Source organism: Nilaparvata lugens, chromosome 1 (assembly GCF_014356525.2).
Source record: "Nilaparvata lugens isolate BPH chromosome 1, ASM1435652v1, whole genome shotgun sequence".
Classification (NCBI taxonomy): domain Eukaryota; kingdom Metazoa; phylum Arthropoda; class Insecta; order Hemiptera; family Delphacidae; genus Nilaparvata; species Nilaparvata lugens.
Window position 1 is genome coordinate 13221924 of NC_052504.1, and position 121896 is coordinate 13343819.

General features: G+C 34.4%; 4 protein-coding genes across 10 annotated transcripts; 2 read left to right on the top strand and 2 right to left on the bottom strand.

The window, feature by feature from the left end:
• Positions 1-20479: 20479 nt before the first annotated feature.
• On the bottom strand, positions 20480-21729 carry LOC111064067 (protein Fer3-like). The gene has a single exon (XM_022351735.2). It carries the CDS (start codon positions 21656-21658, stop codon positions 20999-21001), a length of 660 nt encoding a protein of 219 aa, XP_022207427.2. The 5' UTR covers positions 21659-21729; the 3' UTR covers positions 20480-20998.
• An 8740-nt stretch (positions 21730-30469) lies between these two features.
• On the top strand, positions 30470-47418 carry LOC111064052 (U3 small nucleolar RNA-associated protein 14 homolog A). The gene is made up of 10 exons (XM_039430689.1): positions 30470-30683; positions 31661-31796; positions 33342-33561; positions 34665-34826; positions 36105-36176; positions 36861-37006; positions 37937-38138; positions 43625-44550; positions 46162-46378; positions 47207-47418. Exons 1-10 carry the CDS (start codon positions 30680-30682, stop codon positions 47393-47395), a joined length of 2274 nt encoding a protein of 757 aa, XP_039286623.1. The 5' UTR covers positions 30470-30679; the 3' UTR covers positions 47396-47418.
• A 1530-nt stretch (positions 47419-48948) lies between these two features.
• Positions 48949-105336, top strand: LOC111064053 (S-adenosylmethionine decarboxylase proenzyme). 2 transcript variants are annotated; one of them, XM_022351716.2, is made up of 9 exons: positions 48949-49367; positions 58060-58146; positions 83150-83276; positions 88139-88241; positions 90182-90402; positions 94293-94385; positions 95322-95342; positions 98028-98183; positions 101134-105336. In XM_022351716.2, exons 1-9 carry the CDS (start codon positions 49243-49245, stop codon positions 101287-101289), a joined length of 1089 nt encoding a protein of 362 aa, XP_022207408.2. In that variant the 5' UTR covers positions 48949-49242; the 3' UTR covers positions 101290-105336. The 2 variants fall into 2 exon arrangements, with proteins under 2 accessions (XP_022207408.2, XP_022207409.2); XM_022351717.2 differs by lacking the exon at positions 95322-95342 and having other exon boundaries at positions 48951-49367.
• Positions 105337-107038: 1702 nt separating this feature from the next.
• LOC111064054 (glyoxylate reductase/hydroxypyruvate reductase) lies at positions 107039-121659 on the bottom strand. Of its 6 annotated transcripts, none has more exons than XM_039430757.1 (8): positions 121465-121659; positions 120298-120480; positions 115977-116104; positions 114096-114285; positions 111926-112092; positions 110701-110865; positions 108565-108690; positions 107039-107239 (listed from the first exon to the last, which is right to left on the bottom strand). In XM_039430757.1, the coding sequence occupies exons 2-8, from the start codon at positions 120459-120461 to the stop codon at positions 107118-107120; spliced, it is 1062 nt and encodes a 353-aa protein (XP_039286691.1). In that variant the 5' UTR covers positions 120462-120480; positions 121465-121659; the 3' UTR covers positions 107039-107117. The 6 variants fall into 6 exon arrangements, with proteins under 6 accessions (XP_039286691.1, XP_039286707.1, XP_039286725.1 ...); XM_039430773.1 differs by having other exon boundaries at positions 121622-121658; XM_039430791.1 differs by having other exon boundaries at positions 120298-120375; positions 121465-121658.
• Positions 121660-121896: the final 237 nt, after the last annotated feature.

The window sequence follows — 121896 nt, forward strand, 5'->3', positions numbered from 1 at the left end:
ACTGGTATGTGAAACTATCTACTCATGCCAACATTAGGTTGGTGAATAACTATGTTTGTTTCAATCTGCTTTGGAGAGCCCTTCATTACAGGCTGTAGACTCTCTTTGAGACCGTGAAAAGTACAAGTTTTGAGTTACAGGGTTCAACATTTTGCAGTGAATATGAGCAGCTTTGGGAGGGCTGTGTCTCATAATAACTATATTTATTTTAAACGGAGAAATGAATGTTAATGAAAGGCTGATGAACATCAACTATTGTACTAAGTCTATGATAAATGTTATATCTTATAGCTAAAGTGGCAATGTAGTTTTTCTTAAGAGAGCTTTCTCTACAAACCGTTTTTTTAACTACTGTAATTGAATACTTCAACTCGCTCTCTTGTTCTCTGAGGTCGTAAAATTGAATACGTCTCATTGTTTAATGAGTGTTATGATCACTAGTGGAGTACTGGAATTAGTGACCATTCAATTTCTCCGTGTGAGCTTTAATATGACGTTAAACTTCAAGAGGAGTCAATACCAAAATGATAGTACATTACATTTCGGTTGAGCTTTCCAAGTCGGTATTTGCTGAACCATATCTGAAAAATGTTTAATTGTTCAGTGTTTTCCACTTCAAAAATTTAATAATGAATACATAAATTAATTAATTCCTCTTCTTCAACTACATTCCATCATACTTCCTCATCAAGAGCTCCCACTTACCCAGAAACCACCGATTTCTGCCAGAAGACACCGACGTCCGGCCCGCCGAGAGTTTTAAATCAATTTTAATGATCGGAACCACAAAGTTTGATCGTAAATGGGCGGACATTTCAAGTGGAAAACAAATGCAATCTTCTCACTAAATATAAGTGTTCTCTTTCAGCTTTGTAACTATTTGTAAATCGTTGTATTGTTAAGTTGTCTTATTACTATTAAAAAAGTTATTATGTTGTCTAACTTGCTAAATTCATGCATTGTCAAGTTAGTTTCTTATTGTCAGTTTCTTATGACCTTTTTACACTCAATAGATTGGACTTTGTATTAAAGTGAAATGAATTGGTTTGTTACTTCCTATGTTTGATTAAACCTACTTAAAACTCCTCATATTATTTTAATGGAAATATATAATTTTACACCCCCAAAGTCCCCCCTCGTGTGTGTCCCCACAAGTCAAATTCCGCGTACATTCTTGTTATTGGCCCTTCAAGTCACCCAAGAATTAACAATGTGGCCCTTGGATAAAAAAGGTTGGAGACCCCTGTTCTAAATTATTGTTTTAATACATATTGTGTTACATACATCCTACTCCCACCTCATAGGGAATGTGTTCTTGTAAGGAGTCCCTTACGTCTAAAGCTGTGTCCACACTGAACGAATAATGAACAAATGTTCGACATACATGTTCGGCAAACATGTTTCTTGAGGAGCTCAGGGACAAACATTTTAAAAAGTTTGGACAATCATTGGTTGTCAAACTAACAAATACTGTTTTCCAAACATTTTCAGTTTTGTACGCTGTAAAACATGAAACCTGTTCTTCCCACTTACAAATATTTTGTTTGGTGACGCGTCCACACTGGCCACGGGCAAACATTGTTTGTCAAACATAATAGAATTTGCCCAAACTTTTTCTACAAACATGTTTGTCGAACATTTGTTCAGTGTGGACACGGCTTGATAGTCTAGACAACGAATGCTCAAAAACTATCCACCAGTCAGACAATAAGCGAACTTTAGAGAGACCAGCTTGGACCCAGAGAGTAGAGTATAGAATGTAACATCAAAAGTGAGAAAAGTGATTGTATGGAAATATTGAATGTAACTTTCTATATTCTATGTTACAATCTATACTCTCTGCTTTGATCAGCAACCACCCATTGTCTCTTCCAACGACTTACAGTTCAAAATCGAAGCCGAATAGGCTAATTACTGTGGGAAACGCGACGGTGCGGTTTATTGTTTTAAACGAGTCTTTAAAAGGCCGGCGCGTAATTCAAGGGGAAGGTGGCCGCACTGGCTGATGCATTATGGGAGATCTGCGTTTACGACAAGCTCAAGCTGAGGCTCATCTTCGTTTATGGATGCATCCGCGTAATTACAACAATAGCCCTGGACACTCGCTCCAGCATGCACTAGCTTACACTATGCGCACTTTATTGGCATAACGGATCACACTCTCCCTCCACCATTAAACCGCGATGAAAGTCTCGCTCCCCCTGATTGCTGCTCTCTGATTGTTCTTCCCATACCTGCCAACCTGCAATGTCACGGCTAGCTCATATCCCACACATCTCTACTATAACTATACCATACAAATAAAACAATATACTTTGCTGTGCGCGCGATCGGAAAGCGGTAAATTTCGACGTGCACAAAATTTACCGTCTCTTATCGAAATGACCGAAACTGCTACCGTTTAACATAAATTATGCAGTTCATGTCTATTATTAAGCTAGGTGGTTCAGGTTTATAATAATTTCGAGTGGTAGGTTGCGGTAGGCTTTTGCAACGGCGCAGTAATCACTGTTGTGAAATTATTCTAGACGCGATAGTTTCACATGCTAATGGTCGAGGTAAGAAAGTTCCAAGTTGCAGCTAGTGGAGAGTATTTTCAAGACCGCGTTCTATTCTATCAGGAGGTGTAGGTATTCTGTTTTCTTTTTCTTCCATCAAGCAAATACAGTACCACTCTTACCTCGACTACACAACCATCAATATACAATCAAACTGTATTGGTAGTTTTATGGAAGGAATAGTAAGGGTGATTTTAATTAGTAAGGTTGATTTTAATTAGTAAGATTGATTTTAATTAGTAAGGTTGATTTTAATTAGTGAGGTTGATTTCAATTAGTAAGGTTGATTTTAAATAGTAAGGTTGATTTTAATTAGTGAGGTTGATTTTAATTAGATTTCAATCAACCTTGAAATACAGAGATTTGAATTCTTCTCCATTACTAACGATTCAATCCACTCTCACTTGTAGCTCACCTCTTGTCAGGTATTGAAATCGGGCAGTGACGGGGAGGGGGTGGTTTGGACGTAGACTGCAACCCTGAATTCAAGGTGAGTCCATGTCTTAGGAGGGGCACCCCTGCATAATTATTGTCAGGTATTGATTATTCTTCCAAGTATACAATGTTTCCTTGCAGATTAGATGGATTTAAGAATTGTGACAACTTCCACCTATTCAATTCACTGCTTTCAGTAGTTGTTCATAACCCTAATAGAACATTATTATTCTATTATCATCATCCTACCATAATACCATCATCCCATATTATTCTATTCTATTTATCACCCTATCACTTAAGCACAAGTCGGGCTCTTAAATTTTTTTTGTGACTTTTTCCACGAAACCTAAATACTTTTCACAGAATATTGCAATTGTATTTCACTCTCTGTCTTATTCTAACTTATTATCACTCTTCCTCTACGACTTTTGCTCTTTCAACCCTTTCCCACACCAACCAAGCCCCCCTACAATGAAATTATAAAACATTTAGCTGCAAAATGATTGCATTTTGACAATCAGAGAAATTATTATTATTATTATCAACCCCCTCACCCCTTGCATTGGAAATCCCAACCTCTGCTCTACCTCCTTGTCAGGAATACGAGATTACGCGAGCTATCAGCACTCATATGAGAGGATTTTATTCTTCAAAATAATGAGAATACAGCTTGTCTGTCAAGCGAGTTATTAACAAGTTTAGACTGTAGCAACTAATAACAATGACAAGTGAAAAGCTAATGAGCTCAACTGTATAAGTAGAGCTCAATGTTGATTCCCAGGTTTCCCTGGCATATCAAATAAATGAAATTATATGTTATTTGAAAATCTATTTTCATTTCTTGAAGTATCGAGTGGAAGAGCAGCATAATCCTGGCAAATCAAACAAATAACCTGTTTTTTTTTTCTTTTCCGATCATTGTATTGTTTATGCTAACCTAATGAATAAATAACATTGTAGGTTTTTGAGAATGTATTCGGATTTGTCAAATAATCGTGTGGAAGAACAGACAAAAGTTGAGTAAGGACAAATGAGTGGCCAGCTACAGTAGAGCACACAGTGCGCATGCGTATTAAGCCTAATTAGGCGAATGCTGGTCACGCGTGTGTCGCTCAAGACGTGGCGTGCCGCGTGATATGACCCAGTCCCACCCTAACTCAGTCCCACCTCCCACCCCGACTCACATGGTCCGACAGCTTAATTGTCCGCAGCCCCGAAAAAACAAGCTGCTCTCACACACACACAAATAGTCCGAATTTCCTAAAAGCCGAAAAACTGTAATCAATGCGAACCTTGTCTGCACGATGCAGTACGCGCGCACACTAATTCTTGTCTTACGCCCACATGAGAACCGACTGACGTCTTCAATTGCTCATCGGCGTCTTTCACTTCCACTTTCAAACCCATCTTTGTTCTTTTTTGGGTTAGTCTTGCCACATACTGTTTGGCGTAACCTCGTCTCAAATCTAGTTCGAGGGGTCTGGGTACTAGGTTACTAAATGTGCATGGAGGATAGTCACCCTTCAAGGGTTCTTCCACATTAGACAATATCTGATTATCTAATTATAATCTATCCATCTTTCTATAATCTAGCCATCATTAAAATAATCTAGAAATTATTATAATCTATCCATCTAAGTTTTGTAAACTCGCAGCCACATTTGATTCTTTCACTCGTATTTTACAATTCCATTGCTCGTTGGATGCTGAGGAATCTTTTTGATTCAGGAGACGCAAAACAATACTATAGATTCGTTCAGGTGGATTCGATAGAATCAAAAGAGTGAATGAAATGAATTGATATGTATTTAGTTGTGGCGTTGACCACAATCGGACATCTTAATGTAGAAATTTAGGCCATTACTGTATATGGTATCACAAAAATGTGTTTTTTAATTGCGATCCATCCCAGTCATCATATAATCTTGTGCAAGAGTCTGCTGTTTCAAGTCTCAATTAACTTTGCATCTACAATTCTACCAATGACTTTGGGGAATTTTTACATGAACTTCTCCGTATACTCCAGAGTTTTTAAAGTTTGATTGTTATATATTAGTAAACCTCCAAGTTTAAGCTGTTAAGAAACACTTACGAACATGATACATGAGCTTTTAGAATTATTGAACTGTACCAAACTACTTGAACTATCTCTTTTGCATTGTTTAAATATAAATAAATTCACAAGTTACTGATCATGAGTTCAGTATCACATCATAATAATATAAGGCCTAGGATAGCATATCCTTTATCTTAAATTGTATAAATGACTCGGTACTCCGATCAACCTTGTAACATTTTGAGGCCAGTCCCACAAATTATTATATTATTATCAACTCAAAATAACTTTTCTATAGTTCGGAACCTACCTTGAATAGGTCCATCTATCTCTTACTATATTCTTAATCAGTTTTCCCCAAACAGGACTTTTAGTCCTTAGTCCTCGGGGTACCCTACTTGAAATTATTTATTCTTCTATTGATGTAAATGAGTTATTGTGATTTCTTTGTACAACGTGTAATTGTATTATTTTATTATCTTTATTTTTATAATTTGCAATATTCTTGTTGTGGTATATATACTCTACTATTAATAATTTCTAATTATGTGTAATGTATAAATTGGAAGAATGAATGAATTCTCGCACAAGTATAGGGCTGGATTGGACACCCTATCAGCCAACCCTCACATCATTGTGAAGTTCAATGTACGAATGATGGTCAATGTTGATAACCGCATCATTCGCGACTCTTGCAACATATAAGCTCAAAAGCCTATTAAAAGCAAACTGTACAAGTGTAAGGTTATTGAGCTGCTCTAATGGCAGATAATAAGTTAATCGTAAACGCCAGATTCGCCGTTTCACGTGTCAGCTGGAATTCATTTGCCAACTGCCTCTAGTTGCAAGTTAATAATGTAATAATGTTTTGGCTGAAGATGGACAAGACTAAAAGTTGAGCCTCACAATAAATTACCACTTTATAACTGTAGTGAGCACTTGCATACATGGAAGAATTAACGCTGCAGCACTATAAACTACCGCCGTTCGCTGTTTTCGAATATCATGCATCACACAATACAAACAGACACTTTGTTTTATTGCGGTATGAATGTTATCTGTCATTGTGAATGCCTTGTTTTGAACCGGACTTTACCTTTAATGACTCATGGCGAAAATGCATGACCCTTTCTCATATCGTTGTAGTACAGTAGTTATAGATCCTATAGTGTTTCTAGCCCAAGTTGGATATGGATAGTGTTTTAATATCTTCAGATGCTAGGTGAAGAACGCTTTTCATGTGAAACAAATTAATCGGAAAAATGAGCACTCTAAGAATAAATAGGAGAATAGAACGAAATGAAAAGAATCGATGGTAGCACGATAGCACAAGGTGGGAAGCTAGTACATGTTCTGTTAGTTAGTGTGACAAATATCCATTGGAAGAAAAAAAGAAGGAGAATCGATCAATAATATTGGTGATGGCAAGCGGTCTAAGCGGGTTGCCTACTTGAAGCCGTGTCACATTGAAGCACAGTACTAGTACTCTGCCAGGGACCTGGTCTGTGCATTGATCTAGTTTCATACGTCAATCTGATCTATTATGTTTGGTTCTGTGTTTAGTTGCTGAAATTTTATTTTCTTCAATCTGTCACTGTTATTACACACTTACACTTTTTACCAATGTACATACCAAGAATATCAATGTATTTTACATATTTTTCGATTGATACTATGCTTACTGTAATTCTACAGAAATGACACCTGGCGTGAGTGACACATACTGCAACTTTATGGCAGTATTATGTTCACTCTTACACAACTGCAGAAGGTGCAGTTTCTCATTTATTCATAATTTACAATCAAATTAAGGACAAAGAAACAGACTACAGTCCAAAACTTATTTTGATCCCAATTTCATAAAATAAATTGTCCAAATAAAGGTTATGTGGGACTTTTCAATTCTTCACTAACTTACACATTGAAACAAAACACAAACACTAGAAACAATTAATTTTGAATTTAGAAAGATTAAGATCCGAATTAATAACAAAATTCCTTCTACTAAAAACTGTAAAATAAATATTTATTTGAAATATTTTGTTCCGAAAATTAAAACAATCTTCTCCACTAGAAGCACAGATGATCACTGACTCATGATGAAGGTTTCATTATAATTCAAATATCTCCTGCCCTATTCGAATCTACTATTGTGAGGTCCACGTTATAATGGCATTATTTGACTAACATTGGTGTTCCTGCTATTTTCTATCATTCTACATAGCATATCGCGCTATTATTGCTCAGCAACGTTGCCAACTTTTTTTTACAATGGAGAAATATAATTGATTAACAGATTATTCAATCTCAGTTATGGAAATTCATTATTATATTATTGAAAAGAAATTTATCTTAACGAATGAAATATAATTGATTATTTCTAACAAGAATATCGGTATCAGCTATCCTCCATAGTGGCAAAGCGGAGAATCGGCAACGCTGCTCTCCTATATTTTTCCACTGTCATTACAACGTGGAACTCACTATACTTCAAATCTGTGTATGATTTCAATCATGAACAGAAAAATCTACGTTCATGATGAGCTGCACTATAGGTACTTCTGTGTAGAGGACTCAGTAATTGCAAACGATAGTGTTCGATTTTTGGCCTGAGGCTAGCTAGGCGATATGATGTCTGTGTTAACCGTTTGACGGGCAATTAAAGCGAGTATTTATGCGCCAGGGGCCTGGTCTGTGCATTGATCTAGTTTCATACGTCAATCTGATCTATTATGTTTGGTTCTGTGTTTAGTTGCTGAAATGTTATTTTCTTCAATCTGTCACTGTTACACACTACACTCTTTTTACTTTCCTTGCCCTATTATCATAGGTAAGGAAAGTATTGATTTCCGAAAAAAATCAAGTTACTTCAATTTCTAAATTTCTATACGTTTCTAGGTCCCCTGAGTCCAAAAAACTGTATGTTTGTGTGGTGTGTGTGTGTGTGTGTGTGTGTGTGTGTGTGTGTGTGTATGAGTGTATGTGCGTCTGAGTACACGATATCTCATCTCCCAATTACGGAATGACTTGAAATTTGGAATTTGAGCTCCTTTCACTATAAGGATCCGACACGAACAATTTCGATCAAATGCAATAAAGATGGCGGCTAAAATGGCGAAAATGTTGTCAAAAACAGGGTTTTTCGTGATTTTCTCGGAAACGGCTCCAACGATTTTTATCAAATTCATACCTAGAATAGTCATCGATAAGCTCTATCAACTGCCACAAGTCCCATATCTGTGAAAATTCAGGAGCTCCGCCCATCAATGCAAAGTTCGATTTTAGATTCCCAATTATCAGGCTTCAGATACAATTTAAACAAAAAAAATCAAGTGGAGTAGATTGAGCATGAAAATCTCTACAATTAATGTCCAGTACATTTTCACCTAAAATTTAAAATAAGCTTAAATTCGAGAAAATGTGATTATTCAATTGCAAATTATTGTTGATTCTATTAAATCATTATTGAGTCTCCAGCGTTATTGCCCTGTCACCAGCTGGCTCACATCTTAGACTTGCACGGGAACACTAGCGTTAGGTGATCAATTTTCATGACGGCAAGGAAAGTTGTGTGAGTGCGCCACACCAGATTTTACCAATGTACCTACTAAGAATATCAATGTATTTTACATATTTTTCGTTGGACTATGCTTACTGTAATTCTACAGAAATGACACCTGGCGTGAGTGACCATACTGCAACTTTATGGCAGTATTATGTTCACTCTTACACAACTGCAGAAGGTGCAGTTTCTCATTTATTCATCATTTACAATCAAATTAAGGACAAAGAAACAGAATACAGTCCAAAACTTCTTTTCATCCCAATTTCATAAAATAATTGTCCAAATAAAGGTTATGTGCGACTTATCAATTCTTCACTAACTTCCACATTGAAACAAAACACAAACTCTAGAAACAATTAATTTTGAATTTAGAAAGATAAAGATCCGAATTGATAACAAAATTTCTTCTACTTAGTACTCAAAACTGTGAAATAAATATTAATTTGAAATATTTTGTTCCGAAAATTAAAAAAATCTTCTCCACTAGAAGCACAGCTGATCATTGACTCATGATGAAGGTTCATTATAATTCAAATATCTTCTGCCCTATTCAAATTACTATTGTGAGGTCCACGTTATAATGGCATTATTTGACTAACATTGTTTCCTGCCTTTTTCTATCTTCTACATAGCATATAGCGCTATTATTGCTCAGCAACGTTGCCAACCTTTTTTACAATAGAGAAATATAATTGATTAACAAATTATTTAATATCATTTATGGAAATTCATTATTATATTATTGAAAAGAAATTTATCTTAACGAATGAAATATAATTGATTATTTCTAACAAGAATATCGGTATCAGCTATCCTCCATAGTGGCAAAGCGGAGAATCGGCAACGCTGCTCTCCTATATTTTTCCACTGTCATTACAACGTGGAACTCACTATACTTCAAATCTGTGTATGATTTCAATCATGAACAGAAAAATCTACGTTCATGATGAGCTGCACTATAGGTACTTCTGTGTAGAGGACTCAGTAATTGCAAACGATAGTGTTCGATTTTTGGCCTGAGGCTAGCTAGGCGATATGATGTCTGTGTTAACCGTTTGACGGGCAATTAAAGCGAGTATTTATGCGCCTGCGCCCTGGACCCTTGTCCATTGTTGAGGCGTGCGTAATTGCCGACCTGACCTGGCGCGCTGTCGGTTTTTTAGTGAGAGATAGTCGGACGTTGATTGCCCTTTCCCAGGGCTAGGGGCTCACCAGACTAGAATCCATGCTGAAAATTACCAAAAGGCATGCTCTGCCGTTACATATCATCCCCTATCATTTAAGGGATGTAATGTCCTCAAATTGGTTGAAATTCATTTGAAATTAGATCAAGTTTATTCAGTATATCAGGGAAACTGTATCATGAAACAATGTTGTTTTGAAGTTTTGATTTACATTGAGTCTGAAAGTTTCACTCAAATTCTTGTTGGTTTAATTGGAAAAAGACAGGAATTAAGCTTCTATACAGGTCTAATGAAAAAATACATTTGAACCAAGATTTGACACATTGGTCTCAGAAGAAATAATAAGGAGGTAATGTACCTTGGTATACCTTAGTAGCCTAATGTTCTTTGTATTGGGAAGCTATTCTCTCAATGGTGAGTTTCCAAATAATTTTGATAGCAACATTGGAAACTATTCAAATCGACAACTTCATAGGAAAGATTCGAGAAAAGGTATTACACATAAATTAATGGAGTAAGATGAAAAGAAAAGGATTATGAACACTATTTTATTGACTTGCTATCTCAAGCTTAGTGACAAGCATTCTACAAAAGTAATTCAACTATAACTTGATGTTTTCCTTCAGAATACACCATTGTGGACTCTCAGCAACGTTGCCAGATCGTTTTTAACTAGTAGCTCTGTGAATAGTAGACCTCACGCAGTATTCTCATCCACAAGTACCTGACTGAAACTGTAGACCTTATGGAAATACAGCAATAGGCTGGCTTCTCCACACATCTATGTAATCACTTGTCAGCTGATTTATGATGAATAATTCTATAGTCTGATTTTTACTCTAATATTGGCGTATGAAGGAGGCTCCTTTTTTCTTTTATATCATCCTTGAAATGCAAAATTTCCAAAAACCTTGTATATGCGTCGACGCGCAATTAAAAAAGGAACTGCCTGTCAAATTTCATGAAAATTTATTACCGCGTTTCGCCGTAAATGCGCAACATATAAACATTTAAACATTCAAACATTCAAACATTCAAACATTCAAACATTCGAACATTTAAACATTTAAACATTTAAATATTAAGAGAAATGCCAAACCGTCGACTTGAATCTTAGACCTCACTTCGCTCGGTCAACAATGTAGAAATATAATATTAATCGACAAAATATCTTATTTCAATTATGAAAATTTATTATTTTATTATCGAAGAATATATTTTCTTGACGAATAGAATATAATTCATTTTTTTTCAAGAATGAACAATGTTAAATCAAGATTATGTTGAGTTCTTCCATGGCTTACTTTAGATAATATAATATAATATTTCTATCTATAGTAGGCTATGGTTCTTCATGTTAATTACTGTGTTGTTCTAATCGGAATCAACCTCCAATTTCCAGCTGTATTAATTCAGTATCGTTCTTGTTCACCGATTCTTTGGTCAGTCTATTTTAATCGAGATTTCCGAATTCCTACTCGTCCACATTAGATCTGATAGCTGAGGCTCGAATGTTCTATCTATTCTAAAAGATCTTGAAAGAAAGTTCTGTTTCTAATCAACGTGTATTTTAGCGAATGTCCTACTGTGAATTCTGTGCCCTACAGCGAGTGTGAATTCTGATTGAGTTGATTGGATTATAATGGCAATAAAACTTTACAAATTTTTGGACCTTTGAAGTACCAAATCACATAAAATCGCCAAATCATAAGATATTTTACAATATACAAGATCTCTGCTTATGAAGTAATCAAATAATTATTTCAGATTCCATTGAAAACAGAGGATAGTTTTCATTTTTCCACAGTCTGATTTGTAGTAATTTTTTAGTCGTTAGTCAGCTGTTAGGGCGAAAAGGGTGAGAAGTTAGGGTTGATTTTTTCTCTAAATTTCTCAGCTCTCGGTAGCTTTTCGGACAATCAAATCATCACTCGTATACCAGGAAGAAACAGAGACATTGTAACGGTATAATATAATATTACAGTACGCGTGATGAAGGTACGGTTATAATTACAGGGTGGAAGGTGTTAACTTGAAATTGCCAGTATGATTGGAAAATTGCTGTTAAATGTGGACAATCGGGAGATGCGACCTGTAATTCGAGCTGTAAATAATAATAAGAATGCGTCTGGTTGCTCGGCGGCTTAAGCAAATAATTGGTACGGTTTTACTCACCTGACCGCGCCGATGTGTTGTGCTGGCTATACTGAGCCTATAATCAATGACCTGAAGTGGAAAAAGGGTTTGATGAATGTGTGAACAGGGGCTGCGTGCCGCAGTGCGTGAAAGGGGCGGGGTGAGTGCGTACAGTGCGAGTGCGAAGCGTAATTTACTCGCTCTCGATCTGCCACCTCTCACTCATGTTGTGTACACCACTCATGTTATGTACACCAACAAACCAACACTCTGCTGTTAGGCTAGGCCTATTCACTCAACAAGTGTATCAAACTGCTTTCTAGTGTTTGGTTTCCGACAATAGAACAGCTGACAAAAAGTGCTAATTTTGTTTAGAATGTGAAATACTCACTTATGGAGTAATGTTCCTCGTTTAAAACATTAGCCCCTTAGATGAATATAGTGTGTCAAATACTCACTTGTGAAATATTGTTTCTCCTCGAAAACATTAGCCCCTTTTATGAATCTATCTAGCATTTCGTTCCAACCCTTCCAAAATTCTATTAATTCAGACGGATTTATAAATTCATTACAGAAGAAAAGTTTAAGATTCAATAAAACAATCTAATTCTCGTGTAAATGGCCATCAGCTTTTAAAAAGAGCTAGGGCTCACCAAATCCCTCGGTATAAGCTTTGCCATGTGGATCTATTATGGTGATTGACACATTTATAAGATCTTCATTTTGTGAGATATATGCATTGACAAAGAATGGAATGAAGTGGATGAATTATATTAAACTATATCAATAAATTATTTTTGAATAATGAAACTAGAGCTGTAGATTCTCGTTCATTATGGCTTAGGATTAGGCGGAAAATTATCCACTTTATTGCAAGAGAAAGATGAATATCAATCAAAGAAAGATTTGTAATTTTATTCCGGATGCAATATTTTTGTTTGTGGACAATCCTACTTGAGGATTAGATTTAGATATTGAAATTAGACGTATATATATGTAAATTAGAAATTAGACGTAATAATATGTGGAGTTCAATTCGATAAACCATGGTCAGGAATAGACTTTCTGGTATTGGAAAGATATTCAAGATACGATTAAAGATACGATATTTTAAAGATATTAATGATACGATTGTATATTAAAGATACGATTGTATCTTTAGGCTAAATAAACTGATTTATTGAAAAACATACATGAGAGCTGAGTCTTGGGTTTGGTACGTTTTTGGATTGTTGAGTGCGGTTTTTCAAACCACTCGGTTTCAAGTTTATTGAGTGTTGAAGAAATATGAAGACTATCAGTATAATTCTTATGTAGAAATAATTATAGTATTATAACAGAAATATATTATATTTTTTGTTTTTCCAGATTTATAAATGAAATCACAAATTTTCCTCTAATGTCCCTTTCTAACAAGTCTTTCTTTGATTAATATGACACGTGCATTGTAAGCTGGTTATTTTGGAATCTAATACGGTCCAATAGACTAACATAGAATCACACATACTTTTACCACTGATTTCTCTGTACTTTCAGTTTATTTTCATATTACTTCTTACTTTATTTTCACATTATCTACTTACTTCCATATTACGTATTACGGATACAAGCATTCATGTATCATATCATTATTCAAGTAACTTAATATCATTTTCGAAATAGTTTGAATTTTTCGTTTGAAAAAAAATATTCTCACCTTAAGCTTTCCCAAATCGATTCGCATGATAGCCTAGTTCCAAATTATGGGAAAATAGAGTTGAAATCATAGATTTATAATGAAATGATAATGATATCTAAAAAATTTCGGTCATCCAGTTATCAATAAACTCGTCCGATTATTTCTGTGGTTCATTTCAGAAATAGTAACAATTCAACTAGACATTAAAAAGATAGAAAATTATTTTGTTGAAAAATTAATATGTGACTGACAGCTATCTATCTATACCCCTCTGCTTAAACCTGTACAGCTTCTATTCTACTCAAAGTTGCGAAATATTTTGCACATTGACTCACATAAAATCCAAATTTTTGTCGAATGATCAAAACGTTTTCACATATTATTTCAATTCCAATTTCAGTATTGATTTTGAAGTTTCATCTGATATCGTTCTCGAATTTCATAGAGTTGAGTATTAGAAGAAACTATATAGAAATCAAAACTGATTGAGGGAAATCACAAATTCAACTCAAGCCTGCTTCTGAAATTGTCATTCATTACCTAGGAGGGCGGAGTTAGGGCGCAGCCGGCCCTCTCTTACACTCAACCCTCCAATACAACACTAAATAATTACTAGATTAAACAAATCAAATTCAGAAAAAAAATATATACAATATTACAAACAAGGTGAATAAATATTATTAAAATACAAAAATAATAATCAATGGAGAAAAAAAAATGACGAAACCTAAATTATAATTGAGATATGAATAGAAATTGAAGAATAAAAACTGAAAAATAATACAATGTAACAAAAGAAGAAGTAGAAGTAGAAAAAAAAGAAGAAGAAGAAGAAGAAAAAGAAGAAGGAGGAGGAGAAGAAGAAGAAGAAGAAGAAGAAGAAGAAGAAGAAGAGAAGAAGAAGAAGAAGAAGAAGATGAAGAAGAAGAAAGAGAAATAATAAATATCGAATTGTTTTTGGAAAAAGAAGAAAGAAAGAAAAACTGACCAATAAACCATTTGCTAGGTCCAGCCACCCACACCACCCCTGATCCACCTGAAAACAGCCGCGCCAAACCGACGAGGATCCTGAATTAGCCTCAGCTCAACAGGCAATGTGTTCCACAATCCACAAGCCGTCACAAGAAAGGAATTGTTGAACATGACTGTCCTATGAATTGGGACAGCCAGTAAATGGGAACCATGCCGGGTACCACCCCGACCAATGTCACAAGAGACAGGAATGAACCTTCCACTCGCATTAAATTAATAAAAGACTAATGCTTTCAGATATGACAATCTGCTCTCAGAAAAATGATAATAATGAAAAGGTAATGCACCTGGTATAGTAGCCTAAGTCTGTATTTGGAAGCTATTCTCTCAGGAGTAAGTTTCCAAATATTGTTGATGGCAACAATTGAAAACTATTAAAATCGACATCTTTAGTGGAAAGATTCGAGAGAATGGTATTATACGATCACATAAATTTATAGAATAAGATGAATAAGAAAAGGCTGATTATAAACACTTTTTTATTGACTTGCTACCTCAGGCTTAGTGACAAGCATTCATTAAAGAAAATTCAAAAATCACTTCGCTTATATGGGCCAGTTGATTTAAATAAAAACAATATAAACAACTTTCAGAACCCATTTAATAAAAAACTTTAAAACATTTAAATTACTAGTTTTGACCATAGGTCATTTTCAAGTTCACTTTAAGTTTTTTTACTAAACGTTTTTTTAATTGTTTTTATAAGAAAATTCAACTATAACTTGATGTTCTCTTTCAAGATTCGCTTGCACGATTGTGGGCCATTTATGTCGTGTTCTTCATGTTGATTACTGTATTGTTCTAACGAATCACAATCAATATTCAGTTATTCCAACTTATCATCAATTTAGTACCGTTCTTACTCACCGGTTCTTTGGTCAGTCTATTTTAATCGAGATTTCCGAATTCCTATTCGTCCACATTAGATCGGATAGCTGATGCTCTACTGTACTATATTTTCTGAAAGTTCTTGGAAGAGAGCTCTCTGTTTCCTATCAACATGTATTTCAGTGAATGTCTCACAGTGAATTCTGTGTCCTACAGCAAGTGTGAATTCAGATTGAGTTGATTAGATTATAATGGCAATAAAACGATACCAATTTGTGGACCTTTGAAGTACCAAATCACATAAAGTCGCCAACATCATAAGATATTTTACAATATACAAGATCTCTGCTTATAAAGTAATCAAATTATTATTTCAGATTCCATTGGAAACAGTAGATATTTTTTATTTTTTCACAGTCTTATTTGTAGTAATTTTTTAGTCGTTAGTCAGCTGGTAAGGCGAAAAGGGTGAGAAGTTAGGGTTGATTTTTTCTCTAAATTTCTCAGTTGTCGGTAGCTTTACAATCAAATCATCACCAGGAAGAAACAAAGACATTGTAACGGTATAATATAATATTACAGTAAGCGTGATGAAGGTACGGTTATAATTACAGGGTGGAAGGTGTTAACTTGAAATTGCCAGTATGATTGGAAAATTGCTGTTAAATGTGGACAATCGGAGAGATGCGACCTGTAATTCGAGCTGTAAATAATAATAAGAATGCGTCTGGTTGCTCGGCGGCTTTAAGCAAATAATTGGTACGGTTTTACTCACCTGACCGCGCCGATGTGTTTGTGCTGGCTATTACTGAGCCTATAATCAATGACCTGAAGTGGAAAAAGGGTTTGATGAATGTGTGAACAGGGGCTGCGTGCCACAGTGCGTGAAAGGGGCGGGGTGAGTGCGTACAGTGCGAGTGCGAAGCGTAATTTACTCGCTCTCGATCTGCCACCTCTCACTCATGTTGTGTACACCACTCATGTTATGTACACCAACAAACAACACTCTGCTGTTAGGCTAGGCCTATTCACTCAACAAGTGGATAAAACTGTTTTCTAGTGTTTGGTTTCCGACAATAGAACAGCTGACAAAAAGTGCTAATTTTGTTTAGAATGTGAAATACTCACTTATGGAGTAATGTTCCTCGTTTGAAACATTAGCCCCTGAGATGAATATAGTGTGTCAAATACTCACTTGTGAAATAATATTGTTTCTCCTCGAAAACATTAGCCTCTATCTAGCATTTCATTCAACCCTTCCAAAATTCGATTAATTCAGACGGATTAAAAATTTGTTGAAAGAGATATTTTGAAGAAAGATTGAATGAAACAAATAAACTTTCATGAAAAATGGCCACCAGTTTCATTTAAAAAGAGCTAGCAGCAGGGTTCACAAAATCCATCAGTATAAGCTTTGCTATGTGGATCGATAACTCAATATTATTCGTTAAAAGTGGTAATTGAGTGGAATATTTCTAATTAATTTATCAATTTAAGCCATCTAAATTCAAAATTTATAGTTTTAATGTTTATTTTGGACCAAAGTGTTCCCTCTTTACAAGTCCGGTGACCCAACTGACAAAAATAACTACCGACCTATATCTTTGCTGAGCGTATTTTCCAAAATACTTGAGAAAATAGTAAAAAAACAGCTTTTAAACTATCTAAATGTAAATAACGTATTTTGTGATTGTCAGTATGGTTTCAGAAGCGACAAAAGTATATCAGATGCTTTGTTTGATATCTGTAAACATATAGATGAGGGAATAACAGATAACCAACGCCTAATGCTCATATTTTTGGACCTCAAAAAAGCATTTGACTCTGTTGATAGGAACAAATTGTTGAATAAACTGGAATGTATTGGTGTACGAGGTACCACATTATCATGGTTCAAAAGTTATCTATCAAATAGACTACAGTTTGTTTCCATATCTGATATTAGAGGTGAGAATATGGCAGTAGATTATGGAGTAACTCAGGGAAGCACATTAGGCCCTATTCTTTTCCTAATATATATTAACAATATGTCAAAATTAGAACTGAGTGGTAGACTATTCTTGTTTGCAGACGATGCATTAATTTTTTTAAAAGGGTCAAACTGGGAGGAGGTGAAGGCGAATGCCCAAAAAGACCTTTTGTATATTAAAATGTGGCTTGATCAAAATACCCTTTCAATGAATACAGCAAAAACAAGATTTATGCCGATATCACTGAGACCAGCAACAGATTACACTTTGTCAAGATTGAAAGTTCACTCTTGTGCAGATTTTCTTGGTACAGTGTGTGACTGTTCTGAGATTGACATGGTTACTTCATATAAATACTTGGGTGTTTTTTTTGATAATAGAATGAGATGGACCGCTCATATTGACTTCATGAAGAAAAAACTCAGAAAATACATATATGCCTTTAGAATGATGAGTGAAATTCTGGATAGGAGAGAAATCAAAATGGCCTACTTTGCATATGTTCAATCCCTTCTAGAGTTTGGCATAGTAGCATGGGGGGGCGCATTGAAAACAGCTCTGCAACCTCTCTTCATTGTCCAGAAGGCCATTCTGAAGGCAGGATTCAAAAAGAGCCCTCTTTACCCAACCAACACTCTTTTCAGTGAAAGCTCAGTATTGACAATAAGACAACTTTTTATCAAAAATACTATAATACATTTATACTCAAATATGCACATCCTCAGGACCGTGACACATATTCACAATACAAGATATGCTAGTAACATTGGTATTGCGGCTATCGCCCTGCAGAAAGCTTTCTCTCAAACCAATTCCTTTTACATTTGTCATGTTCTATATCGAAACTTAACGTCCTATTTTCCACAACAAATATTATTCAATAACATATCCAAAACAGATTTCAAATTAAAATTAAAGATTTTCTTATTACAATTAGGAATAGATAAATCAGAAAATATTATTTCAACTAATTACAATAGTCACCATCAAAACTAATACTGATGATTTTTTGTGCTGAAGGGAACCTATATCTGCAGTTTCATTCTTTTTTAAAGTTAACTTATTTAGTAACGAAAGGGAGGAGAATATTATACATAAAAAATTATAAATTCTATATTTTTCTGATACTATATTCTCTCCCTATAAAAACATGTTTTAGTAACTCTGGTCTGCGCACAGGCATCTAGCCCATGCAGACCATTTTCATATTATTCATTGTGCTCATTTCCTTAAATATATTTGTGTTTCTCATCGTTTTCCTTAAAACCTGAGCCACATTGAGATTTATAAACTTAAATTTGAAATTTAAATCAATACTTTCATTTTATTTTAGACACTTTACATAAAATTTATTTCTACTTATAAATAAATAAACGGTAATTTTGGTTCTAGGATGATGTTGTAACACAATGGTTATTAAGTTTTTTTTGTATGACAATGAATGAGCACAGCATGTTTATTTTGTTAAATGATTTTTTTTGAAATAAAGAAACTTTTGTCTGTCTGTCTGTCTGTCAAGAGTGTGTGGTGCTTCATCTGGTTGCAGGTATAGCCCCGCACACACACACACACATAGATTTTTGTTCGTATGGTATTTGGCAGTCCTTATGAATTCTATTAAATTAGACAGATGATTTCAAACAAATGATGTTTGTCAAGTTCCGTTCAATCTAATAGAATTCATAAGGACGGCAAAATATCGTACGAACAAAAATTGGTGTGTTTGTGCGGGGCTTAGAGATGTTGAATCCATCCATTCCACTTCAAGCTTAAAAATACTCTATTCATACGAGTAAATGAATATTTTTCACGCACATTGAACTTTTCAAATAGTTTACGGAAACTTTGAACAGTTATTGATCCAAATGTATCAAGATGCATGAAAAATATTCAAAATACTGCATATATTGAGCTATTTTATTATTTTCATTGACGAAAATAATAACTCATCATTGTCGCTACAAGATACAGATGTAATATGATAGGCTACAGTGCAAGATGGACATAAATAATATTCACTTGGTTTCATATAGAATTCAATTATTTATTCAACACGTCATTTAGTACCAACAAATAAAACATTATGAACACGTCATTACCAATAAATTTATATAATCTTATTTGAAAACTAATATCACAGTTGGGACTCATACTTAAAATTAACTATATAATAATTACCTATAATAACTGAGATGAGCATAATATGATTAGTAAAGTTATCAATTGATTGTCATTGTGTTTGAATGTATACACTTCGAATACTTGAAGAATTGTGAACATTATTATGAATAAAATAGAATTTGTTGAAGTTCCTATAGTGAGATAGACGTTTTAAAATTAATTTCAAAAAATCTTATCCTCATACTGTCATCTTTTAATCCACTAAATTTTCTTTCATGGTATTTGTAAAAAATGTTACATTTACAATAAATTTTTAAAAGTATAGCTCCGACAGGAAATATAATTAATTTGGTTAAGCCTTGAAAAACAGTTTTCTTACCAATAATGAGCATAATTTTATGAGCAGTAATTTACAATATTTATATTACATTTGATATGTCTTCGATTTTGATTGATAGATTTCTCTACGACTAGTAACTAATATAACATTACAAGATAAAATTAATGATTCTGTTCGGGTTAACAATGCTACAATACATAGAAATAAAGATAAAATAAATGCAGAGATTTTTATCAGTTATCATGTCATGGTTGATTCAAATAATTGAAAATTTGAAAAAGAAAATGAAATTTACACAGGAATGATTTTCTCAAATATATTTGTAATTAAATCTATTACTATTCTTAATCGATAATTTTGAAAACTCTACACTTTTACACATGTATTAGACGAAAATAAGTGATAGATACAGAATCCTGATTAGAAACAAAAAAAAATTATTATTCTCGAAATTTGTTTCTTGGGATGAAATAATAATATATATTTTTAAAAAAGTACTAAGATTAAACAATGTCTACTCACTCGAATATCTAGGTGGTAGATCAAATAATATTTAAAAGAAATTGGGAAACACTTGAGAATTTATTAATTTTTTGTGAAAAAATCTACATTATTGAACTCAACGACTTTCGATTTTCAAGTTCTCTATCATAAGGATAACTGCCTACCAATCGAATGATTGAAGCTAAAGAAGAAGATCATAAGGTAATAATTGAATCATCAATACTTTTTAATTCATATTGCCTTGTTTACAAGAAAATTTCTCTGAATTCAATGATTTGTATTTTCATATTATTTGTATTATTATTGAATGATTTATTATTATTCAATGATTTGTATTTTCATATATGAAAACTTGAAAATTTTTATGGTGTCTGATCATTATAGGTTGTTATGAAATCATTATTATTGGATATGCTTTTTATGTGAATCATTCAATATATTGGATAGAAATGAGACAATACTGTAATACGAAAATTGTCTTTTGATGTTTTTGAATATTTGGTGTTGCAATCGAAACCGAATAACCTACAATCACTGTACATATCACTGGTTCAATTATAAATATTTACAATATAGTTGGAGGATTACTCACTGTAGCAAGTCGTAGAGGGCATTGATGTAGGTTTGCGCCATTTGCAATGTCTCGTACTTGGAGAGCTGTCGGTCATTGCCGAGGGAGGGAAGGACGTGACGGAGGCGGTCGAAGGCCTTGTTCAGGTTCTGCATGCGACGCCGCTCCCGGGCGTTGGCTGCTAGGCGTCGTTTGCGTAGCACACCGGGGCTGGCCGTCTTCCCGGGGGAGGTCCGTCGGCAGCGGGTCTTCGAAGAGGATGACTCCTCGCCACTGGAGAACACACTCGAGTCATCTTCCTCCTCATCATCGTAACAGGGAGTTCGTCCACCTCCTAGTAACGTGTTATCGTCCGGTGCGTTGATCTTCGGAGGCTCGAGACGCTCGCTTTTCACAGGTACAAACACGTCAGGATACGGTGAATGTATAGCCTCTGATGGAAGTAGAGAAGCGTACTGTTTACGAGGAAGATCTGAGAAGGCTCGGTGAACGTGTAGAAGGTCTGTGGGACTGGGAGATCGTAGACTCTCAGGGCTTGGAGTATGACAACCGTCCGACAGTGTATCCAAACGTCGTGGAGGAAGTACAGGGAGACTTGTCGTCATGTAGGTTTTGCAGAACGGTGGAGGCGACTGAGGGCGTCCCAGAAGATACCGGCTAAACATATCCGTTGCCATGGTGATCGATGTAACCTCGAAGAAAACTCAATTGGTGCACAATCACACTAGAGAGAACCACTCGCGGCGAAAGTCAGGACCGCTATGAAGCCTGCCGCTTGCAACCGACACATGTTATACTAGGTTTGGACAAGTTTCGAGGAACCGAGTGGGGCGCGTGTCCTGGTCACGTGACTCCAACTGCCCCAATGAGAAATACCGCAGTGGGCGTGCTCTGCTCTTCCTATTTATTTGCTTATTCCACCTCCGCCTGCCTCGCACCTAGGTGCACTTGCGCTCTCTCTGCTATTCTTGCTGTAGCAGCCTCTGTTCGTCCTTGAGCAGTGATAATGCCGAAGCGCGTTCAAATCTATTCAATGACACCTGCTATGGAGCATAACAGTTGAAAGATAAGCTAAATTTGAGCGGTTCGGAACATAACTCAATCATGATTACAAATCAATTTCAATTTATTGGAAAAAAAGATACATTGTAGTGAATGTAGTTAATCAGTGTGAATGCGACAGACACATGCCCAAAACCGCACTCCACACAAAATAATACAGAAGAAGAAAAAGAAACTTAGACAGAAATTAACAAACTTCAGAATTACATGATAAATCTTGAAATAAAATACTAATTATTTATATCATTATATTCGTATTGTACAATATAAATTAATTCAATTAAAATAAGACAAAAAAATAAGTTCAATATAAATAAGAAAAAAAGAGTTAACTGATTAAACTAAACAAAATTAAATTAAAATAATAAAATAGAGAAGAAGTAAGGTAAAGATATATATTTAGAGATAGATAGCAGAAGAAGAGAGGAGAGAGAGAGTGCTTAAAGTTAAAAATTAAAAAAAAACTAATATTCAAGTAATATAGAGCATGATTCAATAAAGACATTCAAAGACGGATTGAAGAGATCGATATCACGAGATACTGTGTTGGAAAGTCTCATGGATCGATTGATGGGTGAGTTATAATCCTGCAACGTTCGAGATCTTGGTATACGAAAAATACCTTCCACGAGAAACAGTCGGCACATAGAAGCCCAATCTCTCAATTAAATACAGTATACCTAAAGCGATTCTTATTAATGTAATATTCACTCTTTTGCGATTTCTTCTGTAATAAGTAATCTTCTGAAATCGTATCATTAGTAGCTTTTAAATTTAAATTTTCCAGCTGCGCAATAAAGCCTATCCACGTTAAAATAACTAAGATCATGGTCAATATCTTCATTGCGAGAATGCAACTGGAAAAGTGGAATGCATGCAGTTCCAAGCCAGAAAACTAAAATACGTTACATTTGTGATAAGTTGAAGACGATGAGGTTGAGATTACGAGAAAGCTGGATTCTGAGCTACTGCTGATCACCTCTGAATAAGTCACCTCTCAGCGAACATTGAAAATCATGATGCTTGAGATGCGATACACTCGTGATGCGATACAAATTTGTGCTTGCTAATTGAAGTAAAAGTAGGTTCATTTGAGCGAATTGCTCTATATATTTGCAACATATTATTGCTAAAATAAGATAGCTAGAACCAAGTTGATTGGCGCAATAAACAATTACTGTTTTTGAATACCTTTCCAAGCTTTTGAATGATATAATTCTGAGAATTTTAAGCTCCTATGACTCGCTTGGAAATCCAACCATTATATCACCGAGATCGAATTCCAAAATTCCTCCATATTATTTATTGTCTCATTGATTTTTAGAATTCTGGAAAAATCAATTCCAAAAATCAATTATAATATAGTTTGTAGAAGTTTCTCGATTACTGAGAAGATCAAAAGAACTCTAATGATCATGTTTAATAGTTACATTTATAAAAAATATTATACAGTTGATACCATTATTGCAGTTCTTCTCAGAGGCGACTGCTAAGAAAAAGGATTGGGGGCGCTGTAGTCAAAAAATAGGCGGGAAACATGCTTGTGGGGAAATTACCGTAGCTAAGAGAGAAGCTTATTTCAATGTGCTTACTTCATTATTCTTCTTTCTGAGCAGCTTCGCCCCCTCATTATTTTATGTTTGGAATCATTGATGTTCATTAGCATTGATGTCTATTAGAAGGTAGCGAGAAAGATAACAATTAAAATTCTAATTATTGAAGGATCTGATAAACTTCCCATTGTAGCTAACATGTTAGTTTATTATTCTCAAGTTGATAGTGGAAAAACCTTTATTCTATCTTCAATTCAATGTAGGTGGTGGAAAATACACAAAATATTGATTTCAAATTATCAAGTCTATCTGTAACTGTCAATGGAACCCGCCTCTGGATCTCTCATAGAACCTGTAAGAACAATATTTCGTTCTCGCCTTGGCCTCATTGAAACGATACCTTGAATCCTGTCTGTCCTTCCACCTTCGATATTACTGATCACAAGTTATCATTCACCTTTTTCATCATTATGAACAACCTGAAAATATTACAATAATTAGAACTCTACTTCGTGAATTGGGTGTAATATTTCTGAAATATATGAGATAGCATCATCATAATTCAAAACCGATTCTTAATTCTTTATTCTTTTTTACAATAAAGCACAGATCGGGAGAGAAAAACTAAGAATACCTTGTACTATTTCTCTCCCAAATTTAGGTAACATTAAAAGTCCGAGATGAGGTTAAGTCTTCTACAATACCACAAAATTTTCAGTCCAAAAATATTTATACAAACCATTCTTTTGTTGAATTTAGATGTTCCAAATACCAGAATTATAGTAATTTATAACACTCAGTTATTTTTAATATAGAGAATGTTCACTTATTGATTCAGCTTCATTTCGAATTTTTATTCTCTATCTACTATTCCCATTGGCTAGAAAATGTAGCCACTAAATTCAGTCTCTTTCTTGGTTCGCTTAGCCCCTGTAGTGAGTGAGATTCAGTTCAAGCAACCTTTATAGATAACATCAATATTTAACCAATTCTGAAAGTTAAAAGTGAATATCACTAAATCTTAAAGTTATTTTGTAAAAGCTACCTTATTTCAACTACCCTAAATATTCAGGTTCCAGAACACACAAATGAGTGGATTTGAAATCCCATTTGTCACCTATAATAAACTCAATATCATATCTTATTAATATAAAACTCTATTTATCGAACCAATATCATAATACCGTATCCAGTGAGTATACTTTAGTATAACATTTATCAGTTTTCGAAGTCTTTGTGTGTATCGATAAAGACAGTGTTCGCTGTTCCGGGTGCAGAGCTGACGTTCGGGTTTCCTCGACGATCGAGTTGGTAGTAATTAATGGAGACGGTAAGTGATGGTGAAGAGAGTGGAATAAAAGATGTAGAGAGGAGAAGAGGAGAGAGAGGACAGCATCTGGCACGCGCGTAGGCCAGGAGGCAGGTGCCTCCATATGATAGAGAGGTGCCTCTCTGCCTCTCTGCCTCTGTGCCCTCTCCACAGCGCAGGGTCTGCTCAATCGCCAACAAATTTATCCCCAAAACCCCCAAATCAAGTGGCACCTTTCCTGATCGGTAATAGTCTGATTCAGGGATAACGTATAATAATTCTAACGAAGCAGAAGCTAGTTCAATACTATTTGATGAAGACAGTCTTGGGTATAAGACTGTATATTGACTGTATATTGGGTTTAAGACTGATATTGACGCTCAACAGTTTCATCTACCAAAAGATAAAACAAGAGATTGAAACTGGATGATGTTGATATACCGGGCTGCACCAACTGGAGTCAGCTATCTTGAATCAGCCAATAGCACATTCTTTGCATTGTACTATGGATTAATTTCGCTATAGCTATAGCTACTCCACCGTGTCCCACGAAAAGGTTTACACGTTTGATTGTATATTACGTGCCCATTCATGCACGGACTCTCTCAAATTTTACACAGTTTACTAAGTAGGTACTAAAAATATTCTAGGAAAATTTCAACTCCCTAACCTTCGTAGAAACAAAATGGCGGATTATTAAAAACAATACTTCAAGAACATTAAAAAGGTGTTTTTAGTTTTATAAAATATTTTTATTGTTACACTTTAGGGCAATATGACTTCTTAATAATAAAAAAAAAAATGGAAGATGATGATACCCAAATGAAAAACCTTGAGGAGGAGCACCGTCTTGTTGGAAGATTGCTTGAATGAGCCAAGACTACCGCAACGAAGTAAACAAATCAGATAATAACTCATGAAAGTAGTTCTTATAGGAAGTGAATGGGTAAAATTCTCAATATGTCGCCATTTTGTTTCTGCGAAGGTTAGAGAGCTGAAATTTTCCCAGAGTATTTTCAGAACCTACTTTGTAAACTGTGTAAAATTTGAGAAAGTCCGTGCATGAATGGGCACGTAATATGAAATCGAACGTGTAAACCTCTTCGTGGGACACGGTGGAGTAGCTATAGCTATAGCGAAATCAATCCATAGTACAATGCAAAGAAGGTACAATTGGCTGATTCAAGATAGCTGACTCGAGTTGGTGCAGCCCGGTATATCAACATCATCCATTTTCAATCTCTTGTTTTATCTCTTGGTAGATGAAACTGTTGAGCGTCAATATCAGAAAGTTCGGTACATGAATGGCAACGTGATAACGTGTAAACTCTTTGTGGGACACGGTGTACTATTCCGTGGAGTAAATATTTCTTATGGCCTGTATGGTCACGTGCATAGTAAAATCATGGATTGAGAACGAATCAAACTTGACAAATAATGGCCAGAGCTGTATCTGAAATCATTTATACCTGTAGATACTCAAAAATCAATGATTGGCTGCTCAGTGATTACTGAGTGTGTCAGTAAATATAACCATAGAGAAAAGAAAGCGTAAGTATCGTAAGATAGCCTACTTGTATCAGTTGTCTCTGATATAACTCTTCAACTCACAGAGGAATGTAACATGCACAAAACTACAACTACTGCACAGACTCTATTGACTGTAAGGAGCATATATTGAAACTTTAAGGGGTGTTTGATTACACAATTACAGATTTCTCCATGCACTCATGATCCTTTATACAATCCCACAATAGAGATCAACTTGATTGACTTCAGGCCATATCGTCGATGTGTAAAAAATGCAAAACTCCTCATGATTCCATTTGTTTATTCAATTATCTTGACTGTTCATTTGCATTGGAAAGGTATGTATAATAAATCTTTCGAGTTAGCAATAATCGAAAAGTTCAATTGGCTCAGTATCGGGGTGGTGTGCTTATTTGAACGATTCATTTGTAATTTTTCTCTGCTATACGTTGTCAGTGTCTTGCATTTTTACAATCGTAAATAAACACGTGCATTATATCTTAGTCAATTATTACACAAGTATTGAGAAGTAGGTGTTTTTCCAATCCAAGTTTAGAATCTTGCATGCAAGCATGATTTTGATTACTGGAAATCATCTAAGAAAAATCGATCTAGCCAAAATCTATATTATATTGATAGCTGTATGTATTAATAATATTATATATATATCTGCAGAACAATAACAAAATTGCAAACAATAGACGATAGAGGCGCCACAATAAAATAATCTTATGGCGCTATTGGTATTGGTTTCTCAGTTTTGGAGAGAAAATATTTACAAACTCATTCTTCTTTGTGATGAGAAAGCTGTTTTCGGTAAAGATCAGAAGAGATCGGCGATTCTCACCAACTGACCTCTAACCGCGATAAACGTTACGCAACCTCTACCTCAGGGGTCCGCTCCCTGTGGACTGGTCAACAAAAGCATATAGGCCTATATCGCTACTGCACTGGACTGACCGATTCTCCATTGTCATTCTATTATTTAATGATTTCTCACCTAGACCTAATAACGAACCGATAGGAAATGAGATAGCTTTAGCGCTTTGTATGGTCGGTAAGATACTCAAAGAAAATGGAGTGTTAATTTCGTTTACACTCTTCCCTGTGGTATAATACAGTGTATAATAGATTATTGTGTGATTAGGAGGTGCATTATTTCAGAGCAGGATTCAAAATTCAGTCTTTGGTTTCCTCTCCTATAAAAAATCATTTATGATACACGTAATTATCATATAGCGAACCGTTCCCTTGAAAACTAGAGTACCAGAGAGATCCTCTGATGATCCTCTGATGATCCTCTGATGATGCTATAGTGAAATTCAAAATCTCAGCATAGTTTGAATGGAGGAAGCGGGTAATCATCGGTAGTCGTGAATCTACAGAGAAAAACAAATTCTTTGTTGAGTTACCTACCTGAATTAAAGAAGGCTCACTGAATGAAACATTTCATAGTGTGAAAATTTGGTAACTGAATAAAATTATTCTGAGAACAACTAATTATTTTGTAATCAACTTTGCATTTTCCTGACATGTCATCTTTGTTGGACAAAGGTCTGGTACAGTATTGTCTTTTCTTGGTATTAATTTGCCTATTACTACGGTGAGATATACAGAGTGAGTCATATGTATGGGAACCCTTCAATAAATTGAAGACTGTTGTGGACATAATACCAACTCCTAGTTTTAGTTTTTAGAGAAACAATTATTGATAAAGTTCATTCAGCCGCCATTTTGGATAAAAGTATTATAGACTATTTTTATTGATGTCATCTTTCTCTTATTGGAAAGGCCTTCAAAATGATGTATCAAACAATGGGTGTTTACATTCAAAATCTTTGAATTACAATACAACCCCTCATTTCTTTAAAAACTAAAACTTCAATCAGCCGCCATTTCGGATAAAAGTATCATCGAATATTTTAATTGATGTCATGTTTCTCGCATTGAAAATGCTTTCAAAATGATGTATCAAACAATGAGTGTTTACATTCAAAATCTTTGAATTACAATACAACCCCTGATTTCTTTAAAAACTAAAACTTCAATCAGCCGCCATTTTGTATACAAATATCATAGAACATTTTTATCGATGCCATCTTCCTTGTTTTAAAAATGCCTTTAAAATGATTTACCACACAATGGGTGTTTACATTTAGAATATTCGAGTTACAATCCCTAAGTCACCCCTTATGAGGATTTGAAATTCAGTTGTAAAAGGTAGAGTAATTGACCAATAACTTATCCTGAAAGTTACAGTATGATATCTACAACAGTCTCCCATACATATGACTCACTCTTTATAATCTCACCGTTTACTTGATCACTGATTTGATATGCTCTGTATGATTAAAAGAAATAAGGATAGAATATTCATATTGAATTCCTCAACTGATCATCATGATGAGAACAGTTTCCCTTTCAGTGTTTTACTGGGAGGAATGAAGGTAGATTGTAAGCTACAACTGTATTGTATTGGAGTTGTATCCGTTCGATGATCCAGATGAAAGAGCGCTGTCCCTTTCATCAATGGCCTCAGTCCAAACCGCCATCTGACGCACTAATGAGAGGTATCGCCCCACCTAAACAAAAGAGCAAATCCACCCTTCACCAAACTGTATAATCTGTGGACTAGAGGCTGCAACATCGATGCACGTTGAAATTTGGTGCTTTGAGTGGTGTTGGAAGGTGGCGTGGTGTCGTGACCATTCACCACAATAGTCAGTAAAGTCAAAAGAGCAGCCATCTGTCAATGAGAACCATCTAGATGTTATAATTTAGAGCAGCTGCTTTTCGATTTCATTATACTCAGTACGGCATCAATGAAGTAATGATGGGAGGATTCTGGTGGGAAAGACTTCCGAATTTGCTACCTACAGAAACGACACGAAAGTGTATTACCGTATTGTTTCACATTTATTCTTCCCACGTTTTAAGGGGCAAGCTTTTCAATTTTTTGTTTTATCGAAATAGGCCTAATACTAAGAAATTCATTGGCTGAAAATCAAAATATGATATTGAACTTCGAAATATGCTTCAACATTTGTCAATATCTTTAAAGAAATACTGTATAATATTATTTATTTTATAAGAATAATTGAACTACAAAACTGTTGCCTACTTTCACTTAAAATCTTCAAGTCATTATCGAACAGAATGGAAGTTATCAAATAATTATTGAATACCGTATTGAAATAGTTGGAAGTAAGTGGTCTTTTGCAATACATGACAACATAAATTCAAGGAGATTTCTACTGGGTCATCCTACCTGAGTAAGATGGAGAAAGCACCATTATTACATATTATATGTTGAAATAATTAGGAACGCTTCGCCGACCTGTGTGTTATTACTACATCGTTTCAAATGTTCCATCTACGTAGCTCTTGAAAACGCAATACTACAACAGTTGTAGGAGGATTTAAGCTTTAAAAATTGGTGTCTTAGTTATCAGAAGAACATTGAAGCCCTTTGAGGGAGGTAAAGCGAGGTATGCTATGGCTTTGGTCTCCAAGGTACGTTACACATAATACATTCATTGTCCAAAGTTCACTGTCTGAATAGAATAGGTGCCTCGTAAATTTCTTATCAGCTATTAGATCATTTTTTTGAGGCAATAAGAGCTACTCCCTCTTCCATATGGATGAAGAATTATGAATTATGAAATATGCTGGTGAGAATTATGAAAACAGCCTTAATATTTTTACGTTACAAGGATCATTTGACAAGAGGTTTGATTGGGGATCCTAATTAACATGACAATATATTTTTTTTAATTATGTGAACAATAGTCGTTGAAGTTAAACATTATCAGAAGGAAATAACTCTATCCTTGGACTCGAGCCTACAACCTTTCATTCAAAAATCCCGCGCGCTACTTCAAGACAGGTGATCAACATGTCAAAATAATTCTTCATTTTGACAAAATTTATATTGTTGAACACAAGATGTTGTATGTATAAATATAATTATACAAAATAGCATCATTGAAGAGAATGTTAATTTCCTTGTTTCATACAGCAGTATTAAGTATGTTGCAGTATCAAGTATGCCTGTGTATTGAATACGGTTCTATGCTCCAGGAGGCATTAGCTCTTGTTTTGGATAGGGATGGCAGTGAATGCGTGCTTGCCAAGTTTGAGGTTAAGCACTGAACTGTTCTTGTCTTAATCCACGTTGTTTCTGTTATTGATTAAATAATTATTAGATTTTTATTAAATGTAATTTTAATTCTTTGTTTTTTAAGATGAGTAAGTATTCAAGTTGATTCCGATATGTATACTTATCTTGGTTGTTTTTTGGTTTCAAACTAGCAATCTTCTAAGTGCTAGGCTACTAGCAAGTTATTTCTTTGAAAATTTACAGTGTAATTTCTGCTATGTCCTAATGTTTTTCTTCAATACAAATCAAATTGATAAGAACCTTTTCTCTTAATTGTCAAATTGTGATAATAAGCTCACTTATTTTTTGAGATAAATCATTTTTTATTGATAAGTTAATGTATGGGTTACAATTTACAAGTTTTCATTATTATTAATTTTTTAACTTAAAATTGGATTTTATTTTTAAAATAATTTTTTTTTATTATTAATTATTCAAAAAAGCCTTAACAAACACTAGTAAGTTATAGAGACAAAGTATAAAAAAATAACAATAGTAATATCAGTCTACTTACTGAAATTATGTTAAATTCCTGTCATAATATGGTCTATATTCATGGATTAGCTAGTCGAGAGTATAAAATGTTTAATAAAGATTGAGCGCAATCCCACCTTATCACTATCACAACAACTCGTTAAAATAAACACTAGCTTTATTAACTCAACAAGAAATATTGTGATTAGACTAGATATTGACAACCCAATCTGCGTAACAAACTTTTGTTCAAATTACGAAGTGAGCTTTAACATAATATAATAAGTCAATATATTTCGATGAAATAGTCCAATTAATGGAAAAACAGTAACAAAAAGACAGTACGGTAGTGAAATTATTTACATCAACGATAGGTCCAATTTCTAATAAATATAATTACGGTAATTAATAGTATAATAGTTCAAATAATTGAATAGCGAGTACGGTAATAAAATAAACTCCTGCATCAACAAGGTTAGAAACATCCTTTAACAGGTACTTCTCCTGAATATGTGCGGATATTGGAGACCCATTAAAAAAGTTGTTACTTACTTCTGAGGATTATTATATTAATCATTGTTGAATTTTTCAGATCAGAAACTCAAAAGAGCAGCTGAAATTGATGATGCCGCCTATAATTCTGATGGATTTGAAGAAGATGACGATATCCCTGAAAATGTTCATAATCGACTTCTTGGTGCTGTCTCTAAGTTGTATAAGAAGAAACGGTGAGTTTGAAACAATAAGATATTCTAATACTCTCCCATCCATCATTGTCTCCCATGAAAAAGTTAATTTTTCGTATTTTCAATGTAATATAAAATAATGTACCTCATTTCCAAATCAATTAGATGTTCTTTAAAGTATGTAGCATGTTGTATATAATACTTGGAAAGTACAGAGATTTGATATGCTGTTCATTCATTCAGTCGTATGGTACGACGCCAACACCAGCCTTGAAATTATTTTCAGGATATAAAACAATAATCAGGTCTCAGACCCTCGTCTTCAAAACATAAAATATCAGTTTCAAGCCTAGCCTAAAAATAAAAATATTCAGTTCTTCCAGAGTCACTCACAGTTCTATTCTTAGCTGCTTTAACCAGTCTACAGCTCTGTTTGTGGCTTCATGCAGTTTGTTATGCTGTAATTTTTCAGCTTAGTAACAGTCAAGCCTATTCCATTCTTGATGTCCAGTACTGGTCATATTTCGGTATAAATGTATGTTAACTGACTGAATCTGCCTAAAATTCAAAAACCGTGCTAGCGCTGTGACCTGGAAAGATAACATGAGTTATAACATGTCAGTCTCTGAACACTGAAGTAAAAAATATTGATTGATTATTTCAAAGGCAAACTAGAAAATATCAAGTAGAAAATATCCTGACTATATTTTTGAGTGACGCACCTTCAGTGTGTGTCACCTCTACTGCTATGAAAATATTAGCATTTTGCAGAAAAACATTGCGTGCAAAAAGCCTCTAAGATCTCAGGCTCTACAAGCTATGGACATAATTATATCAACACTGACATTGGACATTCACAGATGAGACAAATCTTTCCCTCAAAATTGAGTGATGTTGTATCTTAGTTCATAGTAAGTTGACATCAGACATTCACTGTTCAACTCAAATAGTTCCTCAAGATTCAGTCAATTATTCATTTGGTTTCTAAATTCATAATTACAGTGTAGACTACTATTAATATTAGTTATGGATACCGTGATTGGTGCATTCAAACATAAAATGTAGTTCACGTAAATACATTCCTTGTAAACGTGAATGTAGGAATGTCGCTTTTAACATAAGATAATACAGCACTTTCACAAAAACAATTGAATATCTTCATAAAAACATGAAATAAATACATAGGAAGCAGAAGCAGATACTGTAAACAAAACATGTCTTAACAATAGTGCAGGTAATAAAATGAATGAAAAAATTCCTCTATCTTATATCACAGAAATCAGTGAACCTATAATCAATCTGCATCTATTGGATTTTCAATTCTATAGAATTTTACCTTTTACTCCTAATCAATTGAAAATATTCATTTTTAAACATTATACTCATTAACAATTTTATTCGTTCATTTGTAAACATATATTTTCATTTATTAATCGTTACTTTTTACTCGTAATCAATTGAAAATATTCATTTGCAAACATTATACTCATTCATAACAATTCTATTCATTCATTTGTAAACATATATTTTCATTTATTAATCGTGATTCTTATACGATATTCACGTGTTTATGTGTTGTGTTTGCAGTGTGGAGGCTCCAACAAGAAAAGAGCCAACCCTTGAGGTGTCTGAATTCCACCTGACCACTGCCAGGGATCGAAAGAAGAAGAATGCAGTCAATGTGACCAGTCTAACAAAAGTGCTTGAGAAAAAGGCCGCTCACAAAGATATTAAGAAGCAAATAACCAGTGCGAAAAACAATTCCAAGCGTCTTGACAAACCTCTAGAAAAACTAGAATTAGATAAGGTAAATATGTTAACAAATAATATTTTCCACTCAATCATTATTTATTAACACAAGGACCTACAATAATCACTGATCACTAAAGTGATCACAACACTGTGCTTTCCCGGTATTATGATATGGGATCGATATTGAAGATATCGTCCAAAATAAGTGTTTGTTACATGTTAAAATCAATACTAAATTTCCAAGAGGTCCAAATTTTATACACTGTTTACTGTATGATTTTTTTTTTTATTTAGAGGTTTCCGTTAGAAAAGCAATTCATTAAATAAAATTAATAAGGACAAATGCTGAATAACCTTTCTTTGTATCATGGTAAAGGTCGTATAATTTACAAGATGACTGGATGCTAGTAAGTATAATAACTCACTATTATTGGTTATTATCAATCACCTTATTAGAAATTTGATATTCAATATAACGAATGTAGAAAACGTCGCATCCTATTTCACTGGACGATTTATTATATCATATAAAGATTGTAAGAAATTGTTTAAGGCTATGCAATTTTTTTCCAGAATGTCTAAAGTTAGAATCTGACGACTAGAGTAATTACTTGTTTCTATATTCCATAATATCAATTTTGCTATCTCTCCAATAGAATAAAGTGACTACCCATCTTGCATGTTTGTAGGATCATTTTTCATTTTAAATGAGGTGATAATGCAAAGTGAAAGTGAAATTTAAAACACTAATGCATTACTCTCTCTTCAGTGAAATCTTAACCTTTTTCTTTTTTGAAACTTTTATTTTTTTAAATTTGGGAGAAGATAGTTTTGGGCTATGCCTGTTGTCTTCTCCCAATCATATTATATATTATAATAATGATTCGTAATTGTCAATGAAATAAATAAGATAAGCTATCATCTAAATACTGTCAAGCGTTAAATTAATTGAATTTATTTCGAGATTGCAATAGATTTATCTAAAATAAATTTATTTTCCATTTACACACAATATACATGATACATAATAAAAATGCTAATTCATCTCTTCAAGTGTCAATCCTTGAAAAAATGGTTAATCTATTCAATTACAATTCTGTAATCTGTTCCAAATGCTAATTGAAGATTGGAATAACTGAATTGTTGTGGCTTTCTTAGGTGGAACGAGCAGTAGGCTATGAGAATTTGAAAAAGGATTTGGGAAAATGGAACGCAATAGTCCATCACCAAAGAGCAGCCGAGCAAGTCAGTTTTCCTCTGCCCAAGTCTCAAGAAATCCAAACCTGGGATGATTCTGCTAGTTTCATGTCTAAATTCAAGGTAAGTTTAATTTCTTCAACCTTTTTACTTTGCGAAGAAGAGTAAAAATTATTTCAATAACTGAATAATAATGCATCTCATGGCAGTGAACATTGCAACTAGCTATTGACCAGTTTCGTTTCAATGTATCAGTACTAGCTATACTATTACATCATCATCATTCCTCTCACTCATTACCCACGCACAAGCCTAAGAGCTTATGTGGGCATCACCCTCAGTATTATTATTATAACGAATTGAACGTTCATAGCAGAGGTTTTTAGTCCTTATTCCAACATCACATAAGATTTTCTTATACATTTACATTTACTGTATGTAATTTTACTGTAGATTGCAAATGCGAAAAACGATCAAGATTATCAAAAGAAACTATTCATGGTTATTTGTTTAAAACTTGACTTGGAAGTTGAACTATAGTACAGTACTATGCATTATTTGAGTTAGTTATTGAAGCGATTTATTTGTTGGGCCACGTTTAACAGAACAAGTATTGCATGCAACAAGATTCTTGAAGTTCGTCTCAAAGTTATTTTCATATTTTTGCACTGTGAAATATTCACTAATAAGAATATTCTCACTGGAAATATTAATGTTTCTGATCCAAAGGCCCGGTTGCACAACAGCCGGTTAAATTTTAACCGTGAATAATTTCACGAGAACCAATCAGAGAAGACGTTTTTGAAAAGACGGCTAACAAAAATCACGGTTAAAATTCAACCGGCTGTTGTGCAACCGGCCCAAAGAGACATAAGAGTAACTTATTCATGTCTATTAAACTTACTAATCAGTTATGAATCATAGAGATGCTGGTATTCAAACCAATATACCCTCAAATTATGAACTGAAATTCTCCAATAATTGATATTCATCCAGATATGTTAGCTCTATTCGAGTCAAATCTGAATCTCTAGAAATTTTTAGTTCCAGACGTTCTGCATTTTAATCAGCTTTTCAATCCATCAAGGCTTATTGCTGTTTAATATTATTAATAACTCAATCTAGTACTTGAGACCAACATACAAGGGATATAAGAATCTGTCTTGAATGGAATGTGCATAGTGTTTTGCGTCAAGTAAAGACTATTTTGGCTTTAGATACTGTTGCTGGGATTTTGTCAAAAAATATCACCTATATAAAATAACAAACATGTTTAGATACCAATGGTGTCATCATTTTGTGCCTATTTTGGTATTCAACAAGTCACATTTTGAAGATATTGAATTCTGATAATTCAGGTCGTTATTCTGTGTTGTAAGTTTATTTTTTGGTGGTTTTCAGACTCCCACTCTTCTTGAACAGCAAATGGCGAAAATCTTGCAAGCCAGCAGAGAGTATCGTAATGAAGTTGTGGTAAGTTTCTCAAATCAATTCAGCTTTAAATCAATACAAATAGATTATATTGTTTTATCAATTCCTGATATTATTTTAGTTCAGTATCCGTAGAAGAAGGTGGTTCTAAACCACCAAGAAGTGGTTTTCAAACTCTGTTGCCTCCTTGAGTAGTCACCCGTCCAACGTGGATTCAGCTGTAAATCAGTACAAATAGATTATATTGTTTTATCAATTCCTGATATTATTTTAGTTCAGTATCCGTAGAAGAAGGTGGTTCTAAACCACCAAGAAGTGGTTTTCAAACTCTGTTGCCTCCTTGATTAGTCATCCGTCCAACGTGGATTCAACTGTAAATCATTACAAATAGATTATATTGTTTTATCAATTCCTGATATTATTTTAGTTCAGTATCCATAGAAGAAGGTGGCTCTAAACCACCAAGTAGTGGTTTTCAAATTCTGTTGCCTCCTTGAGTAGTCACCCGTCCAACGTGGATACCAGGGGTATGTTTTCAATTTATTTGAGCAATAATATACCTGGATACATGACCACCAATCCAGTCACTTCCTCAATAGAAAAACAAAATCTCTTGATTTTCAGGAATATGATTTGAATACAGTTCCTATTTTACTTTATTAGACTATTCGATGGTTTTCTAATATGCTTTCCTGTTATTAATTCGTTCTTATCGTCTTTTTCCAGGTTGAAGAAAAAGTTGATAAAGAACCACCCATTCCATTGACTCTGAAAGAAATGATGGAGCAGAGAGCATTGATGGCAAAGACTCGCGCTCAGCGGAGATACAAAGAGACAAAAGCTGCGAGACAAAATAAAATCAAGAGTAAAAAGTACGTAGAATATTCTGATTTGTAAATTTAATTCCACTGTATTAATTTGATTTGAAGTATTGGTCAGTTTAAGATAACAGTAATTTTTATTTTTCGTTCAAATTCACATAGTACCTTCAATCTCCAAAGCTGTAAACTCAATTACAGGAACACCAACGTTTTAAAAGTTGAATCATTGTGGTACCTATGAATAATTTTTTCAGTGTTATTATTATAATCTGACGAATTGAGCAAGCTTATTAATTGGTTGCTATCAAGTAGTTGGCTCTTATTTCAACTAACCCTAAAATTCAAGTATTTAGTTACATATCAAGGTTAAAGATATCCATTCTAGTTAAATGTGTTCAAATCTGAAATTTACATTTTTTTTAGTACCTACCTTTCAAGCTTTAATAATTGCTTCAACTACTGTTTTTCTCTGTGCTTGAAATACTTGGAAATGAATCAATTCATACTATGATGTTCACTTTCTTATTCTTAGTCCTCTCTAAGACCAACTTGTCAAACTACTTCTCCAATAATGTGGAAATACTCTTGGAATATCTCATGAAATCTATTAACATTTTAATGAGCTCTATTACTTACTCACTTACTCCTTGGCGCTACAGCTCATTCAGAGCCTTGCCCTTCTTCAAGAAGCCTCTCCATTCGTATCTATCAGCAGCCTTACGTCTCCATCCCTTGACACTCAGCTTCCTAATATCGTCCTCCACATCCTCCAGCCAACGCTTCCTCCGACGCCCTCTCAGCCTTCACCCTCCTGGGTTGTTTCTGAAGACCTTTTTAACAGCTCTTAAGTCACTCATCTTCTCAACGTGTCCCAGCCAACTCAAACGCCTCGCTTTTTTCGTAATGAGCTGGTCTAATATGAATTTGTATAATAATTTTTAGTATTGAAGTTTACTGTCACTTGTTACTTATTATTCCCAGATTCCATCGAATCCAGAGAAAGGAGAGGATCAAAGCTGAGATGAAAGATTTCGAGAAATTGCAGAAGGAAGATCCTGAGGCGGCTCTCAAGAAGCTAGACCAGCTTGAAAAGTCGCGCGCCCAAGAGCGAGCCTCACTGCGTCACCGCACCACCGGTCACTGGGCCAAAAGCCTGCAGGCCCGCGCCAAATACGACAAAGAGGTAGCAATCGTTTTTCTCTCTCAAGTTTGCACTCATCTATTTCACTTTACATCTAACATACTTTAATTATAACAATTGTTTTTTTTCTCTCATGTTTTCACTCATCTATTTCACTTTAAATCTAATAGACTTTCATTATTGGCTCAGAAAATAATATAAAATAATTCAATTAAAGATTATAAAGTACAAAAATTTGATGTTAAATTACTTGAAATTGATCGGCGTTACCAGCAAAACCTTATTGGGTTAAGTTTTCCTCGAAAGAAGTTATCATGAGACAATATTTTTCAAGGTAATAAAATAGTTATTTGTGCAACTAGTGCGCAAAGTGACAGTTTTCTGCACCGAAAGAAACGTTTACGCACGAGCCTCAGGCGAGGGCGGAATGGTTTCTTTAGTGCAGCAGAGGAATTTTGCACATGTATTTCACATTAAATTTTTCCTACAGTTACCATTGAATATGGAAAGTGGGTAATTATGGGTAAAATTCCCTGAAATCCATCAAATGTTTTTCTGTGTAATTTTATTATCAATAAAAACCTTAATTTATTTAAAATTGAATAATAAAAATAATTAAATCATAATTAATGATTAGTAATTCAATTGAAAATTTATCTGACTGCTTGAAGGGGGTTTATCTTATGTAAGCATTGAAATGACTATAGTGAAGTCCACGTTATAATGACAGTATTTGATAAACTTTGATGTTGCTATCCTTGTCTATCGTTCGACAAAGTAGGTAGTACTATCCTTTTCTACCTCCACAACGAAGCCAAAACTGTTTTTGACAATGTAGAAATATAATTAATCAAGGCACATAATAAATAGGCAACGCTGTTCTCCACTGCCATTATAGCGTGGACCTCACTATACCACAGTCAGTGTTACCAACTTAATTTTGATTTTCCTGCACTGGTGCTCCATATTACTACTTACTATTTTGCGTTGTCATGCAGCAAATCTGGAGTACGCAAAGTAATACTTTGCGCACTAGAGCGGAAAAGTGATTCTTTGCGGCCTGCAATCAGTGCAGAAATGCTCACTTTTCAAGGTATCTGTAGGAAAAAGTTATTAACAGCCTATCAAAAAGAATATCAATTGAAATCAAACAATTATGTGTTCATCGTAGTTTTAGGATTTTCATAATTATTTATTTATGATCACAATCATCATTGGCTATTTTATGGCTAAATTGATCTATCCAGGATAGAATCTTTAAACCTCATTCTTCTGAACAACAGGTCAATCAGCTTTTTTGCTACCATATCAATGATGTACCTTATTCGATAATTTTCGAACCAGCGTGTGCTGGTTACGAGTAAAACAACAGTTCGAAAATTAGAATCGTATTTTTTAATTTATATTAAAAACATTCTTCATTAAATTTTAAAATAATTGGGAGCAATCAAACCACAACTGTATTAATTTGATTTGGAGTATTGTTCAGTTTTAGATTACAGTACTTGTAATTATGTCGTTTAAATTAACATACCTTCCAACTCAAAAGCTGTAAACTAAATTACAGGAACGCCAACGTTTTAAAAGTTGAATCATTGTGGTATGAATAATTTTTTCAGTGTTAGTATTATAATCTGACGAACTGAGCAAGCTCATTAATTGGTTGCTATCAAGTAGTTGGCTCTTATTTCAACTAGCTGTTCCCCAAAATTCAAGTTTTTGGGCACATATCAAGGTTAAGGATCCTCCAGTTCAGTCAAATGTGTTCAAATCTGACATTTCCCAAATAGTTTTTAGGACGTACCTTCCAAGCTTCAATAACTGCTTCAACTACTGTTTTTCACTGTAATACTTGGAAATGAATCAATTTTTTTTATACTAAAATGTTCACTAACTCATTCTTAGTCTTCTCTAAGATCAACTTCTCAAACTAATTAACTTCTGAAATTTTTTGAAATGCTCTTGGAATATCTTATGAAATCTATTCAAATTTTAATGAGCTCTATTACTTACTCACTTATTCCTTGGCGCTACATCTCATTCAGAGCCTTGATATCCTTCAAAAAGCCTCTCCATTCGTCTCTATCAGATGCCTTACGTCTCCATCCCTTGACACCCAGCTTCCTAATATCGTCCTCCACATCCTCCAGCCAACGCTTCCTCCGACGCCCTCTCAGCCTTCACCCTCCTGGGTTGTTTCTGAAGACCTTTTTAACAGCTCTTAAGTCACTCATCTTCTCAACGTGTCCCAGCCAACTCAAACGCCTCGCTTTTTTCTCGTAATGAGCTGGTCTAATATGAATTTGTATAATAATTTTTAGTATTGAAGTTTACTGTCACTTGTTACTTATTATTCCCAGATTCCATCGAATCCAGAGAAAGGAGAGGATCAAAGCTGAGATGAAAGATTTCGAGAAATTGCAGAAGGAAGATCCTGAGGCGGCTCTCAAGAAGCTAGACCAGCTTGAAAAGTCGCGCGCCCAAGAGCGAGCCTCACTGCGTCACCGCACCACCGGTCACTGGGCCAAAAGCCTGCAGGCCCGCGCCAAATACGACAAAGAGGTAGCAATCGTTTTTCTCTCTCAAGTTTGCACTCATCTATTTCACTTTACATCTAACATACTTTTATTATAACAATTGTTTTTTTCTCTCATGTTTTCACTCATCTATTTCACTTTAAATCTAATAGACTTTCATTATTGGCTCAGAAAATAATATAAAATAATTCAATTAAAGATTATAAAGTACAAAAATTTGATGTTAAATTACTTGAAATTGATCGGCGTTACCAGCAAAACCTTATTGGGTTAAGTTTTCCTCGAAAGAAGTTATCATGAGACAATATTTTTCAAGGTAATAAAATAGTTATTTGTGCAACTAGTGCGCAAAGTGACAGTTTTCTGCACCGAAAGAAACGTTTACGCACGAGCCTCAGGCGAGGGCGGAATGGTTTCTTTAGTGCAGCAGAGGAATTTTGCACATGTATTTCACATTAAATTTTTCCTACAGTTACCATTGAATATGGAAAGTGGGTAATTATGGGTAAAATTCCCTGAAATCCATCAAATGTTTTTCTGTGTAATTTTATTATCAATAAAAACCTTAATTTATTTAAAATTGAATAATAAAAATAATTAAATCATAATTAATGATTAGTAATTCAATTGAAAATTTATCTGACTGCTTGAAGGGGGTTTATCTTATGTAAGCATTGAAATGACTATAGTGAAGTCCACGTTATAATGACAGTATTTGATAAACTTTGATGTTGCTATCCTTGTCTATCGTTCGACAAAGTAGGTAGTACTATCCTTTTCTACCTCCACAACGAAGCCAAAACTGTTTTTGACAATGTAGAAATATAATTAATCAAGGCACATAATAAATAGGCAACGCTGTTCTCCACTGCCATTATAGCGTGGACCTCACTATACCACAGTCAGTGTTACCAACTTAATTTTGATTTTCCTGCACTGGTGCTCCATATTACTACTTACTATTTTGCGTTGTCATGCAGCAAATCTGGAGTACGCAAAGTAATACTTTGCGCACTAGAGCGGAAAAGTGATTCTTTGCGGCCTGCAATCAGTGCAGAAATGCTCACTTTTCAAGGTATCTGTAGGAAAAAGTTATTAACAGCCTATCAAAAAGAATATCAATTGAAATCAAACAATTATGTGTTCATCGTAGTTTTAGGATTTTCATAATTATTTATTTATGATCACAATCATCATTGGCTATTTTATGGCTAAATTGATCTATCCAGGATAGAATCTTTAAACCTCATTCTTCTGAACAACAGGTCAATCAGCTTTTTTGCTACCATATCAATGATGTACCTTATTCGATAATTTTCGAACCAGCGTGTGCTGGTTACGAGTAAAACAACAGTTCGAAAATTAGAATCGTATTTTTTAATTTATATTAAAAACATTCTTCATTAAATTTTAAAATAATTGGGAGCAATCAAACCACAACTGTTTTAATTTATGAAGAACATTTTGGATTGATTTCTTATTTTATATTTGAATTGACTTAATTCGATAGTTTAAAAATTTCCCTGATTTTTTCTCTGTGATAATTCTTTTCCTTAGAACCCAATCTTTTTTAATCTCATTACCTTCTCTATTTTATTTATGTGGACCTTTTTAGATAATGATTTAATAAAATGTCTAGTCCACTGCTGAAAGGTTATCTAGTATCCTCTTCATTCTGCTCTCATCTATGTAGAATGGTACTATGTTCATTTGAATTAATGTGTTTGGTCCATTAATAATGATAATATTCGTATGACTTTTATTGGTGGGGAATTTATTTATTTATTTACAAAAAAAAAATACATACAGGTATGGAAACAACAGGCATTATAGCCCAAAACTGTTCCCGATTCAACATCACAAAGTTCTTCAAGAGAAAAAAGTTGATGAAAAATTGAAAATGATTAAAAATAAGAAATAAACCAATAGGAAATATTAAGAATATGAGTAAAAATAAGTACTAATTTAACAAATAAGACAGAATATGATTTATGACGGAAGTCCTGACGGAGTTCCTGAAGTTAAGACGGAGTTCCTGACGGTAGTTCCACCTCGCCTGAATATATCATTTAAACCGTCAATGGGCCTTACGACTGTCATACTTCAGCCGGGTACGACTAATTTAACGTGCTCATCCGATAACTCGGGAGTGACCTGTTCAAATACTTTTGGTGATGAGCGGGTTTGAACCGGGGATCTCTAGGTTGCTACGCAAGTACTCTTTTCTGGTCCACTGCTGAAAGGTTAGCTAGAATCCGCTTCATTCTGAACTCATCAATGTGCAATTTACTATGTTGATCAAAGCAACTTTGATAGTGATTAGTTATTGTATTGAATTGTAAATGCGAAATGCATTGTTTCTGATATTTTGTAATCACTTGATGTGAATTTCCAGTCAAAGAAAATAACTAACCAATAGAGTTTGAAATGAATCATAACATAATGAATAACGAATAGAGTATTATACATGTATCATAAGCTGAGTTACTATGAATTTCACAAACTCTTGAAATAATATTGCATCATTTTGATCCACAAATTTGAATATCGAACTGTAATACCACACATCACAGTGAATTATTAGCAATAAAAATATATTTAAACTGTTTTTGTTTTCAGGATTTCTGATAGAATTAATCGTCCACTGTAAAAATATATTGTCTCCAATAATAATGATCTTGGAAGTCTATATCTGATCTCATTGAAAATGCTCCTGGAACTAATTTTGTTCAACTTTACTAGGAGATCGTTTCTATGCTAACTTCGTAACTTTGCCAACTCTATATTTCGCTTTGTATTCATCTCTTGGCTCTTAATACTTTTGGACACTTTAAATTTTTTGATCAACTTTACAAGGAGAACGTTTCTATGCTAACTTCGTAACATTGCCAACTCTATCTTTTGCTTTGTATTCGTTTCTTGACTCCTTATACTTTTGGACACTTTTAAGTGCAATTCAAATAATATTACTCTTTCTGATCTTATTTTCAGGCTAGGATAGCTTTGGCCGAGCAATTGCAGAAGAGTCGTGAGTTGACCAGACGATTGAAGCAGGACAGCAGTAGTGATGAGGAAGAGGAGGAGGAGGGGGTGGAATTTGTGGACAACAATTCTGACACCGAAGCAAAACCGACCAATAACAGCGAAGTGTTCAAAATATTAAAGCCCATCAATAATAGTGTGAAGTTTAAAACATCAAAACCCAACGATAATAGTGAAACGATTAAAACGTCAAAACCCATCAATAATAGTGAAACGATTAAAACATCAAAACTCAACAATAATAGTGAAAAGTCAAAAACATCAAAACCCATCAACAATAGTGGAAAGTTGAAAACATCAAAACCCACCAATAATAGTGAAACGATTAAATCTTCAAAACTAGATATCGATGATATGTTCAACAAAATCGAAGACAAAATCACTGAGAAAGTGGGGAAGAAGGTTGAAAAATTGAAGAAGCAAATGGAAATCTCGAATTCGTTGCCCAAAAAGACGAAAAATAGAGACCGTGCAAGTATAAAAGATGACTTAGGAGAAGGGTTTGCTATGAAGAAAAAAGTGGTGAGATCAGAAATCGACGAAGCACTGGATGAAACGACCAGTAGAGACTCCACTATTCAAACCGCTAACGGTCGATGGTTAGTGCAACCCGTTGTTGTGCCTGAAAATGAAGGCGATAGTGAAGTCGAAAATGGAGTAGAAGAAGAAGAGCCTAAAACTACAGATATTGAGCCAGTAAGGACGATACAAGTGAAGCCGAAGTTTTTGAAAACAGTGGTTCCAACTGATTTAGCCGGCGGGGAGGATCTGGATGACGAGGACAATGAAAATGGTGTAGGCGATGAAGAAGGTCAAACGCAAAACATGACTATTGCCGAGGCGTTTGCTGACGATGACGTTGTTAGAGAATTCCAGTGAGTAATTTATTTATTTGTTGATATAATTACAAATCATATGAATATGATCGGGATAGAACAACAGGCATAGCCCAAAACTATTCTGTTCCCAAATTTCAATGCAACCTCTTGTTTTCAACATTTAGAAGCCTCAATAAAAAGACTAGGTGACGGTTGCACAACAGCCGGTTGAATTTTATCCGTGATTAATTCCACGAGAACCAATAAGAGAAGCAGTCTTTTCAAAAACGCCTTCTCTGATAGGTTATCGTGAAATTAATCACGGTTAAAATTTAACCAGCTTTTGTGCAACCGGGCCTCAGTATATTGTCAAACCACAGATTCATTACAAATCGAGATACCGGTTTCGGTTGTTACACCGTTATAAATACTGCTGCTCTTTACTCTAGCTTTAGTTTACCAGAAGCAGCAGTTTTTATACTCAGTATAAATTTGAAGAAGCAAGTGAAAAGCTCGATTTTCTCCAAAAAAGACGATAACTAAAGACTGTAGTATACAGAAGTATAAACGATTATTTGGGAGAATGGTTTTGGTATTTGTACTCAGTGAGTACTTAGTATGTATATTTATACTCATTATAAATGCTGCTGCTCTTTATACTTAGCATAAATACTGCTGTTCTTTACTTTGGTTTCACTTTATCAGAGATTGATAATGGTGTAACAATCGAAACCGGTATCTCGATGTTTAATAAATATGTAGTTTGGCAATATCCAGTCTTCTTATTCAGTTTGGGTGATTACCACGATACCATCTTACAACTAATCAGAGAGCTTCAGAATTTTGATACACAACTCTTTCTAAACTAGTCTTAGGCCTACTAACATTTCAGTAAATATTTTAGTAAAAGGTTTGAAAAGACACATATAAACATTTCAGTAAATATTTTTCTTTTTTCTCCATAGTAAAAAGAAAAATACATTGGTGTTGTCAATACCACTATATATTTGAAAAACACTACATGCCAGTTCCCAGGTTTCATGGCAAAAAATGCAACATCCTACGCTGTACATTCATTTAGTAGTGAAATATCCACGCAATTTGTTTTTGTTCCTATGCTATTTGAAACTGGGTTTAATTCCTATGACCCAATTGCACAAAAACCTGTTCTTTTAATCAGAAAATACTTTTTTGAAAAGAAAGGTTCTCTGATTAGCTCTCGTTACATTTAAACATGATTAAAATACAACGGGCTTTTGTGCAACCGAGCCTATAAGTACTGTACTGACGAAATGCAGTAGTTGAAGGTGCACTACCATCCCCTACCCTTCATTTATTGATTTGACCAAAAATCAAAACTCTATTGATTGATTATTTTTTATTTCAAATATTATTTTTGATGATTGTATCTGTACACCATCACATTCATGTTATATCTGGTCAATTTGTTCACATATTTTTTTCTCATTGGATATCAATCTATACTATTATAGCTTTAATTATTCCAAAATAAATATACTAAAATATTCCAAAAAATCATATTTTAAGTAATGCTTTCATCCTTAGATTGATTGAAAATTGTGTATCATTCATCCTTATTGCTCAAATAATTACTTTCATATTCAGTCATATATCCATCATGTTGTAACGCTCTAATTCTATCCACAGATCTGAAAAGGAAGATGAAATCAAAAAATCTAAAATCGATGATGTGAACCTGGTGCTACCGGGCTGGGGCTCGTGGGGTGGTCATGCCATCAAGGAAAATAAACGGAAACGAGAAAAATTCATCGTCAAATTTCCCACAGTTTTGCCAAGACGTGATGAGAATAAAGGCAATGTTGTGATAAATGAAGACAACGACGCTCCTGTCAAACCTCTTTTGGTAAGTTTTGATTCATTTCACAATTTTTACAATCTCTGTTTGTTGAATAGGCATAATATTCAAATATGGTTGAATAGATATGTCGTATCTTTAATTAATGATGATATAATATATTCATTGGCGTTGTGATGTACTACTCTAGGGCATTCGAATGATTGTCTTAAAATCTTTTCTCTGTATTGAACAGCAATAATGATGTATGGGCTACGTTTAGCACAATAATGTAATTTGAATGTTCATAGAAAATATTGTATTTACTTAGAAACAAAACATTCTACGAAATTGGAATTTTTTAAATAATGTCAATGATGTATGGGCTACGTTTAGCACAATAATGTAATTTGAATGTTCATAGAAAATATTGTATTTACTTGGAAACAAAACATTCTATCAAATTGGATATTTTAAAAATAATGTCATCTCTTGTTTGAACATATCCTTTATTTGTAAGTGTTGCTAACCTTGCTATTGCTTCTATAGTATTGACTTGAAAAATCTTCATTGTGTTTGTATTTCTATCGGCCAGTTGCAGGAGATTCCATTTGAATCCCACCCTCTTTCACTTTTATTTATTTATTAGATAGAACAAACAATACAATGATCGGAAAATAAAAAAAAAACAGGCTATTGCCTAAAATTTCTTCAATATCCTAATTTAGTTTCAAAATAAAATAAATTACTATAATATAAATAAATTATATTAAATAATATACTAATAAATTTAGTTTTTCTCTATAAAATCTCATATTGATTCATTATAGATTTCGTATTTTCAGTTGTATATATATTTTATATATTTATACGTATTTTATATATTTCGATCGACAGGTGTCAGATGTTCCATTTCCATTCACCTGTGTGAAGGACTTTGAAGCTAGTATAAGAGCTCCAATAGGATCAACATTCTTGCCTCAAAAAGCCTTCAGAAAGTTGACTGCTCCAGCTGTAACCACGAAGATGGGAACTATAATAGAGCCGATGAGTGGAGACAATGTAATCAAAAATATGAACACATGAAATCAATAAAATCTTTTCATGCATTCCTCCTGTTTTTTTATCCAACATACTGGTATTTATTATATTCATATTGGGTTTTTTATTATTGTATCATTGAAGAATAATACGACAAAAATCATAGAAATTTTGAGTAGAAAAATGTTCACTCACTGGTATTTTATGATCGTTTCGCCTTATTGTGCAGAAGCATCTACAGATTTTACAACGAGATTGGTCAGTCTGAAGACTCCTACCACAGATCTAACTGTTTGGTTAGGCTATGCTTCTACATGAACATCTTCACAAGCCAGTCGAGTGAATACATTATGTTTTTAGTTACAAGTTCTAACATTATGTATTTATTACATTCGACATTAGAAAATAATGCCAACTTCAGAATACCACAACTTTGAAAATCTGTATTACATCGAATAAACCTAATAAAACCATGTATTGAAGATCATTGAAAATTTTCCAGTTCCTCATAATTCTGAATATCAAAGTAGGTCTATGCTTCTTCAGAATCTTGAGCAATATTAATATGATATTTCTTTCTAACTCACCAACAATTGTGATAAAATTACTGTTTATTTGGGTCATGGTTACTAATATAGGTAAAACACCTTGTTGAAAGTTGAATGATGAAATATAATTGGCATGGAGAAGACTCAAATGGCCAATGATTCTGTTCTGGTCCGGCGTCTGGCTGATGCAATATAGAGCCATCATCAAACACAATATATCCAACTCAATAAAATCCAATCAACATAACTAATTATAAGATGTTCATTCAACCTTTGAATACTATAATATTAATTACCAATTGCTACAATTAGCTTACAAGATAATAAAGATAATTTATTATGACTGATGAAAAAATGATTCACTCAAGGATTTAATACAATAGAATAATTTTAATTGTGATCTGAACGTGTTGTGATTTATTTCATTAACCTTTCAGAGAACCTGACCAAGTTTTTCAAAATCACATCAATAATGTGAGGGACAAAACAAAAATATATGTGGGATAGTTAAAAGTCAAATAAGACCTCGCAAATGATGATTTAGGGATAGTGAGATTCACTCAAAATAATTATTGGTGTAATTTATAAAGGATGCAGATTATAGTGAATATTTCTATAGACGCAGTTATATTTTATAGTTCTGTTATGACCAAGTGATAAGTCTATCTCATCTTATAATAGATGACTAAGTAAAAGAAATTGAAGTATCTACTACAGGTTGATTTATCACAAGAGCACTCTGCTTTATTCAAGTTGAAAACCATACGCCATACCTAAAATAAAAAAATGCTTTTGAGTATCGATTATGAATGCTCTTTTAATATTGTTTAATGACTGGAAACAACTTTTCTTTGTTATATCACGCAAAATAATTTTTTCATTGCATGATAATTTTGAGAGCTATGTGTGCGGTAATGACAATAATCAACAAGTTCATTACTAATAAATAATACATTGTAATAAGTGGTATCCACGTACTTTCAGATAATAGTTTTCCATTTATTTTGAGAGCTGTATAAAATGGTATAAAAATTCAAATGGATTTCATTTTACTAGGAGATTCACGGATACGTTATTGTACACTTGTGAATCTCCATAGAAATAATTTTGAATTTGCTTCATAATGGCGGGCTCTAGTCAGCTGATCATTAGCAGAATGCCTGCTCGATAATAGGAGTGCTATTTGTGCGCAAACTCAGCAATCCCATCCGCGCATTGCACTTTGCTTCAGCAGGCACAGGCAAGCAGAAAGCAGTTCGTTTGTTCACTCGTTGTCAGTCGGTCGGTCGTTTGGCCTCACTTTTGATAAGTGTCTGAAAATTTTGTGTTAGCTCTTTGCGGTTGATGATGGCCGAAACGGAAATGAATATCAATTCTCAGTTTTTTGAAGGTGTAGAAAAATTGCTCGAAATTTGGTTTACTCGCGCGGATGGAAATCTCAAACAATGCGATCTTCGCAAAATACCACGGTAAGTCAAAATGTACAAAGTGTTCATCATAGAATAAATATTTCATCATTCTATATCTTTTACATTGACATGATCTAGTTTACAAATCTCATTTTTGAAAAAAAACATTGATAGTCAACTTTGCAAGCAAAGACCTTTATTAACATCTACAAATAACATTGTAGACTTGCCGGTAGATACCTGAATTTTGGGGCTAGTCCACGGTCAATGATCACACGGATTTTCAAGGTTACGATGTGGGGGTTAATAATATTTTGGACTTTCTTAACCGGTCGTTCAGCTGTTGATAATTCTACCACTGGCGGGAATTTTTTAATGTGATTTTGATTATAATTAAATTTTACTCATTATTCTGCAACGTTGAAAGTACCGTATCTTCATTTTTTATTACCTACCTATTTTTATGTATTTATTTTAAAATGTGTCGAGCTTTTATGCTACCTTTTTCATATACGGTACTTAACGAGATATCGCGTACCAGCATAAGAAAATCCCTTACAGCTCATATCTGGAAAAATTAAGTCATCAATATATTAATAATTTACATTTGGATTCAAAATAAAACATTATAATACATTTTATACATTATACATTTGAATCTCAGACCATCCAGTAGCAATATATAACAAACAAATATTAATACCACGATATGTATACGTTAAGCTATCTCTTAATCACGTTCTAGAGCCAGCGAAATGAATTGTCAATCTTATTTTTTTAACATTCATATCATAAATACATTGAAACCAAAAACGCCCCGTTCCCCACTCACTCACTCACTCACTCACTCACTCACTCACTCACTCACTCACTCACTCACTCACTCACTCACTCACTCACTCACTCACTCACTCACTCACTCACTCACTCACTCACTCACTCACTCACTCACTCACTCACTCACTCACTCACTCACTCACTCACTCACTCACTCACTCACTCACTCACTCACTCACTCACTCACTCACTCACTCACTCACTCACTCACTCACTCACTCACTCACTCACTCACTCACTCACTCACTCACTCACTCACTCACTCACTCACTCACTCACTCACTCACTCACTCACTCACTCACTCACTCACTCACTCACTCACTCACTCACTCACTCACTCACTCACTCACTCACTCACTCACTCACTCACTCACTCACTCACTCACTCACTCACTCACTCACTCACTCACTCACTCACTCACTCACTCACTCACTCACTCACTCACTCACTCACTCACTCACTCACTCACTCACTCACTCACTCACTCACTCACTCACTCACTCACTCACTCACTCACTCACTCACTCACTCACTCACTCACTCACTCACTCACTCACTCACTCACTCACTCACTCACTCACTCACTCACTCACTCACTCACTCACTCACTCACTCACTCACTCACTCACTCACTCACTCACTCACTCACTCACTCACTCACTCACTCACTCACTCACTCACTCACTCACTCACTCACTCACTCACTCACTCACTCACTCACTCACTCACTCACTCACTCACTCACTCACTCACTCACTCACTCACTCACTCACTCACTCACTCACTCACTCACTCACTCACTCACTCACTCACTCACTCACTCACTCACTCACTCACTCACTCACTCACTCACTCACTCACTCACTCACTCACTCACTCACTCACTCACTCACTCACTCACTCACTCACTCACTCACTCACTCACTCACTCACTCACTCACTCACTCACTCACTCACTCACTCACTCACTCACTCACTCACTCACTCACTCACTCACTCACTCACTCACTCACTCACTCACTCACTCACTCACTCACTCACTCACTCACTCACTCACTCACTCACTCACTCACTCACTCACTCACTCACTCACTCACTCACTCACTCACTCACTCACTCACTCACTCACTCACTCACTCACTCACTCACTCACTCACTCACTCACTCACTCACTCACTCACTCACTCACTCACTCACTCACTCACTCACTCACTCACTCACTCACTCACTCACTCACTCACTCACTCACTCACTCACTCACTCACTCACTCACTCACTCACTCACTCACTCACTCACTCACTCACTCACTCACTCACTCACTCACTCACTCACTCACTCACTCACTCACTCACTCACTCACTCACTCACTCACTCACTCACTCACTCACTCACTCACTCACTCACTCACTCACTCACTCACTCACTCACTCACTCACTCACTCACTCACTCACTCACTCACTCACTCACTCACTCACTCACTCACTCACTCACTCACTCACTCACTCACTCACTCACTCACTCACTCACTCACTCACTCACTCACTCACTCACTCACTCACTCACTCACTCACTCACTCACTCACTCACTCACTCACTCACTCACTCACTCACTCACTCACTCACTCACTCACTCACTCACTCACTCACTCACTCACTCACTCACTCACTCACTCACTCACTCACTCACTCACTCACTCACTCACTCACTCACTCACTCACTCACTCACTCACTCACTCACTCACTCACTCACTCACTCACTCACTCACTCACTCACTCACTCACTCACTCACTCACTCACTCACTCACTCACTCACTCACTCACTCACTCACTCACTCACTCACTCACTCACTCACTCACTCACTCACTCACTCACTCACTCACTCACTCACTCACTCACTCACTCACTCACTCACTCACTCACTCACTCACTCACTCACTCACTCACTCACTCACTCACTCACTCACTCACTCACTCACTCACTCACTCACTCACTCACTCACTCACTCACTCACTCACTCACTCACTCACTCACTCACTCACTCACTCACTCACTCACTCACTCACTCACTCACTCACTCACTCACTCACTCACTCACTCACTCACTCACTCACTCACTCACTCACTCACTCACTCACTCACTCACTCACTCACTCACTCACTCACTCACTCACTCACTCACTCACTCACTCACTCACTCACTCACTCACTCACTCACTCACTCACTCACTCACTCACTCACTCACTCACTCACTCACTCACTCACTCACTCACTCACTCACTCACTCACTCACTCACTCACTCACTCACTCACTCACTCACTCACTCACTCACTCACTCACTCACTCACTCACTCACTCACTCACTCACTCACTCACTCACTCACTCACTCACTCACTCACTCACTCACTCACTCACTCACTCACTCACTCACTCACTCACTCACTCACTCACTCACTCACTCACTCACTCACTATAGACTAGATATCTGCAGACATGGTATCTTGCATAACACATAATTTTTCTATTTGTTTCTTACGGACCCACCGTAAGGAGACTACCCTGAGGAGGAACTCAGGCCGTTTTGTTCTGTATCGCACCATACTGTTGCGTTTAATTCCAAGTGGAATCAAATATGCTAATGAACAGAAAATGAATATGCCATTGATGCTAATGAACTACATTAGCAGTGTTTGGATCTTCATAATTTGTGTCGAGTTTTTATATCATTTATCGTGGAATGATACACAATCTATTGAATGAGTCGATTGATCGTTTTATAAATTCTCATAATTCAGAAAATCAGATATCGGAACATACAACAGAACACTGAATCAAACAATAATTTGATTTCCATGCAATTTCCTCCTTTGATGTAAAATCTTGACGCTCAGATAAATCAATGACTCACTGATCAATGATTATGGATGAATCAGGCAGTATTACCTTATCTCGGCTCGGCCGTTCTGTGTTAATAAATCATACAAAATTAAAAACAAATTTCATCAGTAGTTACTAATTATTACAACTAGTTTTTTCATTACAATGTATTGTATATATGCTATAAAACTATCCACCATAAGCAGTAAGACAGTTACATGTTGATGTATTTGGTTTTCGAAATTATTATTCATTGCGATAAATCAGCCATGAACAATGATCATCTGAAACAGTAGCAAAGCAAGCTCATTTGACTTATATTATGATTATAGTAAAATTTTGTTGAGTTATATTGTAAATGATTATTATACCTACTTGTTGAAAAAATGTTTATGGCTGACCTTTTCTAAGCCCACAAAAATGTTGCGGTTCATAAATTTGTGCATATATTATATATTTGCATCCATAGCAATGTAACATTACCATATATTTTGAAACACACTCCCTTGCCTCCTAAGGATTTTATTAACTTATATAATTTAAAATAAAAAAAATATCGTTATTGATTCTGGGGATTCCCTGACGGAGGTTCCATCTTGCAGCCGGGACCCGGGACCGAAAGTTTAGCGTGCCCATCCGATAAGACGGGAGTGTCCTAGCTTAGGAACGTTTATTAATGTCCGAGTTTGAATCGAAAAGGATGTATGGAATTTCAATTCAACCGCATGATTTTAATGCAAGATTTCAACATAAAATTAATTGGTTCATAGCTTATTCAGAGCTATTTTATGCTGAACGCACTGGCATAGTTTCCACCGGGGACTGGGGGGGGGACACGCTTATATGCCCTTAATTGTATAAGAAGACTAACACAAGGTTACCTTATTTTTTCTCCACATATCATTTTGTGTTGTACTTATTGTATGAATCAATGAAGAATAAAGACTGTATTGTTGCCCCCCCCCAATATTTTGGTTTACAAGTAAATTTGAAATCATGAAAGCTTAAATAAATCATAAACCAAATATACTGTAATGTTTAATAGGACTAGGATTTCCAAGGGAAATCGAAAAAATGAGTATAGTACTGTACTGTACTATAATGTCTTTAATGCTTAATAGGTATAGCTATCTCCAAGGGAAAATCGAAAAAATTGTAGCCCACTCAAGATACATTAATTGGAATGTTAGTTTTTGGAATAGAAATGACCTAAAATTAAAAAAACGTTTTCCCCGGACTCCATTGATGGGAAGTATTTCATACCCCCACACACCCCGGTCCGGATCAATTCAAATATTATTCCCATGAATTCTAATCAGAGAGTAGAGAATGATACGATACTCTCTTTATTATCTGGTTCTTAAGGGACTATTCCCAATCCGCCCGATTAGCTAGTATGAATAGTGTCATTAGAACACATGGGAAGTATATTACTGAACCAAACGCGGACACTGATAAGTGAGAATCTGCGTTTATAAGTTACAATTTGATTTTCTAACAAATTTCGTCAACCGTATTATCTCGGCTTATACCTTTTGCAATAAATTTTCTTATAATTATATGTAAAAGTGCATGATCGGCTTCGGATTCTTGCGGTTTCAAGTCAGAATCTGATTGATGGAATTAAGTAGGGCTATAGAGACACTATAGTGGTCCACGTTATAATATAATGGCAGAGTTTGATTAGCAATGGTATTGCTATCCTTGTCTATCATTCAACAAAGCATATAGCGCTATCTCTTTCTCGCATTGCTCTGTTGCCAGATCGTCTTTTAACAATGTAGAATTGACAATAAATTAATCAACAAAATATTTCATCTTAATTATGAAAATTCATCATGAAATTTTTAAAAAATATAATTTTTTGCTTGATAAAATATAATTGATTATTTTTAACGAGAATGAACAGTTAATAATATTGCTTCAATAAACCTGTATCAGTTACTGTTTATAGAAGGCATTGACAAGACAGAGGATCTGTTCTCCTATCTTTCTTTACTACCATTATAACATGGACCTCACTATAGCTGCTGTTACGCATTACGTAGAGTAGAAATCCATACTGTAATGGGCTTGAAGTTGAAATCTGATGAACCAGCTGAAAGCTTTGGGTTGCGAAATTTTTGCTAATGGTTCTACTCATTCAGTACCTCGGTTTGGATATTTCAGGGTTGGAAATTGTATATTTCGCACCTAGGGCCGAAAATTAGACTTTTCCGGCTCGAAATCGGGTTTCAAGTCCGAGGCCGTAGGCCGAATAATAAAAAATAATGAACTGAAATAATAATAATAAACTGAAATAATGAAAAGTTTTTTGATCAGCTGTTTTAGCACACTTGAAATTAGCCAGAAAGAAACCTGTTCTAACGTCAGACGAGAGTCGTCTGCAAACAATGTCTTTCAGATCTACGTAGGGACTGGAAAACAGCTGCTTTCTGTGCAGTTTGGCGAAAATACATTTTTCTGAGTCCGAATGTACCGAATGTAAAATTAGATGAGCTCTGAGTGCATGTAATTTGATACAGCTATAATTTTCTGATCTTTTTGGCCCAGTACGACAGGGGTTGGAATGGCGAATCCGTTTCAACAAGGAATTGGGAGACTTGAGGAAATGACAGACCATAGTTCGATTTATAAGGGGTCAAAGAATCAGGTGGTTGGGTCATGTGGAGAGGATGACTGCGGGCAGAATCCCTAAAATTGTGATGCTGGAAAAGCTCTACAATAGAAGACAAAGAAGGAGACCCAGAAAAATATGGCTGGATGAGGTGGAATTGTGTTGGGAATTTGGGAGTGAGGGGATGGAGAGGCATAGTCAATGATAAGGTGCGTACAGATATACGCGCCGCGAACATGAGCAATTCACTTTTAATCAGCTGATGCCAAGCTTTTTATATCTGTATCTTACCTTTTCTGTAAAAATACAGATATAGTCAGCTGATTAAAAGTGAATTGCTCATTTTCGCGGCGCGTATATCTGTACGCACCTATAGAGATGCGTGGAGGTTGATAGTTGCGGAGGCCAAGGCTCAACATGGGCTGCTGCGCCATACGAGAAGAAGATGAAGAATTATTTTCTGTTTAGATATTTTGTAATAATGGTTTGCAAAAACTTCAAACTTCATTAGTATCTAACTGACATGAATAACTAGTAAATAGTTTTCAATTGTTTCCTAGATAATCATCTATTTCTTCTACTATTCTAATTTTTCCCCTGGACTGTTCACTTGCTTAGAAATCATCTAGTAGTATTATTTCAATAATAATCCATCAATCAATTAATTAATCTTTTCATTATGCTTTGAATAAACTTTGAAATAATTCCCGTAAAGCACTCCAATTCAAGTGCTTTCCAGAAATAGTATACTTTTCATAGAATTCAAGTACTTCGCATGGAAATTATCAGTAGACACTTGAATCGAAGTTGAAGCATTGAGCCTTTTCAATTACTCGAGAATTGAAGAAATCCCCACTTGAGTCAATTGTGTATAAAAACGTTTGTGGACTTATTTAGACATCACCTCATATTTTTCCGATCTTAGTGAAGTGGCTAGTTCTTTACGTCATTTTCTCTAGATCTTTTTACTTACATTTCATTACATTTTCTTAGATTTGGTTTCAATTCATATCCACCCATTAATAAATTATTGAAAAAATATAATTAGACTTCTTCAGACTGTGAATATGTGTTGCACCACTATTTTATGTGTCACAATAAATTTCAGAAAATTACATTCGCTGAGGATGATACCCACATAATCTCTTGGCTTGTGCGTGGGTAATGGGAGAGTTGATAGTGAGAGATGAGTAGATCTATAATTTTAGGTGGGTTCCGAATCACTGAGATGTGATTTTTGCAGCACAAACATTTTATTATCAGAACTGGATTCAAGCAAACAATTGCCAACTGTAGATGTGATAGAACGGCGCTCATCTAAATAAGTGTGATATGAAAGTTATGCCCGCGAGGACAAGCATTCTCCTAACATAAAATTATATACTAATTTTCATTATATAAACACAGTTTTTCGTGATAATTTTTTAACGAACAAACATCTTGAATAGCTAGAAGAATGTTATAATTCTATAATTCTTCTCATTCTGTAGCTAGGGACTACAGCCAGTTTCCAAGTACTTGTTGAATTTTTCGACCTTGAATTGCGTAAAATTGAAATGGAAAACACGTTTCATGGTGTTTATCACACTCATTAAAAAAGCTTTATGATTCTAATTTTCAGCTTTGAAACTTATTAGCTTGTTTTTGAAATTTCACGTTGAATGAATTTAAACTAATGGAGTTGAATAAACATGAATCACTCGTTAAAAATATGTTTCCTTTTCAAACTCAAAATTTAACAAAAATGTGATTATTCAACTTATTTTCTTCTTTGTCCCTGCTGCTTTTGTTTTTCTAATTCTCTTCAAAATTTTAGTTTGAAAAATGAGTAAAGGATATGTTGATTTATTCCGTGGCTGTTAATCTTTCTAATTGGTCATAACATAAGTCGTAAGACATTGTTGTCATACGTCAGACCCAGACCAGTGCCTCTCCCTTTGATTTCTTCAATGTGAAAATGAGCTATTTCCTCATTTCACAAGTTATTTTTATTAGATAATAAATGAACAAATCCATGAATTTTATGAAACTGAGTAAACTGAACCTTAAGACCAGAATGTTCCATTTTTTTCGACAAGAAAAATTACACTCTTTATTGCGCTATGGTACCGTACTGATTGCGTACTGTCTCACGTTGTATGGTCCTTATTTCTTGTTATTTTTTTCGATCTTCGAATGCTCGAAAGAGTTTGCATGTGCGTAATGTTAGTTATTGTAGTATTGTAATAAATTAATAAATATAATGATTTTCTCAATATAAAATTTCTATTCCGACGGTTTTTCGCTTCCATTCAACGATATCAATCTATCAACTTTCTCAAGTGGAAGTTGAAAGATTTATAAAATTAATTTTGAGCTTACTTAATTAGGGTTTTGATTATGATTAAATAATCATATTATGTTTCTGTTTCAGGCAACAGTGGGAAAACATGTTGAAAATAGTTCACTGTGAAATCATCAGTTTCGTTAGTAATGATCGAGTAGATGCTTATGTATTAAGGTAAGCTTATAAGATAATTATTTTATCATTTCAAATTATATATATATATATTGTGATGAATTTTTCAAATAGATCTCATGAAAAGAGAGAAAAATTGTGATTACCTTTTAAAATGAAGGAATTTGCTAAAGGAATAGTTAGCGACCGAGCGATAAAGCTTACTTATCAATAACTGTATATTAGATAAGAGTACCGTTCTGTACTGAATATTTTTCTAGGAAAATTATTCAATAAAATTATAATTATTTTGCGAATAAAGCACAAATTATTTATGAATCGCTCACTGATTTTGAGGTTACACTTTGTTTACTATCGATCAGATGTTTTTAAAACAGTTCGAACGCAGCTGACTGATTCAAAGCATTGTCAAATGTCATGCCGGTTTTCATGCAAGGTAAAATATCATTCCTAAAAATTATAAAACTATCAATAAAGGATCAAGAATTTCAAAATAAAAAATAAAATGTATGTATTATTGTTGAAATTATTTATTATTTAAGAAATTATATTATACGTCAGGTCTTATTGTAACTAAATAGGTCATAGCATGAAATTATATTATTGATAAAATGGCAGAAATTAATTATAATAATCTCAAACCTAATAAAAATTGTACAAGAATATTAATTTATTAATAATTTAATTCAACTGAACCACATGGTAATTAAATCTCTATGGCAGGTCTAAGCCAATCACAGTGCATAGAAATAGCACCAAGACGGTGATCGTTTGAAAGCAACACATGTTAATCTATTATCAGACACCAACCCTGCCTTATCAGTTACACTAGCACGTGTACATTGTATGAGAGGAACTATGTCTAGAAGATTAAGCAGTTTTAAGAATTACATAAATTAAATTATTATTGTAATTAAAGGAATTGTATTCTACTACTTGCCACTGACGTCATGTTTACGTCACAAGCGTTCTACCAATGGCAAATTTTTATGCAAATTATTACATTGAGATTCTGAGAAGCAAGGTCTAGCCTAAAAGCTTAGAGAAAAGAGCAGCACTTCCCTTTTGAAATCCTTACCGTGTAGATCTCTTTTTATAGTTACCAAAGACCTATTTGTAAAATTTCTTGTTCGATTTTAAATGTTCTATTTGTGAGCCGATATTTTAGGCCAATTTATTTGTTATTCGTAAATTTCTGTTCTCATCAATCGATAAATTTAAAAGCTTAAAGTAAATTATCCCTTAATTAATTCGGTGAAGGAGATATTTAAATTAAAATTCCCCACGTGCTGAAACCGAAGCCTGGATTGCCGCCGATCAAACGATTTTTTGATCTAAAGAAGAAAACCACGACTACCAAGGAATTTCACGTGAGTTATAAGTCATAAGGGGCCCCAATCTACGCTTCGAAAATATTTCAGTGCAGAAAAACATAAATTTTTCTTCGTTAAATTATTGGCCACGCCGACAAGCGCTTTTAGTTATTAAGAGCCTAAAATTTATTCATATTTAATTTCTAAGAATTTGTAGTTGATTAACTATCCTCCGCTGCCTGAACCACGACCCCGAACATTTTAAAAAATATTTTCTATAATTCATTTTTCACTATTTTTCAAACTGTTAAATTTTATCAATTGTAAAACTCTGTTGAATCACGCATGGTATCATGCAAGCACAAGAAATTTTTTAACTATTCTGTTAATGCTAAATTATTATCAACCTGTAAATCAAATTCTGAACCTGCACTGTATGATTACATATTTTATTGTAATATATTTCAGTTTTGTTAATTCGCTTTCTGAGTTCGATTATTTCTTAAGCCTGTCAATTATTGTGTCTGATACGTTCTATATCATCAAGAACCGATCGAATACGATCATTGGAATAATTGAATTAAGCTGGATATTGGAACAGGTCTAAGTGGATGTAGCGAGTGGGGTCAGATCGAGATATTTATTCTTTGTCCTTACCTGCTCATATATCAGCTTTTATCTGTTACCTACCTCGACTTAGGAGCGAACGCATCAATTGTACAGCAGTGGCAGCCATAGATCATATAAATTCCTACAATAGAGCTTAAAACCCGACAAGACTCTGTTCTCGAAATATATTCTGAACGATATTTGGTCCAAATACCGTATTTTAATCCTTCAGAACTTATTAGAGACGCAGTCCCGTAAATTATCTACATCGGGATTTTTGCTCGACCTGTATGATTTTGTATGCTCATTCTTCACAGGTAATAATTTTAAGGTATCCGTATTCAGTGTTTAGCGATCGCTACACTACTTATAAAAATTTCATCACAATACAATTTGTCATTAGAAGAATCAAGGGTGAGCGAGCGTTTAGGCCTCCCGCGATTCCGACAATTGTATTGAATCTTGTAGTGAATCAATCAGTCTGGTGTACACTCAGCGTCCACACACGCAATTACAAAATTTATAGCCGCTACACCATTGACTCAGTACAAGATTCACTCTACATGTGTGAAGCCTTCAAATCACGCTCCACATGATTTGGCGCCCAACGTGGGGCATTTGGATACAGCACTACATGATTTGGCAAATCTCTCTACACATGTGAGGCGAGTCAAATACAGCTTCACATGATTTGGCGCCCAACAGTGATAGGCATTGAAGAGGTGGATAATCGACTACGAGGATTATTTAGTTGCTCAGTATACTATAGCGCTGACAACGGGAAAATTTGTAAAAAAATTCATGGTTGTGAATTTTTTCGAATTTAATATTGACTGTTCACTGTTATATAAAATAACAAGAAGTACCATACCCAATTTTTGAACGGAAAAGAAATTTATCGATTGATGAATTTTTAGAGAAAAAATCGAACTCAGAATTTTATTATTGTGTTATTCGAAAATTGGTCGTACTATAAGTCATAGGTATAAGAGATATCATAAGAAAGGTCATATTATTTTAAGAATATTAGGTCTATATTGAAACAATTCATAAAAATTTACAGAAAGAGGATTGAAGTTATTTACATTTTTTAAAGTTTTTAAAGCATAAAGAGGGAAGTAAAAGTAAATCACGGATATATTGCGGAATAATTCAAACAGAATACTGTTCCTTTTTATATAAAATTTTGCAAAGAATACTAGCCCTATATATAGAATTGCGGCAAGAAATTATAAGAATAAAATATTTATAATAATAATAGTAATAAATTATAAGTGACGTACCTTCATTACCGCATGAGTGTCCATTATATCCTGTATGTTGTTATCATTTTATGTTAACGATATTGCTACTTTGATTCACTTCATCACTGAACATATTATTGAAGCACACTTTTGTATTCCTTCACTTCAACAAATTTTTTACACTATTTCAACTTGTGGTCATTCATTTGTAATCTTGCACATAACCCCACATATTTGCGATCGTTTCACTGCACTTACATCTTTATATTATCCGATAAATCATGGAAGATCCACACCGCATCCTGGAGCCCACATCAGCGACTTCAAGGACGGAAGATGTCGCGCGGGATAAACGCCCATGCATTGCCGTTCCAGAGGTCCGGACGCCCGCATCTCATGTCATAGAACCATTGCCGCCAACCGAAGACCACACACCACTCCTTCCGTGTTACAGATGAGTCTCATCCTGGAAGCATTGAACGATATGATCAAAGAAAGGAAACAACTGAACGAAGCAATAAACAATCTAAATAAAAAATACGACCAAACGAAGGAAGAATTAAAGGAAGACAATAAACAGTGGAGGGAAGAGATCAGACAGGCAAGGGAAGCCGACAAACAAGCAAGTGAACATGACACACATATGGAAGACCAACCTACCAAAAATATTAGGACTGAGATCGCGCCGCACCCCGCAGAACGCCGAGAGGGACCAGCCAACATCGCCCGCCAAGCTGAGGACATCATTCGTGGCATAGAGGGACAGCTCGTACCACCGCGCGCCGGACACCAGGAGTCCAAGGACGCTGCCCGCCGAGTAGAAGAGCAGCCCGGACCGCCGACCGCCCACATCACCGTCCATCCACCGAGGACAGCGCCTGCAACATATGAACCCAGTATTCATGAAGATAGTCCAATAAACAATAGAAATAAAACAAAAACCCACCACAAATCAAAGTCACAACCAAACCCGGGAAACCTATGAATCAAAACAACAAACAAGAAGGATTACAATACGTCAAAGAAGAAAACCAACTAATAGAGTTCATTTACACCACCGTCATATAAGGCTGAAATCCCACATCAAACATTGTACCAACATGCAAGAAAAAGGAAAAATAGTCTCAGGAAGAATCTATTCACACCGCAGTCATGTCCGGTTAAAATCAAACAAAATGTACACCAGCATGCAGAAAAGGAAAATATTATTTAGAAGAACCCACAAACACCACCTGCATGTCAGGTTTAAAAATAGCAAACTGCATGTTACCGGCCGACAAAGAGGAAATGCATTTGTGAGAATCGATTTACACCACAGGCACATTCGTTTTAAGCCAAGTTTAATAAAACGGATAGTCACAAATTGGAATTGGACCTTGAATGACACCGAATCAAATTTAGATGGGGGCTTGAGGAAAGAATAATACTATAATTAACTGAAACTACGTTCGTGGATTATATCAATTATCAAACACTTCATAATCACAGCCTACACATCGAATCACATCTTTGCATACTAGCATCTTTTACTGCAGCCTAATCAAGATAACCTAAACTTCGCCGCATCTCAGCTAATAAGGAAACATTATAAATCCACATCAAATGAAGAAATTATTATCAACTCTAAGTCAAGAAAATAAAACTACAAAACAACTTTAAAAAATTACCAACCTGATCAAGCATCTAACATCTGCCTCATGTTACAATCATCACAGAAACAATCGCCTGGTACTATCCGCACAACTGAAAAACAGAAACAAGAATTATATTATCCACAGAAAATAATTATAAATTAGAAATAACATGAAATTAGCAGTGAATAGGAGGAAAGAAAATAAACAAAGTTTATTTGAAAAAATGTGTAAATCTAACCTCGAAATACAGAATCAATAGAAAAATCTATTCAGAACCAAAGCCTGTTCGATAATTTTCTTCGTCCCACCAACCAATGTGTACGAAATCCTAGAGTCAATGTTAATAGAATCAAAGCAATATCGTTATTTAATTATTGTAACCTATTATTTAATGTGGAATTATAAGTAAAAAACGCAACCAAAAATATATATTTATGTTAAATTGCACGAAATGCGCATGTTCTGTGTTATATGAATGTATCTCTAAAAAACTCCAAAGAAAATGAAATTCTTACCTTCAAATGTGAAATTTATTACTGTTGCATCAAAAGATCATGAATTGTAATTCAAATTGATAAATATAATCTTAAGGACTTAATATTTGTAACCAACATTGATAAAAATCAAGAAAGCCATTTCAAGTGTAACCCTGTTTGTACGCAACGTACTAAGCGCAAATAAGAAATTGCTCGAGTCAAACGGTAGACGATTGTCAAGTCACCGAAGTAAAATCACACTCTCACCCAATTTATGTAAAAGCCAAACAAAGAGTCGAAACTTGTAATAACCATGAAAAAATGATGAAAGTCTATATTTGTTGCAAATACTATTCAAATCTTAAGAAGTAATATGTGAAATTTTGTATATTTGTTATAGTTATGGGTCTGCTCATAAGCCACCCGTGAATGGAAGTTGTGGAGTTGTTTTAATGAAGGATCCAAAGAGACCTCATTAATTATTGTATTTCGATTGTATCCAATGAAAGGAACAATCAATTATTTATTTTCTCGTAGCCAAAAGTGCACGATATATTGTTTTTAGTGTTAAGTGTTGAGTTTTCGTAGAAGTAAGGAGATGAAATAGTGTATTCATCACAATATCGGATTTTTCAAATAGTCATTGTTTCGACTCGTCTCCCATTACCTATTTAAAATATCCTGGGGGCTTTTGTGTGATGAATTTTTCAAATAGATCTCATGAAAAGAGAGAAAAATTGTGATTACCTTTTAAAATGAAGGAATTTGCTAAAGGAATAGTTAGCGACCGAGCGATAAAGCTTACTTATCAATAACTGTATATTAGATAAGAGTACCGTTCTGTACTGAATATTTTTCTAGGAAAATTATTCAATAAAATTATAATTATTTTGCGAATAAAGCACAAATTATTTATGAATCGCTCACTGATTTTGAGGTTACACTTTGTTTACTATCGATCAGATGTTTTTAAAACAGTTCGAACGCAGCTGACTGATTCAAAGCATTGTCAAATGTCATGCCGGTTTTCATGCAAGGTAAAATATCATTCCTAAAAATTATAAAACTATCAATAAAGGATCAAGAATTTCAAAATAAAAAATAAAATGTATGTATTATTGTTGAAATTATTTATTATTTAAGAAATTATATTATACGTCAGGTCTTATTGTAACTAAATAGGTCATAGCATGAAATTATATTATTGATAAAATGGCAGAAATTAATTATAATAATCTCAAACCTAATAAAAATTGTACAAGAATATTAATTTATTAATAATTTAATTCAACTGAACCACATGGTAATTAAATCTCTATGGCAGGTCTAAGCCAATCACAGTGCATAGAAATAGCACCAAGACGGTGATCGTTTGAAAGCAACACATGTTAATCTATTATCAGACACCAACCCTGCCTTATCAGTTACACTAGCACGTGTACATTGTATGAGAGGAACTATGTCTAGAAGATTAAGCAGTTTTAAGAATTACATAAATTAAATTATTATTGTAATTAAAGGAATTGTATTCTACTACTTGCCACTGACGTCATGTTTACGTCACAAGCGTTCTACCAATGGCAAATTTTTATGCAAATTATTACATTGAGATTCTGAGAAGCAAGGTCTAGCCTAAAAGCTTAGAGAAAAGAGCAGCACTTCCCTTTTGAAATCCTTACCGTGTAGATCTCTTTTTATAGTTACCAAAGACCTATTTGTAAAATTTCTTGTTCGATTTTAAATGTTCTATTTGTGAGCCGATATTTTAGGCCAATTTATTTGTTATTCGTAAATTTCTGTTCTCATCAATCGATAAATTTAAAAGCTTAAAGTAAATTATCCCTTAATTAATTCGGTGAAGGAGATATTTAAATTAAAATTCCCCACGTGCTGAAACCGAAGCCTGGATTGCCGCCGATCAAACGATTTTTGATCTAAAGAAGAAAACCACGACTACCAAGGAATTCACGTGAGTTATAAGTCATAAGGGGCCCCAATCTACGCTTCGAAAATATTTCAGTGCAGAAAAACATAAATTTTTCTTCGTTAAATTATTGGCCACGCCGACAAGCGCTTTAGTTATTAAGAGCCTAAAATTTATTCATATTTAATTTCTAAGAATTTGTAGTTGATTAACTATCCTCCGCTGCCTGAACCACGACCCCGAACATTTTAAAAATATTTTATAATTCATTTTTTCACTATTTTTCAAACTGTTAAATTTTATCAATTGTAAAATTCTGTTGAATCACGCATGGTATCATGCAAGCACAAGAAATTTTTTAACTATTCTGTTAATGCTATATTATTATCGACCTGTAAATCAAATTCTGAATCTGCACTGTATGATTACATATTTTATTATAATATATTTCAGTTTTGTTAATTCGCTTTCTGAGTTCGATTATTTCTTAAGCCTGTCAATTATTGTGTCTGATACGTTCTATATCATCAAGAACCGATCGAATACGATCATTAGAATAATTGAATTAAGCTGGATATTGGAACAGGTCTAAGTGGATGTAGCGAGTGGGGTCAGATCGAGATATTTATTCTTTGTCCTTACCTGCTCATATATCAGCTTTTATCTGTTACCTACCTCGACTTAGGAGCGAACGCATCAATTGTACAGCAGTGGCAGCCATAGATCATATAAATTCCTACAATAGAGCTTAAAACCCGACAAGACTCTGTTCTCGAAATATATTCTGAACGATATTTGGTCCAAATACCGTATTTTAATCCTTCAGAACTTATTAGAGACGCAGTCCCGTAAATTATCTACATCGGGATTTTTGCTCGACCTGTATGATTTTGTATGCTCATTCTTCACAGGTAATAATTTTAAGGTATCCGTATTCAGTGTTTAGCGATCGCTACACTACTTATAAAAATTTCATCACAATACAATTTGTCATTAGAAGAATCAAGGGTGAGCGAGCGTTTAGGCCTCCCGCGATTCCGACAATTGTATTGAATCTTGTAGTGAATCAATCAGTCTGGTGTACACTCAGCGTCCACACACGCAATTACAAAATTTATAGCCGCTACACCATTGACTCAGTACAAGATTCACTCTACATGTGTGAAGCCTTCAAATCACGCTCCACATGATTTGCGCCCAACGTGGGGCATTTGGATACAGCACTACATGATTTGGCAAATCTCTCTACACAGTGAGGCGAGTCAAATACAGCTTCACATGATTTGGCGCCCAACAGTGATAGGCATTGAAGAGGTGGATAATCGACTACGAGGATTATTTAGTTGCTCAGTATACTATAGCGCTGACAACGGGAAAATTTGTGAAAAATTCATGGTTGTGAATTTTTTCGAATTTAATATTAACTGTTCACTGTTATATAAAATAACAAGAAGTACCATACCCAATTTTTGAACAGAAAAGAAATTTATCGATTGATGAATTTTTAGAGAAAAAATCGAACTCAGAATTTTATTATTGTGTTATTCGAAAATTGGTCATACTATAAGTCATAGGTATAAGAGATATCATAAGAAAGGTCATATTATTTGAAGAATATTAGGTCTATATTGAAACAATTTATAAAAATTTACAGAAAAGAGGATTGAAGTTATTTACATTTTTTAAAGTTTTTAAAGCATAAAGAGGGAAGTAAAATTAAATCACGGATATATTGCGGAATAATTCAAACAGAATACTGTTCCTTTTATATAAAATTTTGCAAAGAATACTAGCCCTATATATAGAATTGCGGCAAGAAATTATAAGAATAAAATATTTATAATAATAATAGTAATAAATTATAAGAGACGTACCTTCATTACCGCATAAGTGTCCATTGTATCCTGTATGTTGTTATCATTTTATGTTAACGATATTGCTACTTTGATTCACTTCATCACTGAACATATTATTGAAGCACACTTTTGTATTCCTTCACTTCAACAAATTTTTTACACTATTTCAACTTGTGGTCATTCATTTGTAATCTTGCACATAACCTCACATGTTTGCGATCGTTTCACTGCACTTGCATCTTTATATCATCCGATAAATTATGGAAGAACCACACCGCATCCTGGAACCCACATCGGCGACTTCAAGGACGGAAGATGTCGCGCGGGATAAACGCCCATGCATTGCCGTTCCAGAGGTCCGGACGCCCGCATCTCATGTCATAGAACCATTGCCGCCAACCGAAGACCACACACCCACTCCTTCCGTGTTACAGATGAGTCTCATCCTGGAAGCATTGAACGATATGATCAAAGAAAGGAAACAACTGAACGAAGCAATAAACAATCTAAATAAAAAATACGACCAACGAAGAAGAATTAAAGGAAGACAATAAACAGTGGAGGGAAGAGATCAGACAGGCAAGGGAAGCCGACAAACAAGCAAGTGAACATGACACACATATGGAAGACCAACCTACCGAAAATGTCAAGGCTGAAGTCGCGCCGCACCCTGCAGAACGCCGAGAGGGACCGGACGACATCGCCCGCCAAGCTGAGGACGTCATCCAGGGCATAGAGGGACATCCCGTACCACCGCGCGCCGGACACCAGGAGTCCAAGGACGTTGCCCGCCGAGTAGAAGAGCAGCCCGGACCGCCGACCGCCCACATCACCGTCCATCCACCGAGGACAGCGCCTGCAACATATGAACCCAGCATTCATGAAGATAGTCCAATAAACAATAGAAATAAAACAAAAACCCACCACAAATCAAAGTCACAACCAAACCCGGAAACCTATGAATCAAAACAACAAACAAGAAGGATTACAATACGTCAAAGAAGAAAACCAACTAATAGAGTTCATTTACACCACCGTCATATAAGGCTGAAATCCCACATCAAACATTGTACCAACATGCAAGAAAAGGAAAAATAGTCTCAGGAAGAATCTATTCACACCGCAGTCATGTCCGGTTAAATCAAACAGACTGTACACCAGCATGCAGAAAAGGAAAATATTATTTAGAAGAACCCACAGACACCACCGGCATGTCAGGTTTAAAAATAGCAAACTGCATGTTACCGGCCGACAAAGAGGAAATGCATTTGTGAGAATCGATTTACACCACAGGCACATTCGTTTTAAGCCAAGTTTAATAAAACGGATAGTTGCAAATTGGAATTGGACCTTGAATGACACCGAATCAAATTTAGATGGGGGCTTGAGGAAAGAATAATACTATAATTAACTGAAACTACGTTCGTGGTTACATCAATTATCAAACACTTCATAATCACAGCCTACCCATCGAATCACATCTTTGCATACTAGCATCTTTCTACTGCAGCCTAATCAACATAACCTAAACTTCGCCGCATCTCAGCTAATAAGGAAATATTATAAATCCACATCAAATGAAGAAATTATTATCAACTCTAAGTCAAGAAAATAAAACTACAAAACAACTTTAAAAAATTACCAACCTGATCAAGCCATCTGCCTCATGTTACAATCATCACAGAAACAATCGCCTGGTACTATCCGCACAACTGAAAAACAGAAACAAGAATTATATTATCCACAGAAAATAATTATAAATTAGAAATAACATGAAATTAGTAGTGAATAGGAGGAAAGAAAATAAACAAAGTTTATTTGAAAAAATGTGTAAATCTAACCTCGAAATACAGAATCAATAGAAAAATCTATTCAGAACCAAAGCCTGTTCGATAATTTTCTTCGTCCCACCAACCAATGTGTACGAAATCCTAGAGTCAATGTTAATAGAATCCAAGCAATATCGTTATTCAATTATTGTAACCTATTATTTAATGTGGAATTATAAGTAAAAAACGCAACCAAAAATATATATTTATGTTAATTTGCACGAAATGCGCATGTTCTGTGTTATATGAATGTATCTCTAAAAAACTCCAAAGAAAATGAAATTCTTACCTTCAAATGTGAAATTTATTACTGTTGCATCAAAAGATCATGAATTGTAATTCAAATTGATAAATATAATCTTAAGGACTTAATATTTGTAACCAACATTGATAAAAATCAAGAAAGCCATTTCAAGTGTAACCCTGTTTGTACGCAACGTACTAAGCGCAAATAAGAAATTGCTCGAGTCAAACGGTAGACGATTGTCAAGTCACCGAAGTAAAATCACACTCTCACCCAATTTATGTAAAAGCCAAACCAAAGAGTCGAAACCTGTAATAACCATGAAAAAATGATGAAAGTCTATATTTGTTGCAAATACTATTCAAATCTTAAGAAGTAATATGTGAAATTTTGTATATTTGTTATAGTTATGGGTCTGCTCATAAGCCACCCGTGAATGGAAGTTGTGGAGTTGTTTTAATGAAGGATCCAAAGAGACCTCATTAATTATTGTATTTCGATTGTATCCAATGAAAGGAACAATCAATTATTTATTTTCTCGTAGCCAAAAGTGCACGATATATTGTTTTTAGTGTTAAGTGTTGAGTTTTCGTAGAAGTAAGGAGATGAAATAGTGTATTCATCACAATATCGGATTTTTCAAATAGTCATTGTTTCGACTCGTCTCCCAATTACCTATTTAAAATATCCTGGGGGCTTTTGTGTGATGAATTTTTCAAATAGATCTCATGAAAAGAGAGAAAAATTGTGATTACCTTTTAAAATGAAGGAATTTGCTAAAGGAATAGTTAGCGACCGAGCGATAAAGCTTACTTATCAATAACTGTATATTAGATAAGAGTACCGTTCTGTACTGAATATTTTTCTAGGAAAATTATTCAATAAAATTATAATTATTTTGCGAATAAAGCACAAATTATTTATGAATCGCTCACTGATTTTGAGGTTACACTTTGTTTACTATCGATCAGATGTTTTTAAAACAGTTCGAACGCAGCTGACTGATTCAAAGCATTGTCAAATGTCATGCCGGTTTTCATGCAAGGTAAAATATCATTCCTAAAAATTATAAAACTATCAATAAAGGATCAAGAATTTCAAATAAAAAATAAAATGTATGTATTATTGTTGAAATTATTTATTATTTAAGAAATTATATTATACGTCAGGTCTTATTGTAACTAAATAGGTCATAGCATGAAATTATATTATTGATAAAATGGCAGAAATTAATTATAATAATCTCAAACCTAATAAAAATTGTACAAGAATATTAATTTATTAATAATTTAATTCAACTGAACCACATGGTAATTAAATCTCTATGGCAGGTCTAAGCCAATCACAGTGCATAGAAATAGCACCAAGACGGTGATCGTTTGAAAGCAACACATGTTAATCTATTATCAGACACCAACCCTGCCTTATCAGTTACACTAGCACGTGTACATTGTATGAGAGGAACTATGTCTAGAAGATTAAGCAGTTTTAAGAATTACATAAATTAAATTATTATTGTAATTAAAGGAATTGTATTCTACTACTTGCCACTGACGTCATGTTTACGTCACAAGCGTTCTACCAATGGCAAATTTTTATGCAAATTATTACATTGAGATTCTGAGAAGCAAGGTCTAGCCTAAAAGCTTAGAGAAAAGAGCAGCACTTCCCTTTTGAAATCCTTACCGTGTAGATCTCTTTTTATAGTTACCAAAGACCTATTTGTGAAAATTTCTTGTTCGATTTTAAATGTTCTATTTGTGAGCCGATATTTTAGGCCAATTTATTTGTTATTCGTAAATTTCTGTTCTCATCAATCGATAAATTTAAAAGCTTAAAGTAAATTATCCCTTAATTAATTCGGTGAAGGAGATATTTAAATTAAAATTCCCCACGTGCTGAAACCGAAGCCTGGATTGCCGCCGATCAAACGATTTTTGATCTAAAGAAGAAAACCACGACTACCAAGGAATTTCACGTGAGTTATAAGTCATAAGGGGCCCCAATCTACGCTTCGAAAATATTTCAGTGCAGAAAAACATAAATTTTTCTTCGTTAAATTATTGGCCACGCCGACAAGCGCTTTTAGTTATTAAGAGCCTAAAATTTATTCATATTTAATTTCTAAGAATTTGTAGTTGATTAACTATCCTCCGCTGCCTGAACCACGACCCCGAACATTTTAAAAAATATTTTCTATAATTCATTTTTCACTATTTTTCAAACTGTTAATTTTATCAATTGTAAAATTCTGTTGAATCACGCATGGTATCATGCAAGCACAAGAAATTTTTTAACTATTCTGTTAATGCTAAATTATTATCAACCTGTAAATCAAATTCTGAACCTGCACTGTATGATTACATATTTTATTGTAATATATTTCAGTTTTGTTAATTCGCTTTCTGAGTTCGATTATTTCTTAAGCCTGTCAATTATTGTGTCTGATACGTTCTATATCATCAAGAACCGATCGAATACGATCATTGGAATAATTGAATTAAGCTGGATATTGGAACAGGTCTAAGTGGATGTAGCGAGTGGGGTCAGATCGAGATATTTATTCTTTGTCCTTACCTGCTCATATATCAGCTTTTATCTGTTACCTACCTCGACTTAGGAGCGAACGCATCAATTGTACAGCAGTGGCAGCCATAGATCATATAAATTCCTACAATAGAGCTTAAAACCCGACAAGACTCTGTTCTCGAAATATATTCTGAACGATATTTGGTCCAAATACCGTATTTTAATCCTTCAGAACTTATTAGAGACGCAGTCCCGTAAATTATCTACATCGGGATTTTTGCTCGACCTGTATGATTTTGTATGCTCATTCTTCACAGGTAATAATTTTAAGGTATCCGTATTCAGTGTTTAGCGATCGCTACACTACTTATAAAAATTTCATCACAATACAATTTGTCATTAGAAGAATCAAGGGTGAGCGAGCGTTTAGGCCTCCCGCGATTCCGACAATTGTATTGAATCTTGTAGTGAATCAATCAGTCTGGTGTACACTCAGCGTCCACACACGCAATTACAAAATTTATAGCCGCTACACCATTGACTCAGTACAAGATTCACTCTACATGTGTGAAGCCTTCAAATCACGCTCCACAATATATATATATATATATATATATATATATATATATATATTCGTATGGTCAGGGGAAAAAACATAGTAGGTACTCTCCTCACTAGAAAAGAGTCGTCAAGAAAAATTAAAATCATATGCTTGCCAGTTGAGTAGCTTCGTCAATAAATGCATAAAATAAAAATAAAGTTACATGGAAACACTATACAGTATTTAGCTTTAGTGAACCCTTCAACATTCAGTTGAAGGATTTGTAAGTTATTTAAAAAAATGATTCTGTTATTTACAATATTTTTGCTCTGAAAAGAGCAGTTTTTCCCCTATGACTGGGTAGCCCCTTGTGAGGGTCCAAGGGTCCAGTCGCCTCAGATGTGGCTTCGACATAGTCTCGCCACGTAGTGATCGTTTAGTTCTCTCCACTCAATAAAACTTTACGAGTCGTTTTGTATTGTTTGGTTGTGGAGATATCCAGGGAGCACGTGAGATTAACTCGGACGCCATCACATTCACCTCCCCCCATTTCAAATTATTATAATTCGTTCAAAAATTAATATCACCCTGACATTTTCATAAAAGATGATTCACTACTCTCACTCAGATTATTATAATACGCTCGATATGCATGTTATGGATACAGTCATGGTAGTGAGTTGTGGTTTTTGGATTCAATAAGAGATCATTGGTTGATTGAAGATCAAGGAGATTCCAAGGTTTTAGAATTGATCAGAGATCAGTAGTTGATTGGAGAATGAGGAGATGTCAAGTGACGAGTTCAAGTTTAAAATTTGATCTGGGATTATTGGTTAATGGAGGAGGATACACACATCAAAATCTCATTCAAATCTCTGAATTTATTAAAATAATTTGTTACTTCTCTCCAGTTTTCATGTTGGCATTCTTGAATCAATATTAGTGATTCAGTGATACGGTACGATATTTTAAACGTCTGTCAATAGGCCTACAAATATGTATGGCATTGTTTGATCTTGAATTCACTATCGCCGTTTGCATAGTAATTGAACCTGATCATATTTGCGTAACTATTGATGTAGATTGATGTTGTACAAACTAACAAGTGTATATAATTAGGAGATATGAGAGGAATTCTGGACTAATATTTCGATAACACACAAGCAAATGACCGAATGTTGAGATTAGATCATTCATTTAATCAGAGAGATTATAGATCAAAAATAAGCTGGTAGGGTATCTCACTTTAATAGACATGAGTATACTGTTATACTAATATTGTACTATTTTTGTTGAATTAACTTTAATCCGATGGTGTTTGTCTTATGCTGAGATAACTAACAAGTTTATATAGTTAGGGAATATGAGAGGAATTCTGGACTAATATTTCGATAACACACAAGCAAATGACCAAATGTTGAGCTTAGATAATTCATTTAATCAGAGAGATTATAGATCAAAATTAAGCTGGTAGGGTATCTCACTTTAATAGACATGAGTATATACTGTTATACTAAAATTGTACTATTTTTGTTGAATTAACTTTAATCCGATGGTGTTTGTCTTTTGCTGAGATAACTTGACATACTGTATGCAATTAAACTGCAAATAAGATAGCTGCACAGAAATATTGTAATCTAGTTCCGTGTTTGTAAATAAATTTAATGTATGTAAATAAATTACAAGTGTATGTACAGTCCGGGTCCTGTAGCTTTGCCTATCGGCGGAGAGCTACTAGACCACAATACTACCCGTTCAAAAACATCGACCATCTGTAGGGAGCTTCCTCCATCTAGGGTTCTAGGTACTCTGGAGCGTATGTTTTTTAAAAGTAGGAATATCACCCCGCGAACCATATCTCACCTATAAGCCGTTTCAATGTCACGGAGGCAAAGCAACGAGACGCGTACTATAAATAGTTGACGTTCCATATATGTCTCCATTATTATCATTGACAAGACTTCTTTATAGTATGATCTTTCATGATTCAATCGCCAATAGAATTTTTTTAAACGTAATTTCCTCAGTTTATTCTCATACTAGCTGGCCCGGCGAACTTCGTACCGCCAAATAGTTTAATGCATAGTTTTATGCTTATGACAAACTCCTGGATGCACACTTGAGGAGGCGCGATGCGGCATTTTATTTATATTGATAATTTTCCAAGTGCAAAATAAATAATTTACTAAAAATCAATTAATTCTGAACACCGAAGACAGCACAATTATTCGAAACAAAGCAATGTCTTTAGAGCATGTAAGTCTTTAACCTGAGGCCGCACTGCTGGATGGATACACACAGAACAGTCATTTTGTTTTTAGTCGGGGCGTTTAGAATAAAATACATGGGCGGTTATGGAGCAGCACACACTCTTGTCTACTATCTACCGACGGCTTTTGCATGACGCAATGATTATAACAGCTGATTTTTATTTCTGTGTGTGGCCAGCTCCCATAAGGATTACATGTAAACTTTGAAGGAAAGAGTCCTGAAGTCGGATCATAAATTTGATAGGCCATAAACCTGATCCTGAACATAACGAACACAACTAAAATATCATCAAATTCGGTGCACACATAAAAAAGTCATTCAATGTCATAATTTGAGGCTCGATTTTTATTTATATAGATTTGTCATGTTCTTATACACTTTCATAAATCCACATTTTCCTTACTCGGTATTATTTCTCGTATTTTTTCTGCACTTCTAGTCTATTTAAAGCCGGTTATATAGTTTTTGGACGTTTATTTCTCCTTCAGTAACAGCTGATGTGAGTTGGCTGAGGTGTTTGGCTCGATTTGAGCGGGAGGGGAGAAGAAAGGAGAGTTACTATTATTAATTTCGACTAGCCGTGAACTTGCCTGCCAGCTCGCGAAACACCGCTTTCCTGCTCCCTGTTCCCTGTTCCCTGTTCTCTGTTGTACCCCCCGATCAATGAGCATGTGTCGTGTGAGAGCCAGCCGTGGGGCGGGCGGCACTAGAAAAAGAGAAAATATGTAATGCAGAATTTTTATAGCCGCATTCCGAGGAACACACCGACCACTTTCTAACGTCACTGCTTCCAACAAGGCTTGGCTAGCTCCTGCTTTACTTACGCCACTTTGACGTTAGTACTGGCAGAGATTAAATATTACTTATTAAGTAGCCTATTCTTTCCTCTATGGTTCAAGAGGCAGAATATTACCCTGTATTTTTATCATCATTTAATTTCACACGAGTATTATCTACGAATAATTATTATAATTATCGTGAATTAATACGTTCGATATTCATTTCAGATTTAATTATTCTATTCATGTGTATGGTTAATTATTGCAATTATTGTCATGTTCAATTTTATCGTGTATTATGAAGACTTGATGCATCTATCGTATTTAATAAGCACTTTTACAAATAATTATTTCAATAATCTTGTTTGTTACGCATTTAGATTACGTACTGAATATTTAAATATGGAAATTTGGATAACCTCGAACGTCAAGTGTCGCTGGATCACATAGGAAGTCAATGTTGATATTTCATGTGACTATTATAATATATACTGTATTTGTATAGGCTACAGTAGCTAATAATAGTTTGAATGGGGAAACAGGATGAAAGGAAGCTCTAGAAGGTGACATTATGTAAGCAGTTATAACACCCAAAATGGTATTTGAAATAAAATGAAAATAGACCTCTGCGAAGTCTTTACATACCTGTACCTGTATCACAGTTCACAATATGAACCAAGGGTTCACATGGTTATTTCAAAGGAATTTGACTTTGGTATTGGAAGACAATCTTTTTATTACACATTTAATAGTGATAAGCCTGTTTTGATAATTATTTATTAAATTTATTGAAAAATATTGATTTTTTTATTTAGTAAAGGATGGGTATCTAAAATAAAATTCATGCTCTTCAATCAAGACATCATCATCTTTCACCATATTTTTCATTACATTGTTTGATAATTAATCATTCCAATTCATTCATTTCATTTATTATTTTTACAAGAGAGGACTGACTGGGAGAGAAAAACTAAGGATAGGTACTCCTTGTACTATTTCTCCCCCAAATTTAGATTACATTTTGAAAGTTTTTATTGTAGGTGTTAGTTTTTATTGTTGAAGAAAACACCTGCAATCATTGTTATTGGCCTCAAAATTAGGATAACTTTCATAATCACAAATTATATTCAAGATATTCAGCCATTAAGTCTCTAGTGGATTTGAATGTGGCTATCGTTCATTATCGCTCATTATCATTCCAAAGATTTTCAACTCCCTTGTACACAATTAAACGCTATTTCAGTTTTATCAATAAATGGTATGATTTCAATGAGAGGTCATTGTTATGATACTATCATTAACTCAAATGATCGATTTTTGTTTCTTTTACTCTAAGGTCAATATTGTGCCAGACTGTCGTAATCTCTAGTTCAAAAACTGGCACATGCATTCAGTAGTATTACTGATTTATACTACCGTACCGTCTGTCTCCCTTTTTTGATAATCCGTTATCAAAAGAACTTCATTCTTTCCATTCAATAGTGAATGGTTTTCAATTCCCGTTTTGGCAACAGGAGATTTTCTCGTCTCACTCAATTCAAACTTATCGTAAATTATGAAGGCTTCCTCGCCAATTGAAAAGCTCAATATGTATTCACATCACCGCCGGAAACATAACGTAACGTTACGTCACGATATTGTGAGTCGATCGCTTACCGTGGTTTCAAGAAGTAATTCATATCGCTACAAATGAGTAAATCGTATTCCATGAGAGTAAATCAGTTGAATCTGTCGTCGAACGATCCGAATAAAACGTTACGTTTATCATTCGTTTACATACGCTAAGCTTTTCCCCATCACTGTGTGATTTAGCAGATATGTTTCATGGAGTTAGCGTTACAAATGTTCTGAATTGCTCCATTCGAAACAACGATGTACAATCGGCTCAAGAAATCTGTAGTGCTGCTTTTCAACACTGCTATGTTCTTGTTACCTGGAAAATTGGCCTGCACTTTCATTGCTTCTGAATCTCTGCTTGCTAGCCTGGCCCCCCACCTCCCTCTGGAATTCAATAATGAATGATGGATTATTTCAGAACTCTGTCAGTGTATTTGGTAGCTGTCATTATAATCAACAGAGCTCGGGATTATCAAAATATATCCATACTTTCGATTCCTACACCAGATCACGAATATAATAAATCAAAAATTTTCGCCCTCAGTTTTATTACTTTCCTTGCCCTATTACCATAGGTAAGGAAAGTATTGCTTTCCGAAAAAAATTAAGGTACCCCAATTTCTAAATTTCTATACGTTTCAAGGTCCCCTGAGTCCAAAAAAGTGGTTTTTGGGTATTGGTCTGTATGTGTGTTTGTGTGTGTATGAGTGTGTGTGTCTGTGTACATGATATCTCATCTCCCAATTAACGGAATGACTTGAAATTTGGAACTTGAGGTCCTTACAATATAAGGATCCGACACGAACAATTTCGATCAAATGCAATTCAAGATGGCGGCTAAAATGGTAAAAATGTTGTCAAAAACAGGGTTTTTCGCGATTTTCTCGAAAACGGCTCCAACGATGTGTATTAAATTTATACCTAAAATAGTCATTGATAAGTTCTATCAACTGCCACAAGTCTCATATCTGTAAAAATTTCAGGAGCAAAGTTCGATCCCCATCTATGCAAAGTTTGATTTTAGATTCCCTATTATCAGGCTTCAGATACAATTTGAACAACAAATTTTGAGTGGAAAAGATTGAGCATGAAAATCTCTACAATTAATGTTCAGTAACATTTTCACCTAAAATTGAAAATAGGCTCGAAATTCGAGAAAATGTGATTATCCAATTGCAAACTGTTGGCAACTGTTGATTCTATTAAATGATTCACTATGAAGAGATAGCAGACCTCGTATGTCTCCAGTGTTATTGTCCTGTCACCAGCTGGCTCAGATCTTTGTTTATAAGTAGACTTGAGATGCGCGAGAACACTAGCGTCAGGTGATCAATTTTCATAACGGCAAGGAAAGTTGTGTGAGTGCGCCACACCAGATTTTTATTATTGCGCTATGTTGTGCTTGCTACAAGATGATGCAATGTACATACTGGAACACAGTCCCGTTCTGTTTTAAAACACTGATTGCTTGTAGACTATATATCCAGCTGAGTATATTGTACGACAAGAATACAGTACTTTCTTGTTTACAATAGTGAGAGCTGTATAGTTTAGTCAGGCATGGGATATCATGCACCCAATGATCATCTCGAAGTGTCCAGTGCAGTCTCTCCCAACATCTATAGGCTAGTATAGACCTGCGCAATGACAGTTTTCTCTTACTAGAACTTCTAGAATGCTCTGATAGTAGTAGGGAAGCTATCACGTAGTACAGGATAGGATGGATAGGAAAACGGGCGCAAATATCGACATGGAGCTGGAAATTTCTCGCCAACCCCGGGCGAATTGTGGTGGGCCAGGACACAAGCACACCAACACACTGTTTGACGTCACTATTTTGCAATTCCCCAACCCCTGAGCCACCCCTAATTCATCCCTTCGTCGCTCACCCAAGACGCCACTTGCCATTTCTACTGCGTAGTACTCCCGAAAACGGGCCAAAAGTACACTCTGTTTTACAACTCTCTTCATCCTTTGCACGTGTTTGATCTTGAAATAACATTCCGTGTGTGCTTGTTCCCAGCTTCTTGCTCAATGCAGATTTTACACGCTTATCCTATTTCAATATTGCACTTGTCAGTCAAGATCATCATCTGCATGTAGTTAATGATTTTTAAAATTAATTACACGAAAATGATGATTCTATTTTTTCTGTGTGATTGATTCATTGTGACGAAACTCTCATACCATAGAGAAAAGATAGCATAAGAAGATATCCCATGGCATAGGACGTTTATGTTCCAAATTTCGAGCCGATTTTTTGTTAACTGAAGCCGATTACTGTCGACTACTGTCTATTATTACTGTTTTGTTGGGGTGAGAGTGTAAGAACGGCACAGTATGAGCGACTACCAGCGTCACATAGCTTTATCAAAAACAACTACGACGACTATCGACTTGAGTTAACAGTGAAATTGAAACATTAACACCATGGGATAACTTCTTATGCTATATTTTTTCTATGATAATACCAAGATACAAAAGGAGACCCTACAAATTCTTATCTATTTCAATATTTGCATCCGCCAAACTCATCATTTGCTTGAATAGGACTATATTTCATCATTTCTTCCGTGTGTCAAATATAAATGAATTATTGATCATGTTGAATTATCATTTGATTGATTGATAATTTCTTCGATGCTAAATTATACCTTTATGATGTAATGAGAATCATAAGATTAATTTATTTATTTATTAAAGCTTATCAGCGCGACCTGTTTTTGACAACATTTTTACCATTTTACATACAGCCGTACTTGCCCTGAGAAATCCACATTCTTTAAAAGTCTACTTCGTTGTATGGAAGTCTTTCCCCATTGACCGTTGATACGAAGTCTACGATTTACCACGGGTAGTTCACTTTCAGGAAGTGGGTATATTAATATTCTATTAAATAATCTATTGTACACATTTGTATATCATTCTATAAGAGTAATTGATAAGAACTCACTACTGCGGTATCAATTTATTAATAATTTTTTGTATTTTTTCCACTTTATTATTCATCAAATCTTACTTTTTGATTTGAATAGTAACGGTTGTATTTCCAACTGCAAGAAAATGCAGTCAAACTCGCTTTCATATATTATTTAAATCGAAATCTGAAGGCCTTGCCGAACCCCGGACGTGTGTGCAATAGCCAGGCCGAATAGGCAATTATAAAAATCTGTATCGTTCTGATTGATATAGATTTCAGTGCCGTTTGCAATTTTTCAACTTGTTTGCACAGCGATTTCATTTTATCATGATGAGAGCTGGTGAACTTGACCCACTTACCTTGGTTATTGACCTTGTTCCAACAATTATGCCCCTCTGGACCCAAACATTCTTACACTGATCTAGTCTTTTATTGGTAAATTTGCACGTTTCTGAAAACTTCTAGAGGAATTTAATCAGGAAATGGGAACAAGGGAACGGGAAAGAGTTAACATTCTTTTTTCGATAATATATTGGTGAATTTAGGCTGATAAGAAGTTGATAATTCTTGAAGATAGATTCTAATGATTAGAAAAAATATTCACTCGTGCCCTTAGGGATGAAACATGAAAAGGCTACTCTTCTCATTTACAGTATTCTTTGCACCGGTTGCACAAAAGTCGGTTAAATTTTAACCGTGATTAATTTCACGAGAAAAGCCTTTTTCTAAAAGGCCTTCTCGTGAAATGAGAATTTGAATTTGAATTTTGATTGGTTCTCGTGAAATTAATCACGGATAAAATTTAACCGGCATTTATACAACTGGGCCTATAAGATTCATGAATTTAGTAAATAGGCTATTATAATTATTTTACTGTATTAGTACAGTATCTCACTATCCCTTGTAATATTTCTCCTTAGTAGGCCTATTCTTTTTCCCTCTCTGTACAAGAATAGAGATATTTTTCAAGTAACATGACAATAATAATTTATCATATTATTCATCAACGGAGTTGTTGGAGTTAATGAATAGATTTATTTAATTTTCAATTGAAAGCAAATTTAAATGAAGAAGATTAGGTACATCAAATTCTCAGTGAATATCTACTAAATGGGACCACCTCTATAATTTTTATCGGAGATTATGTCATTTTTATTTCGTAATCCACTAATGAAAGAAAAATTGGTGTGACTTATCAATTGAGACTTTTATTAGACTACTATGATGCCATGCTTCATTTCAATCTCCAACTGGTCTATTTCATTTCTTCCATACTACTGATTGATAAACAATCATACTTGGCTTGGCTCAATAATTATGAAATGGTATGAAATGCAGAAGTTTTGCGGCCTAGATACAAATTATTACATTATAATTGATACAAGGTCAATGACATTTTGATTTGCTGGACTATTTTTTAGGAACCGAATTGCTTATCTGAATTTTCTGTTATCAGCTATTTCTCTTTTTTCTCCTGGTATTGAATAGCTTATTCCAATTATGTTGATGTACCGTACTTTCTGAGATGACCAAATTCATGAGATTGGTCTTTTGAGTTGAATACATAAATCTGTAGTTTTCAACTCCCCTTTCTCAGAAAGACGTTATTACGATTCATCGTTATGCTGTGGTGATGTAAACACCGTAGCATAGTTGGTGTTTGAGGAAAGGTACCAGAGAGAAAGATGAAACTATGACTAGAGAGAAAGATGAAACTATGACTAGAGAGAAAATGAAACTATGACTAGAGAGAAAGATGAAGCCATGATGCTAACTGAAACTAAATACAATATCATGGAAAATGAAACTAAAATTCCATTCAACTTATCTCTAACATACCTTATGCTGTAGAAACATACTTATTTAGTGTACGTTAATTTAGCAATTGGCTTTTTGGTAGCGCTGATAAGCAATTAATAAGATAAATTAAGATCCTAGCGCCTGCTACCCCTGTTGTAAGGGTGTTGACTTCAAGAGTCGACCCCTCTAAATATCATTTATGATTTGAAAAATCACTTCGCTTTGGAACCCACCTAAAGCTACAGGTGCACTAATCTCTCATAATTACCCGTCTTATCAGACACGTACACTTGTCGACATCACCCTCAGAAATAAAAACAATATTTAATATTTTATACAGTTGCATTATTCTAATTCTTTGTTTTACTCTATTTCTATTCTGTACAATAAGTATCCTATAGTCAACCACACGAAAATAGTCCTATAGTGAGGTCCACGTTATAATGGCAGTGTTTAATTAGCAATGGTATTGCTATCCTTGTCTATCATTCAACAAAGCGGATAGCGTTATCTCTCTCTCTCTCGCTTTGCTCTGTTGCCAGATCTTCTTTTAACAATGTATAATTAATAATTAATTAACAACATATTTCATCTCAATTATGAAAATTCATTATTAAATTATTGAAGAATATAATTTCTTGCTTAATAAAATAACATTGATTATTTTTAACGACAATGAACAGTTAATGTTACATCAATAAACCTGTAACAGCTACCGTCTATAGAAGGCATTGACAAGACAGAGGATCGGCAACGTTTTTCTCCTATCTTTCTCCACTACTGGCATTATAACGTGGACCTCACTACATGGAAATTGGAACAGATGAGTGCAACGTTGCCAAATGAGTTTATCAACGCTGTTCACAGCTTATGAGATTTAATTAATATTTTTATTATACACCTGGCAACGTCTATGGGTGCGGGGCATGAGGAGGTACTCAGTCGTTCCAATTTCCATCGGACTATTTTCATGCGGTTGACTATAGAAATCACTGGTTGATCATTGATTACAAAATGTCTTTTTAGAGAATATTCTGTTTTAAAACAGGATTTACTGTATAATTCTATGGAAACTTAATTCCAGTGAATTCTATCTGAACAGAGATTCCTCTGTGAGTGTAGACTGGTTATACCTGTATGCTGTGTACTGTGCCTTGATATGTGAAACAGGTTTCCAACTTACATTGCAAAATGGCTTAGCTAGTAAACCCGTATGAGTGGATTGGTAATAATCAAGTAAATGTGGATCGACATTAAGTGCCGGTTGCTCGGAATCCGGTCAAATTTTAATCGTGATTGGTTTCACGAGAACCAATCAGAGAAGCCTTCTTTTCGAAAAAACCTTCTCTGATGAAAATAATCGTGATTAAAATTTAACCGGCTTTTGTGCAACCGTGCCTTGAACATGTGTGTTTTAGCAGAGAAAACTCTATAAGATTGTTTTATTGTATGTTTTCAGCGAGAGTAGTATGTTCGTTTCTCGGAGAAGGTTCATCTTGAAGACTTGTGGCACCACCACCCCGCTCCAGTGTCTCGAGCCTCTACTCATGCTGGTCAAGCAATACGCTGGCTTTAACGAGGTCGAGGTAATAAACATCACTATCTTCCTCTTCAACAGTCTCTCTTTTTCTTCCTTTTTTGTAGAATGTACTGTATTTTCCCTCTTTGCTGCATACAACTTCCCTCTACTGCAACTTGGATTTTGCAATACATTTACTAAGTATTTAGTAATTAGTAGTTACAGACAACGTCATATTCTAATTCTAATTCCACACACAACAAATTCGAATTCAAATTCAATATCAAACACATATATCTATATATAGCACATAACGGAAAACACTTTAAAGTTTTATAATATAAATTGAAACAGGATACCCACGACACAGATAGATTAAAAACACTTAAAAACTTACATTATAAACGAAAATTTTCGAGAGCTGGGCTCCCTTTGTCAATCAAACAGGAAGTATTCCTGTGTCAAACTTCCTGTTTGATTGACAAAGGGAGCACAGCTCTCGAAAATTTTCGTTTAAAATGTAAGTTTTTAAGTGTTTTTAATGTATCTGTGTCGTGTGTATCCTGTTTCAATTTATATTATATCTATATATATATATGAAGAGAAGTTCCTTAATAATGGGTTGAAAAATGACACTTTCTAAATTTACATGATTAGGCTATAATAAGGTAACATTAAAATAGGAACATCTAAAATAATAAGCCCATATCTAATAAAAATCACAAGAAAATAGAAAATAATGATCGATAGAAACAGTAACAGCAAAATTGGTCATTCATAATCGAAAATTCTTGAAATTTTAATGATCAATTCATTATCAATAATTTCTGATTCATTTAAACAATAGGAAACTGGATTCAGTTGTTACACCAGTTTCCTACTTAGTTTACTGGTGTTTGTATAAAAAAACTTCAAACTGTTACATCCTTTCATACATCTTATCTTCTCGAGTTTTCTAGAATTTAATTAACTATGCAACAACCGAAACTAATAACAGTTTTTATTAATAAGTATGTGGTTGTTACAACTTCAAGTCTTTTGGTAATTTATGGAAAGTAATATTTTAACGTCGTTTATGAATCACCTCTATACGTTTCATACTCATACTTCTATGTGAGTGAGAATTATTTATTTAATCATTCAGAATTACACAACTTACAGAAAAGTACCACAGGATTACGCCAAAACGGTTCCAGTAATTTAAAACCGAGAACAGCTTGATAATATTCAAGTTATATATGAAATGAAATTTATTCTCCAATCAGTGGTCTTGACTTTGTATGAAAATTAAAAATCTTAATTTTATTTACAAAATTATTGTAATTTTCACAAATTATGTTCTTCTTTCACATGACTGTAATATTTCTCTCTATAATCAAATTTATTCTTTACCTTCACTAGTGACTAGTATGATTTAAACATCTATCATTTATAAATTGCTCTTTTCTTACCTGTTTTGAAACATCTTTTAAAACCTGTCAATTTACTTGATTAAAAATGAAAGATTCAAAATTACGTGGGATTCCATATCTATTGGTAGGGAGACAAATACATTTTGTTTTTTTTTCTTTAGGGCTACTTTCAATATTAATAAAGATATGAATCATCACATTTCATTAGATATATTTTATTTTATTATACTGTAGCTACTCCACAGTTTCAAAAGAGGTTGATCTCTAATTCACTGACTCAGCTATAATAAATTACATTTTATCAACTCATTAGTTACCTGATCACCAATCTAATCGCAGTCTTGTTTTGTTATCTAGCAAATTTTAAAAAAAACTCATGTTCTTAACAGTTCCTTTATCAATAATTTTCTAAGTGAGATACGCTGATCAGGAAATTGGAGGTTTAGATGTATGTTGAATAAACCTTGACATTTTACCACTACAGATAGAACTATTACAGGTTTTTACCTTTGGGCTTTATTGTTTTGAAGGATATTTATATATTTTTGTTTTGTAAAATTGTATTGACAATAAAGAAGTTTCAAATCAAACTATTATACTGTGCGCTGTATTCTGCGTTAGAAACTAATGTTACAGGTCCGATAAATGATCGAGTTATAAGTTCCGATTAGTGATAGTTAGTTACTCTATTGCGTCAATAATTTCCTTGCTTACTCAACCAATGTACTAATATAATTAATTTTATTTACCTTAATTAACTTATTTATCTGGAGCATACCGATTGGAATCACAACCTAGGGGCGGTCGCCCCCAGGGGGGGGGAATTCCTGGGGGGCGATTTGGGTTTATGAAGAAAGATCAAATAGCTATTTAAAGATTTATTTTAATTTTCACATCAAGTCAAGGCCACTGACTGAAGAGTAAATTCCATTCCATATTTGAATATTATCAAGCTATTTTGGTTTTACATTTATTCATTTTTTATTGTAATTGATTCCTATGTTTGATCCCCGAATTACTCATTGTGCCTAACACTCCCATGATATTGATATTGTAACAAAATTAGTCTGCTTTCGTTCAATGTCCATGAAATGAATGCCATTGTTTATTTTGTGAATGAAAATTTCATTCAATTGGTATTAAATATTGTTCTATCGATGTTGTTATGTAATAGATTTATTTGAGACTCGGTGATTAGATAGTCTTGCTTTTAATTTTTAGTCCAATATCTGGCCAGCCGTTAAAATAGTATTTTCAAGTGCAAAATAATGATATCCCATCTCTACTGAAGATAGTTTGTACTCAGTGTGTGAATTTTCATATTAATTTTATTGAATTGTTCATTGTATTCAAAACCTTCTTAGTTTCATTTCTTTGATCTGAAAAGAATGATAACTACGTAAAAATTTCATCATTGGCATTACTTTTCTAACTAACTATTGATTGATTGATTCGTGATTCGCTGCCTTTATTATAAATCTAGGAGGGCGAAGTTAGGGCGCAGCCGGCCCTCTCTTACAATTAATCCTCAATTTTGCTCTGATACCCTCAAAATTATTGTGATTGCAGGGATATGAAGGGATATGATTAGGGTAATATTACAATAAATAACTAGTCAAATAGATTTTCAATGAAGACAATGAGAATTAAATTGGAATCACACTGTGTTTATTCAATTGTGGTTCCATAGAATTAAGTAACTTGTTTAATTCAGATACGTCTATTTATTTTTATAACCTATCTGGTATTATTTGAGTTCATTGTCCAAAGTAGTACTGGATTGAATGGAAAACATTATCAAGTGAGGTGATTATATCTAATGTATTTACATTTCTTATAAATAGGACTTCTTATTCCCATATCAATATTATGCTATACGGAAATGTATTCGATAATGTAGGTTTCATTCAATGGAAATACGACTTATCTCTTTGTGTTATGTCAGGCCTTTTGTTCCTATTACAGAAATTTTAAATATTTACGTCCTCAAATGCAAACATGCTGATATGAAGTGTGTAATATTTACTGATTATTCTTGATGTAACTGCAGTGTAACAAATATAGTCTTATTTAATTGCAATTGTAGAAATATAATTCAAAATCAGGCATTAAATCGAGGTAATACGAGGATCATTAATATTGAAGTTAACTGAGAATATTAGTCATACCTGGAAATCTATATGAGATAGAGCGTTCTACCTGATCTCAGATTGTAGAGCACAAAAATACGCCCAGAGGGATTTTGAATTATCATCTAAATGGTGACAATCGGAATATATTGTTGATCAAAAACTAAAATTCATCAAAATTGATTTTTTCTTCAAATTTCACTCATTTTTGAAAAATCATAACTCAGTACTCATTGGAGATAGAGAGTTTCGAATGATCTCATTTTATTCAGAATTTCATAATCTAAAAAAAAGGCGAGAGCAAATTTTTCTGTCCGATTACGAGATTTGGCAGAAATAGCTGAAAAATGGAAAATGAGCCGAAAATACGAGGTTTTTGGGCCACCCTGTATCTAGCACAAGGAAATTTTGCATGAAGAAATTGATTCTGGACTTCTCTTATGTACCCAAATAATATATTAAAAAATCAGAACTACAATATAAATTGCAAGCACACCCCCTTTTTATGTCTATATTGACTGGACTAATATGAAATATTGAAATAAAATATTGTTTACTCAACTTTTTGGGAATTAACATTTTACTTTAGAAGAAATAAGAATAAACGCCAGTTCTTTCAACTCATTTATGAATCACTTGCAGTTCACACTTATATAAAAATTGGTCTTTGTTGGATTTCTTTGTTCAGAAACATTTTTGGAATTATCATGAGATCCATAAATTTTCAACTGACGTGGTTGTTTCTTAGTTTCTTTAATTATTATAATGTACGAAAGAATGGTCAGTTGTAATTGAGAGACTGATTTATCTAAACTTAATTCTCTTATAGTCGTTATTTTATGAAAACATTTTTAAATCTATTTTAATATATATTTATCTTACTAATAACAAACTGATTGTTGCATAAATTTTTGATTCTCTGGTTCTTCCTATTGCCTTGTTAATGATGAAAGTCATCAACTTACTTATTAAAACAAGAAAAAACCCTTGGAATTTGATAGGTACCAGTTTTTCTTGAGGTAAATCAGAAGACATAGATTCCGTATTTTTTCATAAAGTTTAATAAAATAAGTGATAAATAAAATAATAAGTGATAATTCAATTTAAAATAAGTGATAAATAGAATAATAAGTGATAATAAAATTTAAAATAAGTGATTAAATTGATACACAGATCAACAATGATCGAAGTTAATGCATACATTGTATAATAGAACAGAAACTAAAGCTCGATGTTAGCTACTTTACAGTTAGAAATTAAAGTATACATGAAATAAATTCAAATGTTGTATTCCAGTCATTATTGTTGGGCATAATAATTTTCACTATAGTATGAATCACGTAGTTTATAAATTTTCCATCCAATTTATTCTATGGTTTCTGTTTCAGGACGTGTTTTATTCTCGAAAAAATTTCAAAAGACCTGATCTTCAAAAACATCCTTATTGCAGTTTTGAGGAAGAAGTTTCGTTTTTGGATAATTTTTTTGATGGTAAGAATCTTTATCTCTCATCTTTTAGTATGTATGCAATTTTGCCAATACTTGTTGGTATCGATAATGTTACCTTCCGATAATGGTATGTTACCTTCCAGTAACATAAAAGTATCATGTTGATCTTATAAAATCTTCCACAAAAATTAAAAATTAATAAAGAAACAACTGCAAAAATACCAAGATCCGGGTTACAGCAACTTATATTTTGCAGTGTAAGGAAGTTTTCAATAAGCAATTCTTCTAAATAAAAGTAATAAATAAAATGAATCATTAGCAAATTAGCGTATCAAAATTAATAATAATAGGCAGAGTTAAGACTCTACCACTCAACCCTAGTTGCTGTGCCTGTTAGGTGCTGTACAGCGTACAGCTCGTAATGGCACATATATGATGTGCCCAGTGTATTGATTCGCCGTTATTACTTTATTGCTATAGCAGCTTGGAAATGTGAGGCACTAGAAGAAACATTGAACGTCCTTCACGTCAAAGAATGTGTATTGGAAGGTGAAGGCAGTGATAGTATATATTTTATTATTTTTAGGGTGTTTCAGGACTGTTGAAAACTTCTAAAATCTGTGGTGTTGTATTGTATTTTATTATTTTCAGGGTGTTTCAGGAATGTTGAATAATCCTAGAGTGTGTGGGCTCTTCTGCAGACCTCCACACATAGCATGGAAATAATTAAAATACGATGGCATTAAACAAGAATTCACTGAACAAATTAAATTTATTAACCATAATGGATAAAATATTATTGTTAGTTATATTTAGCTTGTAGGTTATCTAATTTATGCTATGACTCATAATGAATGCATTACAAAAAAAGAGCTGGCCGGGTTAGTCTAGTGGTCTGGAGAGATACAAACTCAGTCTGCTAGCACCTCTTGGTTCGTGGGTTCGAATCCCGCCTTTGGCTTGGACGTTTGATCATATCATCAAGTCACTTATGCTCTTCTCATTAGCCTCGCACAGGCAAAACTCTAATGTGGGCATGAACTGTAAGAGCATGAACGAATATGTAGACTTCCCAATAAGTTTTTCATTCATACATCTATATTATAGATGAAATAGATTGAAATAGTTTACCTGTGCTTCGAACTTGGGAAATAAATGGGTGGATCGTTCAGTCGTTCTATCAATAACATATTCTCGCCATAAAACGATTTTCTCGTTTTTCACACCTTTAAAATCGGGTTTTAAACCAATTTTTCCAGTGTAGTTTTATATTCTCACTATAAAACGATTTTCTCGTTTTTCATACCTTTAAAATCGGGGTTTTGTTTTAAACCAATTTTTCTAGTCTAGTTTTAGTGTTCACTTGATTGTATAAACTTAGTCATGTCAGACTAAATGCAAACGCACACAGCAACAGACGGAGGAAATATCCCTTCCCAGGTGTTCGAATGTTGCATCGTTCAACACAGACGTCACACAGACGTCCGTCTATCGGCGTATGTCTTTGACTTCACAATAGTTAATCAATATTTTATAAGCATTTAGAATGCAAGTCTAACAACAGATTGGTTCAAATAAAAAAGACTCACTCTGCATGCAGACGTTTTTTTTTCTCCGCCTGTCGTCATACTACTGTCTTTCGCTGTGTGCGTTCGCCTTAATGAAAAAATGAATTCCGATTCTTTTGTTCATGTAAATTTAAGTGGTTTTATTCTTTATTTTGTGAATTTAAAGTTTGTTGCATGTTTTTACGAAAGTTTTATTATCAATATATCCAAATTTAAAATTGTTTGTTTTATCCTAATTAATATTTTCAGTTGTGATTTGGTGTAGAAATTGAAATGGACATAACCTATGTATAATATTTGGACATATTAGGAAATTGAAGAAGTTTTGTGCAATAGCCTGTTTTTTCTTTTCCGATCATTGTATTGTTTGTGCTAACCTAATAAATAAATAAATGTATGCTTCAATTGTTGCAGACGGCGAAGGATACATAATGGGTGACTGTACTAGTAATGACTGTTGGTATTTGTATACATTGACGCCTCCAAACAACAAGCTGAGCTGCCGTCAGCTGTCGAACAATGCAGCGTCCTCCGACCCCGACCAGACCCTTGAGGTGCTCATGACCGACCTCGACCCCAAGGTCATGAGCATCTTCACTCGACTCGAGTCATCCTCAGCCGCTGAGGCTACCAAAGTAAGAAACCACTCTATTTCCGCCGCCTACACAACATTGGCTATCAATTGTACCCAATCTCAATTTGTGATTATGCTCCACATAAATAGGTAATGTAGTGTGAATAAACTCGCTATGTATATCCCTATTCATGTCCTGAAAAATATTTATTTTTTTCTCTCACCATGTACTGTATTTATTTTATTTACATTTAACAATACACATATCAAATACATGATTAGAAAAGGATCAATCGCCTAGCCCAAAACTGTTCCCTTTCCGAATTTGTAGCCTATATAGTGAGGTCCACGTTATAACGACAGTGGAAAATGATAGGGGAACAGCGCTGCTGATTGTCTGCCTTGTCACTGCCTTCTATTGAGGATAGCTGATACCGATTTATCTGATGTAGATAACTGTTTATAACAATCAATTATATTTTACTCGTCAAGAAATATATTTTTCATTGATTGAATAAAACTGTTTTATAATTGAAATTATAAATGGGTCCCGACTGAAGTATGACAGTCGTAAGGCCCATTGATGGCTTAAATTATTTTTTTATGCGATGTAGAACTACCGTCAGGATCTCCTTACCAATAAAAGTTATACGAATATTATTATAATTATAATTGAGATAAAATATTTTGTTAATTATTTACTGTATATTTCTGCATTGTTAAAAAACTAGTTGGAAATAAACTGTTAAAACTGGCTGGCAATGTTGCATAGCTAGAAAAGGATAGCGGTATCTGCTATGTTGAATGATAGACAAGGATAGCATCACAATTGTTAATCAAATACTGCCATTATAACGTGGATCTCATTATAGTTGCAGCCTTTCTCATTAAGACATTAGCGAAGCTTAAATTCTCAAGTATCATATTCAGCATGCTTTGATATTAGTTCACGCGCATTCAAAATCGTTTGTCTTCAATGATCAGTTTAGTATTTATTGTCTTGTTAATATCTAAATATCGGGGCACCGAGCTTCGCTCGTTATTTTTATTTATTGATAAACAGAACACAATTCTCTAAAATGATCGTGTTTATATTTTACAGCTGGTTATACGTCAGCTTATGAATTTCGGGGATGCGATTTCACTCGCTCACTTTTCACTATCCACAGACGACGAAAGTCTCAGCTGTTTCAGCCAAGGATGAAATATCCTTTTAATGTCGTTCAGCGAGTTTTCCTAAGGATGAAACCTAGTGCAATCGAATTTTTATATCATAAACCTACTATGTTCCAAATTTCGTGAAAATCGTTGAAGCCGTTTTGGAAATCCGTTGAACATAAATAACCAGATAACCAGTTATAAAAATAACCAGATATAAAGATATAAACAGACATACAGAAACTGCTCGCTTAATATAATAGAATTTTTTAGATAGTAGTTCTCCCATCTCACAATAATTAGCATACTAATACTACTCCACTATCATTTATTATCAAAAAATAAACAATTTTAGTTCTTTGTTCCAGTTTATCATTTTTATGTTTTAAAGTAAGGTATTGTGCTCAAATTTGGGTTTTAGAATTATTTTTGTATAAATTTCACATTATTGTGTAACAATAGGTCACAGCTGAGTAACAAAATCATAAATGGAGTATATTATTTAATTTAAAAGCATTTTTTAAGTGGAATTCCACTTTCAATTAATTTTGTCTGAAATTTCACTCTGGATCACTTGTGCTTTGCTGATTCACTTTCCTAAGATAACAAAAATTATTGGCTTTCAGCCAGTGCTACAATGTATTGCAATGAAAGTGCACTTATTGCTCATCTTTTGGCAGGGGTTTCAAGCTTTTTGCTTGTGAAATTTGACTTTTATTAATATCAGCAAAATCCATATTCAGCATTGAAATAATATTTATCAATGTTTCAACTTTAATACTACTGTATTAGACGGAACTATGCCAATTTTGAAATAATTAATTAATCATTTCAATGTAAATTTGAAATGATATATAATTTTGAATGAGTTTCTGAATAACTTTTTCCGGAAGTGTAGTTATCAATTTATTGTTAACTCGTCCATTATCATTCACCCTGAATATACAGCATTTATGAACTAGCTGCTGAGTGTTTGTTTGATATGAATAGCTCTTATGACATGATAATTAATAAATTTCATGCTTGTAGAATATTATTAGAGTTATGTGTTTTATTCCATTACATGAATCATCTCACTGTCTGCACTCATTCAAATCCTATGTAATTAGGGAAAGATTGCATGTAGCTTTGTCTTTGTTTTGTTTCAATTTGTTTTCCATGTATGCGCATAATTCCCTAGTATTTTCATATTCGTTTTCAATCTCTGTGTATTGAGTAATGCCCCCTTTTATATAATCAAATCTTTAGTTCCCGACTTTCTCATTCTCAGCTCTTGGTAAGAATATTGGTTTTTTATGTTCCCTTTCTTAAGACTAGGATTCATATAATTGTGAATGAGTTTGTACTGATATTATAGTATCAACTATTATTTCGTAGATTGAATGTTGTATTATTGTTTGTAGACTTATTTGTTGTATTGTTTGTACTTTATAATATTCTCAGATGTGTTTTGTTGAACAAGGGCTGAGATGGATTTCATTTTGTTATACACACAGAGGAGGAGGTTATTATTTTTGATAATGCTTGAACTAGTGTACTAAAGAGATATTCTCTATTGACAGAGTAATTGACCGGCAAGCCAATAGAGCTCGGCCTCTGCTGCTCCACACACACACACACACACAGCTTGTCGCAATTAGCTTCTAGTGTAATGCTAGTGTGCTAGTATTGTGTTGTTGTCTCACTAGAAATGTCCACAGATCCACTTGGATGGGACCTCACTGGCTAGACGATGCGTAAGGCATACATTATATTGAGCTTGCCTGCTAACCGATTACTATCTATCAATTTCTACTATCTATGTTGAAAATAAGCTTCTTCATATTATCTTTCTGACAATGATATCTTTGCTAACAAAATTTGAAAAATTGTGACGATTGAATCAATCTTATCACGGTGGCAGTTGTGATACAACTAATTGATTTCCTTGTATTGGTTAGTTGTAATGTGCACAATAACAAAATGCATAACATTGTTTGGTTCATGAAAATGTTGAAGGAACGGAAAGCAGATGACATGGAACATGCGGAAATTAGTAAACTGTATTACTAAAAACATGGAGTATCAGATTTGTAAATAAAATTGCAAAGATGAGTCTTTCAGAAGAATGTTTTAAGAAACATTGATGAGTAACATCTATTTTTCTAATATTGATTTTTCCATTAGAATGAGCTAGAGAAAGATGTTCTAATAGAGGAGTACTCGATAAACACCAATAAATGAAATTGATTAACCTTGAGAAGAGAATTATTTTGAAAAGATTTCACACAAATTTGGAGATTTGGTGTAGCTAAGTTATTTTGAAATTTTGCTAATTTCTCTATTTTACTAATACTCTCTTCGTATCATAATCTATGTATCTAAAACATCATCGAACTACATCTATGTATCATTTGTCAAACGATACGTCATTTCTCTATTTGTCTGATGAAAAATAGTTTGGTGTCTTGAATAATAATGCTTCTTGTTTCGAAGATGCTCATTGTAATAGTTGAAACTCATGAATAAAACAGCATACTTTGATTTTTTTAATTCCAGATGAGTTGGATCTTTACGTTAATCATTCTGAAGATTGTAATAAAACTTATAGTAATTCATTAAAATTTGAAGCATTATATAGTTTTTTACTTATAATTCATCCAGGGCTTTGAATTCTCACAATTAAATATTAGATGGTATTTGCTGACTATTTCCGTTGCCTACTATTAGAGTTATTATTCCAGGTTTGCAGGCATTGATTCCTTAATATTAGAACATTTCCTTCAATTAATCTTCAAATTTTTCCAATTTCAGAACTCTGGGATCGCCAAGATTATTCCAAATATGGTAATTGACGATTATCTCTTCGAACCATGTGGCTATTCTATGAATGGGATCTCAAAGAATGTAAGTATCAATATATTGTTCACAACAATACATCGGTTTAGGATGGGACTCATTTATTAATCCAACATCAGAGTGTGATAGAAATTTTTAAATCATACTGTTATGAGTCAATCACTCTGAAAAGTCTAAAAACTGGGTTATTGAGATCAAGTCTTACGGAATCTAGAAACACAGAAGACAAAGAACAATTATAGTACATTACAATATTGTTCAAAATATAATATTGGACTGTAAATTTTTGTGATCTTTATAAAAGTGTTTTCATAACCTCATTTGGACTATTTTTATCAAAATTAGGGAGAGGAACAGTTTTGGGTTTATCCTGTTGATTCTCTCCCAATCATTAATTTGATGTTGTGATTGTGTAAATGTAAATGTAAATGTAATATTTATAACAACAAGCTCACACAACAGACTGATGTGTTGCAATTTATCAGATGAATAAACTGTGTTCATTTTTTAAATTTTATTTATTAGATTAGTTGTATGTCTCTTTTTTATTCTTATAGTGACAAATCCTCTGGGAGGCTGTATATTTGAGTATATGTGTACACATATGCACATTAAATTGTTGTTTCTGTGTCGTTCAAACCACTGCGAACCATACGCTTATATAGATGAATAAAAGAACTAGACCTAGCCTCCAATCAATTTTATAATAGACATAATTCAAATAATATTGCATTTTCTTATTCCAATCACCGTATAAGATTATATTTATATGAATATCGTATTTCCACTCAATTCCATTGATCCTACAACTGGCATTTGTTTGATTATTCTCAAGATATAACGTGCAATAAAAATCTAACGTTCTGAAGCTTGTATGAATAATAATATTAATTGAAAAAATTCTGTTCAGTAGTTCGTATCCTTTCAAAGAAAGTAACTGTTTTGAAATTTCGGAAATCCAACTTGAATTTAATTTGTTCTCAGGGTGACCCAGAGCCCCCCGCTGTAAGTACAAAAAAATTGTGTAAGGACTCAACCCTTTCTCACCAACATCATCGTTACCTTCATGTGAATCGCCAAATTCATTGTAAATTCCATTGCACTTGCCTGATCACTACTTCTGCTTTCCTTTCCAATATACTGTATAACAAATTTTTAGGTTAGAGTTGACACATCTCTATAATTTCATCCATCTCTAATGCTCTGTAGTCATTAGTTTTTGTATTGCTAGAAACTCCCTTAGTGAATCATGTAGATTGATTGGGGGTGACTTGTGATGTAGTATAGTTTCACTCTCTTTATCCTTTATTCGTTTATAGCCTGCAATAAGTACATTATCGAAATGATAAGGAGAGGGAAAATAAGGTTACCTTGTGCTATTCCTCTCCCAAATTTAGATAAATTTAATTTTATTAATTAATAATGTTTTGACGTTTAGAATTTTATCATGAGTTTTGTGGCTTCAAGTAAAATTTATAATATTTTTTGTGATTGTGAAGGAAGATTTTTGTTTGAATTTGTATTTTGAAATTAATTAATTTTTTAAATTTAAAATTATTGTAGTACATACATTTTTGGACTCAAAATAGGGTGTGAATTAATTTTTTTTTACATAACCTCTAGACTGTATTCCAAATTAAGGTTTTAAGCAGTTTTGGGCGAATGCCTGTTGTTTTTACCTGCATTGTATCTATTATCCATGAATAAATGAAATGAAACTTAACACATAGTCCGAAATAGGTCAAGTCTTGTAGTTCTTCAATTCACAAAATTTTCAGTCCTAGAATATTTTCACAAAGTAGATTTTCAAATTTAGATGCTTTAAAACTAAACATGAAAGAAATATTTCACATTATTGTAACTAAAATTGCACTCAACCAATATGCATGGATATTTCAAATGAAAATTGTTTAAATTGCTATTTCTGATTTGTACACTCCACTACAGTTAATATAACAGTAATATTATCAAATATGTTTAAGAATTTAGTCTTGATACTTTCTGCTAATATTATTATCTATCAATACATCTAGATCACAATCTTAATTTACATTAAGCTTTCGAATGTTTTCATTTACTAGATTATAGATCAACATATCCCATAGTCATTAGCATTCTCAGGCGTGTCGTTTCATCGCAACCTTCTCCTCTCAACATTTTTTCACTTCTCAATCCAGATATGTGGCGTAGTTCTGTAGATTTTGCATGTAAGGTTAAATTTGGAAATTGATTGCGCATTGAAAAGACATTTTATTGGCACATTAATTATCAAGACTAAATAATTCTTTCAATGATAAATAATGATTAAAATTTATTCAAATTAATAGAGAATGAAGAGCATCATGTTTGAGCATATTCAACTGGTAATCAAGGATCATCTTTGTGGTTGATACTGCTGTAGTTGAATTGCTTAGAATAAACGCTTTCATTCTTTGAAGAAAATAAGAAAGTATTCAGTAAATTTAGTCTGTATAACCTAGACTTTAAATAATAAGGCTACATTTAGTGCAGCTTCTTCATCTCAAAATTAGCAATACACTTGAAAATTGTATTTATTTTACTTCGTATGACTTGGAATCCAGATATATATTGGATTGAAATTGAAATAATATTAGAATTGACATAGAGAAACTGAAAGTTTTGAATGTTACGTTTGGTATTCAACAGTATTGTTTGAAATTTTGCACAATTAATGTGAACACATTGCCATTAGACTGTTGCGGAACGTGCAATATCTGAGCATTAAAAAATGGTTATCAGTGCCGCACATATGAGATTTTGACAGCATTTCCAGCTTAGTATGTCATGAACGTGTCCCTGTTGTAATATCTTAGTGGCAAAGTTGCTATCATACTAATCCTGCAAAAATCATTGAACTGAAGGGAGAACATTGAAAACTAATTGACTGCAATTCCAGAGTTTTTATAGTAGGCTGTGATCGCCGAGTGGGCGCACATTTCTCCAATATTATCTTAGAATGAAAAGAGGCACCTTTTTGTCATAAAAAAACATGAATGGCATGCTGAATACATGCCTTCTGTTAATAATTTACTAGTATTATGAATTTATTCTTGGAAATGATTATTATTTCAAAATTTATTGTTTCCCCTGTGCATCTCTGTACACTATAAATATAAATAATTCTTATTAAACGAAAATACAAATTAAATGCTGTAAATCACCCCGAAGACTTCTGATACTGCAAATAATTGACAACCGGGTAAACAGCTAATTGGAAAGTCGATGAGCGCTACTATTATTCAAACATTATTTGTCAGCCCAGGAATCGAAAACGGTATCTCCCAATTGCCGGTCAGGAATGTTTACCCTTACTCCAAACCGAGTTTCCATCTAGCTGTTACCCTGTTGTCAATATTTTCAGTAGCAGAAGTCTTCGGGGTGATTTACAGCATTGAATTTTGATTTTCGTTTAATAATAATCATTAATTCATTAGCATTTTGAATAAATGCAATATCTTAGTAATTTCCATCAATATAAACTTGGTGTCAAATTAATGCTATATAGATGAATTCAGAGCTTTTCTTGTACAATTCTTGCCAGTTATTGTGAATGGTATTAATCGCTTCATTCATTTTTTATTTTCGCATAATATGTTGAAAAGTTTCAATCGATTTTTGGAACAAATCATTCCAACATAATTTTGAAAAAGTGTTGTTGTGTTTACGCAGGGATATTACATGACTATACACATCACACCTGAGCCAGAGTATTCTTATGTGAGCTTCGAAACAAATGTTCCACAAGCATCTTACAAGGACATTGTATCAAGAGTGATCGACACGTTCAAACCTGGCAACGTTGTCGTCACCATATTTGCTAACAAGGTAACTTATCAATCCTTTGCAACATCATTAGATTAGAGATTATTATTATTATCATCTTGTAAATATTTAGTATTAATCTTGCACTTTTACAACAGTAATCACGGTTTTCTTGTTTGACGGACGCGTTTCGTGGCACTGAGCCACATCCTCAGCGTACAAGGAGTAGCTAGGAACTTATTTGCAGTCATTTGTACTAGAGTACGTAGCTACTCCTTGTACGCTGAGGATGTGGCTCAGTGCCACGAAACGCGTCCGTCAAACAAGAAAACCGTGAGTACTGTAGTAAAAGTGCAAGATTAATATTAATTATTTTCAAGATATTAATATCAACACAAGTAGGATGAAGACAAAAGAAGAGAATGATTATTGTGTGCACTTCAATTCAAGAATTCAAATAATATATTTTTTATAGCCTAATCAATCGAAAATCATCTATCCAGGTTTGGGCATGAATAATTTGAAATAACTTCAACACATTTGATTGTATGGTATGAGTTGTTGTGGTATTTCTCCATAATTGAAAGAATAAGACTGATATTGTCAATGCCACTTTAATACATTCGAAAATTAATTCATATTACAGAACCAGGTTTCTTCATGGTAATACCTACCACAAGAAGAGCTCAAGAAGAGCTGAAGATGTGGTAGGTATTACCATGAAACCTTGTTCTGTAATATTAATTAATTTTCGAAAGTATTAAAGTGGCATTGACAATATCAGTCTTATTCTTTCAACTTTAACACACTTATTTCTAAACGAAACTCAATTTTGTTTTCCAGTATGTACCTTCAATGTTGCCTTCTTAATAATTAAGTAAAAACTTTTAATAATAATTTTAATAATGATGAAAAAATATTGTAACATTGATCGCATACAAGAATAAAAATGGCATATGTTTCTGTACAAACACCTCGGTAGACTTAGTGAGAAGTTGATGACAGAGTGCCGTGCAAGAGTTAATCTTGCCTTATCTGTATGAAGTTGGTGGTTGAAGTTAGATGATGAATGAAGAATAATTTAATGTTTAGTGTGGCATCACTCGAAACTTCCTTATTGACCCTTACGTTTTTCGAAAAGACGTCACTGTCCGTTCAGATCGTGATTTAACAATGCTACGTGATTTTTCTGCCACTACTGTTTGGTTCCAACATTCTATGAATCGAGTGAAGCCACGGCATTTCTAAGGCAGGCCTTCCCGAGGCGCCTCATTTCGTTGCATGGAGATTTAGATCTGCCTCTTAGGACCCCTGACTTATTTCTTTTGTTTGGACTACTTGAAAGCACGCGAATACATCACACAATTGACCATTTAAAAAAATCCATTATTATTCATGGATTTCATGAAAAATCAAAATCTCCCAGATTTGCTTGATACTAAGGATAGAGGTTGACCTAACAAGTGTTGTGCTATAATATCAGACGTTTCGCTACAATACAGGGTGAGTTATGTTGTATACTTGAAGCCCTAAGTGAGATGATAATAATATAATAATTTTTAAGCGATACTTCGTGCTCCTCATTCTACATACTCCATATACGTACTACGATACTACATACTCCTTCAGAGGATTAACGGCAACGTTTACAGGGAAAAATGACCGTCATTTTACAGATGTATTTCTCGTACATTCTTCGTAATATTGAAATATTATCTAGGGTTTAGCATAGATTCATGTTGTTTAATAATGTCTACTGTACTAGTTTGAAATGTACGTCACCCATTTGGCCAAGATCCATGTATATTTGATATTTGCTGATGAAAAACTTTTCTATTCGAGTAGAGTATTCTGTTTGTACTGAACAACCAAAAGTCAGTTACTTCTTTTTATATTGTGTCATCATCATCATCATCATCATTGGCACTGCAGCCCATGTAAGGCCTTAGTCTTCACAACCACATCCTTCCACCCCTCTCGACATGCTGCTGTTCTTCTCCATCGTCTTACACCCAGTCTTCGCAAATCCCCTCCACATCGTCAACCCACCGCTTTCTTGGTCTTCCTTGTAGTCTTCTTCCTCCGGGTTTGCCTTCTAGCACCATTTTTGGCACCCTTCCGGCATTCTGTGTACATGACCAGCCCATCTCAGCCTCATACTTATCATAAAATTTTTATTGTGTACTGTTTACAATTTACTAATTAATAAGGTAATAGATATTATTGAGTGATAAGGCTGATAGGTTTTCCAGATTCTTAGGCAAGCCAATAACGTAACGTTTCATCAGACATTTTCAACTGTACAGTCGAAAACCTGATCGTTAGTTGCAGTCACTTCCGAATTGGTTGTGCAGTAGTTTGTGTGATCTTGCAGCTCAGCTGTAACGGAACACTTTTCCGCCTGTCGATCGAAAATTTAGTTTTAAATAAATAATTAAATAAGTTTTTTTTATCAATTTTTGTGAATCACAATGTGTTGACACAGTGAACACCGTCAATCAGGAAGGCCGGTTGCAGACGAACCACTATCGCATGTGGGATGTGGGACCGACATACCACAGAACAATACGACTGACGCAGAGAGACTTTCACACTACATTCGGGACAACGCGCATTAGTGCAACAGTTTTCAGATGTTTGTATCATACTCGAGTGTTTCTATCAGATGTTTTTATCATTCTGATGTTTTCAAAGTCACAGCTACTGCGATTGTGGTACAGAAACTAGGGGAAGCGTAGTGCTCAAACCAGTGGTACAGCAATCGCAAGGAAAATAACCGCGTACCACAGCGCGCAACGCCATGTGGAAGTATCAGTGCCACTGCCATGCCTGCCAATGTATTCCATATGCGCTGCGTTTGTGGTACCACAGATGGAAAATAATCGCTCCCACATCCCGCATGCGATAGTGGTTCGTCTGCAACCGACCTAAATTAACTCAACCAGGATTTATGTTTTTTATCACGATATGTTGACACAGTGAAGTTGATGGTACTTGTGTTTGTGTTTGACAGGCGTCGCAGACTCAACCAGGTGGAGCAACCGCGCATGCGCGTGGCCTGGAGAAGTGGCTCGGCTCGAGCGGAGAACTGCACCGCCAGGAGGTCAAGTGCTGCCAACTGAAGAACTACGACCTGAGCTTCGCCGTCTACACCAAGTTCCCGAGCTGAGGGTCTTGGGAGGCCCGCGGCCCCCCCACCACTCTACCGGCCCGGAGCCCCCCTCAAGCCTCCCCCCCGCCTCCACCAGTCTCCCCCCTGCCACTTCCCAGTCTCGATTTGTTGTTTGCCTGGTGGCGCTACAAGATCTCCTGAAGCCAGCCGCGACTTCGCTAAGGACAGTTGTTGAGTTTGTTGTTGTTAATTGCAGTTTTTTGTTGCTCCATCTTTCCTTAGACCTCATTCTGTTGGATCGTCACCTATGAGGGTGGCACGCCAATCTATTTGGAAGCCATTGAACGGATTGTCGGTCATTGTAATCAACATTATTGAGTATAAAATCCTGTAGTGCAACACCCTTCTCGTATGTTATCAATATCAAGAGAAGTACAACTGCTGATTATAAAACATGTTGTTCGGGGTCGTTAGAAACAGAAAAAGCTTAGATTGCCATTCATTGGTAAACGACTCAGTTGCGAGATCATTTCCCATCATTTTCGATATTACACTATTCAATTGATTGTTATTAATGTTATAAATTCTCATACAGGGTGGTTTAGAGTTTCATGACAATCTTTCGTGATGCAATTCTATTCCTAGTATAAAGTAATTACTGTAAATAAATTTTAGTATCCACTTGAACTTCGTACAGAACTACTGATTTACCTGTAGGTATACTATTTTGTAAATTTTCAGAAATATATAAAAATGGTAATACCATTAGTGAAGTATATTTGTAGTTTTGTACACAGCTTGAATAAGAGATAAATTTTAATAGATATAAATTAAAAACAAAAAAATATTCTATTATCAAATAACATGTACATATTAGTTTGACTAAACATGTATAAACTTTCCCGTCAAGTTCAAATTTAAAGATCTTTGAAATTCCAAAGCTTATTGAAAATGTACCAAAATAATGTAACACGGTAGTGGTATAGTTCTAGAGTTTTTATAATTCAGACATCTAAAGAATATCTCACTAACTATTCATATAATCAGGTCTGGATTAGGCCTTATCGTCATGCACTAATCTTCGATATTCTGTATGGAATTAAAAATGTATGAAATCTTATTCTATGACTGAACTTGATACTCTCCGCTGACATACATTTAAAAGTAATTTTAATCTTCAATTTGTTATCTCCTAACTAGGCAGCTTGAGCTCAAAACACTATTATTGTTCATAGAACTTTGTTACTTTCCTACGTCCCAATACAAAGAATTGTTAAATAATCGATTTTTTTTTTGTATATATAAAAAGAAAATCGTTTTCCACTTAATTTATTTATATTTTATTTGAAAGAATTACTTTGTTAAATTTCTACTTTATTCTTTCTTACCAAAATTTTAATTGTTATTTCATTTCATGTTTATATATTATTTCAACAATTATGAGAAAAGTTTCTTTTCAATCACGATCTAGAAAAATACAATCACAGTAGATAATACATTGGGGAAAATAGATTTCATAAATACGATGCAAAAGGTACTAAAAATTTTCTTGGAAATATTTTAATATTCATAATATATGTCTCTGCTTATTGATAAAACAAAGTAGATATTCTCAATTATTTTTCCTTACTATAGTATCCTTATATATTTTGTATTGCTATTCTTGAGGTACATCAGTGCTAACATTCAATGTCCAAATAATAATTTTGATTATCTATGATTGTCTCCCAGGTGGTCAACAGTTCTCCACTTATAAAGATATACGTAATTTTGTCCCTTTTCATAGCAGTCGAAATCAATGCTTATGCGATCCAATTTCATTCAAATAATGGTCAAATGTGAACTTATCCCCGATACCATTTCATATAACTTATTACAAGAGATTAATTGAAGATAGCAATTGATTGACACTGGCCTTATTAATCATTGAAGCCAGTAGGTGATAATGTTATTTGAACTAGTTGACTGTGATATTAACCTCAGTTCTGACTGAGAATGATTGAATAAATCAAGTGGAAAGAGTAAATTATATCTATTCTATCTTTCGAGAAAAATCATCTTCTGAAATTTGAATATGGGAATTATTATTTTGTTGATCATTCTACGAATTGATACAATAATTGATGAAATTATAATTCTTATTTTCCGGGCATAATAAATTTTATATCGTAAACCGTTAGTTGTATATTTTAGAGGGTATATTTATACCCTATGTAAAATTATTCTCAATTATATCAATGGACAATTCTGGCCACGACAAGTTAAAGAGAACATACAATCAGTCTAACCGAAAGTACAAATATTAAAATACAAACAAATAATCACTTTAACTATCCACATTATCTAACTGAACGGGCTACAACTGTTGAAAAATTGTACTACAATTGAGAATTTTCTTTCTTTCAATTGAAGCTAATTTATGTTTTGAATATGTATTTGCTGTATTATGTTAAGTATATGGTCTTTGTTAGAGATGCTACAACTAAGTCAAGAAAATAATTATATTGAAGATTGAAAGCTTATTTTCAAATAATAATATTTCATTATATCGCAAAATATAAGATTACTTAGACATCAAACTATTCTTGAAATAAACCTTTGCTCATACCCAACCTTTTAATAATATTAAAAGTGAATCATCATTACAAAAATCATCCATGTCACCCAACAATCCATTCATTCATATCATTGTATTTAATGAAGGTATTACTGAATGGATTCACTTTCAATTATGAATTAAATACTAGCATAAGAATAGTACTAGAGAAAATAGCGGTCCAGTTCGTTGTAGGAATAATTAGAACTGTGAATAATATTATTGTTGTATACAAATCATTCCAAAATACCCTTTAGGCTCATATGATACAATTATTATGCTCTGTGATCTATTCTGTACATAATTTATGTATGACGCAATATTATTCATATGTATTTAGTGAATAATTTATGAATTAAAAAAAATATGCGAACGGTCGGTGAACAATGTTGGTTTGTTTTGTTGAAACGAGATTAGCACAAAATAATTATTCACTTTTCTGCATTATCATTTGTTGTATAGTCTTATATTTAATTGAATATTCTTCTAATGCATTTCTCATGACCGATTTCAAGAATATTCCTGAAAATCTGAAATATAATTGACGGTCATCAAAAATGAGAAATACGGCGGAAAACGTAGCAACTACAAATGATTGATAGAGGTAGGTCTTCATGAAACTAAACACCAGATTTGTGATCACTGTTCCGAACATTTTAATCAATGTCGTGATATGTATAGACTTGATTCGCTATTTTTTTCATATTTTCTCCACCAATTCTTTATTGTATTTATGATTGTTACTAGGCCACACATTTTTTCACGGAATTTGTTTATCAGTGTAAATTATTGTCGTTAGTTAATATAATGAGTGTTAGTAACATATAAGTGATTTTTAATAGCCAATTCAATTGGCCAGGGTTGGATTAATTTATTTTATTTTTGTCGAAGTACGTTTAATTCATGGTGCCAAGCAAAGAAAAAACAAGTGTGATTTCAAATGAACTGCTATTGCATAAGTCAATTCCTAGTTTATATTTTGTTGAAAAAATTGATTTTATCTTTTATCATTACTTTAGAATATTTTGTTTTGCATTTTTGTCGCATTTGACTGGTGAGTGAGTGGATAGTAATTAGAAATATATTTTTACTTACAATGTTGATATTATAATGATTATGTACCCAATTATTATAATATAGCAGAATTATATATGTTATAACTTCAGATATTTATTTTCCTTGAACACTATCGTTGAATTAATTTTTATAGAATAAAGTAGACGTACAAAGAAGTGATGGTTCTCCGAAGTTGATATTTATATGCAAACAAAAACTTCCAACCAAATAGAGCATTGTAATTTTATAATATTTCATTATTCCATTGAAATAAATTAGCACAAAATAGGAATGTTGTACTAGTTCTAGAATTGTACGAGAAAGCTTCCATTAGAGAGATTATGATAGAAGCTTAATCAATTTTCATGAAACTAAGAAAATGTTTATGAAAATCTTGTATTAGATATTTGTAATAGCGTTAAAAAAGAAAAATAAATAATTTAAGAATGTTTTGAATGTCATATTTATTGCATCAAACATATTCTAGTTATGTTTATATAACATTGTGTATCAGTACCAAACCAAGATTGCAATAATTTCTCATCAACCCATATCAGATACCTCGCATTGAAAAAACTTTTCCGTTGAGTAGAACGCTTTTGCTTTCAGCCAGTTACTTAAGACTCTTCTGAATTTTTTCGATGGTAACTTTTTCACACTACTTGGTAATTTATTGTAGAGAAGAATCTGCTGATACCTATGACTTTTAATGGATTTGTGCAGTCTAACCCTAGGTCTCACAACGTGGTATTTTTGTCTTGTATTGTACGAGTGAGTTTCAGAGATTTCATGATATAAATTGAAATTTTTCTCAACAAAAACTTAATTTTCAAAAATGTACAGACATGGCAAAGTCATTATTTTGTTTTCCGGGGAAAATATTCCTACAAGTTTCATTATAACTCAGATCAAATATTATTCTTATTGCCTTTTTCTGCCAAATGAAGGCATTTTTAGCTGAAGTTGAGTTTCCCCACAGTTTAACACCGTAATTGAGATGTGCATGGAACAGACCATGATAGATCATTACAACAATTAGAAGAAAAAGAAAATTAGACCTGCACAGGCTAAACCAAGGCTGTAACTGTAAGAATGATGGTGGTGTAATTAAAGTGCTGGGGGCCATGAGACCCTCTTTTGTAATGATGGTGCTCATTATATAAAAGTGCTGGGTGTCATGATACCCTCATTTTACCCTCAACCAAATCACTCCAGCCTATAAGGAAGCAGCTACAGTGCTTGCAGGCCAAATGCAGAAATCTGTCACCCTTGAATCACTCCGTCTACTCGGAGCGAATGATTGAAGCTAGATTCCCAGCGAGTTCGGTGAGAATATAATTACCATAAGCTCTAATGGGTCTATTCATACTTGCTAGGTCATGCTGAGTGGGAATAGTCCAATAAGAACTCATGGAAATTATACTGTGCCAGTTACTTTCACTAATATGTGGGAATCCAGCTTTATTGAATAATTGATAATGAACCCAGTATGGTTGCTTACATGGAGCAGAATTTCTGGTTAACCCGCTTATAACTCTCCCCTAGGGGTCGGAGCCCACAAACAAACCCTCAAAAAGGATAATAATAATGCTTTCTCATAACCTGAACAACCTTAACTTAATCCTGTTAAGTATTGGCTTATCTCACTGCATCGTAAAGACAATAGAAATTATTTTCAATTCATTATTAGTTTCCATGATAAATTCAAGTTGAAGAAACTCCCAGCAATTGATTAGTAAAATGAGACAAAATTACTGATAGCTGAGTTTTTTCTGCACAGGATTAGGGCAGAAATGAACCACGGTATATTTTTCTTCACCTTTCAATAGTGAGTATTGTTGATGTAAATCAAGAATTACAATGTAGTAATACAGTTATTATAACTTTGTTGTAGTTTAGGCAATGTGTTAAATTTGTAAATATTTGAAAAACACTTACTTTTCTTGGCGAATTAAGGTATGCATTTCACTCCATCATTTGGAGTGAATTGTTTTGAACATCATTTTTAAACTCCATCAAATGTAACACAGTGTCTAAACTACAACAAAGTTATTATGTATAGTGTTTCGTCATGGAAAGCAACTTAAATTTTAACAGTATATTATTTGACTAATATGAAGTCAGGGAGTTTTTGAACGGAACAAAAATACTATATTTTCTCGTTGATATAATTTTATTTCATTTTAAATAATTATAAAAATATATTCTTTGTAATCACTTTTAAGCGTAGTAATTATCCTTTCCATTCATGGATCATTGGTTTTCCTTCAAGACCCAAAAGTATATTTTGTGAGGTCGCCTCTCCCATCTCGTTTCTTGATTTGTAGGTTGCACTACCAATGTGGGGAATTACCACTGGAAACAATTATAATTATGGTACAAACAAACAATGATGGTAATGAGAGCTGTAAGTTATAACTCTGATCTGATATAACTAGGGAGACAACCTTTTCCATACAAAATATGGATAAGATTATGTTTTCTGTAGTGGAGCACTGTAGTGTATAAAAGTATAAAATTAATGTATTTATATAATTTCAAACCAAAGCAATAGAATAATAAAATATTTCATTATTTTTCTTTCACATTATTATAGGTTGATTCAGCCATGAGAGAACTCATTACAGATCTTGCTGGTCTCCGGAAGATTTTGGCAAAAAAATCTCCATTTTTGAACGAGGGTTAGCGAGTTTTCCCTTTTGACATACTGAAGGCCAAATTCGTTGTCCGGCTGTTTATATGTTTTACAATAGCTTCAGAAAGAATTGATCAAACAACTTCAAATTTTGAACACGTATACTTTAAACCTTTTTACAGGTCAAGTTCGTTGGAGAACAAAATTGACTCACTCCTTATCCTTTTTCAGGATATAAAAATAACATTGAAAGTAAATAACAGAAAAATGGTTATGATTTATTATTTAGTCAGCTGAGGAATTCAGTGCATGCAATTACTACAGTTTTTCCATTCATTCATAACATCAGCTGAGTATTTGGGAGCTATCACACGCGCTGACACATGCTTTCAGCTGGTTAATATACAACATAATTTACAAATTTTACATCAACAAAATGAGACATGTTGATATATTATCAATATGCGGTTATCACCATTTATTTTCTCTTGGATCTCTTCATCTAAATCATGTGTATATCATGATTGTACGTCATATGTAATCATGACGCTCTTCTCATTAAAAAAAATGAATTTGGAATAATATAAGGGTCAAAGTAATTTTTCATTTCAAATATGGTCCCCAATGAAACCTACTGTCAAATTATTCTTGTAAATATTAAGCTGTTTCCATAATTTTTACCAACTCTGTATAATATAAAAAGTTGCGGATTACAATACAACAGTTCATGAGCGAGTTCTCCAACCCAGGGGGTCACTAGTTATCTATTGTCCTAAGCAATAATTGTAGCCTTCTTGAAGATCAGAGTTATCATTTATCAATTCAGCTTACAGAGCATACTAACTTATACTGACTGATGAGATTCATTGTAATACAGTAATAAATTAACAGTCTAATATATTCATAATAATTAATATTTTCTATTACTTTCTGTCTCTCCACACTCCCATGATTACATTAGGAATGTTGTAAATTCCACATAAAAATCTAAACAAAGTAAGAGATCAATACTGTTTATTTGTACTTTAATAAGAAATCTACTTACCACAGTTGGGTAATGCTAGCAGGGGATGGTCAGCTTTCAATGGCTCAGGAGTCGTGACATCTAATCCGGCTGCTTTTATCACATTGCGCTTAAGTGCATCAATTAGATCGTCCTGAACGACTACACCTAAAACAACATCAATTCATTTTCTATTTCTACTAATAGTCCAGTCAAGGAAATGTTATAGAGGGAAAAGTTGGGAAGACAATTTTTGACACCGCAGTTCTGTTTAGGGTAGTAAGGAGGTAAACATATCAAAAGTCCCCACCCCTACCCCCTGTGCTAAGGGGGTGGGGGTGGTTTAAAGGTACCATTTTTTGGTTTCTAGCAAAAAACTCAAAAACTATGTATCCTAAGGACTTGTCATATAACAAATTAAAGCTATCTTACATAATTTCCTACAATATTTATTCTACAACTTCTTTTTATATCTCCTCTAGTTTTCGAGATATCCGCTTTTGAAGGTGTGACATTTTTGGAAAAAACAACTAACTATTCAAAAACGAAGCTTGATAATTGCTCTACACTTTTTGTTCGGTGAAATTTTGTGATATTCCTAACAGTACCCGAGATATTAGCTCTTGAAGGTGTTTAATTGTAAAAATAACAGGTTTTTATCCAAATTTTGCTCTTTCATGGCTTATAACTCTCCAACAATCCATCATAAAAACTTATTTTTATCGTAGGTTTGTAGGTGAAATTTTCATTGCTGCAACAATTGATCGTTTGACAATGACATTTGACATTTGTGTCTGTGACACGATTTCTGACTTTGCTGCTTCATTTTAACTAGTTTTTAACCATTTTAACAAAAGTGAGCATCTTTATCCTCTCTGTTGAAGGTGTGGAACCACTGAATTGACACTTGTTGCAGCAATGAAAATTTCACCCTCTACATTGAAGTTGCTATAACAATAAGGAAAACTTGGAATGGTGAAATAATACATCATTTCAAAGAAAATCCAATGCTCTACAAACCTACGATGAGCATAAGTTTTTATGATGCATTGTTCGAGAGTTATAAGCCATGAAAGAGCAAAACATTGGATAAAAACCTGTTATTTTAACAATTAAACGAATATCTCGGGAACTGTTAGGAATATCACAAAATTTTTCTGAACAAAAAGTGTAGAGAATTTATCAAGCTTCATTTTTGAATAGTTAGTTATGTCGGTTAAACGCATGGTTCTCAAGATATGAGCGTGGAAGCAAAACACTGAAAAATGCAACTTTTAAACCACTCTCATCCCCTTAGCACATGAGTTAGGAATGGGGACTTTTGATATGTTCTCCTAACTAGTCTCAACAAAGCTGCAAAGTCAAGAATTTTGTTTAAAACATTCCCTCCAAATTCCTTTGTCAATTGGTCTATTGTTGAAAAAATGGAGATTTCACAATCAACATTAAAGCTGCTGCAAAAGGTGTAGGGTAATTCATAAAAGTGTGAAATTATACATAAAATTGAAGAGAATTCAATGCTCTATAAGTTCATGATCAGCATGGATTTTTCTCATCGATTTTTAAAAAGTTATAAGAGCAAAAATTAAAAAAAATTGGAGGCAAACGTGTTTTTTCAAAAATGTCACACCATCAAGAGGATATCTCGAAAACTAGAATAGATATAGGAAAAGTTGTGAAATGAATATTGTCGGAAATTATGTAAGCTTCAATTTTGTATATAACAATTATGTATGTTAGATACATTGTTTTCTAGTTATATGCAAGAAACCAAAAAATGGTACCTTTGAACCACCCCACCTCCTTAGCACAGGGGGTAGGGGTGGGGACTTTTGATATGTTTACCTCCTTACTACCCTAAACTGAACTGCGGAGTCAAAAATTGTCTTGCAAACATTTCCCTCTATACCCTTTTTTGAGCATTCATTGCCTGGACTATAAGTAGTGAAAATAGTATCATTTGATAAAAAAATTTCATGGAATTCAGTAATTGAAAAAATAATACTTATAACTAATTAACTCTTGAGACTGCAAAAACACAATTTTGCAATATTCCATTAGTGACTGTTCTTTGGTTTGTTGCTACATGAATCAATCAACTTGTTGCTACAATCAACTTAAAGTTATCAAATTTAGTGTCATTGTTGGAAGCGTAAATTGGTTCTCAGCAATTTTTACCTCCGCGGCTCACATTGATGAAGATAGCTGATGGTTTCATTTGAGCGAATCGATCCTTGTTGAAGAAATGCTGCGTGTTTTCATTCAACGAGCATAGAACTATGAGAAAATCGCTCTCCTTCAGTAATTCATCGGCATCCACTTTAATTGCACCTACATCATTCTCTGAAACATGACAGTTAGGTTACTTGAAACAAGAAAATACACTCATGGTGTACTTCCCGCAATTAATAGCATTCTTAATTTATCAAAATATTTCTCATACTTGATCATATTTTTGAATAAATCTAAAAAGATTTTTTTGGATGGAGCAATCGAGAACATTATTTATACTTTTTTTTGTGGATGGAACAATCAAGAACATTCTATATTCTCGTTGTTATTGTAACTTTTCTGTATAGGGCTACTTGTAATATAAATAGAAATAGAAAGCTCAGTCCCCTTTTTGAATTATTCTATCACAACATGTTTCAACATTCATATCATTTTCAAGTGATAAAATAATTCAAAAAAGGTTACTGCGATTTTTATTTCTATTTATTGTAATGTTGTTAATTTAAATTGTTGCGTATGATAAAACTATTCAAGAAGAACAAGGTATATTCAAATTCAAATTCTTTATCAAAACAAGCATACGGTATAGAGTTCATTGCGTATTTTGTTATCATGGCTAGAGACCACTATCCATTTACGTTGAGTCCACCAGTTGCACTATAGTGAGGTCCACGTTATAATGGCAGTGGAGAAAGATAGGAGAACACAGTTGCCGAACCTCTGTCTTGGCAATGCCTTCTATAGACGGTAGCTGATACAGGTTTATTGATTTTATATCAACTGTTCATTCTCGTTTAAAATAATCAATTATTTATTTATGTATTTATTCGTGCATTAAATTACAAAATCATATTATTTTATTAAGCAAGAAATTATATTTTTCAATAATTGCATAATGAATTTTCATAATTAAGATTAAATATTTTTTAATTAATTATTAAAAGTCGATCTGGCAACACAGCAAATCGAGCACCATCCGCTTTGTTGAATGATAGACAAGGATAGCAATACCATTGCTAATCAAACACTGTCATTATAATGTGAAGCTCACTATAATACATCGGCCCTCACTCCTAATACATCGATATTACACAATTCATCGTGGTACGATTCAGAGAATCTATTGAAACAGAGATGTACTGATCAGGTATCATTGATTCTGTCCACTGACCTATTTCACCAGGACTAAATCTGGAATAGATGATTTTTTTAACGCGAAACGCTTTCAATTTGCGAGCAACTTCTTGGCCGATGCGACCAAAGCCGAAAATGCCAACCGTCGCCTCATGCAGGCCTGGGCCGCACATCCACATCGGAGACCAAGACGACCATCGATTTCTGCAACAAACATCCAACATCTCAAACATAACCTAATTTCATAATTTCAAACATAACCTAAAGTATTGTGGAGCTGCATAGTGAATTAATTGAAAATGTGACTGGTGAATTCACGAGACTGCAGTCCAGTAAAATTAAAAGTGGAAAAGTAAGCTATATCATAAAGAATAGACTTAGAACGTTGTCAAAAATCCACTTTAATTAAATAAAAATTAATATTTTACAGGAGCATGCTTTCGTGTGTGCTCACACATCATCAGCTGTAAGTTACAGTCATCGAACTTCTTAAGTTACAATATTCTGTAACTTACAGCTGATGTGTGGCACACACGAAAGCATGCTCCTGTAAAATATTAATTTTTATTTAATTAGAGTGGATTTTTGACAACGTTCTAAGTCTATTCAATTATGGAAAAGTTCCAAAACATCAACATTCACACTACAAACCTAATTATATCATAAAGAAAAGATTACATAAGAGGATATGTAATAAGGATATGATAATGATAATACATAAGATGATACTCCATGGTATAGAACGTTTAAGTTCCAAATTGAACTTTTAACTCAAGCTGATAGTCCTAGTAGTTATTTTTTGTTAAGCTATGTAACGCTGGTAGTCGCTCATACTGTGCCGTTCTTACACTCTCATCCGGCCAAAACAGTATTAATAATAAAAACACTTCATTCACATGGGCTACTTTTTGAATTAATAAAACAATATGGAATCTTAAAGCACCCTTTATTTGAAAAAAAAATTAAATAGTTTAACAACTAGTTTCGGTGATCACACCATCGACATGTTATGAATTCATTTTGTATCAATAATTAATAAACATTTATAACATTTTATTTTATTTTATAACCTGACGATGGTGTGATCACCGAAACTACCTAGTTGTTAAACTATTTTAAAGTTTTTTTTTAAATAAAGGGTGCTTTAAGATTTTATAAATTGAGGGAAGAGTTAGCATATTTAACCTTCTGGCAGTCGCGCTGTTGTAAAAAGTACAACAGTGTCAGTTTTTTTGCTGCACAAAACTATAGAATGGGGTGGTGTCAGTGAATGAGTCACCTATGCATTCCAAAACTTTTCCTCCCATCACTCCACTGAGTTGCAGTATCAATCGAGCAATGGTTCAGTCTTTAGGTGCCATTTAGTCGCGACAGTGCATAAGACGCACTGTGCATAAGATAGGGAAAGACTGTATACGGGGACTGTAAACGAACCAATAACACAGAATTGATGGCTTTGCTTGATGTACCTTATTGGGCTATGAAATGGTAATCATCCAAATGTTCATAGGCGTAAAATAATCCAAAAAGATGGAAAAAGTAATTATACAATTAATTAATATGTTTTGACAGTAAACAGAGTACATAACACTTGGAAAATCGGATGTTGTACAAAATACAACACGCGACTGCTCGTGTGATTGAGAAGGGCGCGACTACCGGAAGGTTAAAGAAACAAAGGCATCTCTAAATGACTCATTAAACTTGAGTGTATGATGTATGTGAATAATTACTAATTGACTGATCCAAAGGGCCCATCAGGTGCCCATTCAAATAGAATATCTAAAAATTTCAATGAAGTTTACTATACCGAGGTCCACGTAATAATGGCAATATTTGATTAACATTGGTGTTGTTATCCTTGTCTATCATCCGACAAATCAGACAGCACTATCCTTTTCTAGCTCCGCAACGTTGCCAGATTGTTCTTCAACAATATAGAAATATAATATTATAATGAACAGTTAATATTACATCAGATATACCGGTATCAGCTATCCTCCATAGAAGGCATGTCACGGCAGAGAATCGCCATTACAACGTGGACCTCACTATAGACAGAAATATTTATTGAAGAAATTTTTGAACCTTAGTAGGCTACAGTGATATCGTATTCCATTACATACGATTAATTTCAGCATGGTGTTTTCTTTCTTGTTCAGTGTGTTGAGGAAAGCTCACTGCTTCGAAGATGACTTGTTACTCACTGCAAAATTTCATTGTGGGCCTCAAACAGTCGTCTGGAAGTGGCTAGTAAGAGAGCCATGGTGAGTTCGGCTACTGCCTCAGTGAGAATGATCGGCGTGTAGCCGATGCGGATTCCGCGCTCAAAGCACAGTCGCCAAGCCAGGTGGTCCACTCCCACCGACATTGTGCCTATCACTTTCAGACTGTCCTCTGCACCAAAAACAAACATTCACAAAATATTATTTAATATTACCGTAACACTCCTTCTTATTTCTACCATATAATTGAAATTGGAATTGATTTATTTCTTCTTCTTTTACAACAGTTACAATTTAATTATTATTTAACGAAAATCCTAAATAAATGCTGCAAATCACCCCGAAGACTTCTGCAACTGCAGACATTGACAACAGGGTTAACAGCTAGATGAAAATTCGATGAGAACTACTATCCAAAAATTAGTTGCCAGCCCGGGAATCGAACCCGGTACCTCCCAATTGCTAGTCAGGAATGCTTACCCTTACACCAAACTGACAATCTCTGGATAGCAGCGCTCATTTTATACGAAGCCATAGCGGCCAACAAGGTTACAGATGGAATTAAATAGAGAATGCATTTATTCAAATGCTAATTAATATATAATTATTATTTAACGAAAATCCTAAATAAATGCTGCAAATCACCCCGAAGACTTCTGCAACTGCAGACATTGACAACAGGGTTAACAGCTAGATGCTGCTTATAGAAGCAGCTATAGCAGCTTGATAGCGCTGCTATCCAGAGATTGTCAGTTTGGTGTAAGGGTAAGCATTCCTGACTAGCAACTGGGAGGTACCGGGTTCGATTCCCGGGCTGGCAACTAATTTTTGGATAGTAGTTCTCATCGAATTTCCATCTAGCTGTTAACCCTGTTGTCAATGTCTGCAGTTGCAGAAGTCTTCGAGGTGATTTGCAGCATTTATTTAGGATTTTCGTTAAATAATAATTATATATTAATTAGCATTTGAATAAATGCATTATCTATTTAATTCCATCTGTAACAGTTACAATTCTTTGACTACAGTATAATTTATATGGTAGCTGCTGTGTGCTCCTAAGAGGAAGTGCTGTATGAGAGGCCACCAAGTGGCCAACCATAACAACATCTTGTTCTTAAGATATGAGAGTGGAAGCAAAACGCTGAAAAATGCAACTTCTAAACCACCCTCATCCCCTTAGCACATGAGTTGGGAATGGGGACTTTTGATATGTTCTCCTCCTAACTAGTCTCAAAAAGGCTGCAAAGTCAAAAATTTTGTTTAAAACGTTCCCTTCTAATCCTTTGTTAATAGCTCTATTGCTGCAAAAATGGAGATTTCACAATCAACACTAAATCTGCTGCAAAAGGAGTAGGGAAATTCGTAAAATTTATGGGAAATTCATCAAATTCATCATTCATCGTAGGGAAATTCATCAAATTGAAGAGAATTTAATGCTCTATAAGCTCATAATCAGCATGGATTTTTCCCATCGATTTTTAAAAAGTTATAAGAGCAAAAATGGAAAATAATTGTTGGCAAATGTGTTTTTTTTTCAAGAATGTCACACCTTCAAGAGCGGATATCTCGAAAACTAGAGGAGATACAAGAAAAGTTGTAAAATGAATAATGTAGTAAATTATGTGAGCTTTAATTTGTTATATGACAGTCAAGTCCTTAAGATACATGGTTTTTGAGTTTTTTTGGATAAACCAAAAAATGGTACCTTTAGACCACCCCCACCTCCTTACTACCCTTAACAGAACTGTGGGGTCAAAAATTGTCTTCCAAACATTTCCCTCTATACCCTTTTTTGAGCATCCATTGCCTGGACTAATGGGCCTCTAACAATAAAGTAAAGGATTCGAGGTAGATTATACTTACTGCAAGCGTCAAGCACATCTTTATCAATCCTATCGTTGAGGCTGCAGTAAATAGCCTGTTTTCCTTTTAATCCAGCAATAATTTCATCTTTTGACGGTTGGGTGCCCTTGAAAACTTCAATTTCAGCTCTGAAAATTTTAAGAAGAATTTGAATTGGAAATGGATGAGCGTGCTCGATAAATTTTATGCTACAGTAGCATCGTATTTAGGTAACATGAATTGAATTAAGATTAGACAATAATATTCTTTAATGAATTCAGTTTTACTAAATCTCTTAAATGAATTGACACAGAAATTAAAGTTCAGGAAGTTGAATTGACAATGATTCTATTTGATTAAACGCTATTTGTATGGAAACACCTTTTGAAAGACACTGGATTTTTTAAAAACTGTGACATTGTATTCTGATATTGTATATTGTATTTTATATATAATGAATGTTGTATGTAACCTGGCTTATGTACTGATGTACTTTGGCTTAGATGAAAATCATTGAACCTTGTAGCTTGTAACGCAGTGCTTGTATACAAACAGTGATTTTATACAGCTTAGTATGCTTATATACAACTAGTATTTGTATAAAATTACAGCTTGTAAAAAACTAGTGATTCCGAGTGTTTGTAGTTTATGCATGTCATTTTCGAATTGAACAATAGCGCATGCCACATGTATTGAGCATTGGCAGAGACGTAGGAGGAGGTTCTTAAAATTCTCATACGAGACATACAAAATATTTGGAAATTTATGAAGAATTTTTTCTATAAATCAAGGTTATTTGACCTCGAAAGTTCTAATCAGAGAGAACGATAATACACAGAGAATAATTAACTGATAATATCCGAATATACAAGCATACATATTTTGAAAAAATCATTTTTACAATCTTAAGAATTGAATAAATGCCACAGTTAGTAGTAGCATTTTGTGGAATGCCTTTTTTGGCAATTATTTACACTGTACCCTCCCTTAGCACCATAAAAAGGCCTAAAGGATAAAAAAGATAGTGTTGATACCCTATACTGAATTGAATATGCTTGAATTTAAAAAAAAACTCAACATTTTGCACAAGGTTCTTGAATTAATGGAATACTTAAGCTACGCTAAGCTGAAATACGTTATATGTCCCAATATTGAAAGCTACGCTACGCTGATGTGGACAGGCATTGAGAGAGCTGGCTCTGTGTCTCTGACCCTATGCGATCTCAGTAAGGCCTTCGACTGTGTGTCACATGAGATTGTACTGGGAAAGATTAAACGTTATGGTTTGAAGGGAGCTGTTCTCCATACCCTTCTTATTTGAAAATTGGAGACAGGTGATCTCCATTAGAGGTGCAATATCAAGACCTGCTCAACTAGTGCGGCGGGGTGTCCCACAGGGCTGTGCTGTTTTTGGTCGCAATCAATGATCTTAAACTGGAGGGCAGGGCGCTGAAGTTCGCTGATGACACCACCATCATCTTAACTGACCGGGACCCAGCTGCAGCACAACGGGAAGCTGACAGCCTGTTTAAGGCAGCTGGAAGGCAAACAGACTGCTTTTGAATGTGGACAATACTCAGAGGCTGATTCAGGACGTCGTTGAGGGGAGCGTGTCCCTGCTTGGATTCACTATTGATTCAAGACTTACCTGGGAGCATCTCATTAAGGGCATCTGTAAGAGACTGGCAAGGGTCACCTGCCTGCTGCGAAAACTTACACAGATGGTGAACAGGCCCTATCTTGTGACTGCACATTATGCTCTTTTCTATAGCATTCTCAGCTATGCATTCACTGCGGACATGCTTCGGCTTGTCATGATGTCTTCCTGCTGCAGAAGAGGGCAATTCGAGTGGTGACTCTCAGTGGATACTTGGTGCATTGCAGACCTCTCTTCACATCCACTGGAATAATTACCGTGTATTGTCACTGTGTATACTTGTGTGCAGTGTTTGTGCATGAAAACCTTGTTAAGTTTAGTACAAGAAGTGACATCCATGACCACAATACAAGACACAGATGTCTATTGGATGTGCCTTTCCGCCAGCTCTCAAGGACACGTGATGCATTCCCTGCCTTGGCCCTGCGAGTCTATAACAGGCTGCCAGATCGAGTGAAAGGACCTTGCCAGCGTTCCGGCCCCAACTCAAGCCATCTTAGCAAGATCTGGCTTGCTAACCACCCTTTCTACTCAGTTGGGGAGTTTTTTGAGAATGACCTTCTGGACTTGGTCTAGTCAAGCCATCTTGATTTTTTTAGTTGTGTGTAGGCCTACCGTATATATTTCTCAAGTTTATTACGCAACCTATCTGGCTCTGCTGGCATTGGTGAAGCAGATATACAATTACCATTGGAGGTAATTCAGGTACGCTACGCTGATGTGGACAGGAGCTGGTGGACAGAATACAGGGGGCCATTGAGAGAGCTGGCTCTGTGTCTCTGACCCTATGCGATCTCAGTAAGGCCTTCGACTGTGTGTCACATGAGATTGTACTGGGAAAGATTAAACGTTATGGTTTGAAGGGAGCTGTTCTCCATACCCTTCTTATTTGAAAATTGGAGACAGGTGATCTCCATTAGAGGTGCAATATCAAGACCTGCTCAACTAGTGCGGCGGGGTGTCCCACAGGGCTGTGCTGTTTTTGGACGCAATCAATGATCTTGATCTGGAGGGCAGGGCGCTAAAGTTCGCTGATGACACCACCATCATCTTAACTGACCGGGACCCAGCTGCAGCACAACGGGAAGCTGACAGCCTGTTTAAGGCAGCTGGAAGGCAAACAGACTGCTTTTGAATGTGGACAATACTCAGAGGCTGATTCAGGACGTCGTTGAGGGGAGCGTGTCCCTGCTTGGATTCACTATCGATTCAAGACTTACCTGAGAGCATCTGTAAGAGACTGGCAAGGGTCACCTACCTGCTGCGAAAACATACACAGATGGTGAGTAGGCCCTACCTTGTGACTGCACATTATGCTCTTTTCCATAGCATTCTCAGCTATGCATTCACTGGGGACATGCTTCGGCTTGTCATGATATCTTCCTGCTGCAGAAGAGGGCAATTCGAGTGGTGACTCTCAGTGGATAAATACAGCATTGCAGACCTCTCGTCAAATCCACTGGAATAATTACCGTGTATTGTCACTGTGTATACTTGTGTGCAGTGTTTGTGCATGAAAACCTTGTTAAGTTTAGTACAAGATGTGACATATATGACCACAATACAAGACATAGATGTCTATTGGATGTGCCTTTCCGCCAGCTCTCAAGGACACGTGATGCATTCCCTGCCTTGGCCCTGCGAGTCTATAACAGGCTGCCAGATCGAGTGAAAGGACCTTGCCAGCGTTCCGGCCCCAACTCAAGCCATCTTAGCAAGATCTGGCTTGCTAACCACCCTTTCTACTCAGTTGGGGAGTTTTTTGAGAATGACCTTCTGGACTTGGTCTAGTCAAGCCATCTTGATTTTTTTAGTTGTGTGTAGGCCTACCGTATATATTTCTCAAGTTTATTACGCAACCTATCTGGCTCTGCTGGCATTGGTGAAGCAGATATACAATTACCATTGGAGGTAATTCAGGTACGCTACGCTGATGTGGACAGGAGCTGGTGGACAGAATACAGGGGGCCATTGAGAGAGCTGGCTCTGTGTCTCTGACCCTATGCGATCTCAGTAAGGCCTTCGACTGTGTGTCACATGAGATTGTACTGGGAAAGATTAAACGTTATGGTTTGAAGGGAGCTGTTCTCCATACCCTTCTTATTTGAAAATTGGAGACAGGTGATCTCCATTAGAGGTGCAATATCAAGACCTGCTCAACTAGTGCGGCGGGGTGTCCCACAGGGCTGTGCTGTTTTTGGTCGCAATCAATGATCTTAAACTGGAGGGCAGGGCGCTGAAGTTCGCTGATGACACCACCATCATCTTAACTGACCGGGACCCAGCTGCAGCACAACGGGAAGCTGACAGCCTGTTTAAGGCAGCTGGAAGGCAAACAGACTGCTTTTGAATGTGGACAATACTCAGAGGCTGATTCAGGACGTCGTTGAGGGGAGCGTGTCCCTGCTTGGATTCACTATTGATTCAAGACTTACCTGAGAGCATCTGTAAGAGACTGGCAAGGGTCACCTGCCTGCTGCGAAAACTTACACAGATGGTGAACAGGCCCTATCTTGTGACTGCACATTATGCTCTTTTCTATAGCATTCTCAGCTATGCATTCACTGCGGACATGCTTCGGCTTGTCATGATATCTTCCTACTGTGTGAACTGTTAGGACGTATTTCAGCGAAAAGTAGCATAGCTAAGTGTGAAAAGACCTTTAGGTACTGTATAGTTACTCACTTTTCTTTCAATAGCTCAATGCCTGGAAAATCATCCCTGGTGACAAATATCTTCGGTCTGCTGGAACTCATGACTTTCCTGATGGACACCAATTGTGAACAGACTCTTGAATAATCAGATACAACAAAACATCTTGAAGACAGCGCTAATCTGACACAATGCATAATCAATAAAGATTACAGACTGAAACAAGGAAGGGGAGACAGCTGAAGAGAAGATGAATAAGAGAAGCCGAAGAAAAGTTTAAACTCATAGAATGAACAACAAATGATACTCAAGATACGGTATATAGTTTTTTCAAATACACCGTCAGAGCTTTCAGTTGAAAACCGGACAGAAAATTATTTCTTTCGAATTAACTGAAGCCTATACCGGCATGGTGATCATTGAACTCATGAAGATGAGCTTACTGAAAAGATTAAATGTATAGTATCTCATATAGAGTGGTTGAATTAATATCCTAGTTTTTTGGGACTGTCCCAATATTTGAGCATTAAAAAATGTTATGTTCTGCACCAAGGAGCAGCAAAAATTTACAGAGCTATTTTGTACAACACAAACCACAATTTTTGTTTTTATTTTTTTCTTATTGAATAGGGCCTATCAATAATGTATGGGGGAAGGTAGAAATTGGAACCGGAATGTCCTGTTTTCTCAAATTAAATATTCATATTTACTAAGGGGCTAATTTTATAGGCTAATAATAAAGGTACTCTTTATCACTATTGTGCAATATATCATTGAAATGCCTACCGTAGTCTAAAAGATCTAGTCAAATAGTCAAAATTAAATTATCGTACGGTATAATATAAAATAATTACGTATACCGGTAATATATTAGAATTTTACAAAATAAGGAGATAATGATAATAATACTGAGGGTGATTCCCACATAAGCTCTTAGGCTTGTGCGTGGGTATTGAGTGAGAGGGATGATGATGACAGATGACGACTACTTTTTAGGTAGTCGGGATCGACGACTTATCGTCTCCTCCCAAAGACTGGGTGGCCATATCCATGTGATTGTGCTGTAATCAAAAACTTTTGCCCAATAAGTTGTTAACAACAAAATGATATGATAGTACCATGTTCTTGGTACGGTACTACTAAGACTAACTTGAACCACTTGTTGATTCAATCTGAATCTAATATAAAATATTTACTTACAAAAAAAATAAAATTCTAAAAGCAATACAGCCAACTAAGGTCAACGAAAGTATTAACACTGCACTATTATTACAATAAATTGTTATATAATAAAACTTATAGTACTGAGTTATCTTGACACCACAAAGTGGCAAGATAAAAGATAATAAACTTTAACCTCAAAACTGGACCGCTGAAGATGTTACGACTACGACCTTACACCAGTTATAGAATACACACGGCCCATTGTATATTCATACTGAAAGTCGATGAAGCCAACATCTACTGCCAAATCCACTCTTGACGTCACAGCAGTTACGTCACGCATCTTGTATAGTAAGGTCCACGTTATAATGACAGTATATAAAGATAGGAGAATAGCGATGCCGATTCTCTGCATCAATTAATTATATTTCTACACTGTCGAAAATATAATTGGCATCGTTGTGGACC

Excerpts from the sequence above, each read along its gene's own strand:
- LOC111064054 (XM_039430757.1), bottom strand. The coding sequence starts at position 120,461 with ATGCATTGTGTCAGATTAGCGCTGTCTTCAAGATGTTTTGTTGTATCT. Across the intron at positions 116,105-120,297 it reads ATTGAGCTATTGAAAGAAAA|AGCTGAAATTGAAGTTTTCA; the intron begins GTGAGTAACTAT and ends TAAAATTTTCAG. Across the intron at positions 108,691-110,700 it reads CATCAATGTGAGCCGCGGAG|GTGTAGTCGTTCAGGACGAT; the intron begins GTAAAAATTGCT and ends ATGTTGTTTTAG.
- LOC111064053 (XM_022351716.2), top strand. The coding sequence starts at position 49,243 with ATGATGGCCGAAACGGAAATGAATATCAATTCTCAGTTTTTTGAAGGT. Across the intron at positions 58,147-83,149 it reads GTAGATGCTTATGTATTAAG|CGAGAGTAGTATGTTCGTTT; the intron begins GTAAGCTTATAA and ends GTATGTTTTCAG. Across the intron at positions 98,184-101,133 it reads TCACCATATTTGCTAACAAG|GCGTCGCAGACTCAACCAGG; the intron begins GTAACTTATCAA and ends TGTGTTTGACAG.
- LOC111064067 (XM_022351735.2), bottom strand. The coding sequence starts at position 21,658 with ATGGCAACGGATATGTTTAGCCGGTATCTTCTGGGACGCCCTCAGTCG.
- LOC111064052 (XM_039430689.1), top strand. Across the intron at positions 36,177-36,860 it reads AGTATCGTAATGAAGTTGTG|GTTGAAGAAAAAGTTGATAA; the intron begins GTAAGTTTCTCA and ends GTCTTTTTCCAG. Across the intron at positions 46,379-47,206 it reads CTCCTGTCAAACCTCTTTTG|GTGTCAGATGTTCCATTTCC; the intron begins GTAAGTTTTGAT and ends TTCGATCGACAG.